The 139,885-nt window shown below is 57.0% G+C and overlaps 2 protein-coding genes across 5 annotated transcripts; one reads left to right on the plus strand and one right to left on the minus strand.

Moving 5' to 3' along the window:
• Positions 1–521: 521 nt before the first annotated feature.
• CCDC40 (coiled-coil domain containing 40) lies at positions 522–42,840 on the minus strand. The gene is given in 21 exon segments (XM_048223038.2): positions 522–791; positions 1,911–2,069; positions 3,711–3,899; positions 6,553–6,673; positions 9,281–9,372; positions 9,494–9,663; positions 10,664–10,877; positions 11,871–12,116; positions 16,057–16,239; positions 16,324–16,567; positions 22,887–23,008; positions 26,464–26,586; positions 26,755–26,912; positions 33,471–33,579; positions 33,581–33,689; positions 33,786–33,871; positions 34,674–34,849; positions 35,867–36,011; positions 40,274–40,834; positions 41,257–41,317; positions 42,755–42,840. Coding segments are annotated over 21 exon segments (3,546 nt in total). The 5' UTR covers positions 42,784–42,840; the 3' UTR covers positions 522–542.
• Positions 42,841–43,846: 1,006 nt separating this feature from the next.
• TBC1D16 (TBC1 domain family member 16) lies at positions 43,847–118,257 on the plus strand. 4 transcript variants are annotated; one of them, XM_048227088.2, is made up of 12 exons: positions 43,847–43,935; positions 56,348–56,586; positions 59,173–59,761; positions 103,410–103,571; positions 104,557–104,704; positions 105,666–105,833; positions 106,283–106,431; positions 106,963–107,097; positions 107,843–108,029; positions 109,845–110,024; positions 112,576–112,722; positions 113,221–118,257. In XM_048227088.2, exons 2-12 carry the CDS (start codon positions 56,409–56,411, stop codon positions 113,467–113,469), a joined length of 2,292 nt encoding a protein of 763 aa, XP_048083045.1. In that variant the 5' UTR covers positions 43,847–43,935; positions 56,348–56,408; the 3' UTR covers positions 113,470–118,257. The 4 variants fall into 4 exon arrangements, with proteins under 4 accessions (XP_048083045.1, XP_048083049.1, XP_044234732.1 ...); XM_048227092.2 differs by having other exon boundaries at positions 105,669–105,833; XM_044378797.3 differs by lacking the exon at positions 43,847–43,935 and adding an exon at positions 44,885–49,066.
• The last annotated feature ends 21,628 nt before the right edge of the window (positions 118,258–139,885 follow it).

Raw genomic sequence — 139,885 nt, forward strand, 5'->3', positions numbered from 1 at the left:
CCCGCATTCAGAAACCATTTTATTTTTCTGCTGAAAAGTTTGAAAGTGAAATTGTTTTGTAGGCCCTTTCCCAGGGCGCCAGGGAGAAGCCGCCAGGTGGCAGGTGCTCAGGAGTGGGGCGGGGGTGGAGTCACTCCAGTCCCGGATGGGGATCTCGGGAGGGGTGAGAACCGCGGGGACAACTGGGGACGTGGTGCATCCTCGGGGCGCCGGGCACATCCCCGCTCTCCATCGCGCCCTCCTCCTGGACACCGCGCACCGGACTCTGAAGCAGGCCCTGGGCACAAGGAGGAGGCACCGCAGTCCCCTCTGGTCATTCTCAAGGGCGGAGGCAGGGGCTTCCCCGAATCCCAAGGAAGTCCAGTGTGACTTGGTTAGAACTGCTGGGGGGCTGAAAGAATCCGGATCCGCCGTGCTGGCCTACCCGTTTCTCTAAAAGGGCATCACTCTCTGAGGGTGGACATGGCTCCATACACAACATTCTGGTCTCTTCCACGGGGCGGGGTGGGGCAGGTCATGGAAGGGGGGATCCAGGCTGCTCTCTACGGGGACTCAGGCTGCTGGAGCTTGCTGGCGATGGTCTGGCTGACCTTGAGCAGGGCCTCCTGGAACTGGGGGTACTCGTCCTTCACGCGGTCGAGAATGATGCTGATGACGGCCAGCCGGTTGTCCAAGCGCCTGTGCTCGGCCAGCAGCGACTGCTTGGAGCGGAACAGGAACACGTACCTCCCGTCCTTCACAGCCTGGAGGTGCTTGACCCGCGTCTGCAGGGCCACCAGCTCCGAGAGGTTCTTCGGTGGAACGAGAGACCCCGCATCAGGTTATGCAGTTTGAAAACAGGACGCCCACTGCCCCACACACAAACTCAGGACTGGGGGAAACGCCAGGGGGAGAAGGACGAAGGACAGGGATTCTCCAAACCATGGAGAAGGGGCCAATGGGCAGTGAGCTGGGCCTCTTCCTTTGCCCATCGTCTGAGAGACATCTGATACCGCGGGGTGCTGACCCCCTGGTAGACACTTCCCTTCGCTCCCTTCCCGGTCTCTGCTGATCAGGCTGGGACCCTGCAGACCCACTTGACCCCACGGAAGGAAGGAAGGAAGGAAGGAAGGAAGGAAGGAAGGAAGGAAGGCCGGCCCACTGGGGCAGCTGAAATTATATGCAGAATCCCACAGCTTCATACTAGCGTCATGGCTACTGCCCCAGTCTGTGCATCACCTCAGGTAGGCCTCCCTTGTCTAGCCTTGACCCTTCAACATCAGAACCAGAGTGACCCTGCCAAACCCAAGCCATGCCTCAGCCTCAAACCCTCCACTGACTTCCCACCCCCCTGAGAAGAGCCCAAAGTCGAGATCACTGCCACCCCTGGCCGTGCCCAGCATGGCGGCGGGGGGGGTCTCTCTGCCCTCAGGTCCAGCCTGCTGGCCTCTGCCTGCTCCTAGAGTGGCCTCCTGGCCTGCTTTACCCAGTGGGCTCACTTCCCTTCACTTCGCCTTCAAGTCTGGACCCCAATGTTTTCTTGGACCACCCTACTTAATCCACCCCCCACCCCGGCCAGTGCCCCTTCTCTGCTTTACTTTTCTCCAGAGTATTTATGCCCACATTACGCGAGCTATCTTTTCCACTCATTTCATTTGTCATGTGTCCCTCTGTCCCCAGAATGTAGCCTCCAGGAGGCCCGCTCTGTAGCCTGAGCACCCAGGGCAGTGCCTGGCCCACAAAGATGTGCAGTATCATTGATTATTAGGACCTATGAGGCGAGCGCGTGATCACAGAGTGATGGGCAGTGCTGGGGTCCTCGGGCTTCACCGGGTCGGGAGGAGGCCTTGCCCGAGGATACGCTGCTGCGGCGAGGGGCAGGCTCCGTGCCTGGCTCCTTGTGGCCCCGGTGCCTCAGGGGACCAGCCTACCTGCTGCTTGAGGGCCAGGAGCCGGTCCAGGTCGGCCTCGAGCTCGTCCGTGCTGGACTGCATCGCTGACAGCTGCTCCTGCTTCTCCAGGAGGGAGCTGCTCATGAGTTTTTGAGTTTCTTCCAGTTCCAAGACGGCTTTGGTGCATTCCTCGGTGGCCTGGGACACAGACGGGACCGTCCTGGGACCTGCCTCCTGGTTACTTAGTGGACAGAGTCAGGCTAGGAGGATACAATCCGGGGAGGATCCCCACAAGGGCAGAGGGAGTCCCTGCCCCTCAGGAACCAGGATCTGGGGGGGTGAGTCCCAGTGAGACGCCAGGGCCCAGGTAAGCCCACACTGCCGACTGCTCCCCAAAGGCAGGCATGGCTGCGAGAGAGAACTGGGGGACCCCTCTCGAAGCAGGCCTGTCTGCAAGGGCACAGGGACCAGGGGCAGCCGGGCAGCTGCATGCCAAGTGGGAGCGGCGGATGCCGGGGGCAGGAGCTAAGGCCTCGTGGGGTGGGGCGTGTTGGGGTGTGAGTGGAGGAGGCCTGGCTCCGTCAGTGAGGCTGGGCAGCCGGGCGTGGTGCGGAAGCAGCTGGTGGGGTCCAGTGGATAAATGAAGTAGAGGTGACAGAGTGACTCTCAGGGTCTAGCTGGGGACACGGGAGAATGTGGGATGTGCAAAGGGCTAGTCTGTGCACAAACACTGGAGGGCTTGCTGCGTGTGGCCCGTGGGGGTGTGTGCGTGACAGGAGGACTGGATGCAGCCCCCCTGGAACTGGAGCTGAGTGGGGGTCAGGGAGGCAGGGCAGAGGCGGCAGCTGGGGAGCCCCAGGGGTGGAGAGGAATGGACATCATGAGTGACCAGCGTGGCAGTGAGGATTGGCCAACAAGGACCAAGTTACTGCTGCCTCCAGAAAGTTCCAAATGAGCAGTTGGGTCAAGCCTGTAATTTCCAGCTAATCTCTCCTTGTACAGGATTTAGACCTTCAGAGGCTATTCCAACAGTCTCCATGTAACCCTCTGGACAACTCCACGAGACGAGTACCCATTTCACAGGTCAGGAAGCTGAGGCACAGAGCTGTCAGGCAACATGCCTGAGCCTCGGGTGGAACAGTACGTCTGGAGCCCAATGGGGCCCCGAGACCGGGTTCTGTCTCCAGTGAGCCTCACCTACCCGGGAGCCAGGCAGAGGTGGAAACATGGGCTTGGGAAGGTCCCACATATGCCCAAGGTTGTGGAGGTGGAGGGAGTCTGAGCTAGAGCCCGTTGACGGCCGAGGGAGTGGGTGCTGGCCAGGGCACACAGCACGTGCTCGCGGATACGGCCTGCTGCACGAGGGTGTGGACCCTCCGAGTGCGCATCAGCCTGTCCCCAGCACCCAGTCGGGCTCAGAGACACGGGGACTCACATGTGCTTCCCTGACACCATCTCTGTGAGGCGGCAAGGGGCTGAAAGGGGGCCGTCTCTGGCCCGGGGCTGCAGCTCTGCGTAGCTCTTCTGTTAAACCCAAGACAGGCTCCCAAAGACAGGCCCTGTCGTAGCCGGCCCCCCTCAGGGGCACAGGGACAGCCGCCGCATCTTCACCCAGCACCGGCCCACGGGTCATGGGGCTCAGGCCCAGAGGGTCTTGTCTGGTTCCGGAGCTCCCAGTCCCCCACTGCCATTTCTCAGCCTGGTAACACAGCCTCACTCAGCAGCCCTGACTCCCGCTCCGGGAATGGGGGCAGGGGAAGGGGCAGCACTGAGAAGCAGGCTGGAAGGACAGAGGGGCCGGGTCCGCGGCCCACTCCCTCCTTGCCGCACGGCCCCTACCTTGTGAATGTCCCTGATCTTGCGTCGCAGCTCTGTCTGCTGGTGGTGGAAGTTCGTCCGGGTGAGCAACTTCTTGTCCATCTTGGACTGCCCCTTGGCCTGGGTTGAGATGGTCTCTCTGCGGGCGACGGCCAGCTCCATGTCACGGATCATCTTCTCCTGCTGCTTTAGCAGCTGCCCGTGCCTGACCTGGGCACACAGGGCAGAGGGGCTGTGAGGGACAGCGGCCAGTGCCGCCTTCATGACCTCCACGGAGCCCCGAACCCGCAGGGAGACAGCGCGGGGGACGCGCCCGAGGACAGAGGGATCCAGAGCCATCGCCCACTGGTCGGAATGAACGGTCCTTGTAAAGAATGCATGGACAAGGGGGAAACTAGAAACCGTCGGAGGCCAGGGGAGGTTAGCAGACCAAGGACCACCACATGCAGCCTGGGTGGGATTCTGGAGCAGAAAAGGGACAGTAGCCAAGAGAATGGGGAGACCTGCACCAACGTTGATTTCTTGGTCATGGTTTTGGGAGATGGTGACGTGAAGGGTCTGTGGGGCCCTGGACTGTTGAGGAGACCGACTATAAGGGCCACATGAGGGCTTTCTCAAGGGCTAGGAGCGTTCCATCTCGGTGGTGGGGCAGAGATGCGGGCCCGGGCTAACCCCATCCAGCCGGACATTTAAAATAAGTACTCCTTGTGTGTACGTTTTGCTCCAGTGAAGCTGGTTCAGAATAAAAAAGGATAAACAGGCAGGAACCCCCAGGTCAAGGACGGTGGTGGGAGACATAGCCCACCCGGGTTTAAAGTCTGCAGTGGCAGGAGCCCAGGATTGGGACGGCGCAGATGGGGGCGGGGGGGGGGGGCGCTGTCGTCAGCGCCACGTTGGCTCAGCGAGCGAGCACAGATTGTCTGGGGATGCCAGCGTGACTCACGCCTCAGTGGAGAGAACAGCGATGGCCCCCTATTTCACGCCATGTCCAAAAATTAACTCCAGGTGGATTCAGGATCTAAAGACGTGCAAACATGTGCAGAGCACTTGGGAACATGTTTGTGCCACTTCAAACTGTGGTGGCCGTCTTGAGCAATGCAGGAAATCCAGAAGCCGTGCAGAGAGACAGACACGCCTTACGGCATGAACAGTAACGGCCCCGTGAGTGGGGAGAGACCCGGCGCAGAGCGAGACGGCCAGCAGCAGATGAGGGAGAACGCGTGGGACAGGTGTCCAAGGAGGGGGTTAGTAACTGTGACATGCAAAACCTCCCCCAAATTGCTAAGAAATAAGAAAATGGAAATAGGCAATTGAGGAAGTGCTCACCACACACACACACACACACACACACACACACACACAGGCATGGGCATGTGCTCAATACCCCGTAACAGAAAACGTGGACGTATGAAGCTTCTAGAAGAAAACCTAAGAGAAAAATCTTTGTGACCTCAGGCTGGGCAATGTTTCTTAGATGCCCCACGGGAACGATGCAGAAAACAGAGCTGGACCTCCCCGACGTGGCGAGTCTCAGCTGTGTACGGGGAGTGAGAAAAGCCACGCCCACAATCCTTCGTGCTGCAAGACCTGCTTCCGTGACACGCTGGGACAGTCGGGTGCTGGGGGCGGGAAGTGGAGCACAGGAGACACAGGGCGGTGGGGGGGGGAAGACTCGAGGGTGACAGAGACACTGCACATCACAAAGTGGGGGTGATCGTGTGGTTGTCTGTTTGTGCCGCCAAGGGCGAGCTCAGTTAAACAGCTCAACTTAAAATGACACCCAGAGGGGCCCAGGCTGCTGTCCTCAAGCGCCTCTTGGAAAAGTGATCTGTGGGGCTCCAGTCAAGAATGCACACTCACTCCTCCGCCCTGTAATCCCACTTTCTAACCCACAGGAAACCAGCCAACCAAGGCCAGTAAGAGAGGCTATTAGGGCAAGCGTGAGGGACTGGGACAGTCTGGACTGTCACCCACCCAGGAATGCTCCACGACGCAGGATATCTCTGTAGGACGTTCTGTAACTGTTACAGACCGGGCTAACGTCCATATTATTTCTTAAGAAATAAGCTGCTGAACTATACGTACAGCTCCCGTTTTTGTGAAGGAAAGGAAGCAGCCGCCAGTCCCAGGCAGAGGGACGGCCAGGCCCACGTGCGCGTGCGCAAGGCTGGGTGGGGGGTCTGACCTGCCACAGCTAACACATGTGGCTCCTGTGGTTTGAAGCCGATTAAATGGAGCGTTTTAAAAACTTATCAGTAGCATGTGCATTTGATCAGAGTTCCCCCGCACTCCACAGACAGAGGGGTCCTGATTGAAAGCAGCATCGTGGAAGTGATGCCCGCCTGCTTTTACCACCTGCTCTTACTGTACCCTAAGGCTCAGAGATAGCCTTGATCTAATTACCAGCCTTTTCTGAGGTCATGAAATCCAGCTCAGGACGACGGCAAAGAGGAAGCGAGGCTCCCAGGGAAAAGACGGGTGTGTTCTTTGAGCACGTTTCACTGGGCGAGACACCTTTCCTCGACAGCACGTGCCTCTCCCCAGTGGGTCGTGAGATTCAGGGGTGCCCCCCAGCCCTCAGAATCACTAGAGTGCGCTGACTGCATGGGGCAAGGGTCAAAGAGTGTCTCTGGAAACACCGGCACACGGCTGTGTGGGTCTCGTGGGGTCTGTGATCCTCTTCTCGAGGGAAGAACCGAAGTGGACGGACCCCGGACGGGAGGTCGGCAACGGAGCGGCCCATATGCTTGTGCTCCGAGTGCCCTTCTCTGGGAATGGGATCCATGCCACTGGCCAGGGAGGCCCCTGTGGTTCCTGGGGGGCCCACCCCCAGCGAGGCCGAGCCCCCAGAGCCACCACCCACCTTCATCCTGTGGATCTCTGCCTTCATGGCTCGGATCTCTGTCTGGCCGGTCTCGGAATCCACCGATGCACGCATCTCTTTTGCCAGCTGGATTTTTTTCTCCCACAGCATGATCTGGTGTCTTTAAAGGTGGGAGAAGCAACGTGAGAGCTGCAGAAGTTAAAGAGATTTCTTTCTGATGCTTCCGTGAGCTGAAGCTCTAAGGACTCGCTCAAAACGAGACCCGCAGTGGACAGCTGGACGGCAGGCGTGAGCAGAGGCCGAGACCCGCAGTGGACGGCTGGACGGCTGCAAGGCAGGCGTGAGCAGAGCCGGAGAGCGCAGTGTGCTCGGGTGGGCTCAGAGCAACGGGGGCCGGTAAAGGGACCCTCTCTCTCTCTCTCTCTTTCGCTCACACTTGGCATGTCTAAATAGCCAGGCACTGAATGAGGGGCTTGACTGCCAAACGGAAACAAATATCCCCCATTCTGCGACCTGCAGGTCGACAGAAACTCCGGGGCCGATATGCTTTCTCAAGTTCCTATCAGTCCACCCAGCCCAGGGCGAAGGGGGCTGTCACACCCTAGACAGCAGAGTGGGCCCGAAGCCACCTGAGTTTCTGTGGAGCCGGTACCCTCGGGGAGGCTGGATGGTGACTCTGCTGTCCTCCTCCATCCCCTCTCCATGCCCTGGAAGCCATGCCCCTCCCCTACAGTGCTCAGGGGCAGAGGATCAGCCTGCCAGCGCCTGCCCAGTACTCCTGAAGGGGAGCCCGCCTGTGGCCTCTCCCCCCACAGCACCCAGCATGGGGTTGGGGAGCAGGTGGGGCTCACGGGCTGGGCCTCATAGGCACCCCGACCTTCCCAATGGGAGGGGGGCAGGGGCCATTCCTCATTTGGCAGGAGGAATGTGGACCCACAGACACTGTCACAGCCCGACCTGCTGCCAGTGTGGGCCTCTCCCGTCCCACTGAATATGGTGCCCGGCCACATGTGGCTACCAAGTGCTTGAACTCGGCTAAGTCCGAATCCAGATGTGCCATAAGTAGAAGATACACAGCAGAATTCAAAGACTGAGTATGGAGGAAAAAAAAAAAAGAATGTGAAATCCCAACTCCAGCGTCCACCATCAAGTTTTCCTGGCGCACGGCCACGCCTGTCCACCTCTGTGTCGTCCACGGCGGCTTACAGGCCGTGACAGCTGACTTACATGGCTTCGGCGGGGCTGCGAGGCTGGGAGAGCCGAAAACATCGACCACCTGACTCTACAGAAAGGGTTTGCCGGCCCGTGACACGGACAAACCGTAGGCATAAAAAGACAGACGGAAGAGCAGAGCAGGTGACTTAGGAACTGCCGAGAAAAGCACGTGTATGGGGTAGCAGTTTCCGTAAGACAGAAAAAGCCCCAACAGACCAATAGCCTAAAAGTCAGCGGGATATTAGCAAAGACCGTGGAACGACTGAGTCCCAGGACGAGAGGCTCTGTGGATAGAGTCTGGTCAGTGGAGCTGTCCTGGTGTCGCGGCGACAACGCGAGCGACAACTACACCGACATGCCCGCAGCACGTACGCCTGAAACCACTGTAACTCAGCGTGTCAACCATACTTGTTCACATAGCAGCAAAGACGGGTGCCCGCGCCCTGGCTCAGGGTTTGTGTCCCTCCCCCCACACGGATGCCCAGCGTGCTGGTGTTCAGAGCCAGCCATGTCTGGGAGGCGCCTGAGTCACAAGCTGCAGACTCACGAAGGGGATCTGCGCCCTTAGAGAAGAGACCCCACAGAGCACCCGCGGGGACACAGCAGGAAGCCCACGACCGCGAAGAGGCCCTCACCCACCCCAGCTGCCACCCTGACCTTGGACTTCCAGCCTCCACAGCCGTGAGCGATACATTTCTGTGGTTTATAAGCCCCGGCTGGCGCTGGTAGAGCCGCCTGGACGGGCCGCGGGCTCAGCGAGCTGGAAGGGCCTTGCATGGGCTCTGAAGCAGCCACGCGGGGTGGCTCAGCAGCCGCTCCCGGTGGAAATGTCAGCCCACAGGAAATCCATAAATAAAGCTGCTTCAGGGGCAGCGTGTAGAACTACCCAGTTTTGTTGAAAAGCCAGCAGACAAGAACGACGCATGCACTGCGGTTTCCCGGATCATGCGTGATGTCCCGGTAAAGGGAGGGGCTGGGATCATGCGTGATGTCCCGGTAAAGGGAGGGGCTGGGATCATGCGTGATGTCCCCCGTCTACTTCGCACACGCTGTTACAGTTTAGAATGCTACAGTTGGGGGGGATGACTCTTACAATTGGGCATCATAAAAATGAGATAATTTTTAATAAATTTCAAAAATTATCCCAAACAAAGCCACTCAAGAGGCACCTGGGTGTCTCAGTCGGTGAAGCACCTGCCTTCAGCTCAGGTCATGATCCCAGGGTCCTGAGATCCCACATGGGGCACCCAGCTCTGCGGGGAGCCTGCTTCTCCCTCCCCCTCTGCCCTTCCCCCTGCTTATACTCACTCTCTCAAGTAAATAAGCAAAATCTTTAAAAAAAAAAAAAAAAGCCCCTCAATTTCCCCAAAGACTGGGCTGGTGAGGGCGGGTGGCCGAACCGGCGGTGACCCCTGCTCTTCCGTGGGACCCCCCCCACCCCCGCGCCCAGTGTAGGCTCCGGAACTGCTCCCTGGCAGCTGGGAACGACGGTGGGCGCCTGGGGGCTGCGCAGGCGCAGTGATAGTGGAGCAGGGTGGGGCCGGGCACTCACTCCGCCTCCACCAGGTTGTTCAGAGTGGCCGCCTTCTCATCCTGGAGCTGGTTCAGCCTCTCCTGCATGTCGATGGTCTCCCTCTCTGAGGCCTGTGCGGGGACAGGGGCGCGGCCGGCTGTGGGGGACGCCGAGGAACGCGAGGGCCCCCTGCGCGCCCTTCCTCCCTGCGCAGGTGGGAGCCCGCGGGCCGAATCCGGCGGAAGCCCTGACCTTCAGCGCGCGCACGAACTCCTGCTCTGTCACCAGGCCGTCCTGCCGCAGCCCCTCGGAGCTGCTCCGGTTCTTGCTTATCAGCACGTTGAGTTTCTTCAGGTCGTTGTCCAGGTCCTTCATGTGACGCTCGATCTCCTTTTGCTCCTTCTTCTCCTGATCGATCTTGCCTGCAGAGGGGACGCGGGTGTAGCCATGTTCCCAGAATAGCCCCCACCCCACTCAGGGCCCTACTGGCCGCTCCGTTCCCAAAGCCTGGCCTTGTGAGGCAACGGAAAGGACCGTATGTGGACAGCCAGCAGGTGGGGGGACAGGACGGTGGGGGCAAGCCCCCTGCCCCGAGAACAGCCTGTGGGGACTGGGCTGGCACTCAGACAGACACTGGGTCTCCAGGAAAGGCGGGCCCTGCCCCCTACACCACCCCGCCCAGCTCAGGGGCGAGGGGCAGAAAAACACCACCCTGGCCTCCAACAGAGGGGTTTGGGTGCCCCCAGGGCAGGCCAGGAAGGCCGCGGGGCCTCTGGGTATGAGGTGTCCAGGTGGCGTGGGTCCCGGACCAGCAGGAAGCATTTCCCTGGAGGGGCCACATGGCTGGGCTGACCTTCATGGATCGCTGCTTGGTGACCCAGGTGGGACCAGGATGTCTCAGTGGGGGGCAGTGGGGGTGGACGGTGACTGGGAAGGGTGCCCATCTTCCTCCTCTGGGCACCCTGGCACATTAGAGACCCCTGGTTTTTATACCCCCAGGGGCAAGACAGGGGCTGGAGAGCCTGTGGTGGGACGGTTTTCTAAGTTCAGCTGAAGAGGAAGAAAGCTGCTCTCCCCATAGCCCTGAGTCTAGGGCACGGGGTGTCCCCATCTCCCTGAGCAGGGGATGAGCCCAGAGGAGCTCGGCTTGCACGTCTGCACACCCAGCCAAGCCGCCCTGTCTTGGGCAGGACGGTAAGCCTTCCGTCCCCTGTCTCTGGGAGCACACTTCTGTGTGTGAACTTAAATCCAGTAAATTTTCTCGATATTTCTGGCGTGCTGGCGACGGGGCTGGCGGTCAGGCCACGGCTCATATTCACACAAGGCGCTGGGAGCCTGTGGTTTGCTTTCACGGCCTCGTGCCCGTGAGCATGCCCCACCCCCCCACCCCCGGGAGCGGGGCTGCAGACCCCGGACACTTACTTTCTATCCTCAGCTTCTTCTGCTCCAAGATGTGCAACTCCTTCTTCAACATGTCCAGGGAGGCCAGCTGCTCCTCCCGCTCCTGCGTGACCGTCACCATCTCTTGCTGCAGGCGGAGCCAGGTCACCTGGGCCTGTGTCACGTTGGTGTTGTGCTCTTCCATCAGCTTGGTCAGTCTTTTGATTTCAAGCTCCAGAGGCCCCACTTCTTCCCCCTACAAGTGACATTCACCAAAAAGCAAAGCGAGCCTCCTTGTTTTCAGAGGTCTGCTTTCCGGGTGGGCTGAGGAGGGCCGGGCCCCCGTCTGAGACCACGCATCTGTGCGAGGACGGGGGCGGGGGGGGGGGGCGGCGGGGGCGGGGCATGTCCTCGGGGGCACTAAGGGTCCCACCGTATGCCCCCGATCCACTGCGGGAGGCCTGTGGCCCCCTCCCCACCACGCCGCAGCCTTGTGGGGCTAAGGGCAGGGTTGGCAGGGCCTCCATTACTCAAAGGGGCTTAGCAAGTTTTCTTTTAGGAGCAGACCGTCACGGGCCGGGGACTGGATTCCCTTAGTGTCCTGCAGCTTTGAGGGGACTCTCTGGTGCTCGGTGTGTACCTAAGAGCCTGCCCCAGCTGACCGTCTTACTCCTGGCATGGGCGCCCCATGCTAGGGAGACCTGGGTAACCTATAGGACTTCAAGCCTCAGACCGATCAGATCACTTCTCTCAGAGCAGCAGTCCGACCCCACTCGCTGCCTTTGCATGCGACAAAAGAGCATTTGGGGCCGGGTGAAAGTGAGATGGTCAAATTTCAGGGGCCACCGATAAGGCTTTCTTGCACACATCCATTTACTTATCACCTGCCTTTCTGCTCATGACAGCAGGGGTGAGTCACCTCGGCAGAGACTGTGTGGCCCGAAATATTTACTCTCTGGACCTTGACAGGAGAAGGTCTGCAGGCAGCCCCTGACCTGGGGCATCCACGCTTCCTAGCATGGGGCGCCCATGCCAGGAGTAAGACGGTGAGCTGGGCAGGCTCTTAGCTAGACGCGGAGCGCCAGAGCGTCCTCTCAGAGCTGCAGCCCAAATGCCATGTCACCCGTAAAAGGGGCGGGGAAAGGAACGGCTCTCTTCCATGTGAGTTCATTTCCAAACGAGAGAAGTCCCCGAGAGGGCCTGGCACCGGTGTGGACCAGGGCGGCCTCCCCCGGCCCGGAGGCCTTACCCCCAGCTCAGAGACGGTCTGCTCCAGCTGCTTATTGAAGAAGTTGATGAGGCCTTGCTTCCTCTCAATCAGGATTGTGCGCCTAGAAATCTCGTGCTCGCTGTTGGTGATGAGGTCATTGACCTTTTTCACTTCCTTGTCGAGCTCGGCCAGCGTCTTCTGGTGCATGTCCAGCCTGCAGTTGGTGTTGGTGATGTCCAGGGCGGTCTGAGCAATGTCGCCATCAATTTTGGACAGATGCGTCACCTGCATTAGCAAAAGGAAACATGTCTGAGCACTCTTGTCCTTGGGGGGTTCTAAGTGAGCCGGCCGGGCTGTCATTTCCTTGAGCTGCTGCCACGCGGTCAGCCCCCCCTTCCTTCTAGTTTTTACGTATAACCTCCCCCCAAACCAGACAGGATCGCTCTCTACGCCTAGGTTTGTAAGCCACTTTTTAATGAGCTCGATCTGGACGGCTATGCGTGTGTCATTTTTCATGGCTGTGTAATAGCCCCTTGTCCTTACGGCCTAGGAAACAAGTTGTGGTTGTCAGCATGGCTCCTTCCGTCCTGTTCCACGGTTCTTTTTTTTTTTTTTTTAAGATTTTATTTATTTATTTGAAGGAGAGAGACTGAGCAGGGGGAGGAGAAGCAGACTCCCACCGAGCAGGCGAGCAGGGAGCCCGACATGGGCCTTGATCCCAGGATCCTGGATTCATGACCTGAGCCAAAGGCAGTTGCCCAACTGACTGAGCCATTCAGGTGCCCCCCCTTTATTTTTAAAGATTTTCTGTCCCACAGTTCTGAATTCGGTGCCCAGGGGCTGGTCTGGACAGCTGGTATGTTTTGGTGAAGGAAACGGATTCCTTCCTCTCTGGGCTTGCAGTCTGTCACCAGTGTCCCCATTCTAAGAAATGGTGTGGCAAGTTCAACAATGACTCTGTATTCGGTGGGCCAGACAAGTGTCCTTACATTTTGCTGGAAAGCTGGACACAGCCGTGGGAAGACGGTATCTTACGCTGCTGTCGTCTGCCACCCAGGTGCAGCCCTGGGTTCCGGGGCAGGAGTTTCAGCCTGGCTGAGCAGCTGAGGGCTTCTTGGGGCACGCCCACTGTCCTGAAAGTCTTGACCAGCACCCCCTGCTTCTTCTGGTGGCTCTCAGTGACCCAGGGTTTACTGTAAGGATGTTTGTGAAACCGGAGAGGGGGCCGCGGCCGGCATAGCCACTTGGGCTTCCTTTGGAAATGGGGTCTTTTCCCCAGGCTGTGGCTGTGCCCTGACCCTACCATCCAGCCCACCAGCTCTTGCCCACGTAAAGTCTTAGCTCTTTCCTGGCCCCTGGCCCCTGCCAACTCCCTGTCCTCCCGGGTCATCTTGGCTCTGCCCCCAAGACCCTGGTTGGCTCTGTCTCCCATGTGTTCTCTGACCAGCCACCGTGGGGGACTCGGCAGGATGCCCAACATTCCTGGATTTTAGAGCCAGACCCTGCCCACCAGGAGCAGAAGCTTCCAGCATCTCGGTCACCCCACTCCCCATGGTAACGCTCCTGAGCCCTCCAGCCCTCTGAGCTCAGGCTGAGCCACCTGCCTCTGCCGGGACCGTCTGGGATAGCTGGGTCTTCCCAGGGGCTCCCACCTTCCTCCTTGCCCCCGTGCTTGCTGCCCTATAGGGCCCCCGTTCCTAAGTCAAAGGGCTCCTGGACTATTTGATCTTATTGAGACTACCCTGGCCTCTCCTGGGACATCAGTACCGCTCCTGGACTAACTTGTAGACCCACGGTTGACCCGTGCCTGCCCTCTCTCCGGACCCCAGCTCCAGATCCCAGGGGGTTTTTTGGACAGTTTGGAAAAAGTGTCCCCTTTGAAGAGCTGGGCTTGCATCTCTTGGGCAATCATAATGGACAAATTTGTGGCCCAAGACTCTTTACTGCCCTCCGCTGGACATCAGTGGTAGTGTGTGTACCACTTGCAGGGGGCGCTGGGGGCTTGGGGGTCTGCGGGCCTAGGAGCGCAGCCTGGCAGAAGGGTTGGCGGGTTACTTCACACACCCCACGCTCCTTAGCTTCTCTGGTACAGCGCGGGGCCCCTAGTTTTGCTCCCAGCAGGTGGTCTTGCCCCTACTTCCCAGAGAAAGGATAAGCGGGACACTCCCACCCCAGCATCAGACAGGACCTCCCAAGGGGACCCAGCTGAGTACAGCTTGGTTCCAGCCCTGTGTCCCCACTTCCTTGCTGTAACCAGGCAGGAGCAAGCTGCCCTCCTCCCAGGTGTCTGGGAGGGACAGGGCGCCTCAGGCTGCCGGCCAGGTAGACAGCAGCCGTGCCCTCCTGAAAGGACAGGTGAGCCCCACAAGCTGTCTCAGCCCAGCCGCCTCCTGGGCAGTATCCACCTGCCAACAATGGCCATCAATCGCTGACACGCAGGGGCGCTGCCTCGGGCTCCCCAGCCACTCTGCTCTCACCGTAATGAACGGCTCGATCTAAACCTCCAACACCTGCCAGGTGGCTCACACAGGGACAGCACGAAGGCAGAGGCCAGGATCACGCAGCAGCAGGACTCATGCTCTAACCGCAGGCCGGGAGGGACCCACGTCCTCTCATCTCCCGCCCCTCGGACGGAAGCTTCTGGTGGGCTGGAGAGCGAGGAAACGTCCGTGTGGCTGCTGCTATGCGCAGACGGGCCGAGTGGGCCCCCCTCTCCTCCTGAGACTGGAGGGGCGCCCTGGGGCAGGCCGTCTGCGGGGATGTGCCCTAGGCCTGGTGCAGCCGTGGTGGCCTCCATGCGGTCCTCAAGGGGGCCCACCGAGGCAGGGGACGCCAGAGCGGGTCACACCACGGAATGAAGCAAAGAAGAAACGATTCAAGTAAGGACACAGGGACCCCTGAGCACAGCCCGGAGTGAAGCGAGACCCCTGGGAGAGCGGGAGAGCGCTCTCGTGGGGGAGGCTCGGGGCCGGGAAGGCCAAGCCTGGCGGGGCAGAGGCTCTGGCGCAGGTCTGCCTCCCCCACCCATGACCCTGGGTTTCTGCCGTAGCAGCTTCTCGGAAGTGTGGACGAAGACGCATGGCAAGCATGTCCGGGGCTGAGTTACCAATCATGTTTAAACCTGTAAACACCTTGAAGTGTCTAACCAGAGAATGTTTAAGCAGAATACATACATTTGTATGATGAAATGTCATACAGAAAGGAAAATGTAGGTTTTTGAGGAATACTTCACAGAAAACGTTATGTTGAATGTGGCCAAAAAGTAAAATACAACAGCATCTGCACAGTGAGAAAATTCGTGGAGTCCTACCCTTACTCTGTGCGCTTTTCTCTCCGTGTCATATTCCAGTAAAATTAATGAAAACGGATTAGCGTAGACTTAAAACTGATACGTAAGAGGAGTCGTATGTTGTTTAAGGTGTGTGCACACGTGTATGTTTGCGTGTGTGCTTGCACGAGTGGGTGAGTATGTTTGTATGGGTTTGCGTGTGCACACGTGTGTGTTTGCGTGTGTGCTTGCACGAGTGGGTGAGTACGTTTGTATGGGTTTGCGTGTGTGCACACGTGTGTTTGCGTGTGTGCTTGCACGAGTGGGTGAGTATGTTCGTATGGGTTTGCGTGTGCACACGTGTGTGTTCACGTGTGTGCTTGCACGAGTGGGTATGTTTGTATGGGTTTGCGTGTGTGTACACGTGTGTTCGCGTGTGTGCTTGCACGAGTGGGTGAGTATGTTTGTATGGGTTTGCGTGTGTGCACATGTGTGTGTTCGCGTGTGTGCTTGCACGAGTGGGTATGTTTGTATGGGTTAGCATGTGTGTACACGCAAGTGTGTCTGCACATGTGTGTCGGCTCACGTGGGCATCGGGACATGTGTGCATGTGTGGTTGCGTGTGTGTGCATGCACCTGTTTGGTTGCCTGTGTGAGTAGGAGCCTGTGTGTTTAGAGAAAGTTCCAGGAGGAAATAGACCAAAATGTCAGAAGAGGTTATCTCTGGACAGTGGGATCATGGATGTCTTATTTTCCTCTTTGTGCCTCTGTATGTCCAGGTTTCCTACACTAAAAATGCTGGCTTCTACAACTAGAACCAAGGGAAAAGTGGGCACACCGCTGAGGGCCCCGGCTCACCCCGCGCCCTCTGAGTGTGGCCTGTTGGCTCCGGGCACCGCCTCCCCGCCCCCGCCCGGGCGCCCAGCCCTCGCGGCCACAGGGTGACGGCTGGCGTACCAGGTTGGTCTTCTCCTTCCGGAGCTTCAGGATGAGCTGGCGGAAGTACTTGGTCATCTTGTTGGACGTCATGTGCTCCTGCAGCTTCTCCATGATGGAGGCGTCCATCCTTCTTCGCACCTCGAGCTCATGCTGGATGGTCTGGTGGGTGGCCTGCAGGTCGCCCATGGTGGCCGCGTACTCCTAGAAAGGAAGGGGCAGGGACGGTGCTGTTGGGGGAGGGGAGGCCGCGGGGACGCGCCCGCGGGCTGGGGGACGCGGCCATACCACTTGGGCCTTGCCCAGCGCGGCCTCCGTGTCCTGTAGCGCCAGCCGGTAGGTGTTAAACTCGCTCTGCAGCGCCTCCTGCTTGCCCAGACACTGCGCCGTCAGTTTCTGCATCAGGCTGGCTTCCGTCTCCTCGCGGTTCAGGATGCCTGCCAGCTTCTCATTCTTCTCTTCCTCCTTCATGATGGATTTCTTGTAGGCCTCGATCTCCCCGTCGATGGACGTGATCTGGTGCTGGCACTCGCTGCCGGGATCGAGAGAGCCGAGCTGGGGCCTCAGAGCGCCCCCACATGTGGCTGTGCCCACTCACGGGGGTTTACCCAGTGGAGAGGACGAATGGGAACCCAACTCTTAGCAGTAGCCAATCTCGAGGACTGCTTCCTGACAGAGCCACAGAACCACTGCCCACTCTGAGTCCAAGCCTAAGACTCTTCTAAGAGAGTAAGGGAGAAGGGCCAGAGGGGCCAGGCATTGTCCCGGGGTCCAGATCCGCCCACCCTCGCTGGTCAGGGGAGCAATCCTGGAAAGGGAGTGTGCTATTCTAGCTTCATACACGTGAGCACTGGAGCTCAGAGACCTTGAGCGGCATGCCCCGTTGCCACAGTGCATGGGGTGGCTGGGAGAAGCACCCGTGGGCGTCACTCCAAACTCTGTCGTTTCCTCTTTGCACACTGGCTGTGCAAATACGTGTAATTAATGTCAAGTCAAACACACAGGTGCTGGATAACGGAAGCAGAATTTTTGTTTGTGTGTGAGACATTGTTTCTCCCGCCCTCTGAGATGTCCTGGTGTGCTATAAAACACCTTTCTCCACCTGTAGGACCTTATCATTTGAATAAGTTCTTATTCAAAAAATCAGAAGCTACTTTCTCCTTGAACCGGAATAACTCCTTCCATATTTTTCTCATGTCTATCCCCAGGCCTTCAATTCTCTTCCCCAAGCAACCAGCTATTTCTTAAATGTCTTTCCGGATCATTTCATGCTTTTATAAGTATTATGTTTGTCTGTGTCTATGAAAGTTACAAATAGCCTTAGGATATCCCGTTCTGCACCTTCTTTTTCTCGTGCTATCTTAGAGATATTCGATAGCAGTGCGCATAGAAATCTCCTCGGTTCCTCTCAATGACCAGATGGTACTCCAAATGACAACCATGCCATAATTTAAGCATCCTCACTGATGATACACTGACACACAATTAGGCTCTTTCCAGTTTTCTGGCCTTTTTTCTAATTTCAACAGTGTAGCAATAAACATCTGTACACAGTTTTTAAAAGATACCAGGGAGATATTCCATGTTCGTTCAGCAGAAGACTCAATATTGTTAAGGGGTTAGTTCTCCCCAAAAAGATCTATAGACCCAATGCAATTCCAATTACAATCTCAGTAAGTACGCTTTTCCCCAGAAATTGACAAACTAATTCTAAAATTTATATGTGGAAATCTACAGGACCGCAAATAGCAAATCATTTTGCAAAAGAAGAAAAAGGACTCCCACTATCTGATTTTAAGACTTTCTACAAAGCTGTCGTTATCCGGACAATGTGGTATTAGTGAAAGAACAGCTGGATGGAGGGAACAGAATCAGGAGTCCACAAACAGACACGCCAAGACGCAGACACACGTGGCCAATGGATAGTTGGCAACGGTGACATGGTATTTCAATGGAGAGAGCACAGTCTTGTCAGCAGTGGTGCTGGGACTGTAGGAGACAGGTGTGCAAACAGACTGAATGTGGGTCTCACGCCTCGACAGACATCAGCTTGGAATGAGTCACATATCCACGTGGAAGAACATAGCAGAAGACAAAGCACGATCTTCATGACCCTGCATCAGGCAAAGATCTCTTCGAGAGGACATGAAAAGCATGAGCTATGAAAAAACATGAATTAATTGGGCTTCATCTGCATGTTGAGCCCCTGCTCCTCCAAAGCCACCGTTGTGAGAATGGGAAGACAAAGCCACAGACTGGGAGAATATGTTTTCAAAGCACACGTCTGAGAGAGGACTTGTATCTGGACTATATGAAGAATTCTTGTAACTCAATAACGAGATGAACCACTCAATTTTTAAAAAATGAGCAAAAGACACTTCACCAAAGAAGGTATATGGGTGACAAATAAGCACATGAGAAGACACCCAACTTCATCAGTCGTCAGGGAAATGCAAATTTATGCAAATTTAAACCTCCGCATGACACCACGACTCATCGACTAATGGCTGAACTGAATGGCTGAAGTTAAAATGATTGACAATACCAAGTGTTGGTGAGGACGGGGGCGTAACTGGGAATCTCGCCCACTGCTGGAGGGAATGCAAAATGGAACAAACCAAATTGGAAAACACATTGGCAGTTTGTTATAAAGAAAATACGCACTAACCAGCAATCCCATGCCTGGGCACTCGCCCAGGAGAAATGGAACCGCATGTCCACACCAAGACCTGTACAGACCGTCCTCTACCCCCCATGACACCCCCAAACTGGAAACAACTGGGAAGTCTGTCAACTGGTGACCCGACGAACACAGTGGAGCTCTCTGCGGCAATAACAAGAAACAAGCCGCTGATCTCGCACCACGTGGGGTGGAACTCGGAAGCAGCATGAGGAGTGCAAGAAGCCAGACGAGGAAAGCTGCACGTGGTGTGATTCCATTTATGGGACATCCTGGGAATGACAGGGCTGGAGGGACGGAATGCAGATCGGTATCTGCCGCGGGCTGGAGGTAGGGAGAGGATGCTGACTTGGGGATGAAGGAAACGCCCCGTTATCTTGAGGGCACAGGGGTACTTGCCTCTGTCCACCTGCCAGACTCACAGAGCCATGCACCAAAGAAGGAGAACTTTTGTACATAAGAAATCTGTACATAAATTAGCCTCAATAAACCCAACTTAAAATGAAAAAGCTACTCATTTTCTTTTTTAGGAAGTAGCAGCCTTAAAAATGTCTAAAATTTGACAATAAAAATAAGATGTCCAATTTAAAAAGACACAGTCACAAATTGCATGACAGAAGTCTGAACACGTGGCAAGACATACGCACGGGAGAGGAGATGCCTGTGAGTGCCCAAAATGCTAATAAATTGTCATTGTCAGCAAAGGAAAAAGACAGTGGTATCGTAAACCTTTTTCTCTGTTTTTTGAATTTCCTAGAACGTGATCACTTATCCTCAATAAAAATTATTTTTAAAAAACCCATGTTAGTGAGGCGCCTGGGCGGCTCAGTTGATTAAGCATCTGACTCTTGATCTCAGCTCAGGTCTTGATGTCAGGGTTGGGAGTTCAAGCCCCACATTGGGCTCCACCTTGGGCATGGAGCCTACTTAAAAAAGAAAAAAAGACTTTCATGGAAGGGAAAAGATCAAATGCTGATAGGTCAAGTAACATGAAGACTGAGAACTGATCACTCAGTTTAATCAGTGTATATGACAACGTGGTTCCTGTGGAGTGGTAGACATGAAACTTGATGGGATTAAGCTCAAGTGCGATTAGAAAGAGTTTCTGAAAACGGTCTTATTTCTCCCTAGACATGGAAGACAACCCATGGAGACCTTGGCTATTCTGGCTGCCATCTTGAAAAACAAGCCCTACTCTGGGCTCCATGCTGGGCACGGAGCCTACTGAAAAAATAATAATAATTTTAAAATAAATAAAATAAAAATAAAAAACACACTTTAAAAACTTCCTTGATTATGGGGCGCCTGGATGGCTCAGTCAGTGGAGCGTCTGCCTTCAGCTTGTGTCATGATCCCAGGGTCCTGGGATGGAGCCCCATGTCTGGCTCCCTGCTCAGCGGGGAGCCTGCTGCTCCCTCTCTCACTCCCCCTGCTCATGCACTCTCTCACGGTCTCTCTCTCTCAAATAAATTCTTAAAAAGAAAAAAGCTTCCTGGATCAACAGATACTGACAGGCAATAAACAGAGCAAACTCCGGTGGAATCTAGGACACGGCCCACGCGCTGGGCCTGATCCATTCAAGGGCTGAGAGGGAATCCGCGTGGGGGTCTGGAGGCCCCTCCGCGACAGCTCAACAACCTGGGGCACAGGGGCTCTGGACCCGGGAACCGACACTGAACCACCCATCCAATCTCCCCCCAATGGTTCACGACGGTGCGCCATGCCCCCGCAGCAAGGAAAACCAGCAAGAAAGCACGGACCAGAAACATCCGGGCTCTCAGTCGAACGTGCAGCTCACGGATGAGACCCGTGGGGTCAATATTACGGTGCCGCCAACCCCAAGCACTGGGAGATCAGATTGTCTCCTAAGCGTTAAATTGCGAAATCGGCATTGATGCAGAGATGCCAACATCCCGAAAAAGAGAAAGTTCAGAATTGGCTGGAAGCTGATTGAGGGCGTGATGTTATTGGGAAAAATCACACGGGTGTCAGGAGGGAGGCAGGGTGAGCGGGTAAGGACAAAGGACCATCAAGGTGGGAGCGGCCAGAAGCAAGTGTGTGGGCGGACTGCCCAGTGGTCTGGGAAGAAGCAGGAGGCCAGCAGGGCCCGGGGCCCCAACACTCCCTGAGCAGCGACCCAGTTATTGCCGCCCCTGTGTTCTTTCCTCCAGGCGAGACTCTGCTGGCCCAAGGGTCAAGCACTAGCCTCTCCGGTGCTCACATTTTCTCGTGGACACACAAAACTTGGCATTCCCATTCCCAAGTCAGCCTCTGGTGAACCGATCCCTGTGAGCTAACCCGAGGACACGGACGCACTCGAGACCTGAGAGCAAAACCCAGCTTCTGGGCCAGGGCCTCCCCTGGGTAAAGGGTCCTGCCAAGCCCAGACCGTGACTGGGGTGCTGGCCACGCCCCATTGTCCGAACCATCAGCCAGGACGCCGCGAGCTTTCCGCATCTTCTAAACCAGGCCATGCGCTACCCGCTGGTGTTCGGTATTTAGTTCAGTCACAGGACTGGCCGGCAAGGCATACGTGACGCGTACTATTTTTGCGATGCCCTGACCTCCTGCTGAACTGCCTCAGATTTCCTTCTTCAAGCCAGTATGGATGCAGAGGGCGCGTCTCTGCCGTTACAATTTGCTGCTCTCACAGCATCCCACGTGGACACTGTGCCTTGAAGGTGGACCTCGCACGTCTGGGGCTGCAGGATAGTTTTAGGAGGGACGCTGAGCCAGACCTTCCGTTCCTTGCGGTCAGGGGCGTCGTGCATGTGTGCACGTGCCTATTCTGCTAGAATACCCACCCAACCTTCCGTGCGTGCACACTTAGAAACGTGATATATCTACAACTTCTCAGTCTGTAGAGCGTGGGACTCCGGATCTCGGGGTTGTGAGTTTGAGCCCCACATTGGGTGCCGAGATCACTCAAAAATAAAATCTTGAAAAACTTAAAATTAAAAAAAAAGAGTTTAAAAAAAAAGCATTCAAAAACATCATTTTTTTCCCCATTAGTCAGATGGGTGCCATCCAAACGGCTGAGCTCTCGCCGAGCTCTGGAACACCGCTGTGGGGTGTGACTGTCACAGCCTTTCGGGGAAATACCTGCCAGATCTGGGCATGTACGTTCCACCCAGAACTCCCAGCCTGGCAGAGAAGACAATGCTGTAGCACAATAGAAACTGTACGAATCCTGGACGCCCGTGCACGCTGCAGCCCTGCAGCAAAGACAGAGCGGGGGGAGCCTCCCCGCCCCGGTGGGAAGCCTCCCGCAGACGCGGCCCGGCGGCACGCTCTGCGGTGGGAAAGGAAGGAATGACCAGTCGTCAGGTCGGGATTTGGAAAGCTCTCCGGGGCATGCTGGTGCATGAGGAAAGCGAGGCACACGAGAGTGTGTATGCCGCGTGCTACCACGGAGCGTGTGTGCCTCGTTTTTCGGGGTTTTTGTTCTGTTTTGCTTTTTTCTTAATCACAGGACCAAAAAGGAGAAGAGTCTCCCAGCTGTCCGAGCACCGGAGACCATGCTGCAGGGCTGACAAGAGGGGTTCATTCACTCCTTCCTGCCCTCCATCAGGCTTGGTGCCCGGCGCCCCTTCCAAACCCAGCCACCGCATCTGGGTCCCCGTCACCCAGAGCGGTTTGGGGAGTTAAGGCAATGCTGGGCCCGGAAGCCCCTGCCCCTGACACCCTGCCCAAGCCACACAGAAGGGATGGAGGGGACTGGTGGAGGGCCCATCTTCCTTCCCCCTGGCGGGGAGATTAAGACAGGATTCCGGTTGGAACGGGGCCGTTGGCAGAACAATGGCCCCGGGATGGTTTTTGCACACAGGTGGTGAAAAGCAAAGCAGAGGGAGACCCTTCTCTCCCCGAGATAAATAACCCTTTCTTCTTCTCTCACTGTTTCTCCTAATCTTCCCAGGAAGCCTGAGCACGAAAGCTTGAAAAGACTTAAGAAACGCTGAATCTTGGCGAACAATAGGGAGCTTTCAGGGCAGAAGCTGGGGCTGCGGGGCTGCAGGTGCAGCCCTTTGTTCCAGCAGGAAGGGCGCTGTGGGCGCACCTGGGCAGGTGGGGGTGCAGCGGTCGGTGGGCCCGCCCGTCGCCCTGAGCCCCCGGCCCCCACCCCCGCGGTGCTCCTGAAGGGCAGCCAGACGCCCTCCGGGTGTGCCCATACCTGAGCGCCTCCTGGATGGCCCTGTGGGCCTCGTCGCGATGCTTCATGCCCACCAGGCAGGTGGCCCACTGCTGCAGGATGCGCCTTTTCTCCATGTTGATGGCGTCTATCTCCGTGCAGGCCTGCAGGGGGGAGTCAGGGGTATGTGGACGTTGGTCTAACCTCATTACGCTCAAGGCCCCGAGAGAATGTCCGAAAGCCCCAAACGTCCTGAATCATCTCCTTCCCTGTGTTACCCTTGCTTTTCTTACCACGCACCAGCACAAGGATAAATGTGAAAATAAAGACAGCTCTGAAGACACATCGGGACACCCACCTGAGCCCGGACTCCGGGCCCCGAGGCACTCAGTGCCAGGGGGTCGAGGAGGAGGAGGTGGGTGGCCTGCAGTGACAGACACCCATCGCACCCGGACCCAGACGCGGGGGGTGGGAGGGTGTCGCTGATTCTCACAATGGGCTCCATCCACAGACTGGAGTTAGTCACAAGAGATGGGGACAGCCGTGGTGCCCGACGCCCCTTCCCGTAAGGGCCGCAGTGTGGAGAACGACCTGGCAGATCGGTGGGAGCGCCCCCCGGCCCCGGGGTGTGTGCATGCGTGTGTGCGTACGTGGGTGTGCGTGTGCATATGTGGGTGGGTGTGGGTGTGTGCGTGCATGGGTGTGTGTGTGCGTACGTGGGTGTGCGTGCACGTGTGCATATGTGGGTGGGTGTGTGCGTACGTGGGTGTGCGTGCACGTGTGCATATGTGGGTGGGTGTGTGCGTGTGTGCGTGCATGGGTGTGTGTGCGTACGTGGGTGTGCGTGCACGTGTGCATATGTGGGTGGGTGTGTGCGTGTGTGCGTGCATGGGTGTGTGTGCGTACGTGGGTGTGCGTGCACGTGTGCATATGTGGGTGGGTGTGTGCGTGTGCGTGCATGGGTGTGTGTGTGCGTACGTGGGTGTGCGTGCACGTGTGCATATGTGGGTGGGTGTGTGCGTGCGTGGGTGTGTGTGTGCGTGTGTGCGTACGTGGGTGTGCATGCACGTGCACATATGTGGGTGGGTGTGTGCGTGTGTGCGTGCGTGGGTGTGTGTGTGCGTACGTGGGTGTGCATGCACGTGTGCATATGTGGGTGGGCGTGTGCGTGTGTGCGTGCATGGGTGTGCGCGTGCATGCGTACATGGGTGTGCGTGCACGTGCGCATATGTGGGTGGGTGTGTGCGTGCGTGGGTGTGTGCGTGCGTGGGTGTGCGTGCACGTGCGCATATGTGGGTGGGTGTGTACGTGTGTGCGTGTATGGGTGTGCGCGTGTGTGCGTGCGTGGGTGTGAATGCACGTGTGCATATGTGGGTGTGTTTGTGTGCGTGTGTGCGTGCGTGGGTGTGTGCGTGTGTGCGTGCGTGGGTGTGTGTGCACGTGTGCATATGTGGGTGTGTGTGCGTACGTGGGTGTGTGCGTGTGTGCGTGCGTGGGTGTGCGTGCACGTGTGCATATGTGGGTGTGTGTGCGCGTACGTGGGTGTGCGTGCACGTGCACATATGTGGGTGGGTGTGTGCGTACATGGGTGTGTGCGTGTGTGCGTGCGTGGGTGTGTGCGTGCGTGGGTGTGTGTGCACGTGTGCATGTGGGTGTGTGTGCATGGGTGTGTGTGTGCGTGCGTGGGTGTGCGCGTGCGTGCGTAATCATATTCTCTATGTTGTTCTATAACCTAGAATTAAAACTTCGCGTGCTGCGCATGGGTTTCCATGTCAGCAGGTGTTTATTTGATTGTCAGGACAGTCTTCCACTGCACAGATACATCATGACTTTTGGGAACAACGCCCTCCCCTTGGGACTCTGCCATTGTACCCAACACAGTGTCCCCAACACAGTGTCCCCAGTGAATATTCATTTTGCTTGTGGAGTTTTTAATGTACAAAATTTTTACTTGCATGCCTCTTCAGTGTTTCCTTGGAACGAAGCCCAGGTGATATTTTGGGAGCGGGCAGGGGAGTTTTCGGGGGTGGGGTGGGTGGAGGGGAGCGCGTGTGTTTTTGCTACAGCCTGGGAGGCCCGCTCCTCTCTGCGCTGGTTCCCTTCTATCCAGGGCTCCTCATCCGTTCATTCACGGTGTCTCTGGTGCACCTGCTGTGGGCGACACGGGGCTCCAGGTGCAGGAAGGCAAGACGAGCAGGACGAGGGGCGGCCCTGCCTGGCGGGACGTACCCAGCAGGGAGGGCAGAAGGCACCAAGAGACAGACGCTCCCGTGTATGCCCACGCCCATCCCGTGGTAGAACCGGGCACGGGGTATTTCTTACTGATCTGCACAATCTCTTCCCAGCACCAAACTCACTCGCAGGTGAAAGCCTGTCGTCCCTGGTGGGTCTCCCGTCTTTCCCTTTGGTTGGTGGCGCCCTCAGGCGCTACGGTTGGCGTGCCTCACCCTCCCCGTCGGCTCCCTCAGAGCGTCTGCTCTCAGCGCTAGGCTTCGCAAGCCCTCGGCTACTCCGGATTTAAAAAGTATTTTTCTTATATTTTCTTCCAGTACATTGTCCCCATTTACATTCTTGATCCCATCTGGAATTCATTTTCATGTCTGGTGTGGGGAAAAGAGTCAGTTTTCCCCCAAATGATGAACCAAATGTCCCTACTCCATTGGGCGTGATTCGCGTGTTTTCCACTAACTTATAGTCCACTCAAGGTTTGTGTAAATGTCTGCTTCCTCCGGGAGTCTGCTCATGGGCTACCACACCCGCCTGTCTATCCCCGACTCCAGGACGCACCACTTCACCTTCCAGGCTTCGCAGTGGGTCATATTTGTCAGGGCAGCGCCCGGATGACCCGCCAGCCCGGTGTGTCCGGGACTCTCCCGGCTTCAGCACAGCAAGTCCCGCATCTCAGGAAACCCCTCCATTCCCAGCAAAACTCTCCTGAACTTCCCTTTCCCATACAATTCCTGGCCCGTCCTCCGAAGGCATGCTTCGGACAAACCTCAGAACCTCTTTGCTAACTAAAAACTGCCTGTTTCCCCTGAGATTCTGATCAGATCGCGTTCTAGACCCAGAGCTGGAGAGCCCGGGCCGCACATGGGCCCACGTGGGCCTGTCCGTTTGCGCAAGACTTTTCTTTTCCCCAATAAAAGTGGTTTGTTTCCTGCGTGTTGTTCCTGCACATGCGAGTGCAGACAGTGATTCACAGATTAAAAAAAAAAAAAAAAAAAGACACGGCAGCTTTGGTTCCTGCTGTTGGCCTCGGACCGTGGTGCTGCCCTGAGTCCCTCCCTCCACGCGGCAGCGCCAGCAGCCCCGGGCCCGGCCTCGTTAGGGAGACAAGAGGCCACTCCCGCGAGGACCGGCGGACACGCAGACCCTGCTGTCCAGCTTCCCGGAGGCCTTTTGCGCTACCACCGGCTGCGGGCGGATAGACACGGCCGCGTCCCCGCCAGGCGTCCGCCAGAGGCTGAGCTGCTTCGGGAGATACACCTGGACGGCGGGAGCCGGTGGGCCGTGGGGGGCACGGGGCGGTCGGCGTTCACCTGGCGCTTGGCACCGAGGGGGCGCCGTGCGCGGGTGCTAAGCGGGTGTTGTGCGGCCAGTGCGGTGGGGACGCTCCTACCTCGCTCACGGCTTTCCTGAGAACCTGGGTGTCCTCGGCCTGGGCACTGCTCTGAGCCTCCAACAGCGCGATTTGCTCTTCCAGCTGGTGGGCTTTGGTGGTGAGCTGGTCCACGTGAAGGTCCTGGGAATCGAGACCACGGGCCCCTCCAGCACAATCCTCCACCAACCCCCGACCCAAGCCAGTGACCCCCAGGCTGGCCGCAGCCTCTCCCGCAAGAGGCCGAGCGCAGGGACTTTGGGAAATCGAGGGCCTGGGGGAGACGGCCAGTGCGCCCAAGTTGCGGGATACCTGCTTCTTCTTCTCCACCTCGGCCCGCATCCGCTCTGCCTCGGACTTCTTCACCACTTGCTTCATCACGCGGATGTCGTCGCGCACGTCCTGGTCGATGTTCTGCACGTAGAAGAGCTGCAGCGCCAGGCTCTCCACCTCAGCTTGCAGAGCCGCCACTGGGGGACGGGAAGGCCGCTCAGCACCCCGCACTTGTCGTTGCGGGGCTGAAGCTCCGAAGGCCCCCCGCCTGCCCTCAGGGACCCAGCCTGGGGACCTGCTGCTTCTAAGCCACGAAGACCCAGGCTTTGCCATCAGAGCCTTACAGTCTGATTAGAGAGGCAAAACTCCGTGTCCGGCGATGGCCGCGAGCTGCTCCCTTGCCCACCGTGTCTGAGGTGCCCTCCCTGTGTCGAAAGATCTGCTGAAAGCGTGTCAGGCTATGAGGCCTCACATTAATTTTACAGATTCTTACCACTTAGACGTTGGCAATCTTAGGTAGAGTCCTACATCCTGGGAGGAAACCCACCCAAGGGGGTGCTGAGCTCTGCCAGAGCCCCCCCATACAGAATGGCCATGTTGGGGCGCAGGCGGGAGCACCAGAGCTCTCCTCACGGGCCAGGCCTCACCAGCGCTGCACTTTCCACTCCGCTACCAGCCAGACGGCGGATTTCCGTCCCGCGCTTGCAGGAGACTGCACCCCGAGGAGCAGACTCCTTTTAACAAAGCTCACAGGAGACTGAGTGATAAAGCCAGGTTACAAATGTATTTAGGGAGCTAACCCTCCATCAGGAGTCATTTGCTCACTCGCATAGAGCCTTCCTTTATAAGCAGAGAGATCCACACAGAATATCGATTTATAGAACAGAAATATAAATTCGCCCTGCTGGGTGGCAGGTGTCCTTGAAGGGTGTAGCTTAACCCTGAAACACATTACTTTGCACCCAAGGTGACTGCAAAAATTCCAATGCTAGAGAATTCTTTGGCTCCCACATGGGTAGGAACTATGGGGGAGGGGAGGGGAGCGGAAGCAGAGACAGGGAGGTGTTGTGGTCAGAGCAGGCTGGGGTGGAGACGGCATTTGGAGAGAGGGTCTTTACAGAGATAATTAACATAAAATGAGGTCCTGTGAGTGGGCCTAACCCCCGCGTAGGAGAGGAGATCAGGACACGGACGTACAAGGGATGACCAGGTGAGGCCACAGGGAGGAGGCCACGGGGAGAAGGCCATGGCTACAAGCCCAGGAGAGAGGCCTCGGGAGGAACCAGACCGGCCCATGCCTGGCTCTCAGACCTCCAGCCCCCAGGACTGTGAGAAAACCAGCCCCCACGGCCGCCGAGCTGACCGATTCACCCTCCCGCTTACACGTGCGAGAACCCCGTCAACCCTTCCTTAAGGGCACTGCGTTCAATCCTGCTTTGCTTCTTGGCTGGTTGAGTAGCGAAAAGTCAGTATTTCCAGGGGCGCCTGGGTGGCGCAGCGGTTAAGCGTCTGCCTTCGGCTCAGGGCGTGATCCCGGCGTTATGGGATCGAGCCCCACATCAGGCTCCTCCGCTACGAGCCTGCTTCTTCCTCTCCCACTCCCCCTGCTTGTGTTCCCTCTCTCGCTGGCTGTCTCTATCTCTGTCAAATAAATAAATAAAATCTTTAAAAAAAAAAAAAAAGTCAGTATTTCCAATGCTTGTTTAAATTTGCGTTAATATCGGTGGCATTGAACCTAGCTGGTTTCAGTGTTTTAGTGACCACGTTTGTCCCTTCTCCGAATCGCTTGCTCGTGTCCTTGGCCACACTGCTACTGGGACGTTTGTCTCTCATCAGGCGGCTTCTGGGAACTCTTGATGCAATAAAGGCAGGGTGGGCAGAACTTGAAAATGGCTCCCACGGCCTTTGCCCCCTGCTGCGACTCCTGCAATGATGCTGCGTTATCTGTCCCAAGGGAAATTACCGGGTGGGCCTGGCCTTAGCAGGCAGGCCCTTCGAAAGCACAGAGCGGTGTCCAGCTGGTGACAAAAGAGGAAGGCAAGGAGATTCACAGGGTGAACGGGATTCGATGAGAGGGGAATTCTCTCCAAAGCTGGCTTGAAGAGGGAAGGGGCCACACCGCAAAGGACATGGGCGGCCTCCAAGGAGCCGAGAACCGCCCCTGCTGACAGACCCGGGAGCAAGCAGCCCGTCAGTCCTAAAGCTCTGAGGAGCTGAATTCTGCCATCAACACAAATGAGGCTGGAGTCGGATTTTCCCAGGTGTTTCCGAGAGAACCGGCCAACCAGCACTAGGGTTCGGCTTCGGGATGCCCACGCGGGGGGCCCAGCCGGCCACGCCAGGCCTCTGACCTCGAGCCGTGCGAGCACGAGCCCCGAAGTCTGTGGGAATTTGTTTTCCGGCAACGGAAAAGTAACACGGAACATGCGGAGGTTGTCACAGATATGCAAAGGGGGTTTGCCTCCAACTTGTGTTTGTCTTTGGACCTCGTCATGCTTCTTGGTGAGTCTTATGTTTTCGTATAAGCGAAACTGTCAGACTCCTCCTCTCTGGCCTGGTGCTTCACATCGCGCTTCCGGAGACCTGCCTCACCCCAAGATTATTGACAACGACCGCAGTGACCTTACATGTTCTTCTAATGCTTCTGTGGTTTTCTTAAATAGTCACTGTAACTGACCTTATTTTTGGTAGAGTGTGAAAGAGGGGTCTGAGGACTCATTTTCAGATGCCCAAATGGCCAAGCAGATATGTAGGGGCTTAAAGATGCGGTCTGTCCGCATTTATACCTGCAGGAAACGGCTGGATTCCCGCCGGAGTTTCCCAGCATTCTCTGCTCTCCACCGTCCATCCTTCTGCCTCTCCCCGCCCCGGTGCCTTTCTGGTTCTACGGCTGTGGACTGAGACTGTGTTTTGACACCTGCTAGGACATTTTCCCTTCATTTATCTTCCCTGTTCAAAATTCTCTTGGGTAGTCTTGTGCATTTAATCTTCCAAGCAAACTTTAAGAACAATTTGTGGAGGACGGGGAGCTTTTTACGTACTGACACGGAATCCTCGCTGACACATGGCAGTAAGCGTGGGAATGGCACCTAGCTACTTGTTTAAAAAATACCCCCCTCACTTTGCTTTTATATGCAAAAACACCTTTAAAGAAACACCAGAGAACCAATAACCCCGCGGCCTCTGTGGAGGGGCCTGGGGCCTGGCGGAGGGGGAGGCAGGAGACTTCCCATCCCAGAGCTCTCGGCTTTGGAATGATTACTTCCTGAAAATGAATAAGTAAACCACGATGGTGAATAAATTTCAGGTCACCCGAAATACCCCCCGTGGGCTTCAGCTGGTATAGCCCCGAACGGCGTGTGGACTGGGACAGAGGCCACGCATGTGTGTCGTGCGGCTTTCCTCCCACCAACACGGGAGCTTTATTTATTGAAATCTGTGGTATGTCCCTTTTCTCCGGATAGGCTCACTCACTTCTTGTTAGGTTTATTCCAAGTATTTCATGGTTGTTATAACCACGATGGACAAGGTTTTGTTTTTTGTTTTTTTTTAACAGTTTAGTTCTTAACGGGATATTACTGGGATAGGAGAAAATGCTAGCTCTGGCATTCAGCTGTTTTAGTCTTTACTGTTTTCTTCACCGTTTCTAGTACTGTTTTGTTTTCTAATTGGTAATCTTGGATTCTCTAGGTAAACAATCGTATGATTGAGATCTTCACGAATTTCACAAATCCTCACCTTGTTCATTTTGCCGAGGCTGTGCCCCTGTCTCCCTCCTGATCCGAGCTGTACCTTCTCCAGTGTTTCCCACTGCGGACAGTTTCCTTGCTCGTTTCAGAAAACATCATAAAGAACTTTCCTTCTACCCTAATTTAGGATGGATGGTAAGTGTTAGCAACACCCATTCTCCAGAAAATCCTTTGCTTTTCTCTCTCCTTAAACTTACTAATATAATGCATTAAATTAGCAGCTTTCGTAATTTCAAATGACTCCTGAATCCCTCAGGGAAGCCCTTCTTTACTACCAGGTATTTCTCCTTTAATAAATGTGGCCGAACTCCGTGTGCTACTATTTTATTTAGGATTTTCTTGCCTCGCCGCTGTGTAGTTTCTGTGTTGGAGGCTGTCCGCGTTTGCAGCCAGGGCTACTCTCCGCGTTGTAACACGAGCCTGGGAAGTTTCCCAGGTTTCCCACCCCCCGGAGGGTCGGACAGCATGCGGGGTGTCTGTTCCTTTCGCGGTTAGCGGGGGTGCTCGTCCATAACAAACAAACTGGTGCTTTCAGGGGAAATCGATGTCTGGCGACGTTTTCAGCGTCTTCAATGACGAAACCAGTACAGAGCGTGGCCTTGTTGAAATGAGAAACAATAATGCCTCCGAACTGTCCTCATTCCCAGGGTTGCTCCTTGGGGGACACGCTTCTTGGTCTTCACCGGGAGTGCCAGAAGTTTACTCAGCTTGTTGGCCTTTTCAGAAACAGTCTTTTTATCTATCAGGTCAGCTTGTTGTGGTTTTTGGTACCAGTCTTGGCTATTTTACTTTATTGACTCCCTCCTCCTTCTTCTTTTGGTTTCTTCGCCCTTTTTCAGCCTCTGGAGTGGAACGTTTGATTTTCGGTCTTGTTAATGAAAACTATGCAAGGTCCTGGGTTTTATCGGGGTGCTGTCCACTGCAGCAGGAGTCCTGATACGTGGACTCCCTTTGCCACTAAGTCCCTCACTAGTCCGTGATCTCCGTGTGGACGGGACTCAGTCCTCTTCCCTTACAACGTTCCGAGCATCGCTACCCTGTCATTTATGTTCAAGACTTGTGATTCTCAGCCCCGATGGCACATTAGGATAACTGGGAAGACTTAAGAAAACAAAAACAAAAGAAAACAAAAAAACAAGGCAAGAAACGAAAGATCCCGACCCTTGGCAGAACAGCTGAACGGGGCTGTGGGCCCGGGTGACTGAGTCTCCCTGGGCTCCTGCCAGGGGCAGCGGGTGCTCTCTGCCCGCCGGAGTCTGATTCTGTCCGGCCTGGAAGCCGACGGCACTTTTTTCCTTTAGCTTTGGAATTTAAAAATTCCACCAGCTGTGTCTAGGCACAGTGTTTCCCAGCTGGGCCCTCCGGGGCCTTTATACTCAAAGACTCACCTTTGCTGAACTCGTGCAGATGTTCTCCTCTGACGTCGCCCGTCAGAGGCCCTGACCTCCCGGAGCTTCCGTCTGGTGGGTGTCCACGGTCCCAGATCGCACACCCACGTCTTGTATCTCCTTCTCAAAATATCTACCACTTTGGGTTTTCGATCTGAGTTCGGGGAAGAATTCCTCAAACTGGCCTTTTGGTTTGCAAGCTCCATCTTCGGCAGGATCACTTTGTCTGTTTAGTGACTTTTCTTTTGCTCGTTTTGGAGGATGGTTATATTTTTAATTCCAAGGACCCTTTTTCCTAACACTTTGCTCTTGTTTTACTGATGTGACACCCTCTACAATCTCGCGCTCTCTTCTGCTTTTGGCGTCAGGCCCGTGCCCGTGGACGCGTCCACTCTGTCTGTCCAGCCCCGTCCCCTGGAAGCTGGGGGTGCTGCCGAGCACTCACACTCTGATGGGAAGTTTCAGTGCCTCCCTCCCAGGCGAAGCGTGCACTCGTGGACATTCTCCAGTGGCAAAGCCCACGCTTCAGGACGGCGGCAGCCCCAAATTCCCAGTGCTTGAAAGGGAGAAAGGGTAATGTTTCCTCGCTTGGTCGATCAGCTTCTGTTCCTCTGTCCTGGTGACCTCCAGAAAGGACACAAAGTCCAAGAAGACATCTGCATCTCTCCAGACGCCCGGGCACACTTTGAGCCTCCGCTGAGGGGCGCTGGTGTGGAGTGGGGGGGGCCTGTGTCCTCTTTCAGGTCAGTCTAAATTCTGCCCCACCCGGAGCATGCGACTCTTTATTGTTTTTGCACAAATGTCACGTTCTTCTCTTTTTGGTATTTTCCGTTAATTTGGTGGAATCGGGGAGGGTGCTTGGTAAAGGTGCTTGGTAAACCCGACTCTTGTCAATCCAGAAATCTCTGCATTTCTCAGGGCCTGAAAATGTTTCTTTGTAGCCACGGTTGGGGTGTCCGTGTGGCTCTGTTTTCTTCCGGATCTGTGTAGTTGTTTTCCCCCATGTGGTAATCACACACAGCTGATAAACAAACTTGGGAAGAAAAACCCACAGACTGAAGTAATCACAGCAGAGTGAGCAGAGCGGGGGTTCACAGCGGCTGAGGGCCTGGCCCTGTGCGGGGGCGGGAGAGGCTGTTTTACCAGGACGAGCCCTATGCCTCATGGGGTCTGCAGCCTCCAGGTGTCTCCGGCATCCGCCGCACAGCCGGGCCACCACCATCCCCTGGGCAACGGGCCTGGCTTGTGCAAGCTGTTGTGCCTGGGACTGACCTCGCTCGTATGTTCCCGTTTATTTAAACCCTGCCCACCCCTGGCAGCCCTCAAACCTTTTCTGCTTTTGACTCTGTCCACTTTCCTTGTTTGCTGCTTGGCCCAATCAGGTGCCTTTTAAGACACGGACACCTTCTCTCCCTAAAAGGCTGGAACCCCCCGAGTACACGACCACATCGTGCTCTTCTCGATGCCCTGAGATGGCATGCAGGGATGCCTTTCGGGGATAAGCTGGTGTGTGGGACCTCCCCGTGGGGGCTGACAGCACGCGGGGGACACCCCACTGGGTCACGAGGGGCACTTGGGGGTGCGGGTCACCATGGCGCACGGGGACCCCCAGTCTTACGCTTTTTGCGCTCGTTGTTGGCGGCCTCGCAGGTCTGGGTGTAGAGCAGACGCACGCTCTGCAGCTCCTCCTCTTTCTGCCGCCTGGCGCACGCGGTGACTGAGTAGAGGGTCGTGGTTCTTCTCCAGCTGCATCTGCAGGCGGGCCAGGTGCTGCTGGACCCCATAGAGATCCACGCCCAGCTCCTGCCGCTGGACTCGGCTTTGCTTGGTGGCCACGCTCTGCGGCAGAGAGAAACCGGGTCACCGGTGGAGGCGCACAGCGCGGCGGAGGCGCACAGGCCGGCGGCGGGGGAGGCGGGACCAGTCAATACGCACCAGCTCCTGAAGCTCCAGATTCAGCTTCTCTATCTGCCGGTTAAGATAGTTCTTCAGGGCGGCCTGGAACCTGACCATCAGGGGCTGAAACAACGGAAAAGCAGGCCTGGTTACCCTCCTGCCCCAGGCTCGGTGTAGCCTAAGTCGCCAGAGCTCTCCCTGCAGGCACAGAAAGGACTTCCACGAGGGGTGCTCCCTGCTTCTGCCCAGGACTTGCCCCGGCAGCCAGACTAGGGGCACCCATGGTCCCCTGCTGGGCACTGAAGACCTGAGTGCCTATTTTGGCCACATGACAGAGTGAGCTGGAGCGGTGGTCTTGGTTTTCCCCAGGGGGATGAGGGGGTGATGCCAGCACCGACTGAGCCCTGAGCCTCTTTTCCCAGAGCAACCGACAATCTTTCCTGCGGGGAGAACTGCGGCTTTCCACAGGGGCTCATCCAATCAGGATTTGCCTTCCCCGCTTGGCGGGGTGTGGGGCGCGGGAATTCATAACCTGCTAGGTGTGCTCAAAGCGGCGGCTCTGAATGGGGGTGACTGGGTCCCCACCCAGCATCCAGAATGTCTGGAGATGGTTCTGACTTCACCGCTAAGGGGCAGGGGTGCTCCTGGCATCTAGCGGGTGGAGCCAGAGGTGTGCCCAGGGCAGCCCCACCCCAGAGAGTGACTGGGTCCCAAAGCTGGCAGTGCCAAGGTTGAGGTTTGGTGACTCCGGGCCAACGAACAGAAAGGAGAAGACACTTCACAGAGCAGTTTTGCCGAGTGGGTGAGGGGCGGCGTGGCGCTGGGGGCAGGGCGCGGGGCAGAGGTGAGCTCAAGAGCAGGTGAGGGGCACCTCCGATCGCTCTCCCTGTCAGGCCACCAGCAAGACCCGGGAGCACGAGCTTACGTGGTCGGGGTCCAGAACCACCAGCTGGTGTCTGTCTTCCTCCGCCTCGTCACTCCCCTCCGACTCCACTCTCTCGACAGTCCCTTCTTCGGCAATGCTCAGCCGCTGGATCCGGTCCAGGAAGGTGGGCGCGGCTCCTCCCCTGAGCTGCGCGTGGGGCTCCTCTGGGGGGACACCTGGGGGCATAGCAAGCATTATTGAGGGGTCAATACATTGGCTAATGAGGCCATTTTGCAGGGGCTCTCAGGTGAGGCTGATTTCCAACCTCATGCAACACGATGGAAGAGAGAAAGAAAAGGCATCCTATGGGCTACTTACAGTGTCTTCTGTTCCTGAATCTTCTGTCTACTCATTGATTCAACACTTCCATAGAAAGGATCGCATTTTAAAGGTAACGTATATTACCTTTAATATATTCCAAGAAGGAAATATATTTTGTAGATACTTTTCTAGGCATAAGTAGTGAATAGGAAAGTGCCTTCTTACTGATGGACGACCTTGGCTGCTCTTGGTTTTGTTTTGATCGAATGGGGAGCAGCTGACAAGATTGAAAAGCGGTGTCAGTGAGGCTCTAGTTCCAGCTTTCCTTTCCGCCTGAGCTGGGGAGAGCCTGGTCTGTTTTTAACTCGTTCAGGTGTGTGCTGTCTTCACGTCACTGGTGAGTGATGCGAAGCTTTGTTGGTCGGACCATCCATGCACGTGTGTCATAAGGAATAAGAAATATCCCGTCTGCTTTCCCACATCCACGACACTGGGACACGGGACAGGGTGTGCCGAGCGACCTTGGAGACCCGGCAAACGTGCGTGCTTACGGGTGTTGTTCCCAAGCCCCTCTCTGAGGCCAGGAGGCCATGAGGGGCGGCGGTGAGGGGCTGTGGTTTGGGACGTTATCGGATCTCTCAGTCAAGGTCTGGTTCTGCCACGTACTGGGGTAGGTCACTAAATGACTCTCAGGGTCTTTGTAAGATGGGAGAATGGTTCCTACCTCATTGGGTTACTAAAAGGATTAAGTGAGATACAACAGAGAGAATGCTCCATAAATATTATCCCCACCTGTTAATAACATTTCTATCTTTCAGCTCCCAGCTGAATGGGACACCAGGTAACAGATGGTGAGTGAGTGGTACCCCTCACACCGAGGGATGTGAAGGGCTCATCCCATGGGCGGGACAACCCGGCGTGTGCCGCGGTACCTGGCGCCTGTAGGAGGGGCTCCCCCGCGCTCAAGAGCAACTCGTCGAAGTCCAAGGAGGTGGTGCTGCTCTCCTGACTCAGTCGGAGGTGGTGTCGTGCCCCCAGAGGAAAGACTTCCTGCGGGAGCCCTTCGTGGGACTTTCGCTAGAGCAAGAACAGCCAAACCTAAATCAGTAAGGCCTTAATCAGGACCGAAAAGTTCTTTGATTTGGTCTAGTGCAGTGTTCAAAACTCAATGTAATTGCTGAAGCAATAGAAAACCATCTGGGGGGCGCCTGGGGGGCTGAGTCGGTGAGCGTCTGCCTTCAACTCAGGTCATGATCCCGGGGTCCCGGGATCGAGGCCCGCATCAGGCTCCCTGCTCCGAGGGAAGTCTGCTTCTCCCTCTCCCTCTGCTGCTCCCCCTGCTCGTGCACTTGCTCTGTCTGTCAAATAAATACATAAATAAATAAAATCTTAACCAATTTGGATATAGAGATTATTTGGCTTTTACAAAACAGAAAACACCTACCCGCCCCCCGCCCCACGGGGAATTCGGGAATGATCTCTCCCCGTCTACATCAGTAAAGTGTCAATGCTGAGGCACGGCTGTGTGTCCTACGTGGGGCTCTTTACTCCCAACGCTGATCTCCCTAAGGATGGTAAGCAACACCTCTGAGCATCCTCTTTATGAAAGGATGCTGGAACGCCTGGGCCCCAGCGACAGTCTCCCAAAAGGGCTGTTTCTACTTCTCTTTTTTCAACAGATTCCAATTCAGGGATGTTTTAGGCTTTTGTTGTTGCTGTTGTTCTGTTTTTTAAGTAGACTCCACACCCGGTGTGGAGCCCAGTGCAGGGCCTGAACTCACGACCCTGAGAACAAGACCTGAGCCGAGATCAAGAGTCAGACGCTTCACCGACTGAGTCATCCAGGCGCCCCTACTTTAGGGACATTTTCATAAGGACATATCTTCTCTTGTTAAAAATGCCTGGCTCTGTTTTAGCTTTAAAAGAGACTCGCGATTGCAATAGTTGCAGTTATTACCGCTGACAAGGCACTGTTGACAACAATCTGGCGCGTGTTGCTAACCACGGCCCTGCGCAACACTCCGCGGCAGGTACGGGTCACCTCCGCCCTCTGAGGGGAAGCGGCCTCCCGGAGGCTGAGGGCCTTGCCTGAGGTCAAGGGCAGGCTCAGAGTCCAGATGCCTCGGCCCCCAGCTCGTGCTCTTCCTAACACTTCCTCAGAGGATGCTGATTCTAGAAAGCATCTCCGAGGCGGCCAGAACCATAGTGAGAGTAATGGCGGCCCAGAGTCCAAAGCCCACCTCGGGGTGTCCGGAAAGGGCTTCTCCTAAGCAGTCATGAAGCACCCACAGCCGAGACAGAAAGCAGCTCCCGCTCTGCAGTTCCTGCTCGTTCTACAGACTGAGCACCGGCCGGGGGAGGGCAAGTAGGGCTCTCTCCCAGGTTTGTCTCTGCGGTCCTGGAGGATCACACTTTACACCGTTTTCCCGTGAGTTTTCTCGAAATGAGACCCCAGCACAGAAACTGGGTTTATAGCTGAATACGTAGGCTACACGTCGAAGCTCCTGGACATCTTGCAAGGCGAGGACAGTCGTTTTTACGCTTAGTTAGCAAGCGTCAAATCGTGTTACTCTCCAAAGTTATCAGCTCTTTAGAGGTCACCAGATGGGGCGGGATCGTGGCTTTGTGGCTCAGAATGGTGGCTTTGGAGCAAGAGCAACCACCAGAGCGGCCTGACTCTGGGCCGGGAAGTCCGCCTACTGTGTCCTCGTCTGCACAGTGGGGTAATAATAGTTCCCACCCACGGGGTTGTTGTCAGAGTCACTGAGATGGACCGTCAAAGGCCTAGGCACGTCCAGACCAGAGTGGAAGATGCAGGAATGTAACTCTGCTCCTCACTTCCTGGCCGGAACAACTCAAACCCGCAGCCAGCAGGGGGCGCTGGCCTAACGGGGGGCGGGTGAGGAGCACAGGCTTCAGAGGCTGTCCCGGTGGGGAGTCCTCACAGCACAGGTGACAGGCCTGGCCCTGGTGACAAGAGTCCCCACAGAGGACAGCCTGGCACAGAGTCGGAGCCCAAATATTTGGGGGCTGGCGTGGGTGGGGTTGGCCCAACAGTGACGAGAGTGACCAGGGCAGCCCAATGTGGGGGCGTCCGGGTTCAGGTGGGGTGAGGAGAGTCCACTTGGGGGTGGAGAAATGCAGTGACGGTTACATCCGGGGGACTGATCAAATTAATAAACACGTTAGGGAGAATCGGGACTAGCCTTCTCATTGCTGGAAGAAGGACTTGGGAATATGGAAGGGGAGGACACTGAGAGGAACCCACTCAGTGGTGAGCTGTGTTAGAGAGGGGTTGGTATGAGCTGTGTCTGTGTGTGTATGATACTGAGAGAGCCTGGGGACAGTGACATCCTAGTGGCGGTGAGATTACCTAGTGTCCAAATCATGACTTCTACATTTTATTTTCCATGAGAAGAAACCAGGCTCCTGGAGAAATGTCGGATTCTAGGGCCGGGCAGTTTGTGCCAGAGAGAACAAGAATGTGCTCCAAGAATGAGGGATGGTAAAACACAGAATGACCCCGGGGGCGTCAGAAGGACACAAAGGCCAATTTGAATGGGCCCTCACTGGCCAAACTGGGGACAATGTCTGTTCAACGTTGTACTGGAAGTTCTAGCCAGTGTAAGAAGTCAAGGAAAAGATATAAAGGGCATCTGGATTGGAAAGGAAGAAGTTAAACCACCTTTATTCACGGAGAACATGATCTTTTCTTTATGAAAAATCCTATGATTCTAAAAAAAAAAAAAAGAGCTACTAGAACAAGGGTGTTTAGCAGTGTTGCTGAATATAAGACCAATATACAAAAATCAGTTGTATTTCTGTATACAGTACGGCTCTGTATACAATAGAGCAGCAGACATTTGGAAGCCGTTTCCAATAGCATCAAGAAGGTAAAGTGGTTAGGGATAAATCTGACAAAAATTGGGCCTAAACACCCTGCTGAGAGAAAGATGAACTCCTAACAATATGGTGGTAATCTGCTGTGATTTCTTTTCTTCATTTGAAATACTCACTTTTCCTATCGTAAACAAAAAGAGCACCTTCCCACACCATTTTTCTTGAATGCAAAGGGGTGAAGGGTAACTTCCCAGTGGAGAAGCCCGGAGCGTTTTCATCAAGGGGCCCACAGCTACACCACTGGTAATGGGACGAAGTACAATTAATGTGCCACCTCATAGGACATAAGAAGAACCAGCCTCGCTCTGTGACCCCTTTCCAAGGGATCATAACCCAGATCGCATCAAGAGGAAAACCAGGCATAAGCGTCTGCCTTCGGCTCAGGGCGTGATCCCGGCGTTATGGGATCTAGCCCCACATCAGGCTCCTCTGCTGGGAGCCTGCTTCTTCCTCTCCCACTCCCCCTGCTTGTGTTCCCTCTCTCGCTGGCTGTCTCTATCTCTGTCAAATAAATAAATAAAATCTTTAAAAAAAAAAAAGGAAAACCAGGCAAATCCAATCTGAAGGCATTTTAAGGGTGGCTGGCTGGTGATTTTTAGACGTGCCAAGGTCATTAAAGTCAAGGAAGGATTAAGACCCGAGAGATGGGACAGCCAAAGGCAACATGTGATTTGGAACCGTACCTCCGCTATAAAAGGTGTCATTGAGACACTTGGTGAATGAGTCCTGAGGATTATTTGGTAATGTAGTGAAATTTCCGGATTTTGATAGTTACGTTTCGGTTGTTTGTGGAAAACACGCACAGAAGCATTTGGAGGCAATGGCCCATCCGATCATTGACTTACTCTCCAAGGCTTAAAAAAATAACAAGTTCTTCTAATCATACTCCAACTTTTCTATAAGCCCATGCTTGTTTAAAAGTAAAAAAAATAAAATTGTAAGATCATAACTATTGTCGTTATAATCATTATTATCTTGAATTGTGTTGTCCTGTATGGTAACCACTAGCAACAGGTGGTTATATTAATTTAATTTAATTTAATTTAATTTAATTTAATTTAATTTAATTTAATTAATATCTTCATTAAAAATTCAGTTCCTCCTCTCCCAGGCCACATTTCAAGTCTCTGTAGCCCCTTGTACTGATGGCTACCATGTTGGACATTTCCTTCACCACGGGAAGGTTCACTGGATGGTGCAGTTCCAGAGACCGGAAACCTGGATGCCCTTACATTGAATGTTCCCAGCCTTGGGTTTGGGAACACCAAAGAGAGGTCCAGAAACTCTCGGCATTCAAAAGTGGGTCCTGAGTTTGCTAAGAAATTTCTAACAAGGATTGCAGTTTGTTTTTATAATGTGCCCTGAGTTGCTCACATAGGGCGAGCAACCACATCAGCAGTCAAACACTTTCATCCGGTAGACACCCCAGGGCCACTTACCGGTCCGCTAACCCTGGGTCCAGAAACATCCTGGCCTATTTGCCCCGAAGAGTCTACTACTTGCTGGGATGGCTGAGTGGAGATGTCCCCCAAATCTCTGGATTCCGATGGACGGGGGGCTTCTCTGTCTTCGGGAACACCTTCCCTCCTCACATGCTCACGCGGGTCCGTGGGGCCCACTTCCTCTCGGGGTACCTCCCCAGCACCGGCTTCTGAATAAGCCAGATCTATGGAACTGACATTCCCTTCAGGGGATGCAGCTTCCATTTCTGATTCCAACTCCCCTTCAAATTCAAATTCGACTTCCTCCCCTTCAAATTCAAAGTCCTCTTCTGTTTCCACTTCTTCCTCAGTTTCCACTTCTCCCTCGGTTTCCACATCTCCCTCAATTTCCACTTCTTCATCACTTTCCACTTCCCCATCATTTTCGACTTCCCCCTCAATTTCGATTTCTCCTTCGGTTATGACTTCCCCAGAGGCCGCAACTCCCTCTTCAGAAAACTCTGTAGCACCAACAGCCTCGTCAGTGTTTTGGTCACTGGTCTTCCCTGTGGGGGACACCTGCAGATTTGCGGCAGGAAAAAAAAAAATCAGGAAACACAGTCAAAGCCCCCTGTGGAGTTCTGCTCTTACTTGTGTAATTACATTGATGGGAAAACTGCCTCCACGCACCCCTACACGTCCCTGAGAGAGTATGCCCCAAGTTCTACCTGTTCTCTCCAGTGTTTATAAGTTTTTGGGTCCTTTGTTACAGAACCTGTGTTCTGAAAACCTCAGGGTGATCTGAGGAGGGGACGCAGGGCATCCCAACTAGCCGCCAGCACGTAAGAATGGGGAGAAAGGAAAATGAGTTTCTCTGCGACGGGACTGAGTCTGTTCTAGTGCCAGGTGTGGATTGCCCAACAGTTCTCTTGAGCAGCTCCCAACTCTTCAATTCCCAGTAAAGACAAGCCGGGCACAGCCCACCCCACAGGGAGCTTTACCGTGTCGCCTTCATTACTCTGGGCCTCTTCTTCAGAAGTTGATTCGCCTTCCAGCTGAGACCTGGGTGTAGAAATACGGTTTAACAGTTTCAAAGAACAGCGTTCTTTTTCTTGGCGTTGGTCACCTCCTGACGTCTGTTTATCTTCTTATTTACTTGTTGATTGCCTCCCCTCTAGGCTGTTGGCCATGACTTTGTCATGTGTGTCACCAACCCCAGCACGAGATCGCGCCTGTCACGAGGAGGGAGGGAACGCCACAGAAGAGTGTTCATGAATGAATGGAAAATAATTATGGAAACATCCAGGGAACACCATAAGTACGTTACAACAGAAAAGTCACCTTAAATATACTTGTATCTGGGGCAAAACTGGGGGAAAATACAGCGTAAGAGAAAGCTGCACAAAAGGGACAGGTACTCTAGATTTGTGGTTGGTTTCTCCAGGATTTAGATCGTACACGAATGTCCGATTTACAGTCTTAAATTTTTTTCTAATTAAACATACAGGCTCGGGGCGCCTGGGTGGCACAGCGGTTAAGCGTCTGTCTTTGGCTCAGGGCGTGATCCCAGCGTTATGGGATCGAGCCTCACATCAGGCTCCTCTGCTATGAGCCTGCTTCTTCCTCTCCCACTCCCCCTGCTTGTGTTCCCTCTCTCGCTGGCTGTCTCTATCTCTGTCAAATAAATAAATAAAATCTTAAAAAAAAAATACAGGCTCATTAAAAAAAAAAGTCAAACTAATACAGAAATGTGTGACACAGGCAATGAAAATCCTCTGTGACTTTCCCTCCCGTTCTCAAGATAACTACCAGTAATAAAAGAGATTTAAGGGTATACTCTTGCAAATATTTTTCTATGCATTTAAACACACACACGATTAGAGTACACACTGTTTTCTGTTTAGTCTTTTCGTTTAATGTAACCTGGACTTCTTTCCATGTCATTATATATAAACCCATCTTTAAAAAAAAAAAAAAGGGAAACACTACTGAAGCGTCTAAGGTAAAAGGTCCAATTCTTTAAAAATAGTTTCTGTCCCCAGCCCCGCCCCCGCTCCTGGAGGCCTGGGGGTGGCAGGGGAAGGGTCGGGGGTCCCCGCGGTCAGGAAGCCCCTCGGTGGTACTCCGCACACAGAGAGATGGCAGGCAGGTAAAATCCTGCCACCAGCCTCCGCTCTCCTGCTTTATTTACAAGGATGGTAACTAGCCGCTGCGCGCAAGGCCAAGCATAGTGGTTGCCGTGGTTACTGCGGGCAGAGCGAGCCCCGGGGTTTCGGAAGCCGAGCGGCCGGAGCGAGGGGAGAGAGGGAGGAGGCGGGAGCTGACAAAGGGACGGGAGACGAGAAGGGGCGCGCAGGGCTGGGGGTGGCCGGGGAAGCGGGAAAGGCCAGGAGGACGGGGATGGACGGGGCAGAGGCTCGGGGGGGGGGGGGGGAGGACGTGCGGGCAAGGGGGAGGCGTGGGGACCGCTTCGAGACCCGCGACCCTCGCCCGGCTTACCCGCCGTCCTGGCCACCCGGCTCCGCCATCTCCCGTTGCTAGGCGACGCCGTCAACATCCGGCGGGCGGGGACCACGCGCGGGGCTGGCGCGGGCGGCGCGGCGGCGCGGCCTTTGTGCCACCGGTGTGCGCTGGAAACGCAGAGCACCTACATATGTAAATACATTAAACATAAACATAGTTTCTCCGTCTCGAAGTCCCAGCTCTGTCCCGCCCGGCTCAGGTTCTGTAAAGCGACAACCGTGTCCATGAGCGTCCAGCCGGGCAACTCCGATGCCCCAGGGACTGCACCGGGCACCCCGGGACGCGCGACCGCTCCGGGCCCCGAAGGCGGCAGGCGGAGGTGGGGGTGCGAGGGGCTCCGGAGCGCACTGCGCCTTGGTGGGGCCGGGGGCCCCAGCCTGGTGCCCGCCCACCCATCTCCAGACCTGGGAGGGCTCGGCGGCCCCTCCGCGGGGGTGCCGCGAAGAATCCTTGGCGGAGAAGGTTGCTCAGTGGCTTTTTGGTGGATGAAGATCCCTTCTTACCCCCAAATAGGAAAAATAAAAATGGAGAGGGCAGGACAAATAGGGCGAGCGAGCGCTCACGTGGAGCGTGCCAGGGGTCCTGCCTTCCCTGCCGGGGAGGGGAGGACAGGGCTGGCATCGGGGGCAGAGTCCTGGGACCCGGAATTAGGACGGCCCGGGGCAGGGGATTTGGGTCCCCAGGGCGAAAGGTGACTGGAGCAGTGTTGGGGCGAACCCAGGGGTGGGGGAGGTGGGTTCGGCGGGGAGCCGGGTTGGGCCCGGGACCGGGTTGGGGTCCGGGCTGGGCGGGGTTGGGGGGAAGGCGGGGTCTGGGTTGGGGTCTGGGTTGAGCCGGATTGGGCAGTGCCGGGTCCGGGTCCAGGACCGGGTCCAGGTCCGGGTTGAGGTCCCGGTTGGACCAGAGGCCGGGTTAGGCCCGAGACCGGCTTGGGGTCCGGGCTGGGCCCGCGGCCGGGTTGGCCCGGGGACTGGGTTTGGGACCGGGGCTGGCCGGGGCGGGCCCGGTTGGGCCGGGGGCGGGCCGGGGGCCGGGCCTCGTCGCGCGTCCCCGCCCCGCCGCGCCTCACTGGCGGCGGCGGCGGCGGCGGCGGCAGCGGCTGCGGCGGCGGAGGCTCCGGGAGCCGGCGCGAATCCGGCCCCGGCTGCGGGACCCGGGTGGGTATCGGGGCCCGGGCGGGGGGCCGCGGGGGGCGGGGGTCCAAGGGGGCCGCTGGGGAGTGGGCGGCGCCCCCTCAGCGGGGACGGGGTGGCGGCGCGCGCGGGGCGCTGGGCCTGCAGCGGCGGGGCCCGGGAGGGGCCGGGGTCCGGCCGCAGCCCCAGGAGGCGCGGGGCCGGGGCAGGAGCGGGGCGGCGTGGGAGCACTCCGGACCACGCAGAAGCCCCCAGGGGACCCCCTCCGCGGCGGGTGCAGGCGCCCGGGGCCGGGAGTGGACCTAATTCGGGGAGACTCCGTCCCCGCCTGTGTGGAGCCATGGACCGGAGAACTTGCGGTCTTTGTCTGGCTGGATCGTCAGAGCACGCGAAGGAGAACTTGGAGGGGGCCGCCGTTTGCAGACACAGCCCCCCGAAGTGTGCTGCCCGGCCCAACCGCGCGCGCGCTCTCAGCGTTGCTGGGCCTTAGGGTCGGTGGTCTGGCTTTAAGAACCGCATGTCAGGAAACTCACTTCCTTTAGGCCCGGGCTCTTCCCCCTTGTTCTTTACTTAAAAAAAGAAAGAAAGGGAGGAAGAAAAAAGAGTAGAAAAAAGGAGAAAGAACAAAAAAATAGGCAATTTAAGATTGCTAAATATAACCTCAGGAACCCTGGCAGAAGCCGGTGAATCTTGAAATCCTGTTATTCCCACACTCGGAAGTTGGTGTCATATGTTGGCCACAATCTAGTTCAGATTCTATTCGGAGATGGAAAACGACATAATACGTTCTCGCTCCCCTACTCTGAAGTTTGTTTTCCTGCCCCACCAAGTTCCTAGGAGAAGCTGGGCTGGTCTCCCCCCATCCCTCCCATCCCCCCCCCCCCCCCCCCCCCCCCCCCCCCCCCCCCCCCCCCCCCCGCTGGTCTTACTGATCTTTCTTTACCATTGGAAGGTCCCAGTTCTTGTATCTGGAAGGAAGCGAGAGGCACAGTTCTCCAAAACGGCCGTGCGAGGAAGCCTGTTATCAAGGGGTGGGTGAAGAAAGGCCAGATCCCAGAAGTCTGTTCCCAGTCTGCCATCAATTGATTAGAGAACTTTTAAAAATCTGTGTTGTGAGGTTTAGAAATTCCCTGGTAGAAATATTAACATTAATTGATTAGTGACTACTGAAGGCTTTGAAGAACCGTGAGAACTTTTGCAAAGGAAGGATATTGAAGTAGGGTTGCCTTGCCGTGGTAACTGGGGAATTCGTGAACAGCTGCCCATTGTTGGGCCTGGGGGGCAAGTGTGTGCTGAACGCGGTTACGTTTTCTGTGGCACTTGTTGGCTTGCGGAGTGTTGATGGTGAGCAGAATCTCAGAATACGGCTGAAGAAAGTTCTTACCAGTGGAATTTTTAAGTTCTCCAGCGATGATGGTTGCTCTGTACCTACTTTCTGATTATTACGCATGAATTCACTTAACCCTAAAATCAAGCCCATGAAGTCAGGACCGAAGTTATCCCCATTTTACAGATGGGCACCCTGAGCCGTAGAGAAGTAAATTCCCCCAAGTTCATGCACCTAGGATGGAACCGGAGTTCTCGGGCTCCAGCCCCAGGAACGGCTGTGCCCCAGCCTCCTACCTTGTAAGGGGGCGCCTGCCATTCACAAATGCACCACTCTTCCTGACCCCTCTTCTTGCAGACAAGATAACAGGGTTCCGCCTGATGACTCTTAAAACAGTAAGGGAGTGGGGACTAATCCCATGTCACCACTGGCTGCTAATATCCGTTCTCTTTAGTCCAGAACGAGCCTCCCGGGCCTCGTATAAAGGCATTTGAGAAGGTAGCCACTGGGTTTCTGGAGCCTACCTGCTTGCACACGGCTCTCTGCCCTGGCTTGGGGTGGCTCCGTGCAGTGGTTAAAAACGAGGCCCCCAAAATAAACTGCCGGTTCAACTCCCAACCCTGGTACACAGCGCCGACCTCGTTCCTCCGTGCCTTAGCTCTCTGTCTGTGCAGTGAAGACCCGTCCCCCTCCCTCAAAGGCAGCGATCGTCCGAAGTGCCCGGTACCTGGCAGGGACCAAGCGGTTTCCTTTTTTAAAAATTTGTTAATGACCATCCATCATTTGGATTTTTCACATTTAGCAAATTGGTGAGAACATTTTGATTTTGCTCCTTAATTCCTTGTGAGTGGGGTCCTCTGGCGGGCCGCTGACCTGGGCGGCAGTGGAATTCGCCGCTAGGTAGTACTGACGCTCTTCGCTTTGTGAATTTTCAGGGCGCTGGGTCCCCGAGGCTGTTCCCGGGCCCGGGGCGACCAGGTTGTCTGGCAGCACAAATCTCAAGTAGAAATTTGTCCACCGCCCCCTCCTCCCCCCGTGAGGGACCCCGACTTTTTCACGGGCCTGAATCTTCTCTCATGTAAGATTAGCCACATAGTTTCATGCTGTGGGACAGCGTGGGGAGGACAGCGTGGGGAGGACGGGCTTGCAGCTCTACAGTGAAGCAGCTGTAGCAGCTGGGGCCCAGGTGGGTGTTACTGATGTACATTGTGTTTGTACAATACTTATGAACTGAGCCCCGGGCACAGGCTGCAGTCTCCCCACCCCCCAAGTTCAGGGCAATAGTCTAGGAGATCTTTTTCCTCTCACTTCAGTGGCGGTGTGTGTGTGTTTTAAAGGTTTTTATGTATTTATTCATGAGAGACAGAGAGAGAGAGGCAGAGAGAGAAGCAGACTTCCCGCCAAGCAGGGAGCCCGACGCAGGACTCGATCCCAGCACCCTGGGATCGTGAACTGAGCCGAAGGCAGACGCTTCACTGACGGAGCCGCCCAGGCGCCTGGTGGTGGGTTTTCTGCTGTGGACCCCCTGTGCGTCCTTCGGCACTGGGTCTTGCGTCTCTACTGAATCTATGGCGGTGAGCTGTCTGGTGATACTCAATCCAAAGCGTGTCTTTTACTGTGTCCTCTGAGCTAACACAGCCGTCCTCGGGGAGGGGCAAGGTCTGGCCGCTTGAAACGTAGGCATGACGTCCCCAAAGCGTCATCCCGCCGGGACGGCAAGGCCTTCTCTGGCCGAGCCTCGGGTGGCCCATCTGTCCAGGTGCTTAAAGTTGATGTATGTGACGAGTCACCCGTAGGGACCCCTGTCTGCGGGTACACGGGTGTGACCGTGTCTTTTCCCTGCTCTTCCGGGATCGGCCACTGTAGAAACCCCTTAACAGGGTGCAGCCCGAGCCCGTGTCTACACCAGCCTGCACACTTTGTTTTATGTGCTGGTTTGCCACGATGAGTGGCCCTCAATTCAACAGTCTGATTAATTGGTTATTATGTTCTCTGTCGGTCTGGAATCGGGGCAAAGGGCATACCTAACAGATGTCATTTTACATTCTTTCACTTTTCAATTTCTGTAACTAAAAACCTTCCCCTGAGCAAGATCAACGGTGTTGCTTTTCAGGGATACTGTCAGTATCCCCCCACCCCCGACCCCCCAGGTGATTTTGTTTTGTGGTGCGTTCGCTTCTCCTTTTCCACAGACAGAGAACCGCAGCTCTCTGTATTGAAGTTTACAGGGACGATACAGCAGTCAGGGGCACCGAACCCACTGTTGGGTCGGTTGGTGGCTTCCGGACTGGATTTGCACGTTTCCTTGCTTTTTGGGTCCAGTCCTTCCTTGTTCCTCAATCCTGGCTCAGCTCTAAGATAGCCTCATCTCCCAGGCCCTACTTCCTCGGCTCTTTGGGGAGAAAATAGTGTTTTGCGTTTGCTGTCGGGGGCACAGACAGCAGATGGTGTCCCGCTTGAGGGGCAGAGGCCTTGGGGTTTTCCAGGGACTAGGTGATAATCGAAGTGACAGCTGGACAGCCGAAAGAGGGAAGTCACAGCGAAGCTGGCCACCAACTCGCCCGCATGTTTCCGTGACTGCCTTGTCCTTACGGCCTCTCAAACGTCCTTTCCCGGTGGCCGTTGGTCCAAGCCTCTACACCCGGCTCGTGCCCTACACTTCGTTCCTGCATTTTAAATACAAGTTGATCGTCTTGTCCTCCCTTGTATGCAGAGGCCCTGCCTACAGCGACCCTATTTTTGAGTGACAGTCTTCTGAATGTGATGTATGTGCGGGAAGACCTTTTCCGTCTACAGTCATCCTGTAACGCCAAGGGAAGCCCCGCACAGGGGACGGGTCGTGTCAGTGCACAGCTGTCTTGTCTGCACGATGAGCCTTGGAGGACCAAACTCCCCCAAATCGTGTACCCCAAGGATCGGGTTCCTGAGCCAGTCTACCTGCAGGGCTTCGATCGCCCTTTGAACTGCAAGGCTGGGCCTTCCCGGAAGGACCGTGGCGCATGCGTGGTTCTGGGAAGGTAGAGAGAGCCGGGGTCTCCTCTGAGCAGCAGATGTTGTGTGGGAGGAAAATGATCCTTGTTTTCGTGTGTCTGGCTCCTGTTTAAATAGCGTCTCCTGTTCCGTGCTCTGTGTTGATCCGGCTTGGAGAGCAAAGCAGGGGAACCAGTTTCTGCCAGCCACATGGCAGGTGGCCGGAGCCCCGGGCTTTCTGCTCCTGAGCAGCCTGCCGGTGACGAGGCCAGGGGGACAATCACCTGTGGGCTTCGTCCCACCACACGTTCCCTAACGTGTCCAGTGACCCTCCGCTCCCTCCGCCTCCCCCCACTGCAGTGAGCGGCTGTCAGGATGGCTGTGGGCTCCAGCCTCCGGTCCACGGGATCCGGCAGTCCTGGGACGCGCCAGGACCGCATTTGCCCTGCTGACAGCTGCGTCCCAGCACCCGAGGCAGGTGGGCCCAAGGCAGGTGCACAGCACAGAGCAGCGAGCAGGAAAAGTCAAGCTCCTGCCTCTTAGAGTGGCTCCAGGCTGCCCCATTTCTTTGCTCTTCCTAGGAAGATTCCGGAAGAGAACTTTGTACCTTTGCTCCTATTTGTTTTTCTGTTTGGCAGTTGATGGGGCCCTTTATACCAGGACAGGAAACCAAGGCTCTGGGCAGAGGAAGCCGCCAAGGGCCGGCCCTGGCGTGAGTGTGCACTTTCCTCTGACCCATCTTGCTTCTCCCACGGGGACACACGGGCGCGTGTCCTCCTCTCTCCTGGCTCTAGGCCCGGGTCCCAATCATATTGCCTAAAAGGTGGTCACTCTGCCTGGGAATTTGACAGTCAGTGGGTGAGTTAGAAATCTGTCCTTTCCAGGGTCTTTGCCATGGTGTGGTCAGCAGCAGAATGGTCCCCAAAGATGTCCATGTCTGAATCCTGGGATCCTGGGACTCGGTTAGGTTATGTGGCATTAAGGCTGCTCATCGGCCACCCTCAAGACAGAGAGATTGTCCTGGATTATCCAGTGGGAGCAGTGTCATCCCAGGGTCCTTAAAAGCAGAAGAAGGGGGCAGAGAGTCAGCGTCAGGGCCACGTGATGGGGGGAGGACCTGAATGGCCAGCAGCGGCTTTGAAGGTGGAGGAAGGGCCACGAGCCAAGGGCTGCAGGTGGATTCTAGAGGCTGGAAAAGGCAGGAAAACAGATTCTCCCCGGAGGCGGCAGAGGGAACGCAGCCCGGCCGACACCTTGGTTTGGGCCCGGTGAGCCCCGGGTCAGACCCCTGGCATCCAGAGCTGTGAGCTGATTTATTTGTGTTGTTTCAGCTGCGGAATGTGTGGTGGTTTGTTACAGGAGCCACGGGAAACCAACACATGTGGACGGAAGTGCTTTCTGAAGGACAGGGGCAGCTTGTGTCTTTTCTAAAGGGAGTCATTTCTTAATCCGTGTTTTGTTCATTTCTGGCTTTTCAGTGACTTAGGCTCTGTCTCTGCCCAGGACCACTTTTCCTCAGGTATAAATCACCGGCGCCTGGGGAACGAATTTTGGGTAATGGATGTGTCCGCTTCACCCCCGTAAATATCAGAGGAGAGCCCCGCACCAGCGTGCCTCACTGAGCTACGAGGCCGCCTCGGGCCCGGGCGGGGGCAGGTGCTCCCGGGGCGTCCAGGAGCGAGAGCGCCGTTGGTGGAGGTGGGCCGCCGCCCCCCCCCCCCGCCCCCGGCCACGACCCAGCAGCAGTCAGTTCCAAACAGGGCTGTGAAATAAACACCTGCCCCCTTCCCGGCTCCCCACCCTGCAGCCACCCCCAAACCCCTCTCCTGCGTCCTGTTTCCCTCCCCTGCAGGCCGCAGGTGGCTGAGAACTTGCAGTTCTCAAAGGTGCTGGAGGAGCCGCGGGGAGCAGGGAGGCCCTTCTGCAGAGGGAGCTCCGTGTTCTGAGCATGTGTGTGTTTGGAGGGGAGGCCAAGCTGTTCTGTCCTTTCGAATGACGCAATAGCCTATTTGCAAAAACCTGGCCCGACCTAGCGGTCGCGACAACACCAACCAGCCCGGAGCTGTTAGATGGCTACACGCCAGTACTGGTGTTTTCACTTTATACCTTTTAAAATCTTTAGTTTTTTTTTTATTTTTGCACCCAAACGGATGCTCATTCTAGATCTTGGCTTGACTCCATCTCTGGCTCCTTGTGCCGACTGCCAGGCTGGCACTGCTGTCCTTTCCGTCAGCAAAAGCAAAGCATGTGGAACTTTATCGAAGGTGGCAGTCTGGTAGCACGTCAGTCACGAGGGGCACTTTGCACAGGTGTCCTGGACACAGCTTATCACCTAAAATCCACAAGGCTGACGTGGGCATAACCGTTTTAAAGGAGGAATGTTAAAGGAACGCATCGGAGGAAAATGACGTTTTTATTGTCGTCAAGGATCTACCTTGACCGGCCTCTCTACCCACCTCCCTCTCTCGGGATCTGGGGAGAGGCTCTGGAATATTGGTACAATGTGCTCTGAGCATCTCGGCTGCTATTTTGATTCCAATTAACTCCGAGAACTTGCTAGGGGAAGTCGGAGCTGTTCCTGGCTGCAGGCTCCTCTCGGCTCCCTTTCGAGCGCTAGCTGATTCTGTGTGTCTTAGGGTCTCTGCTGACGGCATTTGAAGGTTGTGCTGGTTGTGCCCCTCCCCCCAACCCTGTCCGAGGTATGAGAATAAGTCATCCGCCCTGAGAAAGACCCCAGACCCACCGAATGGGACCTGGCGTTGTCCTCGCTCAGAGTTCTGTACCCAGGAAGGCTTTCTGGAACACAGCTTTCTGGTCTACCAGGAGGGGTGGTTCTCATGGCTCCTCTTGCCCCCATGTGACACCAGGTCCCTAAGGTCATGGCCCTAAACTGCTTTGCAGGTTGTGAGCGAGAAGCATTCAAGGTCGTGCATCTTGCAGACTCAAGGACACTAGGAAGGTGTGTGTCAGGGTGTGCAGTCCTCGCCAGGCCCTGGCATCGCTGTTGGCAGTGGCCCTCGGCCTGGACACCAGAGCTCCCTTTGTCACCCTGCTGTCCCTCGTCCTGCCTCTGGCTCCCTGCCTGTCCCCTGCCTCCATCTGCCTGAGTCCATTCCGCCTGGATTCTTTGGGTGCATGCACTCTGGTCTCCACCCTCTTTTTTTAAATTAATTTCTATTTTGTAGAGGGTTTTAGGTTTACATTAAAAAGAGCAGAAAGTACAGAATGTGTATGCACCCCTCTCCAGGTCCGCTGCTGTTACTGTTTTTCATCACTGTAAAGTATACACAGTGCGGTTCCCGCTCAGGCCATTTTGAAGTGTGCGGTTCCGTGGCATTGGCAGCGTTCACATCCTTGTGCTGCAGGTCCCTGTCCAGCCTGGGGCTTCTGCAACCTCTTTACCCTGCTCTGCTCCTCCCACCCAGCTTCCCTGTGTGCCGCCTGCCCGGCCCCTTCCCTGCGGCCCCTTCCCCTCCTGCCAGCTGCCACCAGCCCTGCAGGTGACAGCCTCCCTCCGTCCCCCTCTCCCTGTTTCACCTCGGCACTGCTCCGTGCCACGATATTGCCTCTCCCTGGACCTGTGCCCCATTCTGGACACCCTGTCTATCTCCAAATTTCCTCTTTTTTTTTTTTTTTAAGATTTTATTTATTTATTTGATAGAGAGAGAGAGAGAGAAAGTAGGCAGAGTAGCGGAGGCAGAGGGAGAAACAGACTCTCTGCTGAGCAGGGAGCCCGATGTGGGGCTCGATCCCAGGACCCTGGGATCATGACCTGAGCCGAAGGCAGACACTTCACCGACTGAGCCATGCAGACGCCTCCAAATTTCCTCTTTTTAAAGGACACCAGCCACATTGGATTCGGGCCGGCCTAATGGCCTAATTCCAATTTAATCACCTCTGTAGCGACCTGTCTCTGAATACAGCCACATTCTGAGGTGCTGGGGGTTTGAGCTTCAACATGGGATTTGGGGGGTGTGGGGAAGACATACACTTTGACTCATTAACACGTGGAAAAATACAGTTATGATGCGACTGAAAGCAAGACCCGAGGTCATCCCAGCGGGGAGTCTTGGCTTTTTTTTAAGATAGGCACAGGAGATAGGAGAAAACACAAATGGTTTTGGATCCTGTGATTTAAGGAGCTTGTGTTTTTCTTTGTACTTCTCTGAGCTTGTTGCCTCATTTACACACACACACACACACACACAAAAGCATTCAAAAATAGGTCAAGGACTGTCTCCGGTGTAGCAGATAGAGAGCAGAGGTCGGGAACCAGGTTTCATTTCAACGAAGTCGGCTCACACTTAGAGTAAGTGGGAAGTGTCCGAAGAGTGAATATTTGGGGGGGTGTTTGATGGACACCCCCAGAGCATGGCCTTCTGCAAGACACTCTGGGCCAGGGCTGGGGGGACTGTCCCCCGCCCGCCCAGGTGGCAGGGGTGGGGTGGGAGCCAAACTCTGAGCACAGAGGGCAAAGGTCTAAGGAGCCAAGTGTTTCTGTTCACTGAGTGACCTGGATGCTCGGAACCCGTCTTCTCATTTGCAAAACCTCGCTTTTAAAAGGACGCATCCGCCAGAGCCCCCGTGACACGGAGCATCCGATCCGCGTCTGGCGTGTGCAAAAATGCTGGATTGTGAGCGCTTGTGTTCTGGGGTCCCCTTCAAATCTTCCAGCACATTCTTTTGATTATCCTCCACGGTGGCAAACGTCTTCAGGGAAAGACGGTTTGGTTTTTAGAATCAGCTGAGAGTTGTTTGCAGCCAGGCCTGGCGGTTGGAAGGATTAACTACGGGACAGCATGAGAGGCCCCGCAGGAGGTGAGGCTCCAGCTCGCCCACGCGGAGGCCACGAGCCCCTGCCATGTGGCTGGTCCCAGCTGAGGGGCACTCAATGCAAAACAGACACCGACTCCAGAGGCGGGGGGAGCGGAAAGCAGCTCGTCAGTAATTGTTCTCATGTTGATGACATGCCGAAATGATGCTGTCTGGGAAAGAACGAGTGAACTCAAAGTATGTTACCAAAATGAATCTTCCTCATTTTGGTTTACTTTTTTTAAAATGTGGCTAGTGGGAGGTTTGGGATTGCGTCTGTGGTCGAATTACATTTCTACTGGGCAGTGCTGGTCTAGGAAGAAGAGACTCGTTTTCTTGTACGGCTCATTAAGGGACCTTGTCATTCTGGAATGATTCCTGAATCCTAGAAATATTCTGGACAACAGAATCATCATTAGAATAGCAATATCGTTTTTCTAGACCATTAGTTGGACAGAACATGATATGTAGGGGCCGTGTGATTTTTTTAAAGGATTTCGTACCGAGGTTGTCAGGTGCTCCGGCGTGCCTTGAAATTCAACCAGTGGGGGAGACAAGGGGTGGACACCCTCTCAACCTGGAGAGGCCAGGAAGGCTTCCCAGAGAGGCTGGCCTGGAGGGAGGTTGGGTAGAGAGGGGTCAAGTATCCAGAACGTGGTCGGAGCCAGGGGTCACCTCTTTGCAGCCCAAGAGCCAAATCGAGCTTTCTGCTTGTTTTCTAGTCTTCGAGCTCAGGATGGATTTTATATTTTTAAATGGTTGAAAAAAAATTGAAAGGAGAATTTTTTGTGACACATGGAGACTTGTGAGATTCAGGTGAGAGTGTCTGTTAATCACTGGGTCACAGACAGTCCTACTGGTGACAGTCGGCGGTGGCTTACTCACTGCGGGACCGGGTGCCGTGGAGCCGGACGATTACTCTCTGGTCCTCGGAACCAGCTTGCCACCCCCTCCCCGGGCCGAGGGATCATTGAAAGTGTTGACATGGGAGAAGCCTGCGAGCGGTGGGTTGGGAAGAGCTGGTGGTTTCAGGACCCTGGACGCAGCCAAGAGCAGAGGGACGCCCTTGGCTTGTGGCTAAGGAGGTGAGGGTCCCAGAACCGTGGTCTTCAAGGTGATGCCAATACCGGGAATCCCAGTGAATTGGGAGCAGGGAGCGATGGGTCTTTCTAGGTAAAGCTGCAGAAAAGGGAAGGGTGATTTCAGGCTGGCAGGAAGCGTTTAGAAGAATCTTGTGCTTGGGAGAGTTAGTGCCCTTTTCGGGGAGACCCGAGGACAGAGCTGGGGGCACAGGAGGGGCCCTCAGAGAGCCAGGGGGACTGGGGATCCCGCATGGAGCCCCCTGGCCTCGAGACAGTGAAGGACACACTGAGCCCCGGCCCTCCGTCCCATAAGCCCGTGCAAACCCTCAAGCAGGAAGAGCCCCACTCGGGGAACATCCCCAGCCAGCTCTCGATTTGGGGAAAGCGTACAAAACGCAGAAAGTTCAAAAAACAATGTAATATACCCGGTTGATGGTTCAAAAAATTTATTTATTGGGGCGCCTGGGTGGCTCAGTCGTTGGGCGCCTGCCTTCGGCTCAGGGTGTGATCCCGGGGTCCTGGGATCGAGTCCCACATCGGGCTCCTTGGCTGGGAGCCTGCTTCTTCCTCTCCCTCTCCCCTGCTGTGTTCCCTCTCTCGGTAGCTATCTCTCTGTCACATAAATAAAAAATCTTTAAAAGAAAAGAAAATGTACCCTCTTACTAAATGCAAGGTCAGTGGCATGAAATATATTCACACTGTTGTCGGACCATCACCACCATCTGAGTCCAGAACGTTGTCATTGTCCCAAACTGAAACTCTGGCCCCCAAAACACTAACGCCCCATCCCCTCCCCCAGCCCCTGGCACCCCCCCCCCCCATCCTACCTTCTCTATGAATCTGACGACTCCAGGGGCCTCGTGTATGTGGAATCCTATACTATTCGTCCTTTTGTGACAGCTGACTCCCCTGAGCAGTGTCCTCAAGGTCCACCCACGTGGCCCGCGTCGGGATGTCCTTCCTTCTTAAGGCTGAATAATATTCCGTTGTGTGGCTGGACCACATTTAGTTCATCCATCCGTCCGTCGATGACTTTATCACATTGGCTTCCTGCCTTTTTTCTTCTTTCAAAGAGGGGAAGGTGAAGCCCTCTGTAGACGCCCCCGGCCCCTGAGGCCGGCCGGCACCCTGCCCAGCGAGGTCTGAGTCTCAGGCATGAACTGTCTCCGGCCGGGGGCAGTGAGGCTCTGAGCGCACGTCTTCACCTACGCGGGCTAGCTCACACCGGTGGCTCGTTCCACATGTGGCTCCGTTTGGTGGTCTGCGTTCGGGGGCTTGACCGATGGGAAGCATCTGGTTGGTTCACAGAGCACGTGATGTTGATTTTGGGCTTTTGGCTCAAATAAAAATTGCTTTCGGCCCGTCTGCTGGGTGTTGGGCTTTCATTTAGACTGAGAATTCGTCCTTTTTATCAGCTCTTCCGTTCACTCGTCTGTGAGTCACCATTCTGCTCCTTTTGGTGAACCTCTAGGAGTCCTGTAGGTATACTGCATTGAATCCTTTTGTTTCTTGTTTATTTTTTAATTTTTATTTATTTACGTAATCTCAACACCCCACACGGGGCTCAAACTCACGACCCCGAGATTGGAAGTGACACGCTCCTCCCACTGAGCCGGCCAGGCGCCCCTATCGTTTATTTTTTTAAAGAATGAGTTGTGGGTGAACTTGGGTCGTTCAAATACTGCTTGTGACACTCTTCCCAGCTGAGATGATCCGTCGTGGGTCGGGACATGAGGCCGGGCCTGGGGCTGCCAGGGTGCGGGGGACGGAGGAGGCCGGGAAGGACGGGATGGAGGAAGGAGCACGCGCCCTGGGAAGCCCAGCGGAGGGGTGAGAAGTTCAGGAAGGGAAGCCTTGTTGGCACAGACACAGGGTAAAAACTGAGCGAAGAGAAGTCTGGAAGTTTTATGAGATCGCCGTGGGAGAGCAGAGCCCCTGTGACGGGTGGTTTGGCCCCCGGGGGACATTCGCCATGCCTGGAAACATTTCTAGTTGTTGTAGTGGGAAGGGCGCTGCTGGTGGCATGCAGTGGGTGGAGACCAGGGTCGCCTCCAGCACTGGGAACGACCCGGCCCCAGACGTCCATGATGCCACGTGGCCTTGTGCTAGCAGGACCCGTCGCTGCAGTTCCTGAACCACCATCCATCTCAAGCTTACTGCTGGGAGGCAGGACGCAGCGCCAAGGACACCTGCCCCAAGCCCATGACCTTGGCCTGACGCCCTCCTCCGTGTCTTTCTCCCCCAGCCACGTCTGGACGAGCCCCGCCTGGGCGAAGCGTGCGGAGGATGGAAACACTCCCCCGGCAATGTCTCTGGGCCGTCTCCTTCGCCGGGCCTCCTCCAAAGCCTCGGACCTCCTGACCCTCACCCCGGGCAGCGGTGGCGGGCCCCCCTCCATCCTGGATGGGGAGATCATCTACTCCAAGAACAATGTCTGCGTGCACCCCCCAGAGGGGCTGCAGGGGCTGGGGGAGCACCATCCAGGTGAGCCAGGAGCTGGGCAGGCCTGGGCGGAGGGGCCCACTTCTCTTTCTAAAGTAACCAAGCCACAGCTTCGGAAAGCTTTTGTGTCTCTTCCCCATTTGTCCTAATTTCCCCATCCTCAAAGGGGCTGGTGACCTTTAACTTACACACGTGGGGTGGGACAGTTGAAGGGGAATCGGCCTCAGAGGAGGACGTTAGGTCACGCCAGGGCTGCTGGGAGCAGGGAGCCTGCAGGCAGGGAAGTGCACAGCCATCCTCTGGGGGTGCTGGCCAGTACCCCAGGCCCCCTCCAGTGGCAGGAGCACACCCCGCAGGCTAGGCCTGGCGGCTGCTTCCCTTCCCACAGCCCAGAAGGCTGTGATGAGAACCAGGTGGACCGTGGGACAGGCGTGGGACTCTGGAGACGTGGAAGTCACCAGTCCTGTCTCCTGCCATCCTCTAACCCCACTGGGGCAGGAAACTCTCCGCAGGGGTCTGCAGGGACCAGGACACCCCAGCACCAGGGCCTGCCTGCGCCTGGGGTGGGATACTTCCCTGTGGTGACAGCGGCTTTGCTCTCTTGTGCCGAGTCACAAAGACACGGTGGCCAGCTGCCCTGTGCAGGGCGGGGCTGAGGGTCACAGCACTGAGCAAAACATGCGCTTCTCTTCTGGGACGGGTACCTGACCGTGGCTGTGCTCGGCCGGCCGCAGATCCGAGACTGTTAGATCTGGTCGTAGCCCCCGGGCTCTGACTTCCCTCAGCCCTGCTGCCCCCCACCATGGAAGGGACAAAATGATGGGTTAGTGATACCCAAGCCTGTGTGGTCGTTTGTCGTTTGTGCAAACGACTTGCAACAAATACATAGATTGCTTATTTTATCTGCATGTGAACGTCGTGAGAGTGCCCAGAGCCCTGGGCAGGCCTCGTTTTTGGATGAGGAGGCTGGTGGTCAGAGAGGCTGGGCCACTCCCAGCGTTAGCCCAGGGTGGAGGTGGGGCAAGGGCAGGCTCTGGGCCCTTCTCATTCTTCCTGCAGCTTCCCCAGGCTGCTGGAGGACGCTCAGGGCCCCCAGGGCACCTGCAGCTGGCTGCCGCCTGTGGACTTGCCCACCCAGCGCACACGGAGGCCCCACACCACATGTCAGAACATCTGAAAGCTATAAATTACAATCAGGCCTGAGCACTTTGCGGTATGCAAATTATGTGTCAACAAAATACTGAATAAATTAATTAAAATACAAAAAGTTTAAATTATGTTCATGAACTATTCCCACCTCGATAAGTCTATCCTCACAGTCACCCAGATGGTCAGGTGCAGATCTGGAGTCATGGGCCCTGCAGGTTCCAAAGCGGGAGATTTCCTACGCTATGAGGGACCTCAGGCGTGCACGTGTGGACACCCCAGCCCGTCCACAGCCCCCACAGACAGCTCAGGAGCAGGCCCTGGACGCCCGTCTGGGCTGTGTAGACAGGGAATCCAGGGTCCTGCGTCCCCCAGGAGTGCTCTAGAAGGGGGTGCAGGCTCTGGGCGGCCCACGGCCGTGGACGCCTGACCACGGGGCCAGCTCTGAGGATTCGAGGAGTCAGAGTTTCTGGGGCCGGGTCTGAGAGTGTTAGCTCTTCTGCTCTAAATTGGAAAGAACAGCACAGCCTTCGGGGAGCGTCCTGGTGATGCTGTTGTGATGGAAGGCCGGGTGGGGGGTGGGGGCGGAGGCCTGGGGCTCCCTTCCCAGTCCCCCGAGGCCCAGGAGCTGAGGGTGTGGAAACGCGAGGCCTCCCCTGCACCTTGCCGATGTCACTGAGTGTCCCCACCTCTTCTGGAAATGGGAGCTCAGCTCAGGAGACGCTGGCGCGGGTTCTCAGAGCCCCGAGGCGTGTGAGGGCCCAGCTCCGGCCCCGGGGGCTTTCCAAAGCAGAGACCAGGAGGCCTGGGCACCTGGCATGATCAGCCCAGAAACCAGGACATCCTGATGTGGCAGGAAATACCGCCTTCCCCCCAGACTGAGTGTCCAGGGGCCCAGAGAGCCCACCCGCTGGCTGCCGCCTCAGAGGGGGACCGCTCTTCTCGGCCCACGTCCGCACCTGGTGCCTGACATCGGGGACGGCCCCTTCTTCCGGAGAGCTGCATTAAAGAAGACACACTGAGATCCGGCTGACCGGAAAATGCCCAAACACCCCTCTTTGGATTTATTTTGTCTGAAATAGAAATAGAGCCCGCAGCTTCCGTTGCTCCCAGCCGCGGTGAAGCAGGGCTCCTGGGCCCCCGGGCTCGCCCAGACCCGGAGGCTGGCTGCGGAGTGAAAGCTCCGGGGCCCCAGACTGTGGCCGGGTGGGGTTCTGAGCTGGAGGAGGGCTCCCCGTGCGTGGAAAAGCAACGACAGACCACTGCCCGGGAGCCCAGTGCCCCCGAATCTGCTAAGTGCCCCCAGCTTTCACTCACCGCAAGCCTGACCGCGCCCCCGGCCGTGCTGTGCTTGGGGCCGGGCTGTGTGTGAAGCCGGCGCCTGCCCAGCCCCACGACCTGACTGACCAGGGCGTGGCCTCTACCAGATTCCAGACAGAGGCACCAGGGTCCCTAACCTGCCTGTCCTCCTGACCCCCCCAGGCTACCTGTGCTTGTACATGGAGAAGGATGAGCTGCTGGGGAGCACCCTTGTCCTCGCATGGGTCCCCAACTCTCGGATCCAGAGGCAGGACGAGGAGGCGCTGCGGTACATCACCCCCGAGAGCTCCCCCGTGCGCAAGGTGCCCCGCCCGCGGGGCCGGCGCGCCCAGAGCTTGGGGACCCCCCACCAGCCCTCCCCTACGGAGCCCAGGCCCGCCCTGATCCCCAGAGACGAGGACACCCTGGTGGTGGCACAGAGCGTCCAGGACGCCGTGCGCGTCAGCCCTTCCCCCCCTTCCGAGGACGGGGAGAAGCCGGCCCAGGGCTTGGGGATGGCCCCTCCACCAGCCCACAGCGACTCCGGGATCCTGTCGGCAGTCAGCTCGCAGGACGGGACCGAGGAGGGGCGGGAGCCGCGGCCCGAGGCCAGCGAGGAGGAGGGCTCCCTGGAGCTGTCGGCGGACGGTGTGAGCAGGGACAGCTCCTTCGACTCGGATTCCGACGCCTTCTCTTCGCCTTTCTGCCTCTCACCCATCAGCGCGGCCCTTGTGGACAGCGGCAGCTCTGTGTTCCTGGACAGCGAGAGCGGGTGAGTCCTGAGTCTGACCCCCGAGGCCTGCCCCGGGGGCCTCGTGGGGGGCAAGTCGTGTGTCGGGCTCTGCTCCCTGAGTGCTGAGGACGGCCTGTGTCTCACCCTGCTGGGATCCAGCTCTCCCCGTGCCGGGACCTTGGAACCCGTGTCCCGTCATTGATGCTGCCCGAGGCGATGGTGAAGGACACGCAGTGCAGGGTTCCATCTTCTCTCCCCCTCCGTTCCCCTCGGCGGCCTCACTTAGGACAAGCCGTCCCTGCCAGCCCTGGGAATCCTGGTGTCCCCATTCTTATCACTGGGGGGACACTAGATTGTCGGCCATCCCACAGACCCCAGGCATGCTTGGAGACTCCTGGCTGGTAGCTTAAGTCTTATGGTGTTGCAGCCAAGCCAGGCACGTGACCCCAGCCCCCTGGCCCCAGGGGGAACCTTAGCCTTTCTGCCCAGACCCTCGAGCTATAAAAGGCTGGAGCACAGTCCTGGGGGGAATGTCAGTGGCTTTCCCTCTATAGCCTGAGAGCCCAGGGGAACCAGATGCCTGGGCACAGCGGCAGCCTCGCTGGCTCCAGCCGCACAGGCAGGGGCCAGGTGGGGCAGGACGTGCCTCGCCCTGGGGTGCACCTGATGGGGGAGGGTGTCGTACCGTGTAGTGGACACCACGCAGCATCATTAGGGGTCCGTGGGGCCTCACAGCGGTGGGCGTGCGCAAGGCTCGTGAACAGTGAGGCTTGCACTAACATGGAGCGGCCAGGGCCTGCACAGGATGGGCCGCCCCGACTTTGGCAGCCCCTTCCTGTGCTCTGGCCGTGGTCCTCACTCTCGTTAGATTTCTGGGTAGACAGTGGAGATCATGCTCCTAGCCGTGGAGGTATTCAGCTGGCACGCGAACGTTGAACTCGAGCCGTGAGCCAGGCGCGGGCCGGGGTGGATGGTCCACGTGTTGCGTGGGCACCGGGTGTGTGCCACGGATCGCTTAAGCTCACGCTCACAACCACCCCAAGCCCTGTGAGGCAAGTCCTAACATCACCCCGTACGCGGAAAGGGAAGGCGAGGCTCAGAGAGGTTATTGAACTTGGCGGAGGTCACAAAGCCAGTCAGCTAGCGGAGCTGGATTTGACCCCAGCTGGCTCTGCCCCACCCCTGGAGCACATGAGGTCACACAGGACAGACGTAAGCCCGGGAGCAAAGGAGAAGGAATTTAAGATGGATTTGTCCCTGATTTTATTCCCCCAGTAAGATGTGGTCCGTTAGAGCCTGAGGGTGGACTGACTCCCTCTGTCTCAAGTATTGGAGACGCAAGTGAAGGGGGCGGTCGGTGGTACCCGAGGAGGCTCCCTGAACTGGGTGGTGTTTCCCACCAGGGAACCAGGCTGGGAATGGAACCCAAGCCTGGCTTCCCACCACAGGGCTTGTTCAGAGCTCCCCCTGGTGGTGCCACTGGCCAGCGCGGCGAGACCTGCAGGTGCCCAGCACCCCCAGGGCCCAGGTGGAGGGAGAGGAAGGTGCCCAGCACCCCCAGGGCCCAGGTGGAGGGACAGATTCCGAGCTCCCATCCTTACTGTGACTCAGGTGTGCTGGGCCTGGTCTATGGTCTCATGGCTAAGATCTTAGTGGCAGAACCAGAACTAGGGCCTGGTGTAAGGGGCCCTGCAGGGCCCCCAATCACGTAAGGAGCTTGGATTTGGGAATTCAGGAGACCTGGTTGGCATGAGCCTGGGAAAGTGCTGTGTCTTCTTAGAACTTCCGTCTCCTCATTCATGAGATGAGGACAGTAACATCCGTTGTACGGGGTTAGCCAGTGAATGCATGTTGGCCTCCTCTTCCCCTCCGTCTGCCTTGCTGGTTCTCTACCCCGGCTGCTTGTGAGAATCTCCCAGGCAATTCCAGATGCTTCTAGAGCACTGATTCTCACCTGGGGCCGATTCTGCCCTAGGGGACATGTGGCAGTCTCAGGACAACTGAGGATGGGGATGTGATTGGCCTCTGGTGGGTGGAGGCCAGGGATGCTGCTGAACGCCCCACACTCGCCAGGACAGCCCCCCATGACGGAGTGAGTCTGTCCACGTGTCTCGGCACCGAGGCTGAAAACCCTTCCCAGACAGACAGGGGCGCCCCAGAGTAGGGAAATTGTTTTTCTAATTGTGGTAACATACACGTAACATTAAGATTTGCCGCCGTAGCCACTTAAAATCGTACAATTCCGTGGCGTGTAGCGCATTCAGTGTTGTACAACAGTGACCGCTGTCTAGTCCCCGAACTTTGTCCTCACCCCAAAAGGAAGCCCCATACCCACTAGGCCACCACTCCCCATGTGCCCTCCCCCAGCCCCGGCAACCACTCACCTACCTTCTGTCTCTGTGGGTTTGCCCGCTGTGGGGGTCTCCTGTAAGTGGAATCGTGCCACACGTGGCTGTTTGTGTCTGGCTTTGACTGAGCACGGTGTCCCCGACGAAGCACATGTCAGGGCCTCCTGTCCGTGGCTGACTAATATTCCAGGCGGTTCTGACTGCAGCTGGATGCGAGAGCCCCAATCGGCACCGCGTGCAGACTCCCGAGTGAAAGCCGGGGGGCGTCTCTCGGGTGCGGGGGTTCGGCGGTGGTGTTGGGAGGCCTTCGGTGGTAACGATTCCGGAACCTTGTTTGCTTTCCAGACCCCGGCCCCACCCAGTTTCGTGTGGGGTCATGTTTGCTCAGAGCTGCGTCACAGACCACGGGCTGATCTCTGAGTGGGTGCAGAAGACCGTGGTATGGTCGGGGAGGGGCCTCATCCACACAGTCCCGGCAATTCCGGAACACCTGCTCTTCTGGCCCGAGCAGTCCGGTTAGGCTGAGGCTTTGTGCTGCGACAGGACAGAGACGGCCGGGAGCCCTCCCTGCCTCCTGGCGGGAGCCTGTTCTCAGCCGGGGGGGGGGGGGGGCGGGGGGGTTGATGTACGTCCCAGAGAGGACCCAATGGGTGTTACGTGGAGGCACACTGGTTCCGGGCCCAGCCGCGCATTGACAGGTTGCTGGGGCTTTAAAAAGCAGATGTGGGAAGGCGCTGGGGCGGACCCTGGAATCTGCATTTTTCACAGGCCATTGCAATGAGAGCCAGATTTGGGCGCTGGGCCAGTCCCTGCAGTGCACGTTCGCTTGCTCCTTTACTCTCCGAGCCACCACACCGGAGACCGTGGAAGCAAGGGTGGTGCCCCTCCGCCCCCTCCCACCCCCCCCCCCAGAGCCCACCCAGTGATGGGGCTGGAAATCCTGCACTAAAGGGTCAGCCGTACTGGACCCTATAGACAGGCACTCCCCACCCGGCTGCAGGTGAGGTGCCTCGGGCAGCCTTGGAAACGCCTAATGCCCAGGTGGCAGCCAGACCAACTAAGCCAGAGCTGCTGGGAGCGGGGCCCAGGGGCTCCCAGCGTGCCGCCTGGTTGACAGCCGTGGCTCTGAAGGGGACCTCAGGGAGAGAGGCGTGGTCCTGGTGCCTTGGACAGAGGGAGTCTGGGCGAGGTCCAGAGCGCCGGCATTGGCTGGAGCAGACACCCCGCAGCCCGGCTTGGCTTTGAGGACTGGCATGTGCCCATAGCTGCTCCTGGAGCCAAGGCTCCTAAGGTAACTGGGAACTGGGTCCCCGGGAGGGGTGCAGGCAGGCTGGCTCACGGGATCCCTCTAGTGGCAGAACCGAAGAACTACACGTGGAGGCCGACTGCGGGCTGGAGATGGGCGAGGAGGAGTAGCCCCCCACCCCGCCCTGCATCTGAGACTCCTTCCAACGTTTCGTTACGTGATGGCTGGTTCACAGAAGGGCAGTGACCATTCGTGTGCTACCTGTGGGGCATAGCCAGGCAGGACCCGGTTCCTAGATGGCCAAGGCACCTGCTCTAGCCCCCCCCGCCCCCCTCCCACTGCCCTGCTCCCAGCACAGTGATGGCCGGAAATCCTCTGCCGAATGACTGGTCAAGGCCCACTGGGGAATGGGTGGCCGAGGAGAGCTGCTGCTCTGGCCAAGGTCTGAGTCCCGGAGCAGGGCTGGGTTCCGTGGCTCCCCGAGTGCTGTGCATTGCACAGCATCAGGAATTAGGGCTTGGGATTGGCATGCAGGTGAGCACGACCATCGGGCAAGGTCAGCAGCAAGGTCAGTAGCCAGCCCGTCATTCATCTGTCCTGGAAGCTGTCCGGTCTGGTCTGAAGGGCCGGGGGGTGAGGGTGTGATATAGTAAGACCCCCCTGTGGACCCCCCGGGTGGCCTGCCGATCGCCCCCACCCCAGGAAGTGCATCAGCCATGTGTGTGAAGGGCTGAACACAGCTCCTGTCTCCTATATCGAATGTCTTCTGAACGCATTCTAAGAAATAATGTGAATTACAGAATAAAACACTTGCATGAAGATGTTCATTACAGTACTTTTTATAACGGAGAAAAGGGGGAAAGAGTTTCAGTGTCCAGCAGCCGAGAAGGAGCTAGCTCAGCTCTGGTTCACCCCACCAGACAAGGGAGTTTTATCTGGGGTCAGTGAGCCCCTGAAATCGTAGGCCACTTTTTGTCTGTGTGCTCACGGGCGCGGATTTTTCTGAGGAGCGGGCACCCCCTGATTTCTGCAAGTGTCTGCGACTCCCGAATGTTTAGGTCCTCAGTGCCACCAGAAGGAAGGACACGCAGTGCTCACAAAGGCTGAGCTGTCCCGTGGAGATTCACAGCGTCTCAGCAGCAAATCCCACGCACATTTTGGCTAAAGTCTATGAAAAGGCCCCTGAGCGCGGGTGAGGCCATCCAGAGCAGGGAGGCCCACGAGAACCTCGTGCCACGCCCGACAGACTCCAGCTCTGTGCCTCTGACATCGTAGCCACTGGCCTCCCACATGCAGCTGGGGATCTCTGGAAATGTGGCCAGTGTGACGTCGGCACTGCATTTTAATTTTAGGTAACGTGGAGGGATCTAAATTTATTTATTTATTTTTAAAGATTTTATTTATTTATTTGACAGAGAGAGAGAGACAGCCAGCGAGAGAGGGAACACAAGCAGGGGGAGTGGGAGAGGAAGAAGCAGGCTCCCAGCGGAGGAGCCTGACGTGGGGCTCGATCCCAGGACCCTGAGATCACGCCCTGAGCCGAAGGCAGATGCTTAACGACTGAGCCACCCGGGCGCCCTGGGAATCTAAATTTAAATGGCGTGTGCAGCCACCTCACAGCACAGGTTGAGAGGACCCCGTGCCAAAACGTTAGGATAGTGTGATTTTGAGTAATGTTTTCCTTTTCTCGATTTTCAAAAATGTTATTCTGTGGTTGTATTCATTTTATGATAAAAACTGAGTTTTAAAACAAGATAGCCAGTTAAAGTGCTGCCCAACTCAGACCGGCTTACCCGGCCCGGCCTGCACACTTGTCTGTGAAAATGCTCCCTCGCGCTCGCCGGTCACTGAGGTCCGGCCGGCAACCCTGACGCCGGTGATCTGCCAGCTAGTCCCCAGAGCTGTGCCCCTGCCCCGGGGAGAGGCTGTTGTTTCCCGTCTCCCTGGGTCCTCTTGTCGTTCCTGGCGCCTGCTCTCAGGGTGGCGTCCCAAGTGAAGGGTGGCGTGCGGAGTTACAGAACTCGCTGGTGGCCTCTCACGGTGGCTTCCTGGGTGCCGTGGCCCAGCCCGCTCAGACACGGGTCTAGCGAGCAGGGCACAGGCCCCGGGGGGATGCGGGCTGGTGACCGCTGGGCCCACCTGCCCTCGGGGTCCTGCTCGGATGCCCACCTGCCTCCAGCCTTTGCTCTCGCGCTTCCCCCACGTGCACTGCCAGCCCTCCCGAGCCGGCCCACCGTTCCACCGTTCCCCAGCCTTGCTGCCTGCAGCTGGAATGTTCCCTGTGCCGAGGAAGCCCAGGCGAGCCCACCAGCCCGCGGGCGGGGAAGACCCTCTTCCAGGCAGCACTGCAGCTCTGCAGAGCCCCTGCTCCCTGGGCACCTTGTCCGAGCTGCGCTTGAAATCCACGGCCTCGCACTGTTGCTCTCTCACAAGCCTTACGGGTCTGTCTTAGCAGCACAGTCCTTCAGGACTTTCTGCAGCAGTGGACGCTGTCCAGGCGGTCGTTACCGGCCACGTGTGGCTGTCAAGCCCTGGAAATGGACCTGTTGCGACTGAGCAGCTGGGTTTTTAATTTTGTTGGTCCACAGCGAATTTAAATTTCGATAGCCCCACAAGGCCGGAAGGTTCCATGTCGGGCAGTGCTGGTCCCCACGAGACAGTCCCCGTGGGGAGGATGAAGGTGGCACAGGGAGCCCTCCGGATTCTGTTGAAGGAAAAGGGTCACAGAGCCAGCGGCCAGGTGCCCCTCCCCCGTGGCGGGTTTCCCAGGGGTGCCGGAGGGTTCGGGTGGCCTTGAAGCCACAGGCAGAAGCTGGAGAGGAGGGGCATCCCTGCCCGGCTCCAGGCCCCCCCGCCGGACGCGAGGCGGAAATAAATGGTATCTTAAGTGCTTTTTGCCTTTAGGAGGAAAAGGCTGCATGACACCAGGCTATCAACCGTAAAGGCTGAATTATTGATATCTATCGTCCCTGTCGGTGTAACTGGCCTGCGTGCCAGGGGACAGAAATGAAGCGAGAACTCCAGCCTCTCAGAAGGATCTGGAAGCTGCGGGCTCGGTGGCCCAGGTCTAAATGCCCGGAGGTGTCGCTGCCAGGGAGCTGTCAAGAGGGATCTGGGGTTGCCATCCAGGGTCCCCCTAAGCCAGTCGAGGGCGGCAGGTGGTGTGAGACCACAGTTCTCAGTCGCTGCTGGCGGTTTTCACAGATAGCCTGGCCGTTCTTTCTCCGCACGGCCTCCTCCAGCCAGCAGGGTGCCCGTGCAGGGGAGGGGGCAAGAAGGAGGTGACCCAAGCAGACCAGGGGGTTGGAGGGACGGGGGAGCCTCCAGGCGCGGTGACAGCGTGTTTGCACTGGAGAATGTCCCAGGAGGCCCCTGCAGCAGCAGCAGGACCAGATGGGGGTGGGGGAGCCCTGGGGGGTGGCCTCCACTACCCAGGAGAGAGGATGCCCGTCTGCCAGACCAGCTGCGGGTCCCGGAGAGCCAGGAGGTGGGGCAGCCAGGAACTGGCGGGAGATGGGGTGGCGGAGAGGTAGGGGAGTGTCCCCTCCCTTGAGGTTTCGGGAAGCTGCCTCTGCGCCCTGCTGTGGGCCTGCCCGGGCGCCCCGATGCCCCGAGGATGCTCCAGAACACCCGCCCTCGCCCCTCCTGGGCCCTCAGCAGCAGCCTGGCAGCCGGGAAGCTGGCAGCTTCCAAAGATCTGTTGTTTGGGTTTGTTTGTGCTTCTGTAGCCGGGAGCTGAGATTTATTTCTTTAAAACATCCCATCTCCCGACACCCAGCAATCTGTTCTGTGCTTCGTTAGGACTAATCTTGTCTTATGTTTCTGTAGCACTCGGCAGGCTGCGCGCCGGCTCCCCTCCCTCCCCTCCGCGGGCCCCCCCTCCAGTCAAGGTGGCAGTCACCAGCTGCTCCCCTCGCCCGGGGTGGCCGACCCCCGGGTCTGAAGGAAGCTGCTTCGGGAAGGGCAGCCGGCAGGTCTGAGGTCTGTGGCTGGCCCGCGGCCTCCGGGTGCTAGGAAGCCTGGCGGGTGTCCAGGGCCAAGGACGTGCCCTTCACCATCTCCCTCCGTCGTGGGAGCCCCTTAGCAGGTGGTGCTGCCAGTGGCTCCGGGAGCTCAGAGAGGCTGCCCGGGAGCCCAGGCTGGGCCTCGACACTGCCCCGTCCTTCGATGTCCAACTCAGGGGAACCATCTGGGCAGGGAAGGGACAGGAGGGCTTGGTCGGGCGAGGCCCCATGGGTCCTGCAGGGCTCAGAGTCATGGCGAGCTCTGTGGTCAGACACAGCTGTGACCCTCAGCGCCACGACGACCCCTAGGGTGTGACAACATGTTTTATCTCCCCTCCCCGTGCCTTGGTTTCCTCATCTGTGAAATGGGGCCATTGTGGGGATAAAGTAAGGAGGTAAAGGACAGCAGGTGGGGAGAACTCAGCCCCCCATGGGTCAGCAGTAGACGTTACCAGCACGGCCAGCAGGACAGGGACGCCTGCCGGGCACCTGACAGCGGCCCGCCCGATGGGAAGTGCTTTGTGTTGGCGTCCTGGCGCTGCCGGGAGGAAGGAGCACAAACCAGCCGCTGAGAACAGCAGAAACGGATTCTCTCGGTCTGGAGGCTGGAGGCCTGAGATCGAGGTGTCTGGGGAGGATCCCTTCTCCCTCTGCCCACTTTGGGGGGCTCCAGGCGTTTCTTATGGCCGCGTCCCTCCATCCCTGCCTCTGTCCTCACGTGGCCTTCTCCTCCGGGTGTCCGGACGCCTCTTCTTGTTAGGACTCTGCTCGCTGTGTGTCGGGCCGACTCTAACTCTAGGGCCCCCTCATCGTGAGACGCTTGACCGACTACCTCTGTAAAGACCCCGTTTCCAAAGAAGGTCGTGTTGGGAGACTCCGGGTGGACACGAGTTTAGGGGACAGGATTCAACCCAGCATAGGCTTAGTGAGGGCTGGCGCACTGAATCCTTGAAACAAGGCCCAGGGCCGGTGCCGCTCTTACCCAGTTGAGAGAGAGCAGAGGCGCTGACAGCTCGTGTCGCTTGCCTGGGGTCACAGCGCACGAGTTCCTGGCTGAGAGAGACCGGCTTTGGAGAGAAAGCAGCCTCTAGCTGTATTTGCACGCGGTTGGGTGTGGCCGGGTTCCAATAAAACTTTATTTATGGACCCTGAAATTTGAAATTCATAGAGTGTTCATGTATCATGAAATACTCTGTTCCTTTTGATTTGTTTCAATGCTGAAAAATGTTCAAAACCGATCTTTGCACAAAAACCTGCCCATAGATGCTTATGGCAACGCTGTCGTAACTGCCACCACTTGGGAGCAAACAAGATGTCCTCCGGCAGGGGAGCGGACAAGTAAACTGTGGTCCCTCCAGACCAGGGGACTCTGTCATTGCTGGAAACAAACAGTGAGCGGTCAAGTCCTAAGAAGACCTGGCACGACGGGGAATGCGCATCGCTAAGTGAGAGGAGTCCGTCTGAAGGCTGTGGGCCGTGGGACTCCAGCCGCACGACATTTTGGGGAAGGCAGAGTCTGGCACAGTGGGAGGATGGGGGGCCGGGGCTCCCTGCGGAGCGGGAGGCTGTAGACAGGGCACAGAGGACTCTCAGGGCAGTGAGGCTACTCTGGATATCATCGTAATGGCAGGCGTGTGGCATCGTACGTCCACCAAACCCACAGAGCGTACAAGCCCAAGATGAACCCGTGCGAACTGTGGACCTTTGGTTATTAATGGTAATGAATTGCCGTTGGTTCATCAATTATAATAAGCGTACCGTGCTAATGCAAGATGTTAATAACAGGGAAATCATGTGCGTGTGTGTGTTGGGGGGATGTCTAGGAATCTTCTACTCCGTTTTTCTGTAAACCCAAAACTGCCCTAGAAAATTAAATCTGCTTTTAAAAACAAGTTCTCAGCTCTTGGGCCGCGCAGGGACAGACCGCGGGGGCCATAATGTGCTGATTCTGGTCTCAACCAGCCCTGACCAGTAAAAATGTAATGTTGAGCCCCCATACATGGCTTAAAATTTTCTAATAGTCTCGTTTTTGAACACTTGATTTTGAAATAACTATAGAGTCACGGGAAGCTGCAGAAAACCATGAACAGGGAGATCTCATGAACCCCTTAGCCAGCCTCCCCCAATGGCAACATCCGCCTGAAACCACAGTACACCTTCCAAGCCAGCCAGTCGAGGCGGGTACTCCGGTGCCGCAGGTCTCTCCGGTTCTCCCAGCGCCCATCGGTGGCCCCGTGCGTGCAGAGCTCTGAGCAGTGGCATAGCTTTGTGTCACCACCAGCCCAGCTGAGACACCCCTCGGCTCCCATACGCCAGCTCGGCACCACCGAGAAGACCATCCCGCCATCGAATTGCTTTTGCGTCTTTGCCAAAAATCGGTTGGGCACATTTGTGTGGGTCTAACAGCTACCCTTTTTAAAAAGTGAAAAAGAGACATGTAAAATTAATTTTAACAGTTATTCAGCATACCCCAAATATTACCATGGCAACATGTAATCAATGTCCCGTTATTGGTAAGAAGAGTTTACAGTCTGTCTCCGGACTGCGTCTTGGGAACCCCACGTGTACTTTACCCGTAGAACGCGTCTCAGTGTTAACCCGCCATCCTTCACGTGCTTGATGCCACGTGTGGCTAGGGGCCACTGCGTTGGCCGGCTCAGGTTGGCGTCCTGCTCTTTTTGTTTAGATTTTTCTGGCAGCCCTTTTCCCTGGACGTCCCTCTCTCTTTGTCCATAAAGGCTGGGCAGCTGTTGCCCCTGCTAGGGAGGTCCTGCAGACCTGACCCCCCCCCCCAGCAGGGACTCTGGAGGTCCCCAGCCAAGGGTGTCACCCAAGGAAGTGATTGCACCTGGTGGGTCCCCTTGAAATCATGCTGTTGCTGACTGCCCTGCAAAGGACCATCAGCCCCGCGGAAAGCCGGCCTCTTTCTGTTAAAGCTGTCGGGACAGCGGAGGAAAGAAGCGCATCAAGCCCTCCAGAACCAAGAAGGAAGCTCAGCCTCCAGGAGAGGGAGCACTCCCTGGGGACTTGGTGCCCCTGCTGCAGGAGGCCTGTTGTCCTTCCCTGCTCTGCTCACAAACCATGACAGCCCCTCTGGGGGTCCTTGACGCAACCGTGGATGATTTGTTGCACGGGGGCTGGAGGGATGCTCTCCGGGGAGCTCTTCTGCTCCGACTGCACGGAGCCGCCTTCAGGAGCAGGAAGCCTGGGTCCCTGGGGGTCCCTGGGTGTTGCATCAGCAGCCCCAGCAGGGGCTCCACAGGGCGCAAGGCCTGCAGCAGCTTCTGAGAGACCTAAACGTGAGGTCACAGAGGCAGTGACGTGGCAGCGCCTCCCAGGTGAGACGGGGAGCTCACGCTCTGTCTTTGGGGACCCATGTCTGGCTGTTGCAATGTAACCCAATACCGATGAAATTCTCCCTGAAAGCAAGAAGCAGTGGCGAATGAACTTGGTCTCTTTTTTTAAAGGTTTATTGATTTATTTTAAAGCAAGAAAGAGAGAGAGCAGGGGGAGGGGCTGAGGAGGAATCCCACGCAGGCTCCCCAGTGAGCATGGAGCCCGACACGGGGCTCGATCTCACAACCCTGAGATCACGACCCGATCTGAAATCAAGAGTGGGATGCTTCACGGACTGAGCCACCCAGGCGCCCCTGACCTTTATCTTTTGATTGAAATGTCCTCGTACCCACTCTGTTTGCCTTAGCATTCATTCCCAGCAGGGTAATCAGAAAGGACGTTTTCACTTGGGTTTTCTGTTCTCTTCAACCCGCGTTCCTCAAACACCCGTGATGCACAGGGGACGACGGGCTCCCGGTAGCCCCCCCCACCTCTATCCAGAACATGCTTCCTTGCTTCGGGGAACCTGAAGTATGGTTTCCCTGATGATCCTGCCCATTGAGAGCAGAGGCCTGGACCCCGGTGTGAGCCTGGAACGAGTCCCTGGCTTCCTTCTTGGCAGGCGGTGACACAGATGGTCCCCGCGTGTGGCTGCGCTGGAACCGAGCCGCGGGTCCCATCCCAGCGCTGCCCGGCCACGTGCCCTGGCAAGTCCCGACCCTCACTGCCCCCCTTTCTCCTCCATGCGGTGGGCACACTGACCGATGCGTCCATGAGGCCAGCATGGGGTGCGGCCCCTAAGGGCTCCTGAGAACCATGGCAGGGGCCTCACCCCCATCTCAGCCTTAGGTCCCCGGGAGAAAGGGGGGCATGGAGACCGGCCCAGGGTAGACGGCACACCCCTCCCCTCTGCTCTTAGGGTTTGTTTGATGATCTCCAAAATGGGGTGCAAACCCTTTCAAGAAGGGGGGACCTGTCCTGAGAGGCTTTGGAGCCTGAAAGGGCTGTAGGAAGGAGGTGCCTGCCAGGGTCGTGGAACATGGGAGTCAGAAGCTGGAAGTGGGAATGTTCTGGAAGGCGGAGGGTGGCTGTCTTGTGGGTCACTGGAAGGAGGCCCATAAACGTCAGGGAGGTGGGGGGTAAGTAAGACCCTGGACCCGGCAGAGGGGGCGGGTGGGCAGTGTGGCCTCTCCCAGGAGCCCCAGGGCTGGCGGTTAGGGCCGGACTCTCTAGATGGTAGAGGCACCAGGGTCTGTCTTGCTTCTGTAAATATTTAAACACTGGAAGGATTATTTTTGGTAGCTACGGTCTCTCTCCGAGCCTGGCAGGCTGCCGGGCTGCCTGGAAGGGTGTCGAGTGACAGCAGGCTCACTGCACGCTCTCCGTGCTCCCCATTCTGGTGATCCGGTGGCCACCGTTTAATTGGGGTCATGGGCCCCCCGTTTTGGGAGAGTGTGGACAGACAGAGGCTCCTAGGCTGTCCCCCATGGGTAGGGGCAACATGACAAATGTGGATGTCACGTCTGAGAAGCTTCCCTGACGGTAGTTGCAAGTGACAGTTCCTTGAGCTTCCAAACCGCGAGCAGTGAAGTGTAGGGCCAGGAGCCAGCCAGGCACCCCAGGGAGGTCGCCACGCTCCGCCAGAGCCACCTGGGGTGAAAGGGCGCATTGTGCGCCCCGCAGGGCCAGGGGAGCCTGCAGAGAGCCGTCTTTGTCGGCCCGGGGCAGACGTGCGAGGAGCTGCTTCCCGGGCAGCCCGGCGGGGCGGGGGACAGGAGTGCGCGTGAGTGCCCCGGGCCACCGGCCCAGATCTTCGCGGAGCAGCCCACCCGCGGTCCCCGGCTTGCCCGCGGTCCCCGGCCCACAGCAGGATCAGGTCTGCCCGGGCCTCAGGGCCGTGCGGCCTCCCCCAGGAAGGACAAGGCCGGCCGACACCGCCCCCTGAAACTCCATTTCCCTGGAGGTGGCACTTCGCGCGCCCAGCAGATGGCAGGCTTCCTCCAAATCAGCCGGGGGTGTCCCCTGCCCGCAGCGCCCGCCTGGCTTCCCGGTCCCTCCCCGGCACCCCGCCCTGCAGCCTCCGGCCGAGCGGAGCGACCCCCTCATGGGGGGACCTCCCCTCCCCTTTGTTGCGGCCCTTCCTCTCTACCTCCTCCTTCTCGGCTGGTTTGCTAAGATGGGAACCCGCCAGTGCCTGCAGGCAAGCGCGGCCAGTTACAGGGCTGGCTGTGTGCCCTCGGGGAGGGGACGCAAGCTCAGACCCAGGCCAGGCGCCCTCCGCTGTGGCACCACCGGATGCTCCCTCCCCGTGGCCTCTGTTTGCAGCCTCTCCTTGCTCCTCACTGACCTTGCCCCTCCTCTCTGGGTGGTTCGGGTAGAGAGTTGCCACATGACCTCCCCCCACCCCACATCATTGCCAGCCACAACCTCCCCAGAGACCAGACAGGTTCTGGACGGCCTTGGCCCTGGCACGAGAGCAGAGGCACCTGGCTGCTGGTAGAGCCGGGAGCGGTCAGCTGGATGCAGACACAGGGATCTGGTTCTTGTCCTTCCCACTGCCGCCAGACACGCTGGACACACGTGGACACTCTGTGCGGACACACTGACTTCAGGGCATGAATAAAGAGTAGAGAATAGAGAGGGGGCACCCCAAAGTGTTGAAAGTTGGGACTCAAATGGGTATGTGCGCACTCATGTTCACAGCAGCATTACTCACGATCGCGGAAAGGGGGGAGCCACCCACGTGTCCATCCATGGACGGATGGATGAACTAAATGTGGTCCAACCATATGGAACATTATTCAACCTTAAGAAAGAAGGACATTCGGCCACCTGCCACATGGATGGACCTGGGGGACACAGTGCTCAGTGAAGTCACACTCACAATAAGACAAACACGGGGGGGGGGGGGGTTCCACGTACACCCTGGAGCCGTCATTCATAGAGACAGAGCATTGAACCGAGGTTGCCAGGGGCTGGGGGAGGGGAAGGGGAAGTGAGTGCTTAATGGGGGCAGAGTTTCAGTTTGGGACGACGACAACATTCTGGCGGCGATGGTCGCACGACGAGGTGAATGTGCTTAGTGCTGCTGACTGTGCACTTAAAAATGGTGAAAATGGTAAATTCCATGTTATATTTTGCCACAATAGAAGAAGCGAGAGAGAAGGAAGAAGTTGAGGTCAGCAGGGTCACTGGGACTGCGAGAAGCCACCTGGGTGCCCATCCTTCCAGCCTTTTGAGAACCAGTGTTGGCGATGAGATACAGTGAGCTCATGTGGACTGTGTGCTTGGGCTTCAGGCATCGGGAGGTCCGGGCTGCTGGCTGTGGGCTCTGGTGCGGCTCGGCCTGGAAGGAGAGTCCGGCTCAGCTATCATGTGCCCCAGCCAGAGGGCTGACGGCGGCCCGGGCTCCCCCCACCCCCAGGGTCTCCTCTGGCTGCTGGGGGCCGCCCTGTGGGATGGCGCCCACCTGCCTGCAGGGCACACCTGCCTTCTTGCTGGGCTCCAGGTGCGCTGGCCCATGGTGGGTGTTTCCAAAGTCTGGGTCCAGAAACAGCCAGTACATGGCGTGACGTCTGGGTCTGGCAGGTGTTCAAGTCCAACCATAACATGGCCTGAAAAGGCCAGCGTCCCTGACCTCTCAGGCGCCCCTAGTGGGGACCTCAGGCCGTCCCTGGGGCCCACGCCTGGGGTTATTGCTCATGGGGTGGCCTGGCTGGGAGCCCGAACCCTCGGTGGCCCGGCACCTATCAGCCCTGCCGTACAGGGTCATCCTGTAGACAGAGCCTGTTCCGACGTGCCCACACAGGGATCACGGGGCCTTCAAAACAGTTCCGAACTCGGCGAAGGCCCTTAGCCATGGAGGGTTCTGGGGAGGGCAAAGATGTGGGCACTTATTAGGACTTCATGGCGGGCAAAAGAGCCCATGTCTTTTCACCCTTGAGATAATCTAGCTCTGTGCTTGACTGGGGGCCTCTCTGTCACTGAGGCTCAGAGCAGAAAGGTGGCTTGCTCAAGGCCACACTCTTGGAGGTGACGGAGCTGGCAGAGTCCCACCCCACTTGCTCCCTAGACCAGTAGGTAACCAGTTAAGGAGACTTGGGGCATTTTAACTGCCTGCTGGGTGATAGCCCGTGAGCTGTGGTGTGCCCCTGGCAGGGACTCAGCTCGGGGGACCCCACGCCGGTTATTTAATGGGCAGGGTTCGTTCCTGGCTTTTCCATCAGGGGAAAATGGTGCTACTTGTCAGGGTCTTAAGTGGCCCCCCGCGTCTGGGGTGCATTCAGGGCCCCCCTGGAATCCCGTCTGTGGGTGAGATTGCCAGGTCACTGTGTCTTGCCCTTTCACACCAAGTTCGAGTTTATATAATAGACGGTAGAAAAATGTCCCACTGACCCCTCTGCATTTTTTTTCCAATTTAAGAAACATCCTTTGAGGAAATCTTTTCCTCCTTTACTGACTGAAAGGCTTCTCCCTGGCAGGACTGAAGGGGTCTGGGTCCCCAGAAAGGGCCTGGCATGAGAGGGCAGCTGTGGGTCGGGCTGCGGTGGCACCGGCCTGGCTGGAACCAGGGAGTCATGACCGGGACAGGCTCTACTGTACTGAGCAGAATTCGGCCTTGATTTTTTTGGGCTTTAACCCACAAAACAAGCAGGGGGTCACTGAGTTCTGCTTTGTAGCACATTACTGATTAAAAGACTAATACCCCGTGCATAGAACCTTCCAGAAAAATGCTCTTCACCCCCAAAGTTAATGATTTGGGTTTTGTTCCCTCTGTGTTGGAATTGGTTTGTTGAGTAGCTGGTGTCATAGGAATTTAGATTGACCAGGAGAAGCCCCGGCTGGTGGAGCGGGGTCAGCTGAGCCATGTCTGACCTTTCACCGCCATTTGACGATCGGGCAGATCCGTGGCCAGGAGCCCCATCCTGGTTGTGCCCACGATGCCCCTCGGGAACATGCCTGTTGGAGCTGACTGTGGGTTTGGATTTAATGCATAGCTCTCCACAGTTGACAAGGGGAGACTATACCCAATTTGGGCAAATTGGCCACAACCATTGCTGGAGCCCGGGAGAGAGGCCCATCAGCTGGTGTGACTTCTTCGGGGAGTGTTGCTTTGTTTTGCGACTTTGGAAAGAATGTACAAGACGGGGCAAATGCCCACTTGCCGAGGAGCCCAGGACTGGTGGCCAGGCCAGCATCTCTCTGGCAGATGTCAGGGAAAACGTTCAAAGTAAATAAACATGGTGATTTCTGGGTGGGCGTGATACCTTCGCCTCTTTCCTAATCTTTGCACCTGGGGTGGGATCCCCAAGAGCAAGTTCTGGTCCTTTTGTTCCTGAAGGTCGGCCTGTGCCTGGACGGGAACAGGGGATCCTGGCTTAAAACCCACAGCTATGCACATGTACGCATGCACCGCACACGCACACACATGCACACTACACATGTGTGCACGTGCACACGACAGACACACACGCACGTGCACGCACACACACGCACACCACACGGGCGTGCACATGCACACGACAGACACACACGCACGCACACGTGCACGCACACACACGCACACCACACGGGCATACACGTGCACGTGCACACGACAGGCATACGTGCACATGTGTGCACACATGCACGTGTTCATAGGCACACGTACACATGTGCACGTGTGCACACACATGACATGGCGTGTATATGTACACATGCCCGCGTGCACACACATGACATACATCAGCTCTCACTCACATACGTGCAAACACAAAGTTTCAGGGAGAGAAGCTTGAACATCTTTTGTCTGAGTCTGAAGAAAATATTCAATAGCCTCTCATTCTCTCCGGTTTAGTTTTTTCTGTTTTTTTTTTTTTAAATCACTTTCAGAATTGCTTTTTCCAAGTTCAGATATTCCCCTTCAGATCTCATACTGGCATAGCATCCGGGACCTCAGAGGGCTCCCAGAGGGCTGGGGCCATGGCCCCAAAGCTGGAAGGGAAGCATACTTCCCAGGGACGCCCTCCAGGGGGCGGAGGGACAGTGCCGGGCACATTCCCGCACCTGTCTATTCTGTTTCAGAAATAACCTCCTTGAAGAAGTGCTTGTCCTCACCGGCACCCACACGGATAATCTGGAGCAATTCACTGTGTCGGCCGGGGCTGGGGTCATGACCTGGAAAGATGCTCCTGGCTGGAGGCCCAGTTCTGCCTTGGGCAATGACACTGGCCACATTCCATGGCAGGTCCTGGCCCTGCCCTTCTGTTGTCTGCGGTGGAGATGTCTGGGCCCCACCTCACATCCAGGACCCTCTGCGGAAACAAAACATACCACGGGGGCTTTGTTCCAAGGCCGCTGAGGGAAGGGAGCTGGGGAAACACAGCAAGAGGACCATAGGGTGCAGGTGACCACAAATCCTGATCGTCCCAGAGGTCATGACAAGGGCAGCCTTGGCACCCCAGCCCCCACCGCTGCCCGCCTGCCCAGGGAAGATCTGGCTGCAGGCTTCTCACTCAACCAAGGCTTCCCATTGACCCAACAGGGGTGACACGTCCCACGGAAGACACAGGACGCAGGGCTCAACCACACCCACCCTGCAGAGTCATGTTTGCTGCACCTTTGCTAGTGTGAATGGAAACCCCAGCTGGGGTTTTGGTTTCCAAGATTAAATCCATCCTGTTGCGGGGGTGGCCCTGCCCTTCAATAAGAGGCAAGGAATGGGGTGTCTCGGGCCCCTGGGGTGACACCCCTGGCCGTTTATCCTTCCAAGCTCTGCCTTCTGAGATGGAAAACCCCTTGGTCAGGGCAAACGTCTGTCCCCTTCTGTTCTGTCTTTGCCAGTAGAGGTCTTGGGGTAGGGCGACGTCACCAGGAGGCTGTGCAGGCAGGGGCTCTCCAAAGCTGTGCCGGGGGCTACGTCACCACCAGGGTGATGGGGAGGATGCAAGACCAAGACGTCTGCTCTTAAGCTCTGATGTGAAACCACATTGGTGCCCATGAAAGCATCCTCGTGGGTTGGACTTCTCTTCTGGAGGGTGACCAGAGGTCTCCTTGCATTGAGGAACTGAGCGTAGACGGGGAATGGGGAGCCTGTGCCCAGCGTGTCCTAGAAAGAGCAGGTCTGAGGCCAGGGAATAAACCTGGCGACGGCTTTTGACCCAAAGTGGGCGGATGCAGGGGAACCAAACATACACCTTTGCTCCGCCCGCCTCCCACGCATGGGGGGCCGAGCGGTAACTGGCGTTGCAATGATTTATTCAAGTGTTAATCAAACACTTATTTTCTGATTATCTCTCCGTTTGATGGATGGCAGATGCCAGTGCAGTCAAAATAAAAACACTCCAGTCAGAACATTTCAAGGAAGAAATCAGCCGTTCCAGAGAGCAGAGGACGGCACCCCGTCTGCCGCCTGGCAAAGAGTTTCAGTGGGAAAAATTATTTTCCATAACCTTTTTGGTTTCTATTTAAATTAAGCTTCGCCAAGCAAGTTTGGCAGTAACAGAGGGCTCCTAATTTGGTCCCCCTTGACCTCTGCCGCCTTGATTGGCAGTCCGTTGTCAGGCTGGAAGTTGTGCCTGGGAGGTGAGAGTGAGCAGAGCAAATGCCCAGGACAGATCTCCGTCCCCCGAGGACCCGGGAGGCGGGGGGAGTGTGCAATTAGAGAGGTCTTCACACAGAAAGTTAATTAGCTACTAAACAGCATTTAGCACAGTTTACGATGGGAAATGTGTGTCTGAAAGCAAATGGAGGAGATCTCACCGGAGAGCGGCCGCCGCAGGGCGAGGGCAGTCCCGGCCTGCTGGCATCTCCCGGGGCCCACTCTGCGCCAGGGCTGCGGGGCTGGGGCTGGCGCTCCCGGGGCGGGTGGAGTGGGGAAGTGAGCACGGCCCAGGAGAAGGACCAGCCATGTCCCCAGGCACAGGCCCCTCCGAGATGGGACGGGCAGGGGCTGTCCCCCGAGCAGCCTGCCTGGCCTCGGCATGGCTCTCCCACCCCTCGCACACAGCCCGGCCTCCCCGTCGCGAACAGGGCTTAAACGTGTCTTTGTTTACTGGTCGCTGCGCCTGTAGTGGGTTGAATAGCGTTTCCCGAAAATTCATGTCCACCCAAAACCTCAGATGCGACCTTCCTCGGAGGGTCTTAGCAGATGTAACTGAGGACCAAGGCGAGTTGGCACGGGATGGGGGTGGGGCCCAGGGTGAGTGTCCTTGTAAGAGACAGGCGAGGCCACAGGCAGACCCAGGGAAGAGAGTCTTGTGGCGACAGAGGCAGGGGTCGGTGGGATGCCTCGACAAGCTAAGGACACCGAGGATGCTTGCAGCCCCTCGACGCGGATGAGGCGAGGTGGGATTATCCCCTCGAGCCTTCAGAGGGAGCGCGGGCCTCGGGACACCTCGATTTCATAGTGCCAGCCTGCCGGGTTGCGAAAGTACATTTCTGTCGTTTAAAGGCACCCCGTTGGTGGTGGTCTGTTCCGGCAGCCGCAGGAAACGGACCTTGTCTCCAGCCCCAGTACACCCCCGACCTCGTCCACGGGGCCAGGAGGCCAGCATGGGCGCAGGTGTCTGCAGCCAGAGAATGGCTTAGTGGGCGGGGGCAGGGGAGAGCCGGGGCCCCAGAAAGGCGAGGAGGCGGCGTCAGGACTGCCTCTGTTTTCTGTAAGATCTAAGGACTGACTTAGGTGTTGATCATTTGGCCTTTATGTTTTATTTCCCTGTTGAAACTGCAGGTTGATGGCTCAGGTCATTTTTTTGTTTGCAGAGGGTAGGTGTTTGCTTTGCTTTGGTTTTTCATTTGTTTGTTTGGGTTTCCTTGTCCTTGATGTTTTTCATGATTTGGAGGGATTTCATTTTTCTTTCATGATTATAAAAGTCACACGTGCTTGCCAAAGTAATTTCAGAAGGGGGGGTGACATCTTGCCTATGACGCACCACCCGGCACGGCCCTTGGCAACATTTTGGTGTGTTTCCTCCTCCCTTGCCTCTATTTCTTGTGTGTGTTTCTGATGGCTGAGTTACTTTATAGAGCTGTAGACATGCGATTTGCAAAAATTGGTTTCTTGGCTTTAAAAAATAATAATTTAAAATTCTGTTACATGTGATTCATGCAAAAAGTGTTTGGGACACGTGTGAAAGTGCAGCGTCATACTTGCATGAGCCCCGGTCAGCCTTCACGCAGCCGCATGGACCGGAACGCCCTCCCCCCCCCCCCCCCCCCCCCCCCCCCCCCCCCCGGCGTCTGGAAGGAACCGCCTTCTGGAGCTGGTGTGTGTTGTCTCCTCGCTCCTCTGCAGGGGGCTCTCTACGCAGGTGCCCCTTGGCCCACAATATCGCCTGTCGTGTGTCTGATTTTCAGCATCATATAAAAAGTCGCCGTCCTCCGCAGTCCTGCGTGACCCAGCTCTGTGTCTCGGTCATGCCTGCGTTCACCTCTACGGACGGCGCTGCCGGCGTCTAGGCTTTGCCTGTTTCTGGCCGTCCGCATGCCTGTCGATTCCCGTCAGGTTTGTCTTCGGGGTTTTTCTCCAGGAGCAACGTTGTTGTGGCGGTTCCTGTGCCCGCGTGTGGTGCGGGGAGCAAACCCCTGTGGGGGGCACACGTGGGCACGCCCCATATCATGAGACACGGGAATCGTCTTCCCCCCGCAGTGAGCCCAGGACTGCGGGAGCTCTGTCCTGCTATTTCCAATTTGTGTGCTGTCCGAAGTTCTTCCCTGCTTCACGTCTGCTTAACGGCAATAAATTTTAATGCCTGCGCCATACCCTTTTGGGTAGACGTGTGCGTCTCACTCGACCCCACGCCTCTCACAGACATTCCCGCGTCTCTGGTTCCCCACTGTCCTGGGAGAAGCGTGTCCGTGCTTGGTGCTCAAGCACAAACAGGATGATTCCGCCAGTGGGTCCCAGAAACAGAATCAAAGAGGGGAGCATTTCAGCTCTTGAGACCCGTTGCCAGTTGCTGCTGTAAAGGTCTGAGCGATGGTGGGGACGAGTTGACACGTGTGTGTGCCACGCCCATGGACACGGAGGTTCCGTGTACCCTTTCGTGTATGCACAAAGGCTGAATGCACCCACGCGTGTGCACACGGGCGTGCACGCTGAAGTGCGATGTGATATTGTGTATCTTACCAAAAAAATGAAGACATCCCGAGTCTTTGTCTGTGGAGAATGTTTAAATCCATGTGCGGAGCCTAAAGCAGTCCTCAAGAAGAGGTGTGTCCAACCCCACATACTGACGGGACAAAGGCCACGAATACGGTAACGGAACACATCCCGCTGGGACGTGGGCCGACAGCGGGAGCCGTTGGCGATCCGGCGTGTCTGTGCGCCGTGTGTGTGCGCACCAGAGTGCCCCCAGAGCCCTCCGTGGAGCAGCGGGACTGAACCCGGGCTGGGTCTGGTGCAGGAACGTCAGACTTCACAGTTTTGCTTTACCCGCGTCTGAATGTCTGAATGTGTAACGAGCACATTCCTTTTCGCATTAAAGAATTCTCGGAGAGGGTTAGGGATCTGCCGGTTCCCGTGGCCTCGGGCGGGAAGAGGTCCCTGCTTGATTGTAGACCTCCCAACAACGCTTCCACCCGCTTGGAAAGAACTCATGGCTGGTACAGGTGCAAAAAACCGTGTTCATTTGCATTTCTTTATGACTGACACCTTTGAACATGTTTCTGTGGGTTTATCCTGTTGTTTCTTCTTCTGTGAAGAAAAAGACACGGGCCCAGTTATCTCCCGGGGTCTCTGTGGTTTTTATGGAAGAGCACATCAAAGAGAAAATGCTATTAGCCCTCATGGGAAGGCCCCCCAAACCTCCTCGAGAATCGTTTTGGAATTGTTTTTGTGGTGACCAGGAGGCAGGGGGAGGCCGCCCGGGGTCTGGCACACGTCACGGTCTGGCGTCTTCACGCCTCCCACCCTGCGAGCCACTGTGGAGGGCTTCGGTGTGGGGTGCTGGGTCCGGCTGACAGACGATGCCACGCCGCCCCCAGAAGCAGCCTTTCCAAGCTCCCCAGGCTCGTGAACACACATGTTGCTCTAAGAATACTCTGTCGGCCAATGTCCCAATCCCGGTTTGCCTTAAATACCCCGAGCCAAGCCAAGCAGTGGCTCGGTGCCAAAGAATGCTGTTGGCCAACCTGGAACCAGGCCCAGGGGACGAAGAAACGAGAGACGAGTAGGGGGCGTTGTAGGGAGGACGGGGAGGAATCGAAGACAAGTCTGGTGCTGACGTCACTCGTGGGTGAGGTGCTCTATGGGAAATTCAGGTCTGTGGCATCTACCATGTGGCTGGACTTTAAATGACTATACATGAGTAGCCCTATCAAAGGACAGGCAGGTGATTTTATTGTTTGCTCTCATGACTTGCTGGCTTGGGTGGGGCGCCGCTCTGAGTGCGCTGGACCACGTGGTTTGGACCCACCGCCAGGACTGACTGTCTCTGCTGTAGGGGCTCCCGGAGGTGGTTCGCACCAACCCTGGATGTGGGAAGGAGACGCCTGGAGTGGCACCAAGCCCAGAGCTCAGGATCCAGAATGTTCTGGCTTCGAGCTCCGCTCTTCCTCCCCCCGCTGTGTTTCTTGGGCGTCCCGTCACTCCCTGCGCCTCGGTGTCCGTGTAGGAGAACGAGTTGATTGGCCTCCTGGTCTTTAAGGCACTTCTCTGACCACGTGCTCCTTCTCTGGACAAACCGCACTGCAGACTCCCCCTGCCCGTCCCCCATAAACCTCCCCCTCCCATGGCCTTGCCGCTCTGGGAAGGGGGGTTCCAGCCCGCCAGGTGGAGCTCACTGAGCCAAATGATGGTCAAGTCGTCCCTGCGGTGAAGCCCAGAGAGAAGATGAATTTGGGCTGAAAGCCTGGAAAGGAGTTCATGAAATTTAATCAGATGCCTAAGGGGAACACCTAAATTTAGTCAAATTATTATTAGTATTCATTCCATTTTTAAATTGCCTAGGGGAACGTCACCGAAAACGTCGGGAAACCACCAGCCTGGGTGGTGATGGTTCTGTTTCTGCAGAGCATGGGGGTGCGTCAGGGCACCACAGGGGTCCCTACAAACCGCACGCCCCAGCCAGGAGCCGGAGGGTCTGGGGTGGGGAGAGCAGGTGACCACAGGGGGTCAGGGACGCCTGAAGGTTTCCTATGTTTGGGGTAGTGGACCCACAATGAATCACTTGTTGACCTCGTCCGCCCCAGGCTCTGGTCACCGGAGCCCACCATGCACGGCAAGGCCCCTGGTCAAGGACGACCCCCACCCAGGGTCTGCTCCTTGTTACTTTGCTACTTGGTCAGCCTGTTACTTTGTCCGGTCTCCACATCTGCTGGGTCTGAGTCTGGGGCAGGCTTCCTGGCACGTGGGAGAAGTTCCTAGAACAGGTGTACAAACGAAAACAGGGCCCCTTCCTTCCTGCTGCTGCTAAGATGTAAGACCTGTGTGATTGGGGGCCCGAGAAATTGGAGGGGAACTTTCCAGGGCTGATGACCCATTCCCAGCATTTTTTTAAAAGATTTTAGTTCTTTCTTTGAGAGAAAGAGAGTGAGCAGGATGGAGAGGGAGAGAGAATCATGAGCAGACTCAGTGCTGAGCACAGAGCTGAGCACAGGGCTCAATCCCATGACCGTGAGATCATCACCTAAGCTGAAATCAAGAGTGGGAATGTAACTGACTGATCCCCCCAGGCACACCCCCCAATTCCAGGTGTTTTTGCAGAAAAACTACACAAGGCCAATGTGGTACCTTTTTTTTTGCACTAAATAACCTGCTGTGTGAGGAGCCTGTGCTTCTCCCGCCCCCACACAGGTGGTGCTCCTGGCTGCCCCCTCAGCATCACATTGTTGGTTTTGGCTTGGGGGTCCCAGCTTCGTCTTGAAGGAGTCACGAGGCTGGCAGGCGGGCTGGGCTGGGCCTGCCACCGTGGGGGCCCACCCTCTCCTTTGAGGCTGGGAGCTGGGACCCACCGTGGGCGTGAGTCCTCTGCCCAGGGGTCTTGCCAGCGTGGCCCCCAGGGCCTCGCCTCTGCCGGGGTCGGGCTCTTGCCAGAACCGTGTCGCTCCTTCTTTTTCTCAGGCGTTCACCACTTCCCAAGTGTGACCGTGAGTGGGCGGAGGACGTGCAGCTGGCCAGCGCACTTCACTCTAGAACGCTCTCACCATCTCTCCTTTGCGAAATTCCCGTAAAATCTGGGCGGAAAAAAAATGTGTAACTCTGCTTTTCATTCTTTTGGAGTTCAGAGAGATCTCCTTCCTCTTGTTTTCTCCGTCAAGTCTATTTCCAGGATGAAGTCAGCCGGGAACGAAGCCGAACACTTGGTCCTCAAAAGCTTGGTTCAGGAACAGCCAGGAGTGGTCTCCAGACTCCTTGGGCTATTAATTATTCTGCTTTATTTATTAGATGTACCCAGCGTCCCTTAGCCTCCAAGCATATTTGCAAATGCCTTAAGGGAAAGAGAAAAACAAATGATTGCTGCCATTGGCGTCTCCAGCCCATCGTGAATAAGACTGGATAACGACGTTAAGCGGCGAAGGCCCCGCGCAGCCTCCCGCGGACATCCTGAGTCTACCTGTGTGGCGGTTGAATGCATCTGATGTGGGGAAGCTCAGAAGCTTGAGAAAGCAACTGGGTTGTTTAAATGAAATTTTCCTTGATTTTACTTAGAAATCAGATGGCGTCATTCTATTTGACTCAGAAAAAAAAAAAAAAAAGGCAAACAAAAACAGCATCCCAAGGATAGGTGCCTTCTCTCCCGCCTGCCGTGCGCCCCGGCCAGCCCAGCACCGCTCCCCCTGGGCCGGCGGAGGAAAAGAAGCAAGGCCTGGCCTGGTTATCTTTTCCTAAATTGTGTTGGTAATAAACCTGAATAATGTGCCTGTTCCCTTCCTCCCCATGATTTACGCCTTTCATAATTAGCCCTGGACACTCACGTGATGTCAGGGACAGAGAGACAGAGGGAGTCTCGAGGCTGAGACACTGCCCTCCCGGCTCGAAGCAGCGTGCAGAGCTGTGATTTATGTCCCGCTCAGCCTGTCTTTCCTCGGCCCGTGGCTCCCGTGTCCCTCTGGGTGGAAGAGCCAGATTGGCCTCGGGTGTGGGCTGATGACACCCGAGCTCAGCCACAGCAGGTCCTAGGGACTGGAACAGCAGACCCTGCCCAGCCTCCACTCTGAAAATTTGCAGTCAAGTCAGAAACGAGACTCTAAGCCTGGGAGGACCGGTCCCGGGGGTGCTCTGGGCACCAAGGTCTCGGGGAAGCTTGTCAAGCTCACACTGGCTGCATGAGGGGCCGCAGTCACCCAGGTTTAGTGCCCTGGCTGGCCGTTCGGAAAGTGACATTGACTGTCCTCCCTGTGCCCCGCCTGGCTGGGCTCTGCCAGCAAACCCCAGCATGGGCCCCACAGCTGCCGTGGTCAGCGGAAACCAGACAGAGTCCAGCGCGGCGGCTGGATTGATCCAACGCTGTGTGCGTGTGTGTGTGTGTGTGTGCACGTGTGTGTGGTGTCAATTACAGAGGACGTGCTTTCGGTTTTGCTTGGAATCGTCAGCTTAGTATGTATTTTAGAAACTGCCAGAACTCGAGAACTTACTGGGGTCTCGAATCTCAGAGTCCAGCCACCGTCTGCTCCGTCGTTCCATTTTACAGATGGAGAGAAGGATGCAGACGGTGAGGCCTCCTTTACCACCTGCCCACATCTTCCTCCGTGCTGGGCCCTGCTGGGCACAGACACCATCCCTGCTGGGGACCATGACATGTCCCAGGGAGGCGCACGTGCCGGGAAGGGGCTCGGGGAAGGCGGGTCCCTGTCAGTGGAGTCAGAGACCAAGGTGGAGGGCTGCCCCTCGGCCCTGGCCTCTCCTCCTTTAGACGCAGCCCTGCCGAGGCCCCCTCCCTGTCAGGGTACAGGTCTCTACCTGAAGTCCCCTTTCCTCCTTGATCCTTCACTCACGGAGGGTTCGGCTGGGCTCCAGAGGATTGGGAGAACAGAGAGGTTCGGAGAGGGGCACACATGCAGGGGTCGAGGGCTGGGGGCGGCTGGGACCGGGCACGGCAAGCACTCTGGAGCCCAGACTTGGACGGAGATGGTATGGGGTTGCGGGGCCTGTGGAGGGCGGAGGGCGTCCTGCCTGGACTGACTGTCGCATAACCACGGAGGGTGGGCTGGGCAGCAAGCCGCACCTGACGACCAGACAGGAGAGCGGCGTCCACCCAGCCCTGTCCCGTGGGCTCCCCCCAACACACTTCACAGATGAGGAGACTGAGGCCCAGCCGAGGTGGGTAACAGGCCCAAGACCGCACAAGCTGGTTAAAGGGCCAAGCCAGGATTGGTCCCAGGTCCTCCGGACGCTATACCTGGCAGAGGGGGAGTCCCCCTCCTCTTGTCTTTGGCTGGAAGAATGTAGGCACGCCCCATCCCTGCCTGGTGCAGTCGCCCATGTTCCGGTAGACACACGCGTGTGCACGCTGCTGTGTGTGCCAGACTTTAGGTCGGCTGCTTGCCGGTCCGCCCCCGTTTGAAAGCCTGTGTGAGAAACGCCTGATGCCTGGCACATGATGGAGGGTACACTTCTCCTGCTGCAAATGGCAGGGGCGTGGAGCAGTGGCCCGGACTCCCTGGCCTCAGTTTCCACATCGGAGAAGTAGGCGTGCCCACGATGCAGCAGGGGGTCCTGCATAAACCTTTAGACCCGAGACTGCTCTGTTCCTGTTGGTGATTTTGTCCCGTCCTCTTGGCTGCAACTGGGCAAGGACCACTGGGAGGAGTGAGATCACTGGTTGTCCTGTGTGTGGACTAGTGAGTCTCTCGGGAACAAGGCAGAATGCGGAAATGCCCAGCATCGCGCGGTCGACAGCCAGTGCCCGCCAGCCAGCGGCTCTGTCACTGCGCGGTGTTCCCGCGCCCGCACTGGCTGCCTCAGCCGTGAGTGGCGGAAGCTGAGAGCACCGGGATGACCCTGGAACCCAGTGGCCTTGCCAGGCTCCACACAGACCCCATGACAGCCCCGCCCCGTGGTCCCTTCCCAGGTGGCACTCACGCTCCACCCACGTGGGCAGATGCAGGCAGCGCCAGAAATCGCGTGTGCTCCAGGCTGCGGGGACGCGGTCCCTGGGCCGCCCACGGCAGGGTTGGGACAGTTGGCTGCAGCCCTGGGGCTGGCTGCGGGCTTGACCTGCCGGGGCTGGGCGAGCAGGAACCCGAGGGAGGCCGGGTTCCCAGCGCACCTCGCTGTCAGCTGGCGCCCAGGGTGGGGCGGGCTTGGCCGGCGTTGCCACGGGGCAGATGGCACAGCATCAGATCCGGTTTGTTTCGTTCTCCCTCGAACCACGAAGGCAGGCTTTCTTCACATTGACTTTACCAAATTGGAAGAGAGAATAAAACAAAACAAAAATTTGCTTTCCCCAAACCCAGAGCCCTGGGGGGCAGGGGGGAGGGGATGCCGCACAGACCGCGGGGGCTTCTGGGTCTTTGTGGGCCCTGCCAGGGACGGGCCACTGCTTTCTCTCGGTGCCACTGCCTGCGCAGCAGATGGGCCGTCCTGAAGTGGCGGTCTTCTCTCAGGGTCTTCCCTAAATGTAGAGGACAAGGCCTCCCACCCCCACCCCCGCTCAGATGGGGGACCCGGGCCAGGTAAGGGAGGGGACGCAGGGAGACAGCCACAGAGTCACTTCGAAAGCAGGATGGCCAGCCTTCTACCTACTTTCGGAATGTTCCTGAGCTCTTCACTGTCCTCAGGATGAAGCAAGGCGGTTGCGTGGACTGCACCGGCGAGCAGAGCTTCCTATCAGCCCCGCCCATCCGACTGCAGGGCTCCGCAGGGCTCCCCGGCCGCCCAGTCCCACAGCTGCTCCGCACGGGCGGGCGACATGCCTGACTCGAGCCAGGGAAAGACACGCAAGACCAGAAAATACACTTCAGGGTTCGGGAAATGGAGAAGTTAGAAAGTAGTAACCTGTTTCCCTCTTCCCCTCCTTCTCCTCCCTCCTCCCCTCCCATCCCATCCCCTCCTGCTCCTCCTCTTCCCCTTCCCCTCCCCCTCCCCCTCTTCCCCCTCCTCCTCCTCTCCCTCTTCCTCCTCGTCCACCTTCTAAAATACACATAACAGGGGCGCCTGGGTGGCTCAGTCGGTTTTGCCTCTGACTCTTGGTTTCTGCTCAGGTCATGATCTCAGGGTCGTGGGATTGAGCCCCACATCGGGCTCTGTGCTTAGTGCGTGGTCTGCTTGGGGTTCTCCCTCTCCCTCGGCCCCTACCACTTGTGCTCGCGCTCTTTCTCTTAAATAAGTAAATAAATCTTTAAGAATTACACATAACGTAACTGTAACCACTTTAACCATGTTTCGGGGTGCAGCTCAGTGGCATTGAGCACATTCACGGCCATCCAGCCACCACCACCACCACCACCCCCAGAACGTCTTCATCTTCCCAAACCAAAGCTCTGTCCCCATTAAACACGGACTTCCAATTCCCCCTCCCCAGCCCCCGACACCCACCATTCCTTCTGTTTCTAGGAATTTGACTGCTCTAGGGACCTCACAGGAATGGAATCCTACACGATTTGTCCTTTTGTGACTGGCTGACTCCACTGCGCGTGCCCTCAAGGTCCATCCATGTTGTAACAAGTGCCAGAATGTCCTTCCTTTTTAAGACCGGATAATAGTCCACAGCATGGATGGACCACATTTAGTTTATCCATTCATCCATTTGCCTTCACATCTTTGGGGCACCCCATTCCCAAAATCAGTGCCAGGGCCCTTCTCAGAATGACTCCGACCGGCCCTTCAGGCCTTCTTCTCTTTTTGCACGTGTCCTGCATCAGCTCAGGCTATTCCCTTCACCCAGAGACCACCCAAGACCAGCCTGCATGCCCCCACACCCCTACCCTGGGGGATGCTCCTGGCACTTTCTGCTTCTCCCGGAGCCGCACACGGTCGTAGCTCTCCTACAAGCTCCCCCTCTCCCAGGGGCAGGGGACCAGCTTCCTCAAGTCCTCCTTGAGTGGGGGTATCACAGAGAAGAGCCATCAATTTGACTTTAACGAGTCCAGTTGAATGAAAGATCAAAGGCTATTCTTTTTTAATTGTGCCTGAGCCCTTGTCCCAAAATGATGTGTACCGGCGCCCTTCAACTGTATGTAAGCATGTACACAGGGCTTAGAAGAAGGCCTGCCAAACTGCCGACAAGGACGGCTTCTGGGGGATGTGTGGGGCAGGGTGGGGAGGTCAAGGACGGCTTCTGGGAGGGTGCGTGGGGCGGGGTGGGGAGGACAAGGACGGCTTCTGGGGGGGTGCATGGGGCGGGGTAGGGGGTATGTCGGGAAGGGCACTTCCACTGCTGACTCTGCACTATTTTTTAAAATTTTGAACCACAAAAGTGAATTTATTTATTACTTGCAAATTTTAAGCAATAAAAGAATTACAGGGAGTGTCTTTTCATGTAAAATTATTTGCAATATGAGATCATTTCCGTGCCCGCACTAGGAGGAAAGTTAAACTCAACAAAGTGAGGGCAAATGAATTTCTGTTTCCAGGGCAGTGTGGTTTTCGCAGTAGGACAGGTCCAAGAGCAGCTGCCTTTTCCAACATCTTCTGCTTATTCCGTGTACTAATTCCCCCTGGGCTCTTTGCTTTGCTGGCTCTTCCCCCCACTCCGGGGCCCCACCTCACCACTGCTCTGGAGTGGCCACCCCCAGCCCCTCTGCCTCCCGCCACTGGGCTTATGGCCCCGGAGCAGCCCGTGACACAGCCAGCTCCTTGCAGTGTTTGTCCCCTCGTTCTCCACCAGCTCGAAGCTCCACACAGCGGGGACCACACCGAGCCGTCCCCAGCACAGGGGGGGCACCCAGAACTTTGTGTTGAATAAACGAGTATTTTCTGAGGTCGTGCTTGGTGCAAGAGCCTTTGCGAGGAGACGTACAAGATGAACCAGGCAGGGGAGAACGGGGACCGGTGGCTTCTTCTTATCACGCTATCGTTCACACAACACAGAAGTCCCCCTTTAACGTGCACAACCCGCTGGCATTCCGTACATTCACAAAGTCATACCGCCATCGCCACTAATTCCCGAATATTTTCATCACCCCAGCAAAGAGACCCCATCCCCACTGCAGTTAAAACCCTCCTCTCCCTCCCTCAGCCTCTGACAGCCACAAATCTGCTTTCTGTCTGTAGAGATTAACAGGCTCTGGGCATTTGGTACAGACGGGGTCGTGCAAGCTGTGGCCTTTTGTGACCGGCTTCTCTCCGTATGTTTTCAAGGTTCACCAGCGTTGTGGCGTGTAACAGCACCTCATTACTTTCTGTGGCGAAAGCCGTCCCTTGTACGGATGGACCCATTCAGGTGATGCATCTGTACCTTTCCCCTCCGGGGCTGCCATGGGTGATGCTGCTGTGAACATCTGTCCACGTTGTGCTGTGGACATGTGTTTTCGGTTTTCTGGAATATGTACCTAGGCGTGGGACTGCTGGGCGGTAACTCTGTGCTTAAATTCTGAGGAACTGCAAACCGTTTCCCCCAGGGGCTCCAGTGTCTCCAGATCGTCACCAACACTTACTGTCATCCATCTTTTTGGGTCTGGCCATCCTAGTGGGTGTGAGATGGTGTCTCGCGATGGTCTTGATTTGCATTTCCCTGATGCCTCGTGACAGCAGGCACGTCTTCACGTGCATGTTGGCCATGTGTGTCTTCACTGGACAGACGTCTGCTCGGACAGACCCACGTTTGAGCTGGCTCACCTGTCTCTTCATCGTGGAATTCTGAGGGGTTTTATATGTTCTGGGTTCCAATCCCCTATCAGATATGTGATTCGTAAATACTTTCTCCTATCCCATCAAAAGTCTTTTCACTTTCTTGATAATTTCCTTTGAAGCGTAAAAGCTTTTAAACTTTATGAAATCCGAAGTACCTATTTTTTCTTTGGTTGCTTGTGCTTTCGATGTCATATTGAAGAAATCATGATCTGATCCAAGGTCATGAGGACCTATGTGCCTGTTTTCTTCTAAGAGTTTTATAGTCGTAGCTCTTACATTTAGGTCTTGGGTCCATTTTGAGTTAACTTTTATAAATGGTGTGAGGTAGGGGTCCAATTTAATTCTTTTGCACATCGATGTCCAGTTGCCCCAACATCATTTGTTAAAAAGCAAACAAAGAAACAACAAGCTCTTCTTTCCTCCACTGAATTGTTTTGACCCTTGTTGAAAACCAGCTGATCCTAAATGTATGGGTTTCCTTTCTGGACTCTGCATTTGACCTGTCGATCGATACATCTGTCCTTGCAGCAGAACCACACAGTCTTCATTACTGAAGTTTGTAGTAAGTTTTTTTGTTTTTGTTTTTGAGAGAGAGAGAGTGTGTGTGAGGTGGGGGAAGGGGAGGGGCAGAGAAGGAGGGAGAGAGAAACTCAAGCAGGCTCCACACCCAGCACAGAGTCTGACATGGGGCTCAGTCTCACGACCCTGAGATCATGACCTGAGCCAAAATCAAGAGTCGGAATTGAGCCACCCAGGCGTTTCTGTAGGAAGTTTTTAAATTGGGAAGCATGAGTGCCCCCCCCAACTTTGTTCCTCTTCCTCGATATTGTTTGGCTGTTCTGGGTCCCTTGCATTTCCATATGTGTGTTAGGATCAGCTTGTCCTCATCCACAAAAAGGCAAGTAGGATTTTGATCGGTATTGGGTTGAATCTGCAGATCAGCGTGGGGACTATTGCCATCTTAACAATACGAGGTCTTCCGGTCCATGAGTGCGGGATGACTTTCCATTTATTTAGGTCTTCTCTAATTTTTTTCAACAATGTTTTTGTAGTTTTTAGAGTACAAGTCTTGTACTTCGTGTGTGTGTGTGTCTGTGTGTTTGTAAATGAAATTGTTTTCTTAATTTCCCCTTAGACTGTTTATTGCTGTGCAGAGAAATGCAATTAATTTGTTTTAATTGATCTTGCACCCTGCAACTTGGCCGAATTCATGTTTTAGTTCTACTAGGTTTTGTGTGTGGGCGTTCGAATTCCTAAGAATGGTCTCGGTGCAAGATCATGTCATCTGTGAATAAAGATAGGTTTACTTCTTTCCTTCTAATCTGGATGCCTTTTATCTCTTTTCTTGCCTAATTGCCCTGAGTCGGACCTCCAGTGCACGGTGAATAGAAGTGGAGAGAGTGGATATCCTGTCTTGCTCCTGATCGTAGGGGAAAGCTTTCAATCTTTCATCATTGAGTATAATGTTGGCTGTGGGTTTTTCACAGTTGCCCTTTATCAGTTTGAGGAAGTTCCCTTCTATTTTTAGTCTGCTAAGTGTTTTCTTCATGAAAAGGTGTTGGATTTTTGTCAGATGTTTTCTCTGCTGCTATTGAGATCATGTGGGTTTTGTACTTTATTCTGTTAATCTGGTGTGTTACATTGATTGCTCTTCATATGTTCAAACACCTTTGCATTCCTGGCATAAGTCCCACTTGGTCATGGTGTATAATCCTTTTTAGATGTTGTTGAATTTGGTTTGCTAGTATTTTGTGTCTGTATTCATGAGGAGTGTTTAGAAGGGCCTAGAATGTTAGGTTCTTGGGATGTTTTTGTCTGGTTTGAGCATCAGCAAGTGACTCTATCCAAAGTCAAAGACAAAACACACAAAAGAGAATGATAAACTTCTAAGGATTTCCCAAGAAATAAGGAAAGGCAGCATATAGTGCCTACCTGGTCCATGGCAGGCACTCTGCTTAGCGGCTTCTCCAAGGATTCAGAGAAAGCAGCACAGATAAAACGGTATCGGGCCTTGGAGAGTGAAAAGAATAGTCAGACAGAGCAGGCAGCCCCCAGGCGGGGACCCAGTAAGCAAATGTCCGGAGAGAGGACCTCACGGGGTGGAAAGGCAGCGAGTTGCCCAGTTCACCTAGGATATGCTGGGTTGAATAATGTCCCCCAAATTCAGACCCACCTGGAACCTCGGAATATGATCTTATTTGGAAATCAGGTCTTTGCAGATGTAATTAGTCAAGACGAGGTCGTTCTGGATTAGGGCGGGCCCTGATCCAATGGCTGGTGTCCTTATAAGAAGAGAAAACAGAGCCCCCCACACATGGATGGGGGGAGCCACATGATGATGGAGACAGAGATCGGGGTGATGTATCTTTCCGGTCGAGGAAAGGCAAGGAAGGGTTGCCGGCTGCCACCAGCAGCTGAAAGGCAAGGAAGAGTCTTCCGCTGGATGCTGAGAGGGATCGTGGCCTTGCTGACACCTTGATTTCAGATTCTGGCCTCCAGAGCTGTGAGGGAGGCCCTTCTGCGGTTTTAAGCCTTGCAGCTGGTGACTTGTTACCGCAGCTGTAGGAGACCGATGCATCCTGACATGACCCTACGTGCTAAGGACTGGGGCTTCGCTGGTGGACAGAATGTGAGGGCTGACAGTTTCCGAGCCAGGAGCCTGGGGCAGAGGGGAGGAGTAGACCTAGGAGTAGGTTTTTAGGGGCATCCTTTAAGAGACGGCTTTGCTTTCCTTTGTATCTTCCTTTTTGTTCTTTTTTTTTTATTATTTTTTCTTTTTTTTTTAAGATTTTATTTATTTATTCGACAGAGAGAGAGACAGCCAGCGAGAGAGGGAACACAAGCAGGGGGAGTGGGAGAGAAAGAAGCAGGCTCCCAGAGAAGGAGCCTGATGCGGGGCTCCATCCCAGAACGCCAGGATCATGCCCTGAGCCGAAGGCAGACGCTCAACCGCTGTGCCACCCAGGCGCCCCTACCTTTTTGTTCTTTTACATTGTTCCAACTCGTGTTGGGAGTCCTATGCCATAGGAGTCAGGAGCTTCCGGTCAGCCACACCCAGCTATCCATCCCTGCTCAGCCATTTACCATCTGTGATATGTCAGGACATCATTCCTGGCCTCAGTCTCCTTAGCTGTAAAATGGGGTTAATAATATCTCCCTCGATTAGCAGAACTCCTGGCACACAGGAAGCCACTGATGATGATGTTCAGTTATTTACACCTGACCTTCTCCTTTCATTTTTTTCTTCATGAAATTATCCTTATTGATTTTTCAGTGTAAAAACCATTATAGGCTTCTTGTTAAAAAAAAAAGATATAAGTATACAAGATTAGCTTATTATTTCCAGTTATCAAAGTGATTCCTTATTACTTTTAGAAAATTTATAAATAAAAAACAAGATGAAAAAAACTATAATCATGCCATCTGGACATGATCATTATTGTAATTTGGGGGCCATTTTCTACTTCAATAATATATTTATATAGATACAAAGTATCTATAAATATATCTTATATATAAAACCATATTGTTATAGTTCACATAATTCTACATCCTACGTTCTTCATTTCAGATAACAGTGTGAGCATTGTCTTTGTTCTTTAAAAACTTCTATAAAATGTTTTATAATGTTTAATGGCATTGTATCATATTAATGGGCCACAATGTATTAAAATATTCTCCTATTGGGGTACTTGGGTAGCTCAGTCAGTTGAGCATCTGCCCCTTGGTTTTAGCTCAGGTCATGATCTCAGGGTCCTGGGATCGAGACCTGCATTGGGCTCTGTGCTCAGGAGGGAGTCTGCGTCGCCTTCTCCCTCCTCCCCTCCCCCTGCACATGCACTCTCTCTCTCTCTAATAAATGAATAAAATCTTTAAAATATTCTCCTGTTGTTAGAAATTCAGTAGTAGCCCTGAGTTGAATATTGGTGTTTTTTTTTAACTTTATTGAAGTATAATTTATGTATATTAAATTGTATATATTTGAAGTGTACAATTGCTGAGTTTTCACACACACACACACACACACACACGGTAAAGCCAACACCGCAATCAAGTTAACAAGCATCTCCATCACCCCCAAATTTTCCTTGTGTCCCTTTGTAATCTATCCCTTCCTCCAGCCCCCACCCCCAAAATGAGTCTTCTGCTTTCTGTCGCTATAGATTAGTTTGCATTTCCTAGAATTGTGTATAAATGGAATCATGCAGTATATACTCTTTTTTTTGTCTGCGTGATGATTTAGTGATGTGTCCACATTGTTGTGGAATGAATCGGTAGTCCATTCATTTCCATTGCTGAGTCCTATCCCTTTGTAGGTATAAACCACAATTTGTTTATTCATTCACCTGCTTCTCCACTCACCTTCTGGGTTGTTCTCTGTTCTTAGCTACTACAAGTCAAGCTGCTATGAACACTTACACGGAAGTCTTGCATGTGGACGTAGGTTTTACATCTCTTGGTAAATACCTGGGAACGGAATGGCCAGGTCATCTGGTGGGTGGTGTTTAACTTTAAGAAACTGCCAGACAGTTTTCCAAAGTGGTTGTTCCGTGTTGCTCTCCCACCAGCCACGTGTGTGGGAGTTCCGGGTGCTTCAAGTCCTCATCAGCACTTGGTATGGTCGTGGTCAGTCTTTTTAATTCTAACAGATGTGTGGGAGTAGCTCACTGTGGTTTTAATTTCCATCTCCCTGATTACTAATGATGCTGAATATCTTTCATAGACCCTTTTGAGTCTAGCCTTTTTCCACTCAATACATTTGAGGTTCATCCATGCTGTTACGTGTATCATGGTTTGTTTCTTTTTCTTGCTGGGCAGTATCCATTGTGGGGACGTACCACTGCTTGTGTATCCAGTAACCCATACAAAGACCGATCTGCTGATTCTTGGCTTTGCCATTATGAGTAAAACTGCTGTAAGCATGCACACACACTCTTCGATGAGCATTGTTCATTTCCCTTGGCTAAGTACCCAGCAGTGGGATTGCTGAGTCATGTGGTAAGTGTATGTTTCCAAGGTGGCTTTTGCGTGTGCAATCCTGCCAGCCATGTCCATCCTGCCGGCCGTCTATACTTTTGGTTCTCATTTGTGTTTCAGTCTTTCTCGTGGGTATGTGGTGGGTCACATTGCTTCCTTATATCTTGTTATGCTTTCTATTTACATTTCTCCAATGACCAACCATGTCACGGGGAACCTGGCTGGCTCAGCTGGGAAAGCATGGACCTCTTGATCTTCGAGTCACGAGTCTCAGCCCCGCGTTGGGTATACAGATGACTTAAATAAATAAAACTTTAAAAAAATGACCAAAGATGTCCAGCACCTTTTCATTTGGTTTTTTGCACCCCCCCCCCTTTTTGGTGAAGTGTCTTTTCAAATCTTTTGCCTATTTTTAAATTGTGTATGTTTTCTCATTACTGACTTCAAATCTCTTTATACATTCTGGATACGGATCCTTTATCAGAGATGTGTTTTGCAAGTATCTTTTCTCAGTCTATGATGTATCTTTTTATTTTCTTAGCAGTGTCTTTCAAAGAACAGAAATTTTTCATTTTAATAAAGGCTTATTTATTAGTTTTTTTTCTTTTATGGATCATGACTTGGTATCATATCTAAACAATCTATGTCTAACTCTACCATTGAGTTTTAGGAGCTCCTCGTACATTTTCTGGGTACATCTTTTATTGGGCATATGTGTTCTTAATATTTTCTCCCAGGCTGTGGCTTGCATTTCTATTTTCTTTAATGGTGAATTCTTGAAGAAAAGAGTTTTTAATTTTCCAGTTTGTTAGTATTTCTTTAATGGCTTATGCTTTTTGTGTTCTAAGAAGCCTTGGCCTAATCCGAGGTAGCTAAGTCTTCTTTTATGGACTCTTCCGGAAGTTTTATAATTTTAGGTATCACATCTGGGGCTGGGACCTGTTTTGAGTTAATTTTTGTATCTGACATGAAGAAAGGGGGGATGTTAATAGTTTTTCATACAGATATCCAGTTGATCTAACACCGTTTGTGGCAGAGCTGTCCTTTCTCCATGGAATTGCATCTTTGTCAAGAATCAATTGATCCTATTTGTCAATTTCTGGACTCTCTGTTCTGTACCATTGCTCTAAAAGTCTGTGCTTTCACCAGTGCCAGACTGCTTTGATTACTGTAGATTTATGATCAGCCTCAAAATCAGATAAGTACTTCAACTTTCTTCTATTTTTGTCATTACTTTGGTTATTCTAAGTCTTTTGCATTTCCATATGAATTTTAGAGTCAGCTTCTCAATTTCTACCCCTCCCCCATGATCCTATTGGAATATTGATTGGGATTGTGTTGAATCGATAGATTGTTTGGTAAGATTACCATCTTAACAATATTGATAGTCTCAATCCATGGACATGGTATATCTTTCCATTTATTTACATTTCCTTGAATTTCCCTCAGCAAGGTTTTGTGTTTTTCAGTAGAGAGGTATCAAATGTCATTGGTTAGACTTATTCCTAAGTATTTTATGTAGGGTTTTTTTGGAGGGGGTGCTACAAATTGTATTTTTTGTTCACTATATTTGCCCATTGTCTGTTGCTCATTTTTAAGAATACAATTACTTTGTCTACATTAACCTTTTATCCTGCAATCTTGCTAAATTCCCTTCTTAGTTCTGTTAGTTGTTTTGTAAATTTCATGGGATTTTTCATAAAGAACTGTATTGTCTGCACACAGGAACAATTCTACTTCCACTTTTCCGATCATTATACGTTTAGTTTCTTTTCTTGCCTTACGCAGAGGCTAGAGCCTCCAGTGTGGTACTGAATAGAAATGATGAAAGCAGCCATGCTAACTTTATCCTGATCATGGGGGAAACAATTCAGTCTCTAGTCATCGAGTATGACATTAACTGTAGAATGTTTCCAGGGGACTTTTATCAGCTTGAGGAGGTTCCCTTGTGTGCCTACATGGCTGATGATTTTCATCATGAATAAGTATTAGATTTTTGTCAAATGATTTTTCTGTATTTATTCATATATGTATTTTTTGTGGGCATCTCTGGTTGTTTTCTTAGGATCAATAGCTACAAATAAAGGTAAAGGGTCAAAATGTATAAATATTTTCAAGCCTTCTGTATCTTATTTGTAAATTGCCAGAAAGAGAAATTGACCCGAATGCAGGGCCTCCCCACCCCTGGCTGTGCAAGAGTGTCTGTTTTCCCAAACCCTTACCTACACTACATTCTGTCGTTTTTGGTTGTTGCCAATTTCATGGACCTCGACCTCCCCCCAAATAGTATCTTCTTTTATTTGCATTTATCTCATTACTCTGGACATGAAATTTTTTTTTAAAGATTTTTTATTTATTCGACAGAGATAGAGACAGCCAGCGAGAGAGGGAACACAAGCAGGGGGAGTGGGAGAGGGAGAAGCAGGCTCATAGCGGAGGAGCCTGATGTGGGGCTTGATCCCATAACGCCGGGATCACGCCCTGAACCGAAGGCAGACGCTCAACCGCTGTGCCACCCAGGCGCCCCTGGACATGAAATTTTTATTAGTTATTTGTATTTATGCTCTAGTGAATTGTTTTTTCTTGTCCTTTTGCCACTTTTCTGTTGGACATTCTTTTGTTTTGGTTTGGTTTATGTACATTTTTACCTATTAAAGCAATTACTCCTTGCACGCGTGTGTGCGCGCGCTCGCCCTCCCTCCCTCTCTCTCTCTCTCTCTATATATATATATATATATCTCCTTTGGTTTCTCATTTTGTTTTGTTTTGTTTGGCTTGTTCTGTTTTAACAGATGTTATTTTTTAGAGCAGTTTTAGGTTCATACAAAAATTGAAAGGAAGGTAGGGAGAGCTCCCATATACCCCTCGCTCTGACACATATGTATCCTCCCTCGTTATCAGCATCCCCACCCCAGAGGGTACATTTGTTACAGCTGATGAACCTACATCAACAAATTATTATCACCCCAAGTCCACAGTTTACATTAGAGCTCACTCTTGGTGTACATCCAGCGGGTTTTAACAAATGTCGAGTGACCTATATCTAACATTACAGCATCATACAGAGTTCAGTTGACCCCTGAACAACGTGGGGGTTAGCGGTGCCAAGCCCCACACACTCAAATATCCACATACAACTTTTAACTCTCCAAAAACTTAACTACTAACAGCCACCTGCTGATCGGAAGCCTTACCCATATCACAAAAAGTCAGTTAACACATATTTTGTATGTTATATGTATTATATACTGTAAGCTAGAGAAAAGAAAATGTTATTAAGAAAATCATAAGGAAGAGGGGCGCCTGGGTGGCTCAGTCGTTAAGCGTCTGCCTTTGGCTCGGGGCGTGATCCCGGCGTTCTGGGATCGAGCCCCACGTCAGGCTCCTCTGCTGGGAGCCTGCTTCTTCCTCTCCCACTCCCCCTGCTTGTGTTCCCTCTCTTTCTGGCTGTCTCTCTCTGTCAAATAAATAAATAAAATCTTTAAAAAAAAAAAAAGAAAAAAAAATCATAAGGAAGAGAAAATATAGTACTGGACTGAATTTATGAGGAAAAAAATCCGCATGAAGTAGACCCATGCAATTCAAACCTGTGTTGTTCAAGGGTTATCTGTAGTTTCACTGCCCTAAAAATCCTCCGTGCTTTGCCTGTTCATCCTTCTCCTGCCCCCAACCCCTGACAACCACGGAGCCTTTAACTGTGTCCGTAGTGCTGCCTTTTCATAAATGTCGTGTAGTTGGAATCACAGTCTGTAGCATTTCCAGACTGGCTTCTTTCACTTAGCCATGTGCATTCAAGGTTCCTCCTTGTCTTTTCATAGCTTGATAGCTCTTTTTTTTTTTCAGTGCTGAATAATAGTCCCCTGTCTGGATGTCCTGAAGTTTGTTTATTCATTCACCTACCGAAGGACATCGTGCTTGCTTCCAAGTTTTAGAAATTACGAGGGGCCCTCAAAGGGTGGCATTATTTCCAGCCCCCTCCCCCAGCCTCCCCACCACCACGTCACACGCACACAGCACCACCCTCCCAAACCTGCACGCCCTTGCCAACACGCTGCTGTGGCCTGCTCACCCCGTGGGGTGGGCCCGGCTTGCCAGAAAACAGAGCCAGGACGGAGGGTCTCACGACTCCCCCCTCCACTGCTGTGGCCGGGAACGCAGGTTCCCTGAGGGGAAGGAGCCAGTTTCAAACCAGGGAGGAGCCCCAGAGACAGGGTCTGCCACACACCTTCCAGGGGCAGCTTGCCTCCAGGCAGAAGGCTGCTGACACCCGTTCACAACTCCCGAGAGGGAAATTATTTGCATTAATTCATTGATTGATCAATTAATTCAAGACACTATGCTGGGGACCTACCATGGGGGTTCCATCGACTTACGGTTTCAGCCGACTCAAAAGGCTCAGGATGAAGAAAAATAAGGGCAAACTTAGAAGCTTGGATATTTTAAAAATGTTAAAATCTGGCCCAAGTGTCTCTTCGACCTCGAGAACCACAACAATTTTGGAGGTTTTCTCCTCCCCGCTCAAGCTTTCTCTGAAAAGAGATCCTTCCTCTATAGGCCAGGTATCTGGGGTCGTGGAACAAATGACTCCAAAACTTAGCAACTTAGAAACAAGCCCTCATCTGCTCCCAGTTCTGGTGTGGTGGGGCTGAGTCAGGCGCCCTAGTGGGCGCTCGGCGGCTGTAGCAGGTGCAGGAGGTGGGGGAGGGGCTGGAATGGCCTCTGTCCACCAGATCTGGGGGCTGCGCTGCCCGTTGGCGGTGTTTCTCTTCTCTCGCGCGGTGCCTCTTCACCTGTGCCTGGGCTTCCTTACTTGGCCGGAGAACGGCCCAGCAGCGCACGGAGAAGCACCTGCTGCCAGGCGTCCTGAGGCCAGGTCTGGACCCGCCTACGTCACTCACGCCACATCCCATTGGCCGAAGCCACTGGTGGGCGGGCCGGACTCGGGAGGCGCGGGGGGGGGGGGCGGGGAGGCGTGGGGGGACACGCACACCGCCCTCAGTGGGAGCTGCTGCGGAGAATCCGCGGCCCCGTTTTATCTCCAAGCACCTGACGCGCACAGGTTTCTAGGTGGAGAAGGAACTCGCCGTGTTCAGCCGTGACCGTGCTGGCTTTGCTCTTTTTCCTTTCTCTTTCGGCATTTTGGTGAGATCCTCAGAAAACAACAAAAACTAGGAGATGCTACATTCCTTGGAGTTTAGCGACTTTCTGGCTCTATGACACATTTTTAACTTGCAGTATTTCGGGAAAGACTGCCTAAATAAACCATCAGTTTCATTTTCATGCACCACACATAATAATTTTATGAACAACCCAAATCACACACGGCACATTTGAATACTCTTAAAACCAAACTGTTCTCCGTGTGTAAACAGATAAAAAATAAAAACTGTGCTGATTTCAATTTTCCCCAGATCTTGTTTCCTTACTGTTCTTTTTCCCCCGGCTTCAAAGTTCACAGACATTTTTCACCTTCATCCCAGCCTCAAGGATTAAATGATCGTGTGTCCTTTGCCAGGCCGGTGCTGGGAGCTGGCACTGAAGAAAGGCACCCAGACACGATCGTTCCCTCGTGGCAACGGATCTTGATGGGGAAACAGATGTCACGCTAGGTGACCAAGGTGGCCATACGGTCATGTGCTATCACAGGCCCTACGCCATGGAGACTCAAGGCTTCCATCAACCTTGTTCTAGTTAGAACCCGTGGAACCCCCGTGGTAGGTCCCCAGCATAGTGTCTTGAATTAATTGATCAATCAATGAATTAATGCAAATAATTTCCCTCTCGGGAGTTGTGAACGGGTGTCAGCAGCCTTCTGCCTGGAGGCAAGCTGCCCCTGGAAGGTGTGTGGCAGACCCTGTCTCTGGGGCTCCTCCCTGGTTTGAAACTGGCTCCTTCCCCTCAGGGAACCTGCGTTCCCGGCCACAGCAGTGGAGGGGGGAGTCGTGAGACCCTCCGTCCTGGCTCTGTTTTCTGGCAAGCCGGGCCCACCCCACGGGGTGAGCAGGCCACAGCAGCGTGTTGGCAAGGGCGTGCAGGTTTGGGAGGGTGGTGCTGTGTGCGTGTGACGTGGTGGTGGGGAGGCTGGGGGAGGGGGCTGGAAATAATGCCACCCCTGGAGAGCTCCCCCTCCAGCTGGGTTTGGAGGGGAGCCCGGGATGGGCCGGCTGGCCTGGGAAGCATGCGGAGCCCAGGATCTCCCAGCCGCTGGGGCCTCATTGTTCAATAAGGAGATTATGAGACGCTGCACAAGTGGCGTGGTGGGGGGCTGTCTTCAGGCCACGACTCGCCTTGTTTTGCGCACAATGACTGTGCAGTGCGGCCCGGTCAGGGTCCACTCTGGAAGGCGGCGACTGCCTCAGCCTTTTTGGGTCTGCGTTTGCAGCATAGCCACAGTGGACCTGCTCATGGGCCTCCCTTCCCATCCAGCTACCTGTTTTCACCTGAGTCTGTCCCGTTGGAAAGCCCAGGGGCCCCCACGGAAACGGCAGGACCAGGCTCAGCCCACTTCCTGAGACAGGGAGGGAAGAAAAGCATGCTACACACCAGGACCGTGGTTCTAGAAGCAGCAAAGGTTCTAAAGAGCCAGTCTTTCTCTTTGAGGAAGTTCCAAATGACGAGGGATTGTGCTCGAACCACCCAGAGTGGCTTTGTGGAGAGACCTGGTGCCTTTTGCAGGAAAAGCTGCCTTGGGATTAACCGCCTCCGACACTTCCATGCTCTGGGCTCAAACAGGGAGACGGGACAAGGCGATCGCTGTGGCATCTCTGTCGGATGCTGGGGCGGGGGCCTGGAACTGATGCGTGCCTTTACTCTGGTGGCATTTCAGTGGCCATTTGCTAGATCTTGCTGTTAAATCTCTAGAGATGGCACTTAACCATGGGGGTTAACCTGTGGTGTGGCCGAACCCACGTAAGAAAACATTTTGCAACTGGGGTTTTAAACAAATTTGTGAACTTTGAAAAAAAAAAAAAAGCCAGAATAGGGCACCTGGGAGGCTCCATCGGTGAAGCATCTGCCTTCGGCTCAGGTCATGATCTTGGGGTCCTGGGATCGAGTCCCACATCAGGCTCCCTGCTCAGTGGGGAGTCTGCTTCTTCCTCTGCCTCTGCGCCTGCCCACACGCGTCTCTCTCTCTCTCTCTCTCAAACAAATAAAATCTTTTAAAAAATAAATAAATAAGTAAAACAGAATGAGTGGGGCTGTGTTGCTGGACTTGGAACTTAGAGACAATAAAATATGCTGGTGAGGACCTGGGCCGCAGAGCTCGGGTTCACCTCCCAGCTGCACCACCTGCTAGCTGTGTGACCTTGGGCAAGCTACTTAACCTCTCTGGGCCTCAGTTCCTTTTCTGTACCAGGGGGGTAATGACACAACTCATTTTGAAGGATTATTGTGAGGATTCTATGCCATAAATGCTCGTGAGGAGTGGTTCATACGGGGCCAGGCCTCCACTGAGTGTTTAATAGATGTTCGTTATTCGTATTTTGAGTATCAATAGCCCTCATGCTTTCTTACTAAACCGTAAACAGAACCAGTGTTTTTTCAGGAAAATAGGAACTTAACGGGGCTTAACTGGAAGCCCCACACTGCCTAAAGAGGTCACGAAACAGCTTCTCGTAGAGCGCTCTGAGGACCGGGGTCCCAGCGCCCATTGATCCTGTGCAAGGCCCGGGCATTATCCTCCCTTTGCACCTGAGGACACAAACGCTCAAAGGGGCTTGGTGACCTGCCCAGGGGCACACGGTGAGGGCTTGCCAGGGTGACCTCGTCTGTCATTAGGGCAGCTTACTGCCTCGGTTGACATGGGACGCCCTTTGACTGTGAACATGCTTTCCCTTCCACACGAAAACGGGGTTGGGCGTGACTGTGATGGGACTCATTCACGCTTTCGTTCATGGGTGTCTGTGGAGAGCCCGCCACCCGCACGGCGTCTCCAGCCCCGTCTGTGTGTGTGTTCGCGCCTGGGCCCATGTGGAAATGTCTCCCCCACACCCTCCCTGCCCTGCCCCCATGGCCGCACGGACAGGGAACCGTGTGGCCATCACACCACCTGCCCCACCAGCTCCCCCTCCAGCGCCGACGCCCACCTGCGCTTCCCCGACGGCACCGGCCTCCTGCAGACCCCACGCTGGGACGAGCCGCAGAGGGCCTGTGCCCTGGAGCAGATCTGCGGCGTCTTCCGCGTGGACCTGGGGCAGATGCGCTCCCTCCGCCTCTTCTTCAGGTGAGAGCCTCTCCGGGGCGCTTCCCGGAAGGTGGCTGGTGGTGCCGCTGTGCCGGCGGGCGGGGCTTCGTGTCCAGGGCCACTGCAGGCTGTCCCAAATGTTTGCTCCCTGACATCACTAAGCTGGGGGGCAGTGGTACCCCCCCACGATGGCTGCCCCCAGGAAGCGGGTCGGGGCAGCTACCAGACTCTTCTGTCTGCCCTCAGGGCGATGGTGGCCTGCTGTGGCTTGAAACTCTGGCTTGGAGAGACAGCCAGACGGGGGCGGCACAGAGACCCCCAGAGAGGCCTGTGTGTGCGGGATGGAGCCCTGGCTTTCCGGAGGGAGGCTCCCCTTTCTCTTCACCATCCCTATTAGTGTCCTGTCTCGTGGCTGCCTCAGATCTCTCCTGAAAAGCACAGAAGCCCAGCCACAGAACAGCCCCAGCCGGAGACCTGTGCTCGAAGCAGGCGTGTCCCTATAGGGTCCCAGACCCAAGCCACATTCTAGCCATTTATGGAAGGCCGGGTGGGGTTGGGCTGATGGTCCTGTTGGATGTGCAGTGAGTTTCCGTGGAGGAGTCTCCCGGAGTGAGAGGAGGAATCCATCCGAGAGACCGATGGAGGAAGCTCTCTCAGTGCCCGCCCCCCGCCCCCTGGGGTCAAAATCGGATTCCCCCAACGCCATCCACCCCTGGACCTCCCAGAGAGGAGGGAGCATACGGGGTGGGGACACAAGGCCTCTCAGGCAGCCCTGCAGGGAGCCAGGACAGTCCTCCTTCCCGGCCTCTCCACGAGAGGGCTATTTTGCCTTCTTCAGCCAAGGGGGTAGTGGGTTCTGTGTGGGTGTAATGCTGTCCCCCTGCGGCCAGCAGCCAAACTCCAGGGGCCTTCCTGTTTCCTGCCTCTGAGGTCAGCGATAGGGGCCTCTGATTATACTTGGAAATAAAAGCTGTTGTTTCCATATTCATCGCTCCGTTCCCTTCCCCCTGCCGCGGCTGCCCAGCGACGAGGCCTGCACCAGCGGCCAGCTGGTCATCGCCAGCCGGGAGAGCCAGTACAAGGTTTTCCACTTCCATCACGGTGGCCTGGACAAGCTGTCCGACGTGTTTCAGCGGTGGAAATACTGCGCTGAGACGCACCTCAAGGACCAGGTAGCAGGGCAGGGGGGGTGGGGGGCGAGCGGTGTCGAGAGACCCCACCCCAGGAGTCCCCCAGCTGCCAGACCCGCCCCCTGCCCTTCCCGCCCACAGGGGGTCAAGGGCTCCCCCCCCCCCAGCCGCACAAAGGCCTCAGGGGTGTGACCCTCGGTGGCCCCTGGCGGTCGTGGTCGCTGGGTGGCTGGTAGAGCAGCAAATTTGGATCTGAAGCCTGCCCAGGTCTTCTTGTAAAGTCAGTGCTCTGCACTTGAAAAATCATGTTTTGACAAGGCTTCCTGCCATATTTTGCTCGATCTACATACAAATGTAATAAGAGCTCTTTAATTATCTGTTCAAGATACTGTATGTGCTTATTAGAAAGGGGCTGACTTTAAGATCCCCTTCCTTCCCACAGAGCCTCCTGCTGGCTCCCCTTATTACAGTAGTGTGGCTTGCTTTTCCCCCTACATTGAGCAACCTTTGATTTTTGAATTAAATGTCAGCTGCGGTTTTGCCCTGGATTCGTGACTGCCCGTGGAGACAACCTGACAGGCGGGCTCCCTGCTCGGGGAACAGCGGTCCCTTTGTTTGTGGCCAATCACATGTAATTTATTGCAGGCCCTCCCGGCAGAGGGAAGTTGGGCCGTATGAGGCATTAATTCCGTTTTTTGCGGCCGGCCGGGGGTCTTGGGGAGAGTGGGGGCAGCAGCGGGGGGGAGGGCGTCGGTTGGTCCTTGGGTCGGTGGGAGTGGGCCGGGGGAGCCCAGCGACCCGGGGAAACTGATGTGAAGATGAAGGTATTTTCATTTTAATTACGTCTAGTTATATTTGCCATCTAGGGGTTTGTATGAGGGGAGATTGGGTCCCCCTCCTTTCGGGGGTGGGGAGGAGAGGAGCTTTTTTGTCCTGGGGAGAGCCGGCTGGCTTCGGTGGCCCGCCCGTGAGGTTCTTATCTCCCGGAGTTTCTCCGGGCCAGCAGGTCGCCGATGAGAAAACCTGCATGCAGTTCTCCATCCGACGCCCCAAACTGCCCTCCTCCGAGACGCACCCCGAGGAGAGCATGTACAAGAGGCTGGATGTGGCGGCCTGGCTGCGCCACCTGAACGAGCTGGGCCAGGTGGAGGAGGGGTACAAACTGCGCAAGGTAAGCCGGGGGCACCCAGGGCCACCTCCTGGGGGGCCGCACCCTTGTGCGGGAGGCGCTGTGTGGACGGGCAGATAAAGCAATCAAAGACTCTGCGTTGAAAAGGAAACCTCCTGAGCGGGTTTGGGGGACCCGGCATCGGCCTGCATACAAGAGCTCGTGGTGAAATGCAGCGCTTCCAAAACCGGGATTAGGCCATGACGTGAGAACGACACACCAGGGTGGGCATTGACATTGAAATGAGCCTGGCTGTGTCCTGTATGGGAATGGAGGGCCGCCACTTTCCCTCCAAACATGTGCAAATCACAGCGACCTGAATCAAGGCATCAGTTGTCACCGAGCCGCAGCAAAGCCCCCAAAACACAAATCTCCGGGGACTGGGGGGGGGATTGGGGGTGCTTTGAGCCGCCCTGTGTTGGCCCCTCCCCAACTTTTGCCGCTTCCTGCAGGCCATTTTCTTCGGAGGCATTGATGTGTCAATCCGGGGGGAGGTCTGGCCCTTCCTGCTGCGGTATTACAGCCTCGAGTCCACGTCGCAGGAGAGGGAGGCACTGCGGGCGCAGAAGCGCCGGGAATACGCCGAGATCCAGCAGAAGAGGTAAGGGCCGCCGGGGAGGTCGGCCAGAGAGGCAATTGCAGCACAATCCCGCACTGATCATATGTTCCGTGACCCAGACTTTCTTTGGAAAATGGGTCCCCAGGCTCGGAGCGATAGGCTTGGATAAGTGCCGTCATTATCCCCAGTGCTCGGCCTGGGGCGGCGGAGCTCCTTAGCTCCGTGTCAGGGTTTGAGAGCTCGTCCTCAACAGACTGCACTAGGCCCCGACCTCCCGCCGTGATGGCTGGGCTGGCTGGGGGGGGGGGGGGAGGAGGTGGCCAAGAGGCCCCCCTGGAGCCAAGGGCTGAGGTCTCTCCGGGCCTGGCTGGCCCAGGCCACAGCCAGCTCCGCTCTCCAACACTGGATAACCCGCTCCCCCCCCAGTCAGTGGGGAGCTGGAGGGTTTGCCGGTGGCAGCAGCCCAGCCCCCATCAGGAGCAAGGGTGGGGAGGGGTGGGGAGGGGCGGGCCCTGCCTGGAGCGTGTGTGCTGCTCACTGACCCCGGCGGGGCGGCGCTCTGCTCTGCGCCAGGCTCTCCATGACCCCTGAGGAGCACAGAGCGTTCTGGCGCGACGTGCAGTTCACCGTGGACAAGGACGTGGTTCGGACGGATCGGAGCAACCAGTTCTTCCGAGGCGAAGACAATCCGAACGTGGAGAGCATGAGGTACCCCACCTTCCCCAGCCAGCGGGGTTCTCCCCAGGGGAGGAGAGCCCTGCTCCCCCCATCCCACCTCCTCACCTGCCACGCGGGGTCACCTGACCGCTTGGGCCTCCGCCAGCGTCTGGGAAGGAAAGGAACAGCAGCAGGGGTGGGGCTTCCAGGTTCATACAGTCAACACCGCAGAAGCAGAGGCTCAGAGCTAGTTTAGGCAACACCAGTCAATGTCTTGTGGCGGGTCCCTCCCCGGGGTACCAGCAAGGCCTCCCATCCCCTGGGCCTCCACCAAGCCTGGCTTGCTCGGCTCACACGGCCCTGGATGAGGCTCCCACTGAGCCTCCTAACAGGTGGTCCTCCGGCCCATAAAACCACACAGAGCCGGAGGCTGGCACCCCTGACATTCTGCTGCCTGGCGAAGGATTGCAGAAATTAGCAGCCCGTAAAAATGTCCCTGCCAGCCCACCCTTTGTCACGGGCGGGCAGCCGCCATTAAGAAAATCAGACCCACATTCGTCTTTCCCCTGCTCTGGAGGTCTGGCCTGGCGAGGGGCTACTGTAGGCCACTGCATTTCCCCAGACCCTGAGGACAGGCCCCAGAGCTGCCTTCCTTGCCCCGAGACGGAGGCGAAGGGGGACATCCCGGCAGCCTGGCGTCTCCAGCCTGGGCGACACGCCACCACGCGCGCAGCGAGGGTGGGCCGCGTCGAGGCCGGCTCTCGCTGACTCCCTGCTCTCCGGCCGGGGTCACCAGGAGAATCCTGCTGAACTACGCCGTGCACAACCCCGCCATCGGCTACTTCCAGGGCATGTCGGACCTTGTGGCGCCCATCCTGGCCGAGGTCCGGGACGAGTCCGACACCTTCTGGTGCTTCGTGGGTTTGATGCAGAACACGCTGTTCGTCAGCTCTCCTCGGGACGAGGACATGGAGAAGCAGCTGGTGAGGCTGGGGACATGGGCTCCGGTGCGCCGCAGGAGAGCACGCCGCCCCCCGCCGGTGCTGCCTGAGGTCTCGGGGCCGCCTGGGGCGTGGCTGCTGTGGTCAACAGGCGAAAAAAGCCAAGGGTGGGCATTGCCAATGGGGACTGGAGGCTTAGCCCCACTCCCTGGGAGGAGCACCTGCGATCCCTCTGTCCCAGGATGCCTGCTGCCAGCCCCACCCCATGCCCCCTGCAGGCTGGGCTGTGCAGGGAGGCTCCTCCGCGGGTGTGGCGTCGCAGCCCAGGCTCCCTGGTGGAGCAGTGAGCAAGGGGAGGCCTGTCACACCTGGCCCTGTGCTTTCTAAGGTGGGTCCTCAGGTACATCTGGGCTGCTCCCTGCAGGGGTCCGACACAGGATGCAGGAATGGGAGGGGCTCCTGGGGCCCCTGGGGAGCTGCCACGCCCCACCCCTGGCCGCCAGCCTCCCCTGCAGTGCCCAGCCAGCTCGCCCCTTCCTCATGGCCTCCCCTCACCGGCACAGACCAGCAGCTCTGAATGTTGGGCTGGGGGGTGGGGGGACAGGCAGAGCTGGTAAGGGGGGGCCCGGAGCCCTCACTCGGCAGTCTAGGCAGCACCTGTGTGTTCCAGACACCTGCCGAGTGCCAGGTGGAGGGCACTGGGCTGTGGTCTTGGCTGTCTAGTCCCAGAGAGAACCCCGCCGGGAAGCTAACAGGGATAGGAAGTCAGGCCGGTAGATCAGGCGGACTTGGCCAAGCACAGGTTCAGGCAGTGATCCTGTGCGGCCTGGGCTTTGGGGACCGGCCATGTCAGGAGCGATGAGGGAGGAGCGGAGCAGAGCCAGAGCCTGACTTGTGAATGGGGGCCGAGCGCAGCAGGAAGGGATCTGAGGACCAGGGAGCCAGGATCTGGGAGGTGTGGCTTGGAAGGCCAGAGCACGTCAGCATGGGGTAAGGGAGGGCTAAGCCGCATGCGTGGTCTTGACCCTGTGGTGGGCCACACGGTGCAGAAACTGGCCGGTCGGAAAGCATCCTCAGAATCAGCCCCTCCACGGGCTGGTGCCGCCCCAGCGGCTGTGTCCAGTGGGATTGATGGGCTGCTTGGGGTGGGTGGGCTGTGATTCACGGAGCCCTGCCCCAGGTCCCCCCACAGACAACCCACCCCTGGCTGCCCCCTCTCTGCATCGGCCCTGTGATGTCAGGCTCTCCTGGCACATGGGGAGAGAATTATGGGGTCTGACGCGATTGGCCCCCAACAGCTGATGCGGGACGTGGCCCCGTGACACACTAGCTGCAGGAGATGGGCATTCTCAGGGCTCTGAAGGCAGCAGCCCGAGCTGAGCACTGCCACAAGGAGCCTCGATCTCGTCCCCCAGCCACGTCACCGAGTGGTGACCTTACGTGCCGGAAATGAGCTCCCTGAGGTTCAGAAATGCCCCCTCCCTGCTCTGAGTCAGCTCTGGGAGATGCTGGATCTTAGCGATGGGAAGGTGGTTGGGCTGGGGGGTAATCTGCTCGCCCTCCTGGGACGAGGGAGCCGCAGGAACAGCGCTGTGTGGTGGCTAAGGCCCGGGAGCCTCCCCGTCCACAGCAGGGCAGACTCCAGAACCGTCTGGAATTTGGATACACTAGCCCACACAGGTGTGCATCCGATTCCAGCAGCAGGACAACGGGGAGCGGGGTGCGGGCACGCAGTCCACGGAGGCCCGGCGCTCGGCATGTGTGCTTCCGGGGCAGACGCGCCCCAGGCAGGGCCACCGTGGGAGCGGGCGTCCTGGGCGGAGCCTGGGCGCTCAGTGGTCCTGGCCTCACCCCCAGCTGTACCTGCGGGAGCTGCTGCGGCTGACACACCTGCGCTTCTACCAGCACCTGGTGTCGCTGGGCGAGGACGGCCTGCAGATGCTCTTCTGCCACCGCTGGCTCCTGCTGTGCTTCAAGCGCGAGTTCCCCGAGGCCGAGGCGCTGCGGATCTGGGAGGCCTGCTGGGCCCACTACCAGGTGAGCCAGGGGAGGCGCAGTCCCCCGCGTTCTGCGAGGAGGGCGGGGCGGGCCTGCGTCAACGTGCACCGGCCCTGGGGTCCCCTCCTCTGCAACCCCAGCCCCCATAACCCATGCATCAGCAGCGCCCCAGGCCGTGGCCTCGTGGTCTCCCTCGTCCCTCGTCCCTCGTCCCTTATCCCTCGGGCCTGGCTTCAGACCTGCAGCTCCCCCTCCTGAGAAACTGAACCAGATGCGAATTGCCCGCTGAGGGTGCTTATTACTACGTCCTGGGCCGAGCTCCCTGCTGCCACATCCAATCAGTGTGAAAGATATCGCCCCTGCAGCCCAGGCCTCTGGCCCTCCCTCCCCGCCCACTTGCTCGCTCACTCGGGACTGCTCAGGGAAAGAGCCTGAGACCCTGCGTCCCCGTCAGCCCCTCTGGAGAGCCCAGGACCCAACGTCCCTCCCCAGATTTCCACTGCAAAGCCCGCGAGAGCGTGCGGCCCTGTCACATGGCCTTAACACCCAAATTAGCAACAAGCTGGCTGTGTTAAAGGATGGGCAAGTCTCTTTGGATTCATCAGCCTTAAAAAAATAGTATTGATGCCGCCGGAAGGTGGCCAGGATCCTTTCTGCAAGAGCGGGCTCTGCTCTCGCTGTGAGCCGGCGGCTTCCATCAGACAGGCCTCGCGTGTAGCCGGGAAGCCGGCCTGCGGACGCACCCTTGCCGCCGTTGCTGGAGGACGTCTCTGAGGGCAGCGAGTCCCAGGAAGCCGCGCCGGTGCCCCAGGCCGTGTCCGTACCCGCCCGCCCGCACCCCTGGCCCAGGTCTGGCTGTGCTGCTCTGCCTGGACTAGTGGGCTTGGCCTGTGCATTCGGGGCGAGTTCTGCGTTCTTTGAGGGAAGCACGGCCTGGATGGTCCAAAACGCTGTCTTTTTTGCGTCACATCTGCTTTGCACGGGTTTCGTCGTGTGTTTCTCCAGCAGCAGATTTGCCGCCCTCGTGACATCACGTTTAGGCTACCGTTAGAAGCGAACTCTGAGCGTCCCCCAGCCGCCGGAGCCCCTTGGCATGGCGATTTCACCCCTGTGCTCTGTCTACATCCCAAGTGTAACGAGATCTAGGGGACACTGTGGAGAGGCCCATCTGGACGTCTCCGGCACCGGCCGTTTTGCGTGAAGTTCACTAATCAAGTTTATGTCTTTCAGATCCTGCACCGAATTTGGCCCCGTTGGCCCCGCCCCTTGATGACTTTAGTGGCACAGGGGTGGGGAGGGGTGGGGAGGTGGTCTGATGATGGGAGTGGGAGTGGGCTACTTCCTCAGGAGTGAGCACCATGGGGGGGGGTGTCTCTTTTGAAGTGACCCCTGAGAAAGAAAGGTCTAAGGCCTATTCTGTTTACGACTAGTGTGTCTGTGCGAGCTGGCCTGCCCCGGGCCTGTCCCGTGAATGGAATTTGTCTTGTCCCGCTGCCCAGCCCCGTGTGGGACGTGCCTCACCCCTTCCTCCCCACGTTCCTCTCTGAGAGGAGCTGCACACCCCCGTTCCCGGAATCCTGCTGTCTCCCACCAAAGCAAGAACAAATCCATCCCGGATTAGTTCAAAGGAAGGGGCCAGGCAGCCCGGGGCCCCACAGGCTGGGGAACGGTCTGTCTGCAGCGGGCCGGGCGCGGGGCATTTGCTGACTCTAACCTCGGCCGGAATTGTGGGCTCCGCCCGGCCGGCCTAGCTGTTCCGTCCGGCTGGCCGGTCGACCCTGGGAGACTAAACACGGGCTTCCTGGTGCTCCTTACTCTTCCTCTGCCCTGGGGAGCCAGTGAGAGCTGGAGGCAGGGCACCCTCCTAGCATCCGGGCAGGAGAGCACACAGGATGCGGCCCAGCCAAGCGCCAGCCCACCGAGCGCCGGCGTCCTGCTGCGGCCTGGCGTTGCTGGGCAGTGGTGTGAGGTGGTCTCCAAGGAGGGCAGCAGGGTCCTCAGTGGAGGCCTTGCGGAGACAGGGAAAGACAGCAGGATCATTGTACCACTCCGTGGGGGCCGTCGGGAAGCTGTCTTGCTCCTCTAGGATCTTCTCCATTTCTCAGCAACAGACCTAGGGGTCATCTCTGGGGCAAGAGCTGGGGTGTTCAGCCTGGAGGGAGGAAGACACTGAGCAGAGGGTGGCTGCCAGAACATTCTTCCTCCCGGGCATGGTCCACAGCCCACTGTAGTATATTCCGACCCAGCTTCTGTGCACGCCTTTACGAGCTCTTCTCAGCACCTTTATGAATAGACTTCACCATGAGCGTGGGCCAGCCTTCGAGGAAGCTTGTTCTTTGCCCCCTGTGACGGAGCGCACCCAGGGGGCTCCCCAGCTACAGCCCGTGGGTAGCGCGAGCTCCGTCCCCTTTGCGTGTCACAGCGGCCTTTGGGTGTAGGTACCCACCTCCGCCCGTGTACCGGTGGGGAGACAGGCCGAAGAGGGGTGCGGCTTGCCCAGCACCACAGGAGCCCAGACAGCCTCACCCCACAGCTCTGCACTCGGCCTCCACCTGGGGCCTGATCTGAACCCCGCTCTCCTGCCCCTCAGACGGATTACTTCCACCTTTTCATTTGCGTGGCCATCGTGGCCATCTACGGGGATGACGTCATTGAGCAGCAGCTGGCCACCGACCAGATGCTTCTGCACTTTGGAAACCTGGCCTTGCACATGAACGGGGAGCTGGTTCTCAGGAAGGTGAGGATCTGCCCCTCCCCCACAGGGCCCCGCCCACACGCCCAGCGCGGGGGGCGGCGCTTGAACGCAGGCGCGTCCCGGTGTGCCCCTGAGGGCGCTCCCTGCGGAGGGCACAGCTAGTCCACCATCAGGCCCGGACACCTGAGCCTCCTCCGCTGCGTGGAATGAACAAATTATCCCGCTGGAGAGACAGGCCCCCCCCCACCTTGGGGCACCTCACTCGCAGCCCAGAGCCAGGCAAATTGAGAAGGCAGCTTTGGGGGAGGGCAGCCACATCTCAGCCAAGGCCGGTGGAAGGAAGGCGGACCACTCCCCATTTCCCGACTCCTGCCGGCGATGCCCCATGTGAATGCTCTGTAGTGGTCTTCAGGGGCTGTAAGGAGCGACGCAGGGACCAGGGGTCGCGTGGGTAGGAAGCGGGCCCAGCACCGCACCCACCCCCCGCACCTGTGCTCTCTCCAGCGCCCCCACTGCACCCACCCCGTGCTCTCTTCGCAGGCCCGGAGCTTGCTGCACCAGTTCCGGCTTCTGCCCCGCATTCCCTGCAGCCTGCACGACCTGTGCAAGCTGTGTGGGACCGGCATGTGGGACAGTGGATACATGCCCGCCGTGGAATGCACGGGCCACCACCCGGGCTCGGAGAGCTGCCCCTACGGGGGCATGGTGGAAACGCCTTCGCCCAAGCCCCCCAGAGAAGTCAAGAAGGGCCCAAAGATGCCTCGGGAAGGCTTCGGTTTCCGCAGATAGGTGGGGCTCCCTGCGCTGGACGAAGGTGGAGGGGATCTCAGGAGAGGTCCTGGTCCCGTGGGAGGGGGTGGGGATGGGCATGGAGGGGACGGGGCATGGTAGAAATGTAAGGGAAAAGACTGGGGGCAACAGGAAGGGAAGCTTTTCAAATTGACATAAGCAGAGCCTCAGAGAGACTGAAGTAAGACCCGCCAGCTGCCCAGAGAAAAGTCACCTCCCAAAACAGCGGGGCCAGAATGCACGGCCCTTCCGCCTGGAGAGGCTGGCTGGCAGGCTTCTCGGGTTGCCTGCCTTGGGTGGGTGTCGACGTGCCTCAGGGACTCCTCCAGCTCCTGCAGCGGTGGGCGGCGCTGCCGGGCAGTAGGAAGGAGAAGGCTTGCTCGCCCCACAGCACAGGGAATGCAGAAACAGAAGGGGGTCCCGCCAGGCCTGGGACATCTCTGCAAGCGGCCGCATCTCCTCCTCAGGCCCATTTTCTGAGCGGCCAGTCTCCACTTCGCTCAGATTCAAAGCGAATATGAAGATGTCTGCAAGAAAAAATGAAACCCCCGGTGATTTCGGGATAGACACGTGTGGGAGCAGTCTGAGGGTCTGAGAAGCTGGGGGCACTTCAGTGCCTGCTTACACATTTTATATTCCCGGTGTGTGAAGGAACCTGCCTGCCGCCGAGCCTGAGCCGTGGGCTGCTGGGGCTTGTTGGACCCCTCTCCTGTAGCTGGGGGGCGGGGAGGGTTCCTACATGAGGACCTCTGACGTTAAGGTCACCCTCAGCCAACACAACAGCCAGTCCGGGGGCCGTGTGGATGGGGTTGGGTGTGTGCCGGCCCAGTCTCCACTGTCTGAGGGAAGTGGGAGAGCATTAGCTGAGCACCCGAGACAGAGGCGTCCAAGGGGCCTGGAAGGACCCCCACTTCCCTGCAGGGCCTGCACCGTGTGACCGTGGGCCTGCTCAGGTGGCCGGGCGCAGCAGCGACACCGTAATGTAGGACACAGCTCCCACCTCCAGAAGATTTCTATCGGTTGCTCCCTCTGGGATTCCGCAACAGAGGAGGGCGTGGGAGCTCCCAACCAGCTGGGAGGCATCCAGCCGCCTGCACAGAAAGCCACGTCTTGAGCTGGTGGGATCACGGAGGCGTGAATCCTTCCCCGAATCCCCCTGCACACCCGTGAGGTGCTGAGGTCCCCGTGGAGACGCAGCCTCGACACAGGCTTCTTCCTGCTCCCCACTCTTCTCCCTGGACAGAGAGACGCGCTGCTCACCACTGTAAAAAGACATTGATCGGCAGAAGAGAGGAAGTTACCAGCATCTCCGAGTTCCCAGAGCCTTCAGGGGAGAGGCCCCTGGAGCCCCCTCAGCCCCCAGATCCTGGGTGCTGGCTGCTTCTGCCCAGCAGAGCAGTCCAGGCTGGGTGGGGGTGGACTTCTCACCCGCTCTGCCCCTGGCAGAAGGTGATTGCCTTTCTGTGCTGGCCCCCAGGCCGCTGCAGAAAAGGCGCTGCCCTGATCCTGCTGTGGAAACCACCGCCTGTGAGCAGGGTTATCGGCCACTGCTGCAGCAGTGCTGCGTAACGAGGAGCCCCCAGACCCACGTCCACCCCGTCCAGGGTCAGCGGTTTAGACTGGGCACTTCTGGTCTTGTCTGGGTGTGTTCCCATGTCTGGCTCAGCTGACAGTCACACCCGGAAGGGGCTGCTCACGAGCGTAGAGATCGGATCGGGGCTGTCTCTTGCATCCCGCTGCAAGCTAACCTCGGTCAAGGCAAAGGCGCCGGAGCAGAAATTCACAGGTGCCTTCCCAAGCCTCGGGGCAGGCCACACCTGCTGTCATCCCATTGCTGAAGCTCGTCCCATGGCCGGACTCAGCATCCGGGGCTGGGGGAGTGGACCCCTCCCTTTAGCAAGAGGGGCTGCACGGTGACAGCAGGGGGCTGGGAATTCAGAGGGTAAGACACTGGGCCGTGGGTACGTCTTCCACGCCCTCCAAGAAGTTTTGGTCCAAAGAGCCCTGTTGGGGAGCTCTCCTGTCGGGCGCAAGACTTCCCCTGGAAAGGCGGGAGATGCCCAAGGGGAAGGAGGTTGTCTGCTCCTCAGCTCATCCAGTCTGGGAGGCAGCAACCATGCATTTTACTGAGATTCCTCGTGCCTTTGGGCTGCTCGGGGGGGGGGGGGGTCCAGGGATCCCTTCACTTTGGAGGGTCCTGGGTACAAAGCATTCATGCTGAATTTCCCGGCTCCCACAGCTCCCCAAGACCCCCATGCCAAGTGCCACCCCACCCTCCCTGCTCCCGCCTCACACCCCTGCACTGAGCCAGGCCCCCGGGAGATCTACGCCTCTCAGAGCAGCCAGAATCTTAGAAGCCGAAGACCTGGATGTGTGAGCTCTTTGAGGAAAGGCTGCTCTGGAGGGCTGGGGAAGGCCCGCCTTGCAGGGCTCCCTTAATCTGGGTGCAATTAGAGGAAACCAGCCAAAAACCCTGCGGCCCCAGGATTATTCCCAGCCAGCAAAAGGCATTAAGGTGATAATTCCGTCATTAGACTTCTAGCCTTCCCACCTCCCAAACGTGCAAATATGGGATAATCCGCCCAGCACAGCCAGCCTCGGTGATTCTGCTTATTTAACCCATTTTTTTAAATGACACTTCATGTTATTGGCCGGTGTGCGTGTGCGCGCATACTTAATTTCCCCACCGCTAATGTCTGCGCTGACGGTCCAGGATGTCGTCGGGGCCCCTGGGAAGAGAGGGAGGCTTTGATACGCTCCTGCTGGCGTAGACAGGGCAGCATGGCAGGGGCTCGCCAGCCCAGGGAGGGTTCACGCTCCCAGGGAAGAAGGGATGGCAGGAGGAGGGTGGGGGACGCACAGGCTGGGGTCGTGGGGCCTGGTTAGGTGCAGAGGAGAACTGTGTGCTGTTCCGGAAGGCTCCACTCGAGTCCCAGCCAGGAGGACTTGGAACCCACAAGTTGTGGGAATTGGTGTCCCTGAGCCCATCCGGGGGGAGGAATGGATGGGGTGGGGAGGGGCCCCAGCCCACCTCTGCAGGCGAGGAGGGTCTGCAGTGCAGAAGGGGAGGCCTGGTTCCACTGGCCACCTCCGTCTGCGGGCCATCAGTAGGCTTGTTGTCCTGATCAGCTGCGTGTTAGGCAGGGCAGCGGTTTTCAAATCCGGGACCTCAAGCACGTGTCCTTTGAGTTTTTCCAGAAGAGCCCAGCCTGAAGCCCCATCCGGGGAGGACAGCCGGACAGGATGAAGCTTCTGGTCCTAAGACGGAGGCTTCTCCCAGGCTAGGTGGCAGTGCTGGCAGAGTCAGCCACGCTGATCCTTGACCGGTGGACGTACAGAAATGGGGCAAAGACTGGGGGCCGTCGTGGTGGGGGGTGGTGCTCTGTGACTTCCCCTTCGGTTTTTGTGAGGTCCCTCCGAGCTCTTGTGGCCGTTCCTTGTTTGGTAGACAGCACTGGGAGCATGGCAGTCCTCAGGATGAGGGGAATCTGCTCACGGCAGTGCCCCTCAGAAGGCTCGGTCCTCCATCTGAACTCCCCTCCCCTGCAGGGGGGCTGGCAGGTGTCAGGGACGCCAGGGTTCACCCGGCAAAGAGTAGGAAGGCTCTTCCAGTTTGTCTGCCCAGCAAAGGCCCCAGGTGGCTGCCCTGCATGAGAGGAAGGAAGAGGCGTTCCCCCAGGAAGACCCACACACGTACAGGGATGTGCTGGGCCAGAGGAGGTGGCCCAAGGCCAAGGGAAGGACTCCCCAGAGACTCTAGGGAACCAGACAGCCCAGGGTCCCATTAGGCCTGGATTCTGAAGCCACACAGCAAGGCTGTCCCTTGGAGCAAGACATTCTCTCTCTGGATATTCCTGGCCCAAAGGGAACAGCCCCAAAACTAAACAGCTCATGTCCTCCCAAGTTGTGAAGGCTGAGGTCAGGGCTCCCCCTGGGGGGTGAGCAGTGTTGAGCCTCAGCTTCCCCATCTGTAGAATGAGAAGGATGACGCCCACCCACCCCCCCACACTCAGGGAAGACACCACCGACCTTGGCCTTCAGCAGCCTTGCTGGAGAGCGGCCACGTGTCCCCGACTCCAGAGCTCTCCCCGCTTTGGGAGTCAGCAAACCCACTCCCTCTCACGCCCACCTTGCTGCGCGTACCCGGCCGACGGGACACCTCTGTGCCTCTTCTGTAACATTCACCCCGTGCCACCCCACTCCTGCCACCAAGAAAAGCCAACCATGAAGCATAACCTCAGCGACCCTGCAAGGTGTTCGTGTGCGTGGCTGTGCAAGGCTCTTCAGCGGGAATGTGGTCCGTGCGCGCAAGCTCTCACCCCCTCCGCTGTGCAAACCACGCGAGCGGGACTCTGGCCTCCTGGGTCAGTGATGTTGGACCCAGGGAGGGGCCTCGCTGGGCCTGCAGGGAGAGGGCAGGGTGCACACAGCCTGCAGGCATCTGGCCCTTTAATTACACCGCATTGAATTTCTAGGTGGGAAGAGAACCTTTCAGATTCAGAGAGAGCTCAACCTCAGGGCCGTCTTCTCTCCGGCTCCTCTGCTTAGAGAGGCCAGGGCTCTGCGGTTGAAGGAGCATTTTAACGGAACGTCCACCATTATCAACAGATGACTGTTGTCCATGGCAAGCAACTCTTGCTCTGTGTTTTCTTTTGTTTTGTTTTGTGAATACAATCACCTGTCAGTCAGGCCCTGCCCCCCTGCCCAGGACTGGTCACCACGACCCCAACAGTGCTTCCGGTTCTCATGGATTCCCCTAAAAGGAAATAAAATCACGTTGACAACAAATGGATGCTGCTGGGCGCCTCCGGAAGGTCTGGTGGGTTTGTGAGGCCAGCACGGGGCAGGTTCCGGGGCTGGGCACAGAGGGCCCCCCACAGCAGAGCGAGGAAGGTCCGTGGATGCTTCTCGGGGTTTCTGTGATGGGGGGGCAAATGGCCGGGGGTGCAGAGGGGCAGGCCAGGGCCCGCAGGGCTGGGAGCAAGGGCGGCTCCTGCCTGTGCCTTGGAGAGGTCGGTGGGAGAGTTAGTGAAAGGCTGGGGAAGGCCTGTGAACCCCCAGCAAATGGGGGCCCCGAGCCCGGCCCCCGCACCTGGAAGCCACACTCTGTTTTATTGAGTCAGCTGCCAGGGCTCCGGTTTCAGGAAAAGCTGGAGTCTTGCATTTGAGAACTTTTTTAAGGAGGCAAACAAGGTGAATTTGACCTTGTTGGGGCGGGGGGGGGGGGGGGGGGGGAGTTGAGAAGCTGTGTCAGCTCCTCTCACCTCGTGAGCTCGAGTCCTCCGAGCCTTGCTGCGGGGCCAGGCCCCGGGGACTGTGGGAGGGTGGGCAAGGGGGGGCTGGGGGTTGTTCTCGGCTCTCCTGGAGCACGGCAGTGGGGTGATGGGCTCCCGGCCCCAGCAGCAGCGCCTTTGGATTTCCAGCTGCTTTTCCACCGTTTTTGTATGTACCTTTCCATTCTTTGCCTGCAAGGGGCGGAGGCCAAGTGGGAAGTTCTCCTGAATGTCTCCACCGCTGGGTGTCTCCTGTCTGCAGGGCCCGCCTCCCCCTCCGCCTACCTGGCCTTGCCTGGGACGTCTAAGAGCTGCATGCCAGGGGCGCCCCCGCCTGAGGCTGGCTGGGCGGGTGTCACTGGGCCGGGGCGGGGTGGGTGCAGCAGGACAGGCGAGGCAACCGCCGCCACTCATGGCTGGTGGCGCCCCTTAGAGAAACCTTGGTCCTTTTTGGGGGATGGATGTGCCGCTTGCCCATCGTGCTGGAAAGCCAGCCCCAGCCCTAACCTGGAATCTGAAGCTGGCAGAGATGGGGCCTGGAAGCCAGGGGCAGGAGCAGCTCATCCTCCGGAAGGGATGGTCCAGACCCCACAGCTCAGCCCCGCAGAGGGAACCCCCACCGTGGGCTGAGGACTGTCCCCGGCCCCACCCAGAAGGGCCTTTCGAACCTGTCGGGCCGCTGGCTCCCTGGGTCTCGTCCAACCCGGAAGTACCAGCAGGATGTTTGCCTCTGCTCTGTCCCCCCCTAAATAACCACGTAGCAGTCACGGCCACAGGGACGGCCAAGGGGACGTGCTGCCCGGTGAGCCAGGCTCTTCAGGGGCGGCCCCGGAAAGGCCCAGCCCTCCGCTTTCCCGCAGTCCCGAGGACCCAGCCTGGGAGCGGCTTTTACCGCGGTATAGACGGCCATCTGCACTGCAGTGTTTCTACCCCTGCTAGTGACAGAGAGGCTGTTCCTGGGGGTCTCGTTCACCTCAAAGCGAGTGGCCATCCTGTAGGGGGGCCTGCTGCCATGGCACGTGGACCTGCCCCAGGGGGCTGAGCTAGGACAGCAGGTGGCTGGCGCTCCTGGGACAGGCATACACTTGCCCTGCAAACCCTCCAGGGATCAAGGAGAGGCGCTCAGGTGCCCACGCTTTTGGGGCCCACGGGGCAAACCAGAAACACCCCGTGTGTGAGCGGCCTCTCCCCATGCTTCTGCACAGGTGTGACTCTCACTGCAGAGCCCCAGGTGAGCAAGACTTGTCGCATCAGGAGCCCCACTGACCCCGTTCAGTCTGTCATTCCTGGTGTCTGTCCTTCCCCACCCACCCACATACGGATGTGCAGTGAGCAGGGGTGGAAGCAGGGTCGTGCCAAATAGGCGGGGGGCTTTCTGCTCCTGGCCCCTTGTGGTCACAGAGCCGCCCGGTGTCCAAGCCCAAGGAAGCCCGTGAGCTCTGGCTCTGTTCTCAGGCTGGGGCAGCAGTGCCGGCATCCTGTCCCGGGGAGGGGAAGCCTCCAGACCAGCAGCCCCTCCACACACGGAGCAGGAGCCCCCCCCCTCACTCCCTGCCAGCCCCCGGCTCTCCCAGCTTCAACCTGCCTCCCTCACCTCTGGGAGCACCAGCCTTCAGGACGGACCCCCGCCCCCTAGGCTGGCCACAGGCCCTCCCACCACTCAGCAAAAGCTCCTAGAAATGAAGGGGCACCAGGCTTGCAAGAGAAGTGCAGCGAGAACGGAGGACAGTCGTCCCTACGCAGCATCATCGGCCGCACAAGCGACCTCGCTGTTGAAAGGCATGTGTGTGAGCCTTGCCTGTGTCCATCTGAGGCTGCAGGGAGCAGCAGGCCTGCCTGCCCGCTCACTCTCATGCCCTGTGCAGACGGGAGGACACCGGCCGCTGGGCTCGTGGGCCCCACTCAGCTTTGGCACTGGGACACGGCAGAGGCCCCCGCCTCCTGTGCTCCCTCCCCCACCCTCCTCTCCCTGCATCATAGGAGAGTGTCCAGATCTCTGGGCTCCTGGGGCGTGCACTGTAATTTAGACAAAGTGGCTTGAAAATAGGCCACTCGGTCTCCGTCGACAATGATGCATCTACCTTGACAGGTCAGAAGACGCCCCAGCTCTTCCGTCAGCAATTCGACACGGAACAAAAGAGGGCACTTTTCATTCTGGTCGTTGGAGAGAATGCCTTCGTGGTTTTCTAAGTCGATGTTTGGATCCTGTAGCAGGGGTAGAGTGCTGCCAACCGGGGACGGCTGCCCCTCGCAGGGCAGGGGCAGGTTCGAAATCCCCTCAAGCCAGGAGACACGCGTGCAGTGCTACGAAATGGGAAGCCTTCCCCAAGGCCCAGACACTAGGTCTCCTGATTACGTTCATTGCTTCCTGGCCATGACTCCACACAATAGAAAAAGATACCGAGGGTCCTTGTGGCCACGAGTTCATGATGAGTGAGTGCAATGGTTTTAAAATCTAACAGTAGAGTACGGCGATGGACGAGGGCCGGGGAGTCCTTCCAGGGTGGCGGTCAGAGCTTTGGAGTGGGCTCCCTGCACAACTGTGGTCAGTGTCTGGATGCCACAGTTGGAAGACTCTGAGAGGGCTACTCCCGAGTGGCTGATCCTCGGTGCCCCACCGCTCTGCCTATGGGAATGGTGCGGACTCCGGGTGTGCAGCTCAGTGCTGGTGGGGGAGGCCTGTCCCCAACTGGGCTTCTCCCCCCGCAAGGCACAGAAGTGCAGGACAGGGACGGGGGACAAGCTGGAGCGCTCTGGCTTTTTGTGTTAGCTCAACTGAGGCCAGCTTTCGGATACGCGGTGCCAGTGTCCTGCAAAAGGAAACCCAAGTGTCCTTGACACACAGCTAGCTGAGGCAAAAACCAACCAGGAGCAGAGAGTGTGGGGTGGGTAGCAGACGGGGTGCCCCTTGATGGCACCCCACACACACACCGGGGCAGTTTCCAGGTATCTGGCCTCACCCTCCATTCTGCCCTCTGTCCTTACTGGAAAACTTGAGAAGGAAAGTGCCGGTGACCCCCAGACCTCTGGGAGAATTCCATCCCCCACCCAGATAGCAGGCTCAGCCCTAACTTCCAGGAACGTTCTTCAGAGCACACGTGACCTCTCGATGTGCCAGTTAATCCCCAGGTTCTGTGAAATGATGCATTTAGATGGGAGTTTCCCCCAGTTCCTGGTCTGACTGCTCAGCCGGGCTCCCCGGCCCCCTGAGCCAGGCAGTTACAGGGGAGCGGGCCTCTAGGTCAGAGTGCCGAGGAGGGGTGGGGGTGGCCGGGGTGAGGGTATTTCCAGGGGAAGTGGACTCTGCTTTGCACGGGTTCAGAGACACTAGCTCTTCTGCATTTTCCTGGGATGCACACCTCACTGCTCTCGATGGAGACGCGGTCTTTCGGGGCAGGTGAGACCCCGAACTAGACTCAGCTTAGTGCAGGTGGGAAGAGTCGCTGCCCCGCGGGTCGTCTTCAGGCGCCTGGGAGGGGGGACAGCTCAGCAAGGCTGGGACTGGGTCCCCCTCCCTTCTGGGCTGCAGCATCACTCTCCCCTTCCCCAGCCTTCCTCATCTCCCCTGTGCGAGGCAGGATTCTGCAGAGTCTCACCGAGAGGACCCCTGCCCTCAACCCTCGGGGCCAGAATGTGCCTCCAGGGCAGCCCCAGACAGTTCCCAGGGTCCCGGAGAGGGTGGGGGCTTGCAGTCTGAAATGCAGTTACTGGTTCCCTACACCGGCCCCCCCGCCCGGCACGTGCCTGAAACTGGCCCAGAACGCCGAGGTCTGCTTGCAGAGTGGGCTCCCGGGCCCCCACGATCTGGTTAATGATTAGAAGAGACACCTCTCCACAAAAAGACCCTCGGACCCCTGTGGCTTCCGTACCCCCAGCCGTGGATGGGTACCTAGGAGATCTCAGAGGACTGGACACGACTGGAAACCCCCTCCCCACGGGGTGTTTTCCTTTCTAGAAGCAAGTTCCAAAGCCCCCCAGCCCGAGACACCAGGCAGCTCCAAGTGAGGCAGCAGACAGGCGGCCCCTGCGTCTCCAGTGCCCGGCTGTCCGGATGAAGCCAGGAGCAGACCCGGCGGTGGGCTCGAGCAGCACGGTCACGTCCCCGCAAAGCCTGGGCTTCTCACCAGGTATCTCCCCCTGACCCCGGGAGAGAGGGAGGCAGGCAGGCGGGCCGACACTCACGTCCCTGCCTCGGCCCACTGGCCTCCCGGAGCCCTCCATCCACTCCAGGCCTCCAGAGCTAGGGTCCCCGCGCTGCGAGCCCCACTGGGGCCCAGGGCACGAGGAGGCACGTGTGGGCACAGTCGGGCCACTCAACCTCAAAAATAATCCTCCACACTAATTCCCATTTCACTAGGAAGAGGGCCTGCACCGCTCGGATCCTTCCTATTTTCTGCAGAAGGGGCTTTGTTGCTGTTTCTTTTGATTTCGCACCCAGCAGGCCTTTTCTCCGCATGGGGATCCCCGCCTCAGCCAGCCTGGCACTCAGAGCCCTGGGTGCCTTGGTTCCTGCCCAGGTGTGGGGCAGGGAGGGGCACCGAGGGAGGGGGCACACAGGCCAGGAGCTGGGGGGCTCCTGGAGGGAGGGGACTCAGGGAACAGAGGAAACGAGAGGGGAGGGTGGCTCCGTGATGGAAATGGGGAGAGGCAGGGGGGAGGGGAAGGGGAAAGGAGGGGTGGCCCTCTCCATCCCCCCCCACCTCTCCCACCCCCGGCCCACTGATCTAATCATATCAGGTGTACTCCAGATAAATATTAATGACCCGGCGACGGAATTTGGGAGACTCTAATTAAAAGGACGCTGTACACGGGGGCAGCCTTGCCGAGCAGTCCCTCCCAGTGAGACCCGCGGGCCAGAAGAAGACACACGGAGCCCCCGAGCCCCGGCAGCATCTGGAAAGGAAGATGCAGCTAGCCCACGATCGCGGCCACACCTGCAGGAGAGCTCTGCATGCTGACCTGCCCCCGGCCACTGGACAAGGCCCTTTGGGCGGGATAGACCACACCTCTGGCAGGGTGGGCGCCTGGCTCCAGGGTCCTCCAAGCACCCGGCCCCTGGCTCAGCCCCGCATCCCTCCCGGGCCCTGCCCCTGGGAACCAGCCTGAGGCTCGGGCACCTCGCCACGCGCCCCAGAGACCGGGCCCCTCGCGCCTCTGCCCACTCAGCCTTCCCCTTGGTCCCTGTGTGTACCCAGCTGACATTCTCTGTGCAAACCCCAACCATACACCATGCCCCTCACCCCTCCTCCAGAGGCCGACCTCGGAGGAGCCCCCCTTCCCCCCCCACCTGGAACCTGGAGTTCCCTGAGGGCCTGGGTGGGGCCTGTCAGTCATGCCCGCACACCTGACCTCCCCTGCCGGGTCAGCCCCACCCCCACCGTGAGAGCTGCCCACGCTCACCTTGGGTAAAGTCCTCCTCCGAGTCCAGAGTTGGGCCCCAGCCATGGCCCCGGAGCCTGGCCAACTCGGCAATATCCCTTGTCATGGGGACTCTCGGCTCCTGGATCCCTTTTCTCTTGAAATCAAGATTTTTGGGAGTCCCTCATGTGAGTCAGTGGTGTCCTTTGGCCCTCGTCACTTGGCTCGGTCCAGCTGGAGCAGGAGCCGGGCGCGGGGCAGCCGTGGACAAGGACAGGCGTGCTCTGAGTGCGGCCGCGGTCCCCCCTGGCTGCCTCCAGCCAGCAGCCTGCCCCCCTCCCTCAGGCCCCCGACCCTGGCTCCGGACAGGCGGGCACCTCGGCTTCCACACTTAACCAGCAGCAGCTTTCTCCTGCATTTGAAGTAAATGGCCCTCTCTGTCCAGTCCCCGACACCCCTGCAACTCCCTGCCAGAAGGGCACCTGGCAGGGTTGAGGCTCTGCTGACTTGTCCACCTGGCCCTGAGGGCCTTCTCTGGGGAGGCCGGCAAGAGCAGTCCCACTGCAGGCTGCTTCCGCCCTCCCGGCCACGTCCTGCTGCCTGGAATGCCCCCCCAGAATGGAGAACTCGCCACCAGCCAACAGAAGCTACTTGGCCCGGACACCCAGAACCCAGCGCAGACGAGGAAGGCCCGGGGGTGGGGGTGGCGGGCTCATGAATCCCAGGGACCCAGCACTCGGGTCACCTACCTGCAGGGCCTTTCCGTCTAGCATGGAACTCAATTCCCACAGCAGCCAGATGGGGGCGGTGCGGGTTTGACCTAGTTCTTAGAGGAGAAAACAGAGAGGGTAAGTCATTGGCCCGAGGTCACCCAGCCTGTGCCAGGTCTTTCTGATTCTTCTTTCTCCATGCTTAGAGGGTCTCCGGCCAAGGGCTTTGGCCTGTCCTGACCCAGGGGAGGGGACACACTGAGCACTGTCCAGACAGCACCTTGCGTCTCCATTTACCCAACTCTGACCTGAGCCACCCACTCTGTCCCTGGGACCTCACTCATGCTCCCCTAGGCAGTGGGGCAGGCCCCGGGCACTGAGCTTGCTGTGTGACCCCCGGTGGGAGGCCGCCCCATCTCTAGGCCTTTGTGACAGTGTGGGACATTTCTATCGCACACACAGGAGTGTGATCCCCAGCCAGAGGACAGAAGCCCCCCGCCCCGAGAGGGGCTCAGCTGGCCCTACTCCTCCACTGGGACTGCGGCACCCCGCAGGGAGAAGCCAGCGAGCCCCCTTCAGACCAGCCGGACTAGGGAGAGCCAGCTCCCCGGGCTCCGTCCCCAGCAGGCTGCTGAGAGACCGCTCAGACGCCCTTGCACGTCGGGCCTGGAGCCTGTGCGGCACAGGGACACAGCCAGGGTGGGGTACCTCACCAGGCTGGAGTCTGGGGTGTGGGGTGAGGCAGGGCCTGGCCCCCACCGGCAGCTCTGGGTGGAAGGAGGGGCCGTTAGCTTCAGAGTCCTCCATGGGGCAGGGAGAGTGGCCCTGAGAAGACGGGGAAGTGAGGATGGGCCCCCTGGGAACCCAGCGGTCTGGGGGCAGCAGCGGGGCCAGGGTGGGGCTTTGTGCAGTCCATTCTGAAGGAACAGATGCCATGCCTCACACCTGCCTTGCCGCGGGGGTGCTGGGGGAGCCGCGGGGGTGCCACGGGGGGGCCGTGGGGGGGGGCCGCAGCGGTGGGGAGTGGGAGCTCAGGCTCTGTCCCAGGCCTCCCCGGGGTTAGATCCTCAGCTCTAACACGAGGTTCTTGGTAGCAGCGGGTTGTATACCAAATTCCCAGGCCGGGTAAAGGATGTATTTTCAGATGAGAGAGGAGGGGAAAGGGAGCGGCTCACCTGCATTCCCAGGAAGTGTCACAGACAGATCCAGAGCCTGGAGCCCATAGACAGGAGGCTGGCGGTACTCTGCCCCTCCCCTCCCACATACCCCCCCCCCCCCCCAGCACACACACACTCTCGCCCCTGTGCTCTCAGGACACCGTCAGGTCCACGGCATGGGGCCAGAAAGGGGGAGACCCAGCAAATACACAGGAGGCTCGACAAGCTCTGCCGGTGGCAGGAGGGAGCATGTGAGCGGGGGGTGGGCAGCACGTGAGTACCTCTCCCCTCCATCAGAACCCAAGCCTGCACCCCTGCCTTAACGGGGGCCTGCATCCCAGGTATAGGAGCCCAGCTCAGGGCTGGAACACAGAAGGGGAGTCATGCTTGCGGGTGGGTCACAGGGCTCTGCGGGGTCATGGCCCTCAAGGGACAAGAGAATCCCCTGGAGACTTTAAAACTGGGGGTGCCTGCAAATACAGCATAGGAAATATAGCCAATGGCGTGATAGCATTGTAGGGTGACAGATGGTGACACTCGTCGTGCGCACAGCATAACCTATAGACTTGTCAAATCGCTGGGTTCTACACCTGAAACTAATGCAACACGGTGTGTCATCCATATTTCAGTTTTAAGAAAAGGAAGAAAATGGGGTTGGCCGGACCCCTCCCAGATGTGCAAGGAAATGGGGTGGGGCCTGTGTGTTGAAGGTCCCCTGGAGCCTCCGAATAGACACCCAGCCCTCCCCTCTAAGAGACTGCTCCCTGCTGAGGCCAGGAGCACCCCCCCGCCCACCCCAGGCGCCACCCTTCCTTGTCTCCCACCCCACCCCTCGGGCTGAGAGGGGCCTGAGGAAGGGTTTCCAGCACCCAGCCCCCGGGTATTCTAGGGGGCACAGGGAGGTCCCCACCCTCCTCCCCGGGGACACACGGGGCCCCCAGTGGAGGAGTCTGGCAGGAGCACCGGGCACTGGGGCACCCTAGGGCACTTCCCCTCACCTCCCCCGCCTTGCTTTTACAGTCTGGAAACCACAGAAGAGAAGCTTCCTGCCTCTGCGAGCTCAGACCTTGGCAGAGACACGGACCGGCTGGCTTTCTGAAGTGCTGAGCTGGTGTGGTCACGAAGGCCTCTTCACACCTCTCAGAACAGAAGAGCCGGAGTCCTCAGCGGACCCCAGGCCAGACCCGTCAGACCTGCCCCGCCCGCCCCACCCTTTCCGCCTTCCCTGGAGCCTCTGATGCAGGCTCCCAGCTCACAGTGCCAAACGGGCTGCCCTCACCTGCCCTGGGCAGAACCCAGCCAGGCCTGAAGGCCCAGCCCAGCTGTCACTGCACTCCCGGGATGGGAGCGATCCCCTCCTCTCAGCCACTGTGCCCCCCTCACCCTGCTGCTGCAGCCAGGTCCATATGGACTGGGAACCTGGGGACAGGAGGCAGGGTGGGGGGCACTGGCTCTGAGGCCATTGCCCATGGGGCTCCCAGTGCAGGCTCATTTTCAGGCAGCACCAGACTCCCCTAATGGGGACTCTGGCTCAAGGACGCCCCCACAGCTGGGGCAGTGGAAAGGCTTGCATTTGAACCCCCAATTCCTACAACTTGCCACCGTGGGGCTTATGGGCACATCGCGGGAATCAGAATCTGAGTGCGGCCACCAGGCATCCGTCCGGTTCTGCCTCCCAGAGCTGGCTGGTCTGCCCCACGCCCATCACACCCTGGCCCTGCGCGGGGCCCGGTCACACAGGGCCATGGCCCCTGGCCCCCACACCCAGGGCTATGCCTGGCTCCCAACAGCGTCATGATGTTTGCTGGACAGTAAATTAATAAACAAGGGCCCCTCCCTGACGGTCAGCAAATACTGTCGGAATGAAGGAACGTCACTACCAACACGGACGCATGTCAGAGCACACAGACCATAAAAGAGGCCGTGACAAGTGCCGATGGAGCCGATAAGATGAGGTCCCAGAGCACGGAGGCCAGCTTTGCAGGTCACCGAGGGGTGCACGGGGGAGATGAAAAGCTTTCCGCTCGGAGTGGGGTTTGAGAACATTCTCGCTGCTCTCTGAACTCTGAGCACCGTGGGTCCCTTTGTTCCCATCTAGGACTCCCCCTCGCTGGGTGACCTTGGCCAAGTCACTGAGCCTCTCTGAGCCTCCCTTGGCTCACCTGTAACTCGCAGACACTCAGAGCACCCACCCCCAACACTGGCTGCGGGAATTACCTGAAAAGTGGGGTAACACATAAAGCGTGTCACCTGTGCTCAGCCTGTTAAAAGCCCTCACACCGCAGCCCCATCCGCAGGGTTCGCCTGACGCGGGGCTGTGCAGCTGCAGGGGAGAGTAGGGCAGAGCAAGGCTTGCCCAGCCTTAGCTTGTCCCCAGCTCAACGACCCCGCACTCTGGGCCTCGCCCACCTGGGGTTGATGCCTGCCCCACGCCAAAGATGACAGGAGCCATTGGCCAGCTCTCCGTCCTTGCGCTTGTCCAGCCCTCCCTACACCAGGACGGCTGGCGGGCCGTCCTGGACCATCCCATACACGTGAGTGCACGGAGGCGCTGGGTCTTGGAGCCTTGAGTCACTCGGCTTGACTGTGGCCAGAGCACCGTGACTATGGCAGTTTGGTCTCAGCCCGCTGAGGTGGGGGAGGTGGTGGCAGGGGAAGAGGGTGTCCCTGGAGCCCCATGGGGGGGATTTGGAATAAGGGGGTCCTGGGTTTCTGGGTCACAGTGGTTATTATATACGGCGAGGGGCTTAGTCTGAAGTGAGTGCTTTTTGGGCCCCAAACGTGGTGGGGACCCAGCCATGCACCATCAGTGACTCCTCCCAGTGCTCCATAGGGGAGAGCTATCATTGTCCCCATTTCCTAGATTAGGAAACCGAGGCACAGGGAGGTTCCATGAACTGCCTGAGAGTCACTCAGACCAGGACTGGGCCCCCACTGTCCTTCCCATCCTCGCCTTCTGCCCTCCCGGCTGCTAACGCCAACGGGAGGTGGCAGTTCAGGGGCGGGCATCCTGCGAAAGACTGGCCGGACTTGGGTCCCAGACACAGGGGAGGGGCGGCTCCCTCTAGCGAGCACGGGGGTGCAGGAAGGTCACCTGGCCTGGGCCCCGCTGGCATCGTCAGACAAGGTCCCAGGGGAGGGAATGGATGAAGCCCCAAGCTCAAGGCCCGCGTTCGTCTTCCCCACAAACCGGACCCCGAGGGGAGTCACAGGATAAACCAGAGGCCGCAGAACGTGATGAGAAATGGGCACACAGCTCTGGTTCAGATGCAAGCATTTTGTCACCATCTGCGTGCCTCGGTTTCCCTGCCCGGCCGACTGGGAGGAACTTAGCCCCTCCCGCACAGGCTGGGCGCTAGAGGCAAGTAAGATAAAGCAGGTAAAGAAAGCGGGTGCGAGGCCTGGCCGGAGCAGGCCCTGGGGCCGCAGCTGCCGTGGAGACCTCCAGGAGGAAGCAGGCTCCATGTCCTGGCGCCCGGGAAACCAGGGGAGACGGGGGGGGGGGGGGGGGGGGCTGAGCCAGGCCCCCTCCCTAGGAGCCCCCATGAAGATGGACACGAGGGACGTTGCCAAGGGGTCGGCCAGCCCGGACGCCTGGCAGGGGCCCCCGGGGCGCCTGGAGGGCTGCCCCTGAGCTTCGTGCTTGGCTATCTCTCGACCTTGAACTTTCTCTTCTGTTCTGCAATCAGTTCAGAAAGCGGCCTTTCTAGACTCCTTTCTTATCACCGGGAAACTTCTAACACAACAATACTTGATTGTACTGCTCTCCTGGGTGCGGCTACATTCCTGCACCCCCCCAAACACCCCCCAGCTTTTTTTTTTTTTTTTTTGTAGCTTTGAAACTATAATGTTCCCATTGTGATTGGTCTGTTCAGGTGGCAGTGTGACCCTTGAATTTAGAAGCATGAAAGGGTGGTGGGGGCTGGGGAGAAGGGGGCAGAGGAGGAGAGAAGGTGGGGGGGCCCAGAGGCAAGCAGTGAGACAATCGAGGGAATCTTCGAGCAACCCAGGACATGATTTCGCATCAGTCACCCGGAGACAGCATCACCTGGCCTGGCTAGATCTAAAAATATGTAGGTATTTGTCAAAACTCTGAGGGTTGTTCGCTTTTGGGGTGGGTTTTTTTTTTTCAGTTATTGAGAAATAAAATAGGTTTATAATTTTCATCTCCCCCACCCCCACCCCGAGCCCAACCGGTAGGACTCAACTGCCAGGAGAGTTGATATAGATTAATCCGGACGTGGAGTAACCATAGGCTGTCAGCTGTGTGTCCCTGGCTGGCCACAGGCTGCCTTGGGGAGAGAGCCGGAGACCAGGGTCAGGTTGGACCCAGACCCCGGCCGATGCAGCCCTGTGACCCTGGACACACCGGCTCCCCACAGCTCAAGGTCTGCAAACAGGGCAGGTGAGGAGTCCAGCCTGCCGGGGGAGCCCGTGGTCCACGGGGAGGTGCTGGCCACCAGCATGCGTGTCCAGACTGGGCCTCAAGTTCCTGCGTCCGGTTCACCAGCCTGGGCCCCCCACGAGAAGGCCCCGCCCAGCGCTCCGGGTGCCACCTGCTACCACTGTCCCCTTAGCCCAGGGGACTTCCTGCCTTCCCCGGGCTCCTGAGAAAACCCCAGGAGGCTTTTCTTAGAATGTTCGGCAGTCACTGCACATTTAGGACTTGGCAGGGGCCCCAGTGGCCGGAACAGGGAAGCAGCTCAAGTTCCAAGGCCTGGAAGCCTGGAACGCTGGCAGGGAGACTGGTGGGGCCGGAGTGGTGGCAGGCGTGGACGCTGGCACCTGTCACTCAGTGGGAACCTACAACGGGCCTCCTGCCATGCTGCTCCCCGGGCCCTCTGTCTGCAAAGGGGCCCCTCCCAGCCTAAAACCCTTCCTTTGCTGGCCAGTCTGGGTAAGTGGGGACACAGTTCGTTGGCATTTGACACCACGCCTTGGACAGAGTAGAGGCTCACGAATAGTTGTCATCACCACTGTTAAAAAAACAAATACACTCAAAGGCATTGGTATTTGCTCTCTTCTGGGCGTTTCCCCAGCTTCTCCCAGCTCAGCCTTCCCTACGTGATCCTCTGCTGGGGACAAGGGAGGCACGTGCAGGGCTCCCCATCTGCCCTATTCACAGACCTTGGGCCCTGGACAGCCAGTGTGTGCAGGGTCACAGAGTCCAGCCACCTGGTGGGGTCCCGGGCCATGTGCTGCTGGGGCTCACTGGTCCCAAACTTCATTTCTGCTCAGAGACCCCTTGTCACCTCAGGACAGAGGCTCCCCAAGGCCTATGGGACAAAACTCGGACATCAGAAGAGGGACCAGGGTCCTTTTCCCCGAGTGGCAGGGCCACCCTGCCCAGCAGGGGCCTGCAAGGGTTTGGGCTCCTGGTGGACATGGACTTGGAGCCAGGCTGGGAGGGGCCCACGACGGGGACTTTCTGAGACCACTGGGATGGGGGCTGGGAGCAGCCTTCCCACGTGTGCGGGTCTGGAGAGAGGAGACCAGGCTTGCTCTCGCACGGGTGGTGTGGGCAGGTCAATCCGAGAAAGGACTTTCAGGTGAAGCTGCTCTGTGGGGAAGGCTGTGAGCTCTGTGCCCCTGGAGCGGGGGCTGGGTAGCATGTTTGGGGGTCTATCCGAGGACCTCTGAAGCCTGGCCGAAAGGCCAAAGGTGCCAGAGCTCAGCTCAGACCTAGAGAGGGGGGCGAGGGCAATGGGGAGAGTGGAGGGGATTCAGGCTCAGGGAAGCCACGGGCTGAGGGAGCTCCTAGGGCCCCAAGAGAAGCTGGAAATGCGTGTGTGTGTCCTGTCTGTTCCTCCCCTGGGATAGCAGCGGCAGGCCACCTCTGTGGGACACTCAGAGCTGACAGGTCACCCAACCTCAGGCTAAGTCAGTGGCAGAAAAATCCAAGCCATTTTTTTAAAAAAATTTATTGAAGTGAAGTTCACATAACAAAATCAACCATTTTAAAATGTACAATTCGGTGGCATTTAGCACATTCACAGTGTTGTGTAACCATCCCCTCTACTCAGTTCCAGAACATTCTCATCCCTCCAGGAGGAAGCCTCGTGGCCATTAAGCAGTTTCTCCTCCTTCCCCTTCCCACAGCCCCAGGCAACCACCAATCTGACGTCTGTGCCTAGGAATTTGCCTGTTCTGGGTACCTCATTCCCTAAGCCATTTTTTAAAAGAGCAAAAAGCAGATCGTGGGGACGCAGCCCCCACGTCGCTAGCCGTGTGGGCCAGGGCATGATACTTTGTGTCCCCGTGTCTTTTGCCTAAGAATGGCTAACAACAGGGTTGTCATGCAGATAGAGGGGTTGTCCACGCAGCACTGAGTGCAGGGTCTGCCCCGGAAGCCCTGGTGCATTTTAGCTGCTGCTGTCATGGGCATCAGAGGTCAGGATGTGGCACGGTACAAGGACAGCTGGGCCTACGGCAAAGCAAAACCGACAGCAGCAGACCTGTTCTCCACTGGGCACGGCTCACGCGTGTAACTCCACACAAGCCACATGCCTGGTCCCAGCTTGCACCTGCTCCTTCCCACATCTGTGATATTGGGCCTCAGTTTCCCCATCTGGAGTGGGAATACAGACCTCACAGTGTTGGAGGGGGTGGGCCTCGGCACCATTCTGAGGGCAGGGGATACTCAGGAAGGAATATTCTGCCCCCAAGCAGGGATGCAGTGGGGGCCAGGGGGCCTTAAGAAGGAAGGCCTGGAAGGGGTGACAGTGTGTAGGTGTCCAAGGTCTCAGTGAAGGGGAGTTGCGGGAAAGGGGGCCAGGCCTGAGAGCAGGCAGGCAGGGCCCTGGCTCCTCCGGCCTGATGAGCCTTTGAACAAGTGGCTGGATGCTTCCTGTCCTGGCTCCCCTTGCGGGCGATCCATCAGCTCGGCTGTTACTGTCCGGGGCCGGCGAGTGGCCATAAACGGGCCCGGCCCCCCCTCTGCAAGCAGCCCAGGTTTTATGTTGTAAGAACACTGTGGGGCGTCTCAAACACACCGCTAATGACAGGCATCATGAAGCAATAAAAGTGATGGGGCTGGTGGGAGGGGGCTGGCAGGAAGGGAGGGGGCCACCGGTCCCCAGCTCCCCCGGCGGTGGCGGCAGGAGCTCTCCGAGAATTGATTAGTCTTGGACGTGCTGACCTTTTTGTTCTTGAAAAATTGCTTTTGAGCAGCTGAGGCAATAAAAGTAAATTGATTCAGAGAGAACGGAGGATGAAATTTGCGTTAGGCGGGGAGGGGCGGATAAACGTCCCCTGACGTCAGCACACCCTGCCCCCCACCCCCCAGCCCCTGGGCAACAGGAGGGCAGGACCCGAGAAGCCAGGGCAGGCGGCTCTGCAGGCACAGCAGGCTGGGGTTTCCCCAGATGTTTGGGCAGAGAAACGAAACCGATAGTGGGAAAGGGGGGAACAGAGATGAGATAAAGTGATGGGGGGAGGGGCGGAAATGAGGAAAACACCAAGGGGAAAAGCGAGGGGGATTTGGGACAGACCAGGAGAGGGAAAGGAGGGAGGGGATGAGATTAGCACCAGGTAGGTGCTCTCTCTCCAATACACCCGTGTCCTACCACCTTGTTGAATCCCCACAAAGCCTGATTTTTGTCCCCATTTTACAAACTGAGGGAACTGAGGCCGGGGAGGTCAGGTCACCTGCTCAAGGTCACCCAGCTGGGAAGTGGTAAAGCCCAACTGAGCCCTTCCAAAGCCAGACAAGAGGCTCCAGCAGGTGGGCCCCTTAGCAAGTCACTGGCAGTCCAGCCCCACGCTGAGGGGGTACCCTCGACCCAACGTGCCCCCAGACTCAGGGGCGGCCCCCAGCATCCAGAAGTGGAGGCTCAGAGACACAAGCGTAGGGGCTGCAGCTGCCGGGTGGGCATAGACTCGATGTCCTGCAGTCTTGGCCTGGGTTCCCCACCCCGAGCCCGGAGCCAGAGCCTGGGGAAAATGACAGCAGTCCAGGTCTGTGACAGCAAGAGCTGTTTGCCATGTGCTGCTGAACGGGCCAGTCACACCGAATGTCACCCCTGTAGCCTCCAAGATCCCCTCCACCAGAGTCCCACTGGGAGGCTCTCCGAGTTCATGGGCCACACGCCTCCATTTGGATTTAGACCTGGGTCTGGGGGGTCCAGCTGTTGGAATCCCGGGACTTTTGAATTGGACTGAGTGGCCTCCCGTGGTGAGTCAACACCACATGCTCCCCTAAAATGCAGGCACCCCAAAGGGGGAAAACCCAAACCCTGCCAGAGCTCTGTGGGTGATCCCCGGGCCTCATGTGACAGGCCCCCCATGTTGCCCCCACAGACCCCATATGGGCCAGTCCTGAGTGGACATCACCTGGATGCTGCAGCATGACACAGCTGGGCCACCCACGAGCATGGCACCTGCTGGCCCCCGGGAGTCTCCCGCCCACTCGCACCGGGCGCTCAACCCCGCACCCCCTTTGCCTCTGCCCAGCCTCAGGAGAAGGCTGATGAGCTTTGCTGCCTCTGCTTCCCGGGGAAGGAAGGCACTTGCGGGGGCGGGGGGAAGGGGGGGTCCTGCCTCCCTCCGTGCCGGCACCCGGCCTCCCAGGTGCGCCAACCCCGCGGAGCTGCTCCAGCGGGTGTGGTCCCGGTTCCCCCAGCCAACCGCAACCCCCTCCCCCACGGGGCTCCCCGGGGCGCTGCGGGCCTGGGGCGCGCGGGTTGCCGGTTGCCGGGCGACCGCGCTGTTGCCGCTGGAGACGCTCGAGCACAAGCCCCCGGGGCGGGGGGGAGCCGCACGGCGGGACCCTGGGTGCCTGCGCGGCAGGGGTCAGGCGGGGATGGCAGGGAGGGTCGCCCCGGGGTTCCACCAGCCCTCTGGGGCCGCGAGGGCTTCTCGCACCCTTGCGCACAGTCCGGGAGCCCGCGACGCCCACCTTGGCGCCTCCTCGCCTGGACAGACCCCTCCCTCGCCCACCGAGGAGCAAGGGGCGAGCGCAGGAGGGCGGAAGGCAGTTGTGACTTGGCGCTTCCCAGCAGGGCTGCCATCCTCCCTGGCTGTTTGCCTGCAAGGGTCCCCCGAGGATGGAAAGGGGCATTTTTCACGGAGATGAGTTGTTTCCTTACAGGGAAACCGAGGCTCAGTGTGGCTGGGTAACTCACCCTAGGTTTTGCCGCAAGCTGGCGACAGTGCTGGGACTGGAACCCAGGCTGCTCGACGCCCAGTTTCAGCCACCTCTCACTTTGCCCACTCCATTCCTTGGTCGGTGGGTGACCCTGGGTGGGCCCCTCGCCCTCTCTGGCTGCCCTCTCGCTCGTGTGAAAGGCTGGATTGGAGCTGGGCACCCCGGGTGCAGGCAGGGGCCTGGCGCAGGGCCCCGAAGCCACTGCTTGGCCCCTCCTCTCTCCCGGAGCAGTCCTGGCACGACCAGCGGGTGAATCAGGCCTGGCCGGGCGCCGGGGAGGGTGTGCAGAGGTCAGCCGGCGGGGTTGTGCAGGCTGCGTTCTTGGGACTGGCTGCCAGGTGCTCCAGGCTGTTCCGCTGCTTCTGGAGCAGAGGGGCAGCTGGGGAGTGGTGGTCGTGAGTCCCCTGGACTCCAGGATGGTGAGCTCTGGAAACAGGGGACCCAGGCAGCCACATCCCGGAGCTGAGGGCAGGGAATTCACGGAGGTCAAAATTGAACCCTTAGCTCCCCTCCACTGACGGCCTGCCTAGGGGAGCTGGCAGCGGCTGCCGGGGAGGGGGGTCCCCTCCCCTGTCCTGACCGGTCGTTTCAGGCTGTGGTGTCCAGCCCTTGGGGCCCCAGCAGCCCCTTGTCTGGGTAGCTTCTGCCAGACTCCACGAGTCCTGTGCCCACAAGCATTGGTGAAGTCCTGCCAAGTACCCAGTCTGTGAGCACTCATTCACCAGCGGTTCATTCAGGAATTTTCATTTCTCAATTGTACTGTGATAAAATGCAAATTCCTCTGAAAATGGCATGAAGGTCAGAAGGGGTCCTGTGGTTTTCAGACACCGGAAGTGGCACTGCCCTCCCCCCAGCAGGTTTGTGACTATCGATGACTTTGAAAGGGACCCCTTCTGGGAAAAGCAGTCTACCCCCATCTAGATAAGGCAGCCACCACCACCCATATTTGTCTCTCTCCCCAGCACTCCAGGTTGGTGGAAAAGGAGAGCCTTCTCTGTAGGGCCCCCCGACTCACCCCCGTGGTGGCCCGCACATCGTCCCCTCCCCATGTGTCCTGGCTGGTGGCACGTGCTGGACAGGTGGTTGGGAGTGCCAGCTACATGGACAAGGACGGAGGGGGCTCAGACCTGCACAGTAGGCGCAGGTAAGGGAGGGTAGCCCCCGTGAACACTTCGGGGAGGTGTGGCTGGGAAAGTCAGGCATGGCTTTGAGCTGGTCTGGGGGCTCTGCAGTCAAGATACTGTTGGCTCCTGGCTTCACCTGCCTCCCCGCTGGCCACCGCCACCACCCACTGATGTGTCCACCGCACAGAGACACAAGGCAGACCGACACCCCCGCCTGGACAGGAAAGCAAACACACTTCACCACAGCGTGGACATAACCCAAGTAGGCATGAAGGGGCTACACAAAGGAAACTGCGAAGTGCCAGGAGAGGGGTTGTATCGTGCCTTCCAGAGAAGACACAGGCGCCTGCGGGTGATGATCTGTGTAGTGGTGTGTTCGTGCGGATGCTGTCGCAGGCTGGCCCTTAGCATACGGTGTATGTGCCTATACAGGGTGCCTGCACACGCGCGCACACACACACACACACACACACACACGGTAACATCTAGGCACATGCCTTTCTGTGGGGTGTTGGTAACAATAAGCACTTTGCAGGGGAAGGGATGCCCAGGGGACCCTGAGCAGTGTCCACCAGAGAGGTGGGCATCCTGGCCCTGTGGCCAAACCTGGCCCTCCTGCCCTGATCTGCAGGAGAGAAATTGACATAGAACCCCAAAATTCCCAGCTTTACTTCCCACAGACCCCCTGGAGCACAGAGCCCCCAGAACTGGCGTTTTGGGGAGATACACAGTGGTCTGCCATGGCTGAGACTAATATGGAAACTGCCTTTTGGAATCAGTGGGACAAGTCACATGAAAACCCCACTCCCGGGGCACTTGGGTGGCACAGTCGTTAAGCGTCTGCCTTCGGCTCAGGGCGTGATCCCAGCATTCTGGGATCGAGCCCCGCATCAGGCTCCTCCGCTGGGAGCCTGCTTCTTCCTCTCCCACTCCCCCTGCTTGTGTCCCCTCTCTCACTGGCTGTCTCTCTCTGTCAAATAAATAAATAAAATCTTAAAAAAAAAAAAAAAAAGAAAGAAAACCCCACTCCCACGGCTTTGCAGCCTTTTTCAGGCTTTGTCTTGGTTTGGATTTCGATTGTACAGTAAACTCTTCTTCCACATTGGACCGCTTGCCTTTTCCACCAGATCGGGCATCTCCTTCCCATAATCATCTCCATTGGCAGAGAGTGGGGATTTCCCGCCAGAAAGGCCATCCCAGGAGCATTTGCTAGGTTCTGGAAGCGGAGCCCCAGCTCCGTCCGAGCATGGGCAGTATGTGGCACCGTGAAGGCAAAGCCTGCAGGAGGTGTGACAGCCCTGATCTCTATGTCACCGTCCAAGGTTTGTCGAGCGCCTGTGCGAGCTGATATTATCAGCACTGGGGCTCCTGCATACGCCAAGGAGGGGCCCTGTCCTCTGGAGGACAGCGCACGACGGCCCACTCTTCCAGCGGGATCGTGTGTGGCGAGCAAAGACCGGGCGCACGCTCCGCCTTCCACCTCATCCTTTATAATCCTGCCTCCGGATCTTCGGGTGTGGGGGTGGGGGTGGCGAGGCTGGTCCTCCCAACTCAGACAAATGTTCAAATTAACCAAAACACCCAACGAGGGAACACAGGGTAGTCACAGATCAGAACCCTGAGCCCCCATTTAATATGGGGTTTCAAAAAATATGAAGATCCCAAAGACTTTTGTGTGATCTTAATCCGTACGAAACACCCGGAACAGGCAAGCTGTGGAGCTGTAGATGCAGAAGGAAAATGAGTGCTTGTCCGGGGCCAGGGGGAGGGGGCAGTGGCTGCTAATGGGCACAGGGCTCTTTTGGGGCAATGAAAATGTTCTAGAACCATGCTACGAGGGTGGCCGCACAGCGGGAAATTTACCGAAACCATTGAATTTATACTTTCAGTGAGAGAACTTAGGGTATATTAACGATATCTCGATAAAGCTGTTAAGGATTTTAAGTCTCATGGGGAAATGCTCCTGATGGTGTTAGCCAGTCTGGCCATCTGATTTTATCTTTAGAAAAAATATGCACGCTATTAGAATAACCCTCCAAACTATGCCCACGGTTTTAGAGTAACGGAAAACAGACCAGGCGCCGCCTGAGCACGAGGACGGACGCAGTGTGGCCGGGGGCTGGAGGGAACAGTTGTAACTGGGCACAAGGAAACTTCGGGCCATGATGGACACACTCATCATTTTGGTGGTGGTGATGACGGCATGGTTGCATCCATACGTCAAAATGGATCAAAAATGATCCATTTACATACATTTGTGTTTGCATTTCAGCTGTATCTCAATAAAGCTTTTTCTTCTTTAATATACGCACAGGCGTATGTAGTGAGAAGACCGGAAGGAAATACACCAAAACATGAACAGCAGCTTTCTGTGGGGGAAAGAATCACCAACAGCCAGGGCAGGATCCATCCAGAGTCAGGGTGAGGCTGAGGCCCCACGGCCAAGCCCCGGGACCAGCCCGTCCCGGCCCCAGGCGGACCCCATGACTCACCAGCGAAGGCATCGAGCATCAGGCAGCCAGGGGTCAGCTCCTCCCTGGGGAGGGAATGCTGCAGGGCCAGCAGAGCAGGCAGGTGAGGCGGGCACAGCAGGTGAGGCGGGCAGGCTGGCTGGCGAGGCCCACTCTGGCCGGGAGCTTCGGTAGGTTCCCCCTCACGTAGGAGACCGGCAGGAATTACCCAGCAGGTGGGCGGGCTCGGGTCCCTGCCTTCATTCCCAAGGACAGAGGTCACCCCTGGCACCCTGGCCTGCCCTAGTGGCCTTGCCCAGCAGCAGAGCTGGCAAGGTTGTTCATGACCCTGCCGGCCAGGCCAGGCAGCGAGGCTGGTCTGGGAGGGAGTCCACCAGGGACCTGGCCTAATTCTCACACCAGATTCCCAGCAAACCCGCAGCCCCCTGAGTTTCTGTTTTGAGCAGCTGGATCCCAGGGCTGTGCAAAAGAGCTGGCTCGGTAAGTCATGGTGGATGGATGGACGGACGGACGGACGGTTGACGTGAGACAGAGGTCCTACACGTCACCTCCAGGCTAGCAGGAGGCACACACGGCCTTGTAAGGAAAAGTGCCCAGGAAGCAGGGTCAGCACTCCGGGCGCCGCCTGAGTCACTTGGTTATTCCTGGCCACAGAGGACATCCAAGGCGGGAGTGGGGCTGAATGAGGGGGCCACCTGGCTGCCAGGAGCTTGGTGAGGCCCATGGTGGGGACGTTCAGCCCTGGAGGGAGTGGAGCAAGAATGTCTGGGGCCCGGGTAGGAGGTTTTCAGACAGCAACTGGGGCAGGCTGGGGGTCAGTGTCCAAATTGGGGCCTGAGTCCGCACTCACGGAGACGCAAGAGCTGACATCTTGGCCTGCTCGGAGCTGTGCAGCGGGTGACAGGCCCTTCCTTAGGCCCCGACCGCTCAGGGGACAGAGACGTGACCATGAATAAGGAGCCACAATTATCCCTCCCTTCCACTACCCTGTCGCAGGCCTGGCTGGTGCAGGGGGAGGAAGGGTAGCCTGGCGGCCCCCCACTACCTCCAGAGTCCTGGGGAGCCTGGGAGACTACAGGTGCAGCCTGCCGTGGATGGAAAGCTCACAGCAGAGACCAGCCATGGGCTCACCCCAGCAGTGGGGGGTGCCGGGAACCCCAGTTCATACTCCAACTTTG

The sequence above is a fragment of the Ursus arctos genome, unplaced genomic scaffold (assembly GCF_023065955.2).
Source record: "Ursus arctos isolate Adak ecotype North America unplaced genomic scaffold, UrsArc2.0 scaffold_24, whole genome shotgun sequence".
Lineage (NCBI taxonomy): Eukaryota > Metazoa > Chordata > Mammalia > Carnivora > Ursidae > Ursus > Ursus arctos.

Coding starts and splice junctions, on each gene's coding strand:
- TBC1D16 (XM_048227088.2), top strand. CDS start 56,409: ATGTCTCTGGGCCGTCTCCTTCGCCGGGCCTCCTCCAAAGCCTCGGAC. Junction 59,762..103,409: donor TTCCTGGACAGCGAGAGCGG/GTGAGTCCTGAG, acceptor CTGCCCCACCAG/CTCCCCCTCCAGCGCCGACG. Junction 104,705..105,665: donor AGACGCACCTCAAGGACCAG/GTAGCAGGGCAG, acceptor TCTCCGGGCCAG/CAGGTCGCCGATGAGAAAAC.